Source organism: Crinia signifera, chromosome 4 (assembly GCF_055691185.1).
Source record: "Crinia signifera chromosome 4, ASM5569118v1, whole genome shotgun sequence".
Lineage (NCBI taxonomy): Eukaryota > Metazoa > Chordata > Amphibia > Anura > Myobatrachidae > Crinia > Crinia signifera.
The window spans coordinates 227774818-227918996 of NC_139220.1; the positions used below are offsets into that span (position 1 = coordinate 227774818).

The window sequence follows — 144179 nt, forward strand, 5'->3', positions numbered from 1 at the left end:
ATGAAAATGAGATGATTCACAGTTGGGAGTAAATCAAAAATAAAACTTTGCACCTGTTGCCATGCAAGGAGTCCAAGTACATTATTTTTCTGCATGCCCTGCTATGTTTGCTTGTTAGATCATGCTGTGGCAGACCATTCTGAGAAGTGTAGTCTTACAGTTTTTCTACCTCTAGTGTAAAGTTGCTTCTTTTATTTGCTGTTCTCCCATTGTGAATCCATCTATGAAAGGACTCCATTTACAGTAAGATTATATTAGTCCTATATACAGATGAAAATATTACTTCTCTACAGTACGTTTCATTTACCATTTTGAAACAGAGCTGTAATGGTCAATACTTTAGAAGAGAGTGGTCTTGTTTCTAATGCAATACAAGAAAATGCATTGGGGCAGATGTATTAAGCCTGGTAAAGAGATAAAGTGGAAAGTAGTAACGCAGCAGCCAATCAACTCCTAACTGTCATTTTTGATTGGCTAGTGCTTTATTGCCTTCTACTTTATCTCCACTTTATCTCTTCACCAGGCTCAATACATCTGCCCCATTGATTTAAAATAAGTTATTAAAAGTTGATTCAAAAAAACCCTTCAACATATATTTATCTATAAATGGATTAAAGTGCGCTACTAAGGAAGTTGGATAGTGTTTCATAGAAATATGCCAACACTTGGCAGTGTGCAGTGGGTAAACCTGCAAGTTCTGATTCTTTTTCTCATTTGAACAGAGCTGTTTTCCCAAGCGGAGAATGAGTAATACCAATTTTTTCCTCTTTGTTTTACTGTTGTATTCCTCCTCCAGGTCATTGTCTTTTCCAGTTTACGTTACGTACCACAAACACATTTATTATGCTCTACACCTCAATCAGCTAAAGGTTAATGATGATGCTGATATTTGAGATGATAAGTGAATACTGAATGAACTGGATCTCCTGTAGTAATGAGAGAAAATAATCCAAAAAAAAAACACCCGTTACACCACATTTCGCTATATATATATGGGGAGGTCTTGGACTGCATGCCTCAATTCCAAATAATGGGAAGTGCTGTCATCATGCTAAGACTTGTAATTCTACACAGTACAAATGCACACTGTAGCCTGCGCATCGCCATCGCTGTGCTAGATTCATACTGCATGCAGTATAAATCTAGTTATCGCCAGTCTTCTCTCACCATAGAACACTGGCCGTGCCAGATGGGTGAGCACACATCGCTGGTGCACCACTGTGTGCTGAGCAGTAGGTGCTAAGCAGTACCGCTCAGCACGGAGGCTGTCACCCCGTGTGTATGGGGCATAAGGTTAAAGTCCACGGCATGGGTAATTACAAGTTAGCACAGACCAGCCGCTCCAAGGCACCACACTGGTGAGAGGTTATCGTGTTAGTGAGGGTTAATAAGTAAGTAAGTATAAGCTATGTGTTGAGTGTTACATCAATGACATGATTTTAACTTGCCTGCATATTTTTCTATTCAATTTCAATGCCGTAGAGCCGTGCATTAGGATCGTATCAAATCAATGCATTCAATATCCTTTTGATTTAATTTGAATTTGCTTATATAAGCAAAATTGAATAGAAAAAGAAACCAAATTGAACCATGTGTAAGCCTTATTGGGCTGTTGGGGTGAGGGAGGGTCAGGTTAGGCTGCCGGAGGAGTGACTTAGGAGAAGGGTTAATATATATACCAGGATGTATTGACATTTGGCTGTCGGAATCCTGTTGACTGACTTCTGACTGTCTGGATTGGGATTTGGTACCCGATACATTGTATATCAGGGATTGGGTCCTGAGGTCAACAAGCATTAGGTTGATAAGCACTCGGTGGACACATGAAATAGGGTGACATGAGAAAGGTTGAAATTAGTTTTCATGTTTTATTTTCCTAAAAAAAGGTGGTTTTCATACTTAACTATCCAAGTGGGCATAGCGTGAGTATACAGTAGAGTGCTGTGCACAGCGAGGCAACGTGCCTGAAGCATGGCGAGCAAAGCGGCACACTTATACGGTGCCACGGTACACTTATACAGTGCCACAGTACGGTGCCAAGGTACTCTTACTGTGTTCATGTCGACAGACACCAAAAGAACATGAAAAAATCATGTTGACATTTTTTCATGTCAATCTTTTTTCATGTCAACCTAATGCTTGTGTCAGCCTAAAGCATGTCAACCTATTTCATGTGTATACCTAGTGACTGTCGACCCATAGTGGCCAACCTAATGACTGTAGTGTTGTGTAGTGTGTTACCCTTTTTTATAACACACTACACAATTTTTCCCTGTAATTCACAAATAAAAAAATGCCGTTTTGTAAAGTTTGTCACTTACTATAACAGACAATGTAAGCGCCGGTGGAGGGAACACACCATTCGTATTTCAATACAAACATTCTCATCACGTATAGTAGGACTACACTGTAGAATTGGGAGACCGCAAATTTCCATTTTTGTAACCGGTCACCTCCGATCTCCATACGTCGTCAGTGTTCACTCTCTGGTAAACTTTAACTTGTGGTTTTAATAAACAATGGCCGTCTTACAGTGTTCCATTGACGTATATCTTTGCCTTTTATGTTTCCAATTCCAACTTGTTGCATAATGTGGGAACGATTACATACTGTATGTTACCATGGGGACTAGATCTAAAATGAAGTGCACTGACTCATCGGAGGACAACTTTGTGGTACTGTGCTTGTTCGTGCAATTCTTTCCACATATCCAGTCCATCTGGGACAAACTATGACCTGCATTATGCATGGATGATTGTTACATCTCCTGTTTATGTACTGAACACAATAGTTTCATGATCAAAACTACACTAGATTGTAACAAGCAACATATTTGAATAGTGACTCTTTAGAAAATTGAAAAGTATGTTTAGTTTTAAGCTGTTTCCTCAACACAGTAATGCAGTAGTTAGTCCCTGTTTTCCGTTACCCAGAGTATTACACATACTGCAGGCACTTGTCTCATTAAATGTATTATATTTCATACAACATTACTGTGTGAAAGCCAAATGTAAACAAAAATAATTTTCCTATGTTACAGCTGGTTCAAAGTTGAGCCCCAGAATACCCAAACCCCATGCTGCTACTATGGCAACCATTACTTCCCTCTCCTATCTAGTACCACTGTTAGCTGATAGTACATTTCTCCCATAGTCTCAACTAATGTGTGTGTTCTAAGATGCGTATTCTACTTCACATGTGATGTTGCTATGGGCAACCAATCAGAATCTACTTATTTATTTAGCACCCTCTAGGCATGTCCAACGTTGGCCCTCCAGATGTTGTGAAACTACACATCCCAGCATGCTTTGCCACAGTTTTGCTATTAGATAATGCAAAAACTATTGCAAAGCATGCTGGGATGTGTAGTTTCACAACATCTGGAGGGCCAACGTTGGACATGCCTCCTCTAGAAGATAGTAGACAGGATCTGATTGGTTGCCCTTAGCAACATCACATGTGAAGTAGATTGCACATCTTAGTAAATTTCTCCCTATGGGTTTTAAAAAGTTCTAATTATAAATTGTAGAACGTTTGTATAGGACTGTCTATATAGAGAGGCAGCTTGTAAACCAAGTAATTTATCTTCATTGTAAGAAGTGTACAAGAGAAACCGCAAACACAAATTCCATAATCTATCATCTCAACCATCAATGAAAACTACAGTACATCAATGACAGCTAAACCTAAAAATGCCTTACTAAATAGGTCTTCCTTATTGCCTCATTTCTGATATATTCATTTTTGTTTCTTTAGATCCCATTTATCTTATACCACTTTTACACCAAAACTGCCGGGTCGCACCTAGGTTTTTGGACCCGGATGCGACCCGGCAGTTGTTCCCTTTTACACCGGCGTCCCCCGGTATGCCGGTTAGGGGACGCCGGTGAATTCGGGCCCTGAGCCGGCGCTCGGAGATGACATCTCCAAGCGCCGGGAAAACTGCCGACCATCACCCCCACAACGCCGCCTGACACCCCTGATACACCGACCGACACGCTGGGGGCAAGCCCAGCACCCAGGTAAACTGCTGGGCTGCCCCCAGCCTCCATGCGCCCCCAGTCTCCGTGCATGAGGTGAATGGATGCCGCACATAGGTATCCATTCACCCCTGCCCAACCTCCGGACTGACCTCAGGGCACTGCGGTCCGGAGGTTGGGGCTCCCTGATTGGAGGAAATGGGTTCCTGGGTCGGATGACCCGGGTTACCCATTTACACGGCCCCTGACTCCAGGGAAGCCCTGTGTCCGACCCTGAACATTTGCCGGGTCGGACACCGGGTAACAGGACCCGGGTTATTTATTTTTTTGCCCTTTTACACCAAGCCCCGGCCCAGACTGGAACGGCAATAATCCGGGTCGCGGCTCTGGTGTAAAAGGGGTATTAGAGGGAACGTAACCCCAAACTAGGAGTTCTCACACACATCAAGATTATTAGTTTGTTATACCTTGTTTTTAAAATGTAAATCGTTTTATTTTAATTCTATCAGCCTATGTTACCTACAGCATTAGTAGACTGCATAGTGCTTGTGTCTAGAGAAGAAGCTATTTTTTTTTCTGTTTTTGTATTTACAATGGCTTTCATTAAATAATTTGAGGATTCCGCAAGTTTAAAATACATCAACTCAACCATTTTAAATATTTGTGCTGTTAATTGCATAAGGTGTAATGATGTCACAAGTTAATCAGTTACAATTATCTCCCTGAGAGAATTATACCTGTGCCTTGGAGACTTGTATGAAGAGATTCCTGTACCTGTGTTGTAGGCACTGTTTGAGATGAATAGCTCCTCCTGTACATTAATAAGTTCAAGAATTTCTACTTCTACCATTCACAATATACAGTGCATGACCAGTTTGTTAACTGGGCCTGGTGTCAACCCATAAAGTGTTTGTCATATATGTTGTCAGGAAGCACTGTAAAATATTAACTGCTAACATTATGTGGGCGTTGGATGGCTATATGGGATTTTGTAATTTAGGAAAACGACTCAATAATACCAGATGTAAGTTTAGTCTCCTGTACAGTGGCCTTGGGTTTGCTCGAATGGCTGCATCAGCTAGCAATGTAGATGTCTTTAGTGTAGGAACGCTTACTGTACACTCCCTATTTAAGATACAGGAAGTTTCTTCACCTTAGGGGTGTATGGTTACATACATTGTAGGTGCCAGTAGCTGCAGACCAATATTTGGAGAGCACAATACAGTAACTTAGGGGTAGATTTATTAAGCTCGGTGAAGTGATAAAGTGTCTGTTTTTATCACCGGCCAATCAGCTCCTACCTGTCATTTTTCAAACCAAGCCTGTAACTTCACGAGTATGAGCTGATTGGCCGGTGATAAAAACCAGACACTTTATCACTTCACAAATCTGCCCCTGTATGTCAGTGTTTGTTTGTTTTTTCTCTAACATTTACATCTTAAACGAAATGCCTTTTAATGATCTCTGCCTACATTACTTTTAGTAATGTGGTTGAGATTTTCATTGCGTGCATAAAATGAAGGAAAGTAGAGGTTACATGTTTTGTGTGTTAAACCGTACTAATGAACTCAATAAAGAAACCCCAGAATACTTGCAAGAACAAATGAGGAAGTGCTGATTATGTTTAAGTTGCTGTACACTATAGTGTTCTTTCTAGGAGCTGGGCAGGGCGGTGCTGCACGGGGGCAGCATAAAGGGGGCTGACATCACCGTTGTGGGTGGGCTCGGGCTGCCGATGTCACCAATGGGGGCGGACCTGGCCCTGCAGAAGTCACTGCCGGTGGGAACAGGCAGCAGGCTGTTCTAGAAAGGCGCTGCTAGAGGGGCAGGGTACAATTTACCCTTTAAAAATCAAGCCGGGCGCAGTGCCCTGCTAAAATAGGCTAGCATGAACACTACACTAATTTAATAGATTCTGAAAAACAAATGTTTACAGGATACTATGCCCTACAAACTGTCTTTGCTCTAGGGCAGTGATTTCCAAACTGTGTCTAGGCACCTTGGTGTGCTGCAAGGCTCTGGCAGGGCCAGGACCAAATCAAATTATTTATGGTCAAAGTGATCAGATAAACCAGAGCTGGTGGCTGACCGTCATAAAACATGATGACAATCAGAAGCACAATAGTAAACCACCATGTGTATGCCCCATTAGGATGACCGGTAGAATTTATTTCATTTAGTATTTTTTTTATCCATAAAAAACTATAATAGGGGTGGCAGAAACAAAATGCTGACTCTCTATGGTTTTATATATATATTTATATATATATATATATATATATATATATATATATATATATATATATATATATATATATATATATATATATATATAGTAGACAGGAGATCCGGCACAACCGCTTGTAAATTCAGCTTCGGTGGGTGCCCACACAGCAAGTACGCTATTTATAATCCACAAAGGTGTCGCACTCCAACCCGTTTTCAAAAGCTTTTTTATTGCGAACAACGATGACACAGCAACGTTTCAATACACTTAAGTATTATCGTCAGGCTCATTGAACTTACAAACAGCCACTGTTTAAATAATGAACACCACGCCATTCAGCCAGGGTACACGCCCAGCCAGGCGGCGCTATCAGATGACATCATCAAACGTTACTAAGTTGCAATATCTAAGACAATATATCAAAAAATGCTAAAGTAACCAAAATCACCTATAAAGTAAAAACAAACACCATGTAACATATATATCCATCGTGAATGAGAGATTATCACAATATTAATCAGGACAAAAACGTCCCATATTTAGCATAATAAATAGAGCGTGATATATAAATAGACATAGCAAAAAATCACAAAGTAACCAAAACACCTATAACAAAATTACATATAACATATAGCGGAGAGTCTCAATAATGGGTTAGCACAACATCAGTAAGAATAGAGGGCAAAATGCTGAGAACATCACTCAATAATATCGAAATAATTGAAATAATTTGCAGAATCATTGTAGCAGAACATTAAGACCCATATTTTCGTTAAGCCCCCTAGGAGCAACTGTGTCCAATCTTATGATCCATCTGGATTCACATTGCAACAATCGAAGACCACGATCACCCCCCGTAGAGAGGGTGTCACGTGGTCTATCATACGGTATTTTAAAGAAGCAATGCTATGTCCAGCTGTTAAGAAGTGGCGAGCCACTGGCTGCTCACTCTTACCGGTCTTAAGGGCTTTGGAAATCGAAGACCGATGTCCAGCCATTCGTTCCTTAAAGCTACACTCGGTTTTACCGATGTAGCTTAAGCCACAAGGACACAAAATCTGATAGACTACATATCTGGAGTTACACGAAAGTGTGTGTCTGATGGTAAGTACCTTTCCAGTATGTGGATGATAAAATGTAGGACCGGGAATCATAAATCTGCAAGTTGTGCAAGGACATCGCACACAGCCCAATTTCTTTGATCGATCTATATCGGCTGGTGTGTATGTCCTTACTAGATGTTTTATCATTAGAATTGATACGTTTTACACGAAGCTTCCGTGTAAAACGTATCAATTCTAATGATAAAACATCGATAGTCCAACTTGATGAAATGGTGGACAAATTTGCAGCTAGGGGTTACGACAGAGATGCTTTGGAGACCACTAAACAACAAGTGGTTAATCTAGATAGAAATCTTTTGCTCCACAATGTGCCCACTAGGAATAATAACACCGTAATGTTTCCCTGGGTTAATACATTTAACACTAGTAGCACCAAAATCAATTCTGCAGCCAAAAAATTATGGCCAATAGTACAGAGTGACTCTGAGCTTAAGCTTAACAATGTCCGTCTGATGTCATGTTATAAACGCCCTCCTAATTTGCGTGATCATCTAGTAAGGACATACACACCAGCCGATATAGATCGATCAAAGAAATTGGGCTGTGTGCGATGTCCTTGCACAACTTGCAGCTTTATGATTCCCGGTCCTACATTTTATCATCCACATACTGGAAAGGTACTTACCATCAGACACACACTTTCGTGTAACTCCAGATATGTAGTCTATCAGATTTTGTGTCCTTGTGGCTTAAGCTACATCGGTAAAACCGAGTGTAGCTTTAAGGAACGAATGGCTGGACATCGGTCTTCGATTTCCAAAGCCCTTAAGACCGGTAAGAGTGAGCAGCCAGTGGCTCGCCACTTCTTAACAGCTGGACATAGCATTGCTTCTTTAAAATACCGTATGATAGACCACGTGACACCCTCTCTACGGGGGGTGATCGTGGTCTTCGATTGTTGCAATGTGAATCCAGATGGATCATAAGATTGGACACAGTTGCTCCTAGGGGGCTTAACGAAAATATGGGTCTTAATGTTCTGCTACAATGATTCTGCAAATTATTTCAATTATTTCGATATTATTGAGTGATGTTCTCAGCATTTTGCCCTCTATTCTTACTGATGTTGTGCTAACCCATTATTGAGACTCTCCGCTATATTTATTTATTTATTATTTATTAGCAGTTTCTTATATAGCGCACACAGATTCCGCAGCGCTTTACAGAGAGAATATTTGAACATTCACATCAGTCCCTGCCCCAGTGGAGCTTACAATCTATATTCCCTACCACATGTACACGCATTCATTCTAGGGTTAATTTTGTTTGGATCCAATTAGCCTACCAGTATATTTTTGGATTGTGGGAGGAAACCGGAGTACCCGGAGGAAACCCACGCAAGTACGGGGAGAATATACAAACTCCGCACAGTTAGGGCCATGGTGGGGATAGAACCCGTGACCTCAGCGCTGTGAGGCAGTAATGCTAACCATTACCCCATCCGTACTGCCCTGCTATATGTTGTTTGTAATTTTGTTATAGGTGTTTTGGTTACTTTGTGATTTTTTGCTATGTCTATTTATATATCACGCTCTATTTATTATGCTAAATATGGGACGTTTTTGTCCTGATTAATATTGTGATAATCTCTCATTCACGATGGATATATATGTTACATGGTGTTTGTTTTTACTTTATAGGTGGTTTTGGTTACTTTAGCATTTTTTGATATATTGTCTTAGATATTGCAACTTAGTAACGTTTGATGATGTCATCTGATAGCGCCGCCTGGCTGGGCGTGTACCCTGGCTGAATGGCGTGGTGTTCATTATTTAAACAGTGGCTGTTTGTAAGTTCAATGAGCCTGACGATAATACTTAAGTGTATTGAAACGTTGCTGTGTCATCGTTGTTCGCAATAAAAAAGCTTTTGAAAACGGGTTGGAGTGCGACACCTTTGTGGAATATATATATATATATATATATATATATATATATATATATATATATATATATATATATATATATATATATATATATATATATATATATATATATATATATATAAAACAGTCTTGTTTGAAGCAGGCACTCACCAAAAGGCATCAGAGCAAGTTGAATGAAAGGTTTAATTTATCATCAGGCAAGTCGACGTTTCGATCCACCACAGGGATCTTTGTCAAGACAGAGTATGTCACAAGCAGGACAAACAGCACCAGGCAGCTGTTTGTCCTGCTGTTTGTCCTGCTTGTGACATACTCTGTCTTGACAAAGATCCCTGTGGTAGATCGAAACGTCGACTTGCATGATGATAAATTAAACCTTTCATTCAACTTGCTCTGATGCCTTTTGGTGAGTGCCTGCTTCAAACAAGACTGTTATATTTGGGATACTGATTCCTTTAAAGTGGAGCACCTCCCTGTTGTCCTGTGATCAACTAGTGTGCGGTTCTACATTCCTATATATTTATATATATATATATATATATATATATATATATATATATATATATATATATATATATAATAGTCCAAAGAGCAAAAGCACACGCTGACTGCGTTGATATGAACCGTGCCAGGTCACAATTTTATAGAGGTATAGTCCTGTGACTGGTGCCGGTTGTTCTGTCTCCCATGTGGAGTGCAAGCAGGAATATATATACAGGTTGAGTATCCCGTATCCAAAATGCTCGGGACCAGGAGAATTTTGGATAACGGATTATTCCGTATTTCGGAATATTTTAATATTTCAATGATGTATTTTGAAGTATCTTGCATTTATGCTGTATAAACACATAATATACACACAAATATATTTTATTACCACATAAAATACACACAAACATATTTTAATTGTTCAAAAAACAAGGTTTCAAAACGTGAAACAAAATGTGTGTACTATCTCAGCACTGAATTTGAATGCCAAGCAATCATTGTCTTGCACATATATAGTGCCAGTTACATATCATGTCCCCAGTGATGCTGTTACATATGTCCCCAGTGAGTTTTTAGCAAAAAAAAATATTTTTTTTCACTTTCTGGAATGTCCGTATTTCGGAATAATTCGGATAACGGATATTCGGATACGGGATACTCGACCTGTACTGTATGTGTGTGTGTGTGTGTATATATATAGATATACACATATATATCAGGAACTGCAGCACTCCAGCCTTTAATAATGTGATAAATGTTTTAAGCATTATTAAAGGCTGGAGTGCTGCAGTTCCTGTTACCTATATTGCCGATTGGAGCCATCTGCGGTACCCGCTGGAGCTGTTTAATTAAGTGGCTGTGTTGGACCACCTTGCTGTTATATATATATATATATATATATATATATATATATATATATATATATATATATATATATATATATATATATATATTTATAGACAATTACAGTTGGAAAAACAATAAGTATACACAACTGGAGAGTATGAAGTACATTGGCACATGTACAATGTACCAGTAAATGCTCAGCTGAGTAAACATCGGCATTGTGTACAAATCTAGGTCTTTTGTAGCTAAGCTTAGTACCTGTGTCACATTTAAAGCTGACTGACTGCACACATACAGTGGATGAAAACATTTTGTGCATATCCAAATATTTTTTATCCTCTCAAAGAACATCAAAGGGACTTTTAGAGGGTGTGGACAGGTGGTTGTGCAATGCTCTTCTGGGGATGTTTTGGACATCATTATGGGGACCTGGTGGGCCCAAGGCAGGCATCCAGGTTGGTGGAAAATCCTCCTCTGTTCCATGTACTTCGATTCTAGTTATAATAATCCTGCTTAAGTAAACCATCATATATTACAGTTTTTAAAATAGTTAACTGCTTTGCGACAATAAATTAGCCCTGCGGATAACTATCAGAAGGGAGTAAGAAAAAGGGACACACTGATTATCCTTCCTTTCTGCCTAGTCCAGGACAGATAACAGAGGACCTGCTGCGACTTTCTCAGAATTGTATTTGTGAAATGAGCAGTTTATCACTCAATAATGCATTTTACAGCTGCATCAATATCTGGCAGAAGAGAGTTAGCACATCCGACAGGCCTATGAAGCTCCTCTGCACCATATACTGTAATAGTCTTTTATACAGTGCGTCCAGTATTCACAGCGCTTCACTTTTCCCACATCTTCAGTAGAACTCCCATCTTAGTCAATTTACCCCTTTATCCCTTATTTAGAGATGATCATCTATTTTTTTGCAAACTGCATGCAGTATCAGTATATTTGTGTCTATGCCTAAGATGGCATCCCTGTGAGGATTTATTTTTTAGAGGCAACATCAGTCTTTAACATGTGCTTACCTCAGGAAATGGTTTATTATCAGAATCTATGTTTACCTTAAGAAGTTAGGGGTTGTTATTAATATTACCTCACAACTACTAGCTGAGAAGGATGATGATTATGACGACACAGTGAACGACTGTGTTTGTTTCTTTGAGGTTTTTTTTTTTTTTTCATATTCAAGCCTGCTACAGTTAGGGCAGTATTCAATGACGCTGATTCGCCCTATTCAAGGTGCACTATTCACCGATGGCGAACAGTGAATGACGGACAATTCGCGGTCTGATAGTCGCCGCAATTCGCTGTTTTCCAATAGGTTTTTCACTGTGATTCACCGTGAGTGTATTTAATGCTAGATGGCGAATTGCTTTCAGCGTGATTTTCGCTGAGCTTCACCGTGTAGCAATCCCCATCTTTTTAAGGTGAACTGGAATGTTATCTTTTAAAATATAGTTTTTTTTTTTGTAATTTGGTGTAAAAAAAAAAATCAGCAATTTTTTTGTGAGAAGGGGCATGCTATTTTTATTCATGTGTGTGCTGCACATGAATATATATTTAATTTTTAATTTTTAAAAACATTTTTTTACTCATAACAGCCAGCAGGGAGCAGCTCATTACATATTCATATATTCACTTCACACTGCTCCCGCTCATTACATATGCACGAGCGGGAGCAGTGCAGCGGCTCCCTACCCGCGTCCCCTGCCAGCTCTCCGGGGTGGGGCTGCTGCCCGTGTCCCCGGGAGCCCCCCCCATATTCCGGCACAGGCAGGGAGACTTCCATCTCCCGGTCTGCCGCTGTCCCCTTAAAATTTGCCGTCAGGGGCAGCGAGCCCCTGTGGCGTTGAATAGGGCAACAGGAGGAGCTGGCAGCGAATGCTCCAGCCCTCCGGAACGTGGCGAATGTGCAGCGAATCCTAAACAGGATTCACTGCACATGCCGAAAATCATCATTGAATACTGCCCTTAGAGACTATATATACATTACATTAGGAATTTTCTGCCAGAGAATAATGATAGAAGACACTTAAGCTGGGTACACACCTACAGATGGTGGGACCAAAAATCTGGTAATGAATGAAAGCATATGAAATTAAATCATTTGCTCCCAAACTCTGGAAAATGGACAAAAACTATTATTTGGAAAAATCTGTGATCAAATAGTTTTAACCAACTTGTATGAATGACCATTGTCTGTTTTCCAGTGTTTGGGAGCAAATGATCGATTTTTCATTTTCTCCCATGCATTTCCAGATTTTTATTCTCACCAGACAGATGTAGTTGTGTACCCAGATTTCATGCCCCAGCTGTCCCAGTTACACCCCATCTACCACAGAAGGACTTGATAAATAACACTGAAAAAAAATTGTTGCACCCCTAAATCCGAAAATGACATCCGTTTTTTTTTTTCATCAGGTCATGTTTTTGTGCTAAGTCGGTTTGAAAAAACTGCGATCTTTGAACTAAATTTATTGAATTTTTGTGACATGACCTGTGGATTTTGTTAATATTTCATCTCTAAATTCGGTTTTTCAGAGGAAAATATATTTTTCTAACAAAACTCAATTTATTAATTAAGTTTTAAACAAAATAGTGTACATTGTATAGCAGAGATTGGTAATTAGTTACTAAGTACATGTCAATTGCATGTTAAGCCATCATTGTTCAAAATTCAGGGCTTGATTTTACGTTTCCTGGAACGCTTAGAATGCTCAGCAGCAGGGATGTCTCTCATCAAAGTCCAACAGTAATCTGCCATCATGACTGCGTTCCCGATACCTGGTCTCCATCTTTCATCTCCTGATGGAATCTCTCACCCTGCCCGTCGCTCAGTGATTCCAGATTCTCAGGAAACCAATCTTATATGTGAGAATAAGTAATGCATTTTTATACTCATGTTGCATCCAAGGTTTCTGCAAGCAGTCAGCATAGTGGTAACAAGTTATACGTAGTTTGTCACCTTCTTGTTGCCCTGAAAGTTCTTCACCACCAGAACAAAAGCCTCGCATGCTTCCAGTTCCACTTTTTCCATAGAGTTTTCGAACTGTGGATCTCTGATGAGCTGACTGATTTGAGGACCATCGATGATACCAGCTTTCAACTTTTTAATTGTCAATCCTGGAAAAGTCTGGCACAAGTAAGTGAAGCATCCACCATCCCTGGCCAGAGCTTTGGTGAATTGTTTTCTCAAACCTGTGCACCAGAGGGTTGATGATGACATTCATAGATCTGCCAGGCACCAATTCCTCCTGTACAGGCCAGTCCTTCTTTTTGTAATGTTGAGATCTGTTCCTACTGTCCCAGATGCACAGAAATCATGGGTACTTGGTGATCCCTGACTGTTCCAACAAAAAAATAAATCATCATAATAAATTTGTATTTGCTCAGGTTTCTTCTATACCTGTCATAATACACCAATAATGTGAAAATACACATACACTTGAACGAAAACTCAATAACTCAAAAAATAGGATTTTAATACCTACCGTTAAATCCTTTTCTCGAAGTTCTTATGGGATACAGGGAGTCGTTCTTAACGATGGGGAAAAGAGCTTATCCGAAGGAGACAGGCACATATAAAACTTTATACAGGGTGTACTGGCTCCTCCCCTCTGCTCCCCTCCCTCTAGCTTCAGTTAAGTGAACTGTGCCGAAGGAGAAGAACAATATGAGAGGAATATGTGTATATTTACCGTGGTGAGATTCATCCAGCACACCCAACATACATTCAACATAATAGACCACGTTAGCAACCCCAGAACCTGGGAAGTCTAAGGGCCTAAGAACATGTCAACATGACAACTTTTTTGAACTGTGTTCCCACTGGAACAATGTATAGGAATTATCACCTAAGTGACAATTTGCACTCGTGAACCTTTAAGGTACACTATGTAACAGTAAGTTACCTAGGTAACCTACACCCTTATGTCCGCCAGGAACAAGAAGGGTAGCAGAAGGACCCAGTATTGGTCCACATCTTACAAAGTGAGCAAGGCAAACCTCCGCACAGAGGCGGGCGCCCTGTATCCCATAAGAACTTCGAGAAAAGGATTTACCGGTAGGTATTAAAATCCTATTTTCTCTATCATTCTTATGGGATACAGGGAGTCGTTCTTAACGATGGGGATATACCAAAGATATCAGAACGGGCGGGATTGTGCGGAAGCTATTGCCGCAGCACCGCTTGCCCAAACTGAGTATCTTCAGTGGCCAGAGCGTCAAACTTGTAGAATTTGACAAAAGTGTGTTGGCCAGACCATGTGGCTGCTCTACACAATTGTAAGGCCGAAACTCCTCGGGCAGCCACCCAGGATGTCCCCACAGAACGAGTAGAGTGAGCTTTCACCCCAACAGGCATAGGCAGCTTTGCTACCACATAAGCCTGTTTAATGGTTGCACATATCCATCGTGCAATAGACTGCTTGGAAGCAGGATGCCCAATCTTTTGGGCGTCATAGAGGACAAAAAGTCCATCAGTTTTGCGAATCCTCGCTGTTCTCCTGATGTAGACACGGAGAATCCTTACCACGTCCAAAGACGTTGGCACCTCAGAATGAAGCCCACCAGCAGGAACCACAATTGTCTGGTTCACATGGAACGCAGACACCACTTTGGGTAGAAAGCGCGGGTTAGTGCGTAATTCTGCCCTGTCTTCAAAGAATATCAAATATGGACTCTTGCAAGTCAATGCCCCTAGCTCCGAGACCCTCCTAGCCGAAGCTAGGGCTAGTAAGACCACTGTCTTCCAAGTTAGATATTTCAGGTCAATTTCCTCCAAGGGCTCAAACCAGGAGGATTTAAGGAACTTCAGAATGACATCCAAGTCCCACGGTGGAGTAGGGGCCACAAAAGGAGGCTGTATATGCAACACTCCTTGCAGAAATGTCTGCACTTCAGGTATATTAGCCAGTTTCTTCTGGAAAAAAACAGATAATGCAGATACCTGCACTTTCAAAGAGCCTAGCCGTAGGCCCAGCTCCAGACCTGCTTGTAGAAAGCTAAGAAACCTTTCCAGTTTGAACTCTGAAGGAGTAAACTTTTCCTGTTCACACCAACCCACATATCTTTTCCAGATATGGTGGCAATGTGCAGCCGTTACCGGTTTTCTTGCACTTGTCATAGTTCTGATGACCGAAGTGTGAAACCCCTTCTGAGTCAGGATCTGCCGTTCAACTTCCAGGCCGTCAAACGCAGCTGTTCCAAGGCCTGGAAGACGCACGGTCCTTGCATGAGTAGATCTCTTTGCAGGGGTAGGCGCCACGAGTCCCTTTGTAGACTTAGAAGCTCCGGGTACCACGTTCTTCGTGGCCAGTCTGGAGCCACCAGAATCACCTCGGTTCCGTCTTTTCTTATCTTCCTTAGCACCCGAGCCACTAGGGGAATCGGTGGGAAGACATACACCAGGCTGTTGAACGTCCACGGTATGGAGAGGGCGTCCACTCCTTCTGCCTGAGGGTCTCTTGCCCTCGAGAAGTACCTGGATACTTTCCAGTTGTTCCTTGATGCCATCAAGTCTACCAGTGGGGTCCCCCACCGGGCCACCAGAGAACTGAATACCTGGTGGTGTAGACTCCATTCCCCGGGGTGGAGCTCGTGGCGACTGAGGAAATCTGCTTCCCAGTTGTCCACTCCGGGTATGAATATGGCCGAGAGCGCCTGGCAGTGACTCTCTGCCCAGGACAGGATCTTCGATGCTTCCCTCATACAGGGCCTGCTTTTGGTCCCGCCCTGTCTGTTCAGGAATGCCACAGTAGTGGCATTGTCTGATTGGATGCGGACCGCCTGGCCGCTGAGGAGAGGGGCCGCCTTCAGAAGTGCGTAATACACAGCATGTAACTCCAGGTTGTTGATATGGAGGCGTGTTTCCCATAGGGTCCACTTGCCCTGAAAGGACTGACCCATGGTCACTGCCCCCCATCCCGTGAGGCTTGCATCCGTGGTGACTAAGACCCAATCCTGGATGCCAATCCGACGCCCTGCCAGCAGGTTGGGCGTGTGGAGCCACCACTGTAGTGACAGTCTGGTCCGAGATGACAACACAATTCGCCGGTGCATTTGGCGGTGTGAACCGGACCACTTTCCCAGGAGGTCGAGCTGGAAAATCCTGCTGTGAAACCTCCCGAATTGGAGAGCCTCGAAAGAGGCGACCATCTTTCCCAATAAGACCCGACACCTGGGGGGTTCTCAGCAAGTCTGTGGCAGGGACACTCTCATGAGAGCCGTGTCCATCACCATCCCCAGGAACTGGAGTCTCTGTGAAGGGATCAGAGAGGACTTTGCCAGGTTCAGGAGCCAACCATGACCCGACAGGGTCTGTATGGTAACTTGTAAGGCTGTCTGTAATTCCTGTGGCGACCGCGCCTTTACCAGCAGGTCGTCCAAGTATGGTATCACACAGATACCCTTTTTCCTTAAAACCACCATCATCTCCGCCATCACCTTGGTGAATATGCGCAGGGCTGAGGACAAGCCGCAAGGCAGTGCGCGAAACTGATAGTGCTCGTTTAGCAGCGCAAACCTCAGGTATTTCTGATGAGGGGGCCATATGGGGATGTGAAGGTAGGCGTCCTTCACATCTAAGGACGCCAAGAACTCCCCCTCCTCAAGTGCCGCTATCACAGCCCGCAAGAACTCCATCTTGAATTTGGTTACTTTCAAGAAGGGATTTAGGGATTTTAAGTTCAGAATCGGGCGTACTGACCCGTCCGGTTTTGGAACTACAAATAGGTTCGAGTAATAACCCTGCCCCCTCTCTAGGGGAGGGACCCGGGTTATCACCTTGGCCTGTACCAGCTTTTGGATTGCTTGCTGCAACACCACTTGGTCCTCTGGGGACGCTGGGAGGCCTGATTTGAAGAACCTCTGAGGTGGCTGTGCTGCAAACTCCAGCTTGTAGCCGTGCGTAATAAGAGCCTGCACCCAAGAATTGAGGCACGAGGCTTCCCAAACCTGGCCGAAGAACGCCAGTCTGGCTCCCACCTCTGCCGGAGCTAATGGTGGAGCCCCACCGTCATGCTGCGGGTTTACCTGCAGCTGCCCCGGATGGCCGCTCTGCGGTGGCCGAAGCAGAAGGCTTCCTGAATTTACCACGGGAGCCTCTTGCAGCATTTGATCCACCCCTGGCTTTAGGGCGGAATTTACTTGCCCGAAAGGACTGCTGGGAGTGAGCTTGAAAGGGACGCTTCGGCGCCTGTGGAGTTGATGGTAGGAAAGTGGACTTTCCCGCCGTGGCTTTAGAGATTAACTCGTCCAAATCACTCCCAAATAACCTGCCACCTGTGAAGGGGAGGTTTTCTACACTCCGTTTGGAGTCAGCGTCAGCTACCCACTGCCGGAGCCAGAGGGATCTGCGCCCTGACACCGCCATGGCTGAGTTACGGCCGTTAATGGCTCCTAACTCTTTCTGCGCTTCACACAGAACTTTAGCAGTGTCCTAAATATGGTGTAATTTCTCAGACACCTGTGCTACTGTCATATCGCCCAGAAGACCTTCCTGGATCTGGGAGGCCCACGTGTATATAGACTTGGCCATATAGCAACTTGCTAATACGGGACGCTGACACGCGCCACTAGCAGTAAAAATGGACTTCAAGGTGTTTTCAACCTTTCTGTCCGTGGTATCTTTTAGTGAAGACAACCCTGGTACTGGGAGTACCATCTTTTTGGCTAAGCGAGACACAGAAGAGTCAACCTCTGGTGGCTCCTCCCACACCTTACGTCCCTCAGGATCAAAGGGGAACGTGGATTTAAACTTTTTAGCCACTTTAAACCTCAGTTCTGGGTTATTCTACGCTGACTTGAATGTACTTTCCAGGTCAGACTGCTCAGGGAAAACTACCTGTTGCTTTTTCTGAGTAGCAAAAAAGGCATCCCCTGCTGTGGATTCAGCTAAGGGAAGGTCCAACACCTCCCTGATTGCCATAATTAATGGCTCTGTGCCCCACAACAGTGACTGTGAAGCATCAGGCTCCTCATCACCTGCGTCTGCATCATCCACATCATCATCGTCATCCCCATCATCAGCCCCAGAATCAGGGGTTTGAGAGGGGGCCCTTCTCTTGCGAGTATCCCCAGGGGTGGGAGGGATTACATCCACTCTGGCAGAGAGGATAGCCAGCTCCCTTTGTACTCTCTGGGTCTGTGCTGCCGTAGCAGTTAACTGTGTAGTCACAGTTTCAAGCATGGCTTTCATTCCTGTAGCCCAGGCAGGCTCTTGTGAGCTGTCCTGCGTGCTACTCTGCTGCCCAGTAAGCTGTGGGGGAACCCCAGTACTTTGTGGGGACATGCATGGCTCACAAGTAACCTGTGATGAAGATGCTGGCACAAACTTATCACTGCACACCATACATGTAAGTTTCCTCACCATTGTGACAAACAAACAGTCTCCCCTCACACACCGCGCACACACAGTGGATATGCAGTGTGATATAATCCAGATAAATACTATGTGTAGCTTTATCTGATCTTGTACAGCTTAACAAGCCAGTGGGGTGGTGTACAGAGGCTAATGGAGGAGACCAATACACCTGATAACCTTAGCTCTCTGATTAGAAGGGCTGGTAATACAGTACAGTAATCAATAACAGTACTTTTACAGTGTAAGCAGGCAAGTGTACAAGTACACAAGCGCTGAAAACCTGAAGCTATCTCTGCAAGCAGATTCCCTCTGATCCACACCGCTGAGGAGTGTCTGGAGCAGTATAATGGCGTGTCCAGCAGCCAGGGAAGAAGCAGGAAGCAGGTTTTGGCGCCCTCACAGAGCTGGTCTCACTCTGGGTAAGCTCCGCCCAGCGTAATGGCGCCGGAGTTTACCTGCGTTTTATACTGAGACTGACATTGGGGAATGTCCAAACCTCTTTGGTAACTGCCCTGGACAAAACAGGAACTGTACCCTGTCCCAGTGTAGGCAGGGGGTTACGCGGTCCCTGTGCAGGGCACCGCCATACCGCCGCCATCTTGCCGCACAATAACCCGGGGACCCCACGGCGGGGGACCCCGGGGTAATACTCACCACTGACGTCTTCAGACTGGACTAGGGGTGTGCGGCGTGCCAGGGGTGTGCGCGCTGCAGCGCAATGCCCGCGGTAACATCACCCACTCAGGACGGTGGTCCTGTGGCAGGGACAGCTCGGTACCTTGAAGTGGCCAGCAGCTGAACCCTTCCCCTAGTCTCCCACGACGCAGGACTGCTGTTAAGTCCAAACAGCAGCCCCAAAATAATAAAGAAATAAAACAGAAGATAAAACTCTCTGGAGCTCTTCCTGATCTGTGCTTCTCCTGAGGCACAGTTCTCAAACTGAAGCTAGAGGGAGGGGAGCAGAGGGGAGGAGCCAGTACACCCTGTATAAAGTTTTATATGTGCCTGTCTCCTTCGGATAAGCTCTTTTCCCCATCGTTAAGAACGACTCCCTGTATCCCATAAGAATGATAGAGAAAAATGACCTGACTGACCAAAACCAGTCATTTTTGAATTGAGTACATCTTAATGATACAAAATCAATAAAAAATACTTGGACAATGTTTTCATTGTTTCCCAGTGTAATCAATAGATGAATTACCAGCAATGATTTGTCACGAGAATACCCTTTAATCCTATTTTGATTTTGGATTTCCATTTGATACCAGCTCTGGGCAGAGGTACATAGACAGCAATACTTTTCTGTCAGCTCTGGACTGGATAAGTTTGCTTGCTACAGGAAGTTTCAGGGAGTAATACAATAGATTTGCCTAGACAGGCATTCCTCTAAGAAATCCATATAATTTTTATTTATTTAGTTATATTTGATAGTAATTTACCATAATATGGAGAGAAAAAAACGAAATCATTAACGCACATTTTGCCTCCGTATATGAAGTAAATTGATAATCTGGTATTATAGCTGAAGCTCCCTTTGATATATACCTTTTCTCAGATGAGGTGGTAGTGGGCACTGATGTAGCCTTTACCAATAACGTTAAGTCCATTTTTTTTATTTTTTATTATGCTTTCACCTTACAATACATTTGTCAAAAGCAGCATTATATGTACAATGTAAATGTGACATATCAATGAACACAGAGTTGCTGATAATATTAGCTTGAATTTTATGTCCATTTTTTTTTAACAGTGTAAGAGTGTGTCAGTCAAAGATACTGAGACTGCATCCTCCTTTGCTGAATAGAAAGCTGATTCAGTGGGGGGTATTCAATGTCAGAGGCACGGCTGTCGAGCTAGCGCGACAGCCGTGCCCCTGTCCCGTTCTCGGTGAGCTCGTCAGTCGGGATTCAATGAAGGGGGCGTGGCCGCGAGTTGTGGCCGGGAAGTGACGAGCTGCAGCCGGCAGCGAGCTGCAGCCGGCAGCTCGTCACTTCCCGGCTGTTCTCGGCAGAACGAGCCCGACAGCTAGAGATGTCGGGCTCGTTCTGACAGGAAACCCTGTTCAATGCTGTCGGGGAAGACAGCATTGAATAGGGCCCGTCTAGCATCTCCCCCACGGGAGATGCTCGACGGCGATTGAATCTCCCCCAGTGAGTCAGCTGCTACTGTAGTTTGCGTGTGACCCATGCAGGTGCAGCCTCACTGCTATGGTGCACATACATGGTGCAATATGAATTACTGACAAGGTGAATATAGTCCATATCGGTAGCCATAGCAATACTGCACCCTGTGTATTCATTTTGTGCCAGATGCACTAAGCTTTAAAAGTGATAAAATGGAGTGTGATAAACAGCCAGCCAATCAGCTCCTACCTGCCATGTCACAGACTGTGTTTGAAAAATGAGAGGTAGGAGCTGATTGTTTGGTTGTTTATCACTCTCCACCTTTTGATGCTTAGTGCATCTGGCCCAAAAGTGTTGTCAGGTTACCTACAGTATGTAAAAATGTCACTTCCCTGCCTTCAGCTCGCATATCTGATGTGTGGATTGGTTAGTGCTAAATTGAGACCATAACTTGACATTTAGGAGGTTATTGAATACTAGTAAAATGAGAAAAAACACAGACAACACAAGGACAGTTTTATGGCAAAGTTTGACAAACAATGCAATATATATTTATATATACGCAATAGAAACACATTGCACCAAATTCTCACAAATCATACAAAAATAATGTAAATTGCGGATAAAGGACAACTTATTTTTGTTCTCTGCAAAATGTTAAAATGAAATAGTTTTATTACCACTGCACATACATACATACATACATACTTGTATAAATATATATATATATTCTTTTTATTGGTTTGCTGTTCCTCAGTAGGCTTTTTAAAACATTTGGCAAAGACTCTTTAGCTAAAATCAAGCCTTCCTTAAATCAGCAGCTGTTAAACTGACAGAAGGGAAAGCACACACACTGATTGGTAATAAACACGACAAGATCATATTCCTGTCTAAGGCTGGGTCCACACTTATATCACACAATATATTGTTTGTAAAGATGACCAACTATATATCACTAGTGTATCAGCGGTGTCTATAGCAGATATGTCTATAAACTATGTAGCTTACCAATATGTCTGGATGTCTATGCCGATATATCATGAAGGTATACTGGCACATCTGCATGGGTGTATGGGCAACCTGCTGTCCAACTTGTAATGTGGCCACACAAACCGCCGACAATAACATCATAACTGGATGGGCAAATTTAAATATTAGTCCAGTTTTGATGTCTAGCCAGACATGTTGAGCGGCCGATTAGTAAGTGTATAGAGCTTGCCAAATCGGGTGGTCACTCAATAGATCTGCCAGCCTGCTTGTGAGTCGCGAACATGTGTGCTCAGCATTGATCTAGGTCTGGGGTAGCCAACTCCAGTCCTCGAGAGCTACCAACAGTTAATGTTTTCCAAATCTCTTTACAGAATCACACGTGGAGTAATTAGCTCCACCTGTAGATCTTTTAAAATGTGTTAGTGAGTAATGCATGCACCTGTGCAGCAGCTAGGTTGTCTGGAAATTTTGAACTGTTGGTAGCTCTCGGGGACTGGAGTTGGCTACCACTGGTCTAGGTTGTATTTTGCAACATTGATAAATATTTCAAATTTGTCTAGAAGTCTGTCTATCATTCACTCAATTCAATACACTGACAACGCTTAAGGTATACCATACAGAAATGGTAATGCTGGTAAATAAGTCACTTGCATGAAACATCAACAACTATTAAAGTATTAATAATACATTATTAAGTTTCTTGTGGCTAGAATTACCAGATCAGACACTTGGTTTGTACAGTTCAAGTTTTGTTATATCCTCGTATGTGTTAAGACTATGGGTTAGGAACACTGGCCATACATATGGTCCTGCTGATAATGATCCATTTAGTTTTGTTCTGGTTGGTATTGGGCATGGGGATGTTTTGACATCAATATACAGTTGGTGTTTGGGAACGTCTGCCCATCAGAAGACTACTAGAAGTGTTTTCGTCAGACACAATAATACATTTAAATTAAAGTTGAACAAGCATTTATTGGATAAAACCATCCAGGGGTACAACTGATGAAATTTAGGCCAAAGTGGAATTGAAGTGAAAAATTCAAACTGATATATTTAATATCTAGTCAACCCCCTCTAAGGGATCCTGTAAAAGGTTGAACTACTATCTAGCTTAAAAACATGTGAAAAAACTTGTAATTTATATTAGCTTTTCCTTTCGCTCCGTGTAGGACCTTGCACTTCTGCGTTTTGTCCTCGGCGTTACAGGGCTGAAGTCATGTAATAGTTAAAGCCCTGGAAAAACTACATCTTAAAAATAGTTTGCAGGAAAATGTTCTGAACGGTTACTGCTTTCAGTAGATTTACAGCATAATGCCCCAAACTTTTCAAATACATTTTTTGAGAATTGTGCGGTCATGGCTGTATTTACCAGCTGTTTTAATTTTGATGCCATAAAAGGATATAGTAACAATATAGAATGAAGTTACATATAAGATATAGAGTATGTATTTAATCTTCGTTCTGTAGTATTATATGCTTATCACATTTGTTCTGTGTAGAGAGTCAGATTGTAGTCTTCTTATTAGCATTATGTGTTGTATCCGCTGTTTAATGGATTTAGGTTCTATTAATGACATGGATTTGTCATCTTATAAGCAATGCATCAATTTCCTACTGGTGTGTTATTCATTTAATGAGCAGGACAAAGCTTAACTCTTTTCAAATTAAGGCCTTATATAATTTAATAATCTTCAAATCAAGTAAACTATTTTTGCCGGTCTGCTCAGAACAGCATATTGCATTGCCTTCATACTTTCATCACAATAGTACTTAACAAAAAGTTTACAGTATATAAGCTTATGGTGTGGCATGGATTAAGAAGACCACTGAGAAAAAAGCCACGTTACAAGAACTGATTAAAAAAAATAAAAATGATGAAGAATAAGGTCCAGTTCTCACAGTAGTTCTGGGTTGTTGACAGGACAACGGATTCATTGCAACTGGCCAATGAGTTCATGATATGATTTGTCTTCTAACTCGGTAAGGAAACCATTGCGGATTGTGATTGAAGGCCTCATTCTGTGTGAGCATAACACAAAAAAAATGTTCCAAGACCAAAATAAAATTGACACCTGATACAGACATCTGCTGTGCTTTATTCTGACTCCTGCAATCAAAATGTCCATAGAAAGCCTTTTATCTGAACACATTATGAAAAACACTTATAGAATAGACATTGTTTTAAAGAACTCTTTCATCGAGCAATTTATTCACTCCCTCACAAATCCGTTTGAGGTATGGTCTGCAACTCCCATCAAGGCTATAAAGGGCGGTAAGAAATTCCACGTCGGCAAAATGATTGAAGACTCTGTTAATGCGACTATGGGATTTTGCGGTCAGGTGACGCTGTACTAATTCGTGGAGTAAAGTTTTGCAGTCATGTAGGAGTCCAGAAAGAACATTTTTATCAAAAGTGTATTCTACTTCGTAGAAACTGACCGCCGTCATAGCCGTCTGGTTGAGCTTTTTCCTGAATTTCTCCACAATCTCCATTTCTTCTGGACTGAACTGATTATTCCTGTGCAGAATGCCAACTTTTACAGCAACCTTGATGAGGTCCTTTAGGATTTTGTGAGCCTCTTTCTTATTCCTCACATGTTCCTTAGTGGCTTTGAAAAGCTCATCAAAGATTTCACTGCTCGTGTCGTCTATAAGCATATTTGCCATTGTCTTTGTAGCCATTTTGCTCAGAACCTTCTTCTGTGCTTGTACAGCAAAGCTTTTTGAGCTGAAAAGTTCTGGTCCTGTGTATGACAAAAGAAACAATGTTTAATACTGAATATGTCTAGGACTAATATCAGAGTTCCTGTGTTCTATAAAATTTTATCTAAATTAAAATCTAAAAAATCTGTGTTGAAGGAGCCAATGACAATATTAAAATAATTGATGTCAATAAAAATGATGGTACTGCTTTCCTAGCACGGCGCCCACGATCTAGATTGTATGTGTGGGGCTGATATCTCAAGCATCTCATGCATCTTATGTGTTTGTGCGGCATAAGATGCATGAGATGATGCAATCGATGCGATCAACGAGATTTTTACATTGGAATCAATGTAAAAAGCCCCCAAAACCCCAATTTTAATTGCTAACCCCCCCTCATCGGTGAAATGGCCCCCCCATTGTTAACGCCACCCCACTATTGACGCCAACCCGAAGCGTGGCGAGCGGCGGCGGTACGCGTCCTCCAACCTTTTCATACTCCCACTATCCACGTCGGCGTGCAGTTGAATTTATATAGTGTGGCGAGTAAAGTAGTCCGCGTCCCCTTGCGGGGCTCGCTGCGCTTGCCACACTATATAAAATCAACTCCACGCCGACGTGGATAGTGGGGGTATGAAAAGGTCGGAGGACGCGTACCACCGCCCCTCGCGGGCTCACTGCGCTAGCCACACTTCGGGTTGGCGTTGATAGTGCTGGTGGCGTTAACAATGGTTATTGGGGGCTCACAATTTTTTATCTCATGCATCTTATGGATACATAAGATGCATGAGATTAAAAAATCGGGTCCATCGCATTGATGGTATGCCTTAAGTACCTTAAACTTAAGGCATACAAGCAATGAGACGGGCGCCGTGCTAGGAAAGCAGTACCAAAATGATTCCCAACAGACAGACAAATATAGCAATATAATCTACGTCTTCCCATGTATAATCGGGTATTATGTACAGCCCACACCGGCGGGGCAGAGAGCAGAAGAATTGCAGGTGTGGCCAGCAGTGATTGTTTCTCCCATATTTTATCCCTTATTTATTACTATTATTACATTTTATTTATAAGGCGCCACAAGTGGTACACAGCACCGTACTTATAGCACATATAACAATACAGGGCACACAGAACTAAACATAACAGTAACTGAAGAACAAAAACAGAGCACAGGTAACAATTAGCAGCAAAATTCTCAGTACACAATACAGCTGAGACGTAGGGAAGCAAAGGATCAGTCTGCATGTTACCAGGGGCAAGTTGTCAGAGGTAGAAATTAATAAATACAATTGAGAAGAGATGGGGGTATAGATGGTAGGTGAGTAAGAGAGCTGTAATTAAAGTGCGAGAGAAGAGGGGCTTGAAGAGCTTACAGTCTAGAGCAGGGGTGGCCAATATAACGGCCCTCCAGCTGTTGAACTACACATCTCAGCATGCCTTGCATCAGTTTCAGTATGGCCAAATAGCATAACAAAGCAAAGGCATGCTGAAATGTGTAGTTCATCAACAGCTGGAGGGCTGCTTATTGCCCACCCCTGGTCAACAGCATGCATGTCCATCCTGCAGCCCTGGTCTAGCTGTTGATGAACTACACATCTCAGCATGCCTTGCATCAGTTTCAGCATGGCCAAATAGCATAACAAAGGCAAGGCATGCTGAGATGTGTAGTTCATCAACAGCTAGACCAGGGCTGCAGGTTGGACATGCATGCTCTAGACCAGGGTTGGGCAATAAGCAGCCCTCCAGCTGTTGATTAACCACACATCTCAGCATGCCTTTGCTTTGTTATGCTATTTGGCCATACTGAAACTGATGCAAGGCATGCTGAGATGTGTAGTTCATCAACAGCTGGAGGACTGCTTATTGCCCACCCCTGGTCTACAGCATGCATGTCCAACCTGCAGCCCTGGTCTAGAGGGACAGAGGATATATATCCTACCAACATAAAAATAATAATTATTGTTAATTACTGGTACAATATATATTTTTTATTTCTAAATAGGTGCATAGGTCCAAGTTAATGTCAATGCTGAACATAGTTTCTTTTTTGGATGTCCACTAATACAAATGGAGAATCTCCTAAGTAGGGATGCCAATCCCGGGGCATTTTTTCAATCCCGGGAATCGGGATTGAAAAATGCTCAATCCCGGGATTCCCGGGATCCCGGGATTGGCATCTCTAATCAGTTCAGGCAAAACAAATGCTCCAAAGAAGCCCAGTCCCCCCCACTACAGCCGCCGCGCACATTCATTTACTCACAACGGCGGCCGGGAGCAGGGCAGACAGGGCAGGAGGCGTCAGCGGCGGTAGGTGGCCGGGTGCAGGGCAGACAGGGCAGGAGGCGTCAGCGGCGGTAGGCGGCCGGGAGCAGGGCAGACAGGGCAGGAGGCGTCAGCGGCGGTAGGTGGCCGGGTGCAGGGCAGACAGGAGGCGTCAGCGGCGGTAGGCGGCCGGGAGCAGGGCAGACAGGGCAGGAGGCGTCAGCGGCGGTAGGCGGCCGGGAGCAGGGCAGACAGGGCAGGAGGCGTCAGCGGCGGTAGGCGGCCGGGAGCAGGAGGCATCAGCGGCGGTAGCAGCAGCAGCAGAGCCGCCGGAGGGCGGGCGGCCGACGCTGCCAGGTCCGGTCCAGGTCAAAGATGATTCTGGAGCGGGTATGGGCAGTCCGACCTACGCAGCGTGATGGTCAGAGGTCACGCTGCGCAGGTCGGACTGCCCATACCCGCTCCAGACTGCAGTCTGGGGATCAGGACCTCCTGGGTAGCGTCTGAGCACTCGCTCAGACGCTGCCCGGCATTAGATATGCGCATGCGCATATAATCCCGAAATCCCGGGATTGGAAGATCCAATCCCGGGATTCAAATCCCGGCGTTTTTTAGGCCAAATCCCGGGATCCCGCCGATTAGGGTTACCACCTTTGTGTTGAGCGATTCCCGGACAGTGACCCGCCCCTTGACACACCCACAGCCCACCTATTGACCCGCCCCCAGCACCGCCCCTTGACTCCCCTTATGGTTGTTGTTTATTTACATTTGCTTCAAATCTATTCTTGATTTTGCACATGGTAATGCCACATACACGTTACGTCACGTCATGTCACACACTGTAATGCCCATTATACGCTATGCCACACACTGATGCCCATTATACATTATGGCACACACCGTGATGCCCATTACACGTTATGCCATGAGTGGACAATTTAAAAAAAGAAAAATAGGGGCAAAATGGACAGCGCGCGCCGGAGGCGCGCCCAAAAATTTACACCATAATGCCTATTACACGTCAAACATCCATATTATACCACATGCCATAGTGCCTATTACACGTTTTGCCAGGGCTCAACAATTTTCTTAAAAGAAGGATGAAAGTGACAGTGCGCACCAGAGGCCATAATGCTCATTACGAGTTATGCCAGGGCTCAACAATTTTTTTTAAACTAAGGACAACAGGGACAGTGCTCAAGCCAAAAACACACCAGAATACCTATCATACGTCCCACACAACCATTACATAAGTATACTACATGCCCATTACACATTATGCCACACACTCTAATGCCCATTACACGTTATCCCAAACACAACCTAATGCCCTTTACATACAGGTATACCATACACTGTAATGGCTATTACATATTATGCCATATAAATACCGCCTACCTCCATGTTAATTGCTTGGGGTTTCTTGCTCGATGCCAGAGCCTTCATGCTCGATGCCAGGACCTTCATGCTTGATGCCACGGGGGAGTGCAAATGCCTGTTGCCAAGGTGGAGGGCAAATGCTCGTTGACAAGGGTGAGGGCAAATGCCTGTTGCCACAGTGGAGGGCAAATGCTCGTTGCCAAGGGGGACGGCAAATGCCAAATGCCAGTGGTCACAGTAGTACATTTAGAGTAGCTGCTGTGCTGGGGCTGGCTGGGCCTGGGAGGTTGGCTGGGGGCCTGGGGCCATAGTGATGATCAACATAATATTGTATTGGGCCAGCGTGGCCAGTGGCCACAGTAGTAAATTTAGAGTAGCTGCTGCTGTGCTGGCTGGGCCTGGGAGGTTGGCTGGGGGCCTGAGGCCAGCGGGCACATCGCCCAGCAGGTGGTGACTGGCATAGTGCGCAGAAGAGGACTGCCCGTCTGGGGACAGTGTGACAGTCTGTGCAGGAGGGGACACACACAGCAGGCAGGCAGCCACGGTGCAACTGCTGAAGTTGAACTTTGACAGGGACATGACAGACATGACAGTCTGCGCCACACAACTCACTGCGTCATTTGATCCCCACAGACCCACCGTGGAGGAGGGGTAGACCAGCGGCAATGTGGGGGACATGACAGTATGCACCACAAAACTCACCGCGCCATCCGTGACCCGACACAGGCACGCCGCACTCAAGTGTCAGGTCAGGTGTGTCAGTCACGTCACGTAGCGGCGTAGCGCCGCGCAGCCCGCAGGAGGAGCTGGAGGACATACGAGGAGGAGGACATGACACTCAGACTGTGTCCCGCCTCCCTCCTCCTCCCAGCAAGTGCCGCGGCGACTTACATCACAGACACTGTCTGAAGGAGGAGTAATAGGATGGTCCGACGTGTGTCACCACCCCGCGGCCCTCCCACCCCCCCCCAGCGCCGGCTTCCAGGGTATGTGCAGTGTCTGTCATCCTGTTGTGTGGGGATCAGATGGCCGCCCGCATCAGTAATATCGGCGGTGCCGGCCGGCCGTGGATCAATTCCCGGACAATATATAGTCCGGGGCAGCCACCCTTCCGGACTCCGGACGCCGGTTTCAATTACCGGACTGTCCGGAGTAATCCCGGACGGGTGGTAACCCTACCGCCGATCCCGATCCCGGGATTGGCCACCCTACTCCTAAGTATTTTGTCACTATCCAGTAACTTCAACCTGCCAAAAAAAAAAAAACAGAATTGACTAATTTGCCAGATTTTCCCCACATTAGTAGTGATCTGAAGGTTTTTCATTAATCTCTATTGGTGCGTGATCAAAACAGGGGGACTCCCTGGGATTCACTGCTAGTCAATCAAAAATGACCAGAGTAGCAAACACTTGTGCTGGGCTGGCATCAAAGAAAAATCCTAGGGACTCGCTGCTTTCAGCATTTTGTTTTGGCTGCTTTCTCATTTTGTATCTCATTTTGTTTTTCTCTTTAATGCATATTAAACCATGGGAAGAATGTAATCAACTCTGAAAAATAATCTTGCGTGTTTAAATTGTTAAATTAATATTCTACATCTACAAAATATCACCAAAGGCTACAACTTTCCAAACACAATTCACTGGATATAATAACCGCTGAGTTCACTAGTCACCAGCAACACACTGGGGAAAATACAGTATGTATAATTAACATGAAAATAGTGAATCAAAAAGTCTCTCTCTCTCTCTCTCTCTCTATATATATATGTTTGTGTGGTGCACAAAAAGCGCTAACCCTCACTTAGGCCCTTATTCTAATTCGGTCAATCTGCGCATGTGCAGCCCCCTTCGCCGCAGACGTATTTCGTCCGCCGCAAAGGGGGCGTATAGGGGCGTGAGAGGCTTCATGCCCTCATTTCCCTATGTGTACGCCCCGCGTTTCATGGGCGTTCCCATGCAAACGCGGGGCGTATGCATGGTAATGAGGGCATGACGCAACTCATGGGGGCGGAAAGCTGACGTCGCCGGATGTCAGCTTTCAGCCCCCATACAAGCTACCACACGGACGATTGTCCGTGTGGTCTCAGCTTGCGGGAGCTGCCGGGGCGTGCGGACCTGCCTTCGATGGTCGACGACCATCGAATGCAGGGGGCAGCTCCCACCATGGTGGAGGCGTACGCCTCCACCATTTTTATGCGGATCGCCAGCCGTCCGTGTACGGACGGCCGTGGCGATCCGTAGGGTGGGCGGGGATTGGTTTGTGCGGCCGGAGCCCCGTGTGCGGCTCTGGCCGCACCAACCAGAATAAGGGCCTTAGTGAGTACTAGTATTAATGACAATGTTAAATAAAAAGTTATATATATATATATATATATATAAATAAATACGTGATATAAAAACAACACTCCAGATATAAACTGTGTCTGCAAAAGTTTTCTAGTTGGCCTAATTCCCGTAGGACCGTGAAAATGTCTTTTTGTGGTAAAACTTCTGCGCCTTCAGTGTTGAAATGAACAATCAAAGTAGTGTTACGGCAATCCATAAAGTGCTTTCTATGTGCGTACCAGAATGTTTCAGGCAATATCACACGTAGAGGTGTCTTTCACTCCAAGGTACTCCTTCTTCCTTCTATTTTCAGACTCCGCCGATTGCGTAGGGCATTCGATTGCGTGTGAAATTTCCAGAAGGAGATTATTAGGAGTTTACAAAATATTCGTGCAATAAAGGTGATTCCTTATAATAAAGTGCTTGTGCATGTGCAAGAAAATATTAAGGGTGAACAAACGCCACCTTGTGGCTATCCTTATTTAATTTGCACTCGTGTGGTCACCCTGTGATAAAATACTTTTTGTAAAAACAGGTACTGAACTCACACTAAAAATCACTTTGTCCAGATGTATTTCCCATCCAGAGTAGTACAGGACCCTTAGAACCAAAAAAAGCTCCCACCAAGGGAAAGGCTCATAGCGTAATATTGTTTCATAAAATACATTTATTTAAAACAAACACGTATATAAGGGAAAAAAACTGTAAAAACTGGACCCGTACATTTGACTTAAAAAGACATGCTTATCTGATATGTCAGCGGGAATGCAGAGGTGTACAGCCAGACCGGTTTCATCCCTTCCTTGTATACTGGGACTTCCTCAGGGGTTTAGAGATGAGGTGACATACAGCCAGGATGTATATATACCCTGTGCTAACTCTGTTAATTGCTTGGCGTCTGAGCTGGTGCATTGCGCATGCGCCAAGCAGCCGTGTTGTCATAGCAACTTAGCTTATACTTCTAACTATAGGCGCTGTTATCGCGCATGTGCGGGGCTTCCAAAGACTCGCGGGAGTACGCTCGTCTGCAGTAACTGCTCTGATGTCAGAGCTCTATTGCATACCTCCCAACTGTCACGATTTTAGAGGGACAGTCCCGATTTTCGGGTCCTGTCCCGCTGTCCCACCCGCTGCAGGCATTGTCCCGCTGCGGGGGGTGGCAGTTGGGAGACCCCCCAATCTAGTAGAATAGACGCTGTGCGCATGCGCACAGCGTCTATTCTCGTATGAAAATGAGGTTGCGGCTAATTAGCATAAGCTGCGCCCTCATTTGCATACGCCCCGCCCCCTTTTAGTGTCCCTATTTCTTCAAGTCAAAAGTTGGGAGGTATGCTATTGTACGCTTTGATGGGCGCTGCTATAGCGCATGTGCGGGGCTCCCGGAAACTCGCGAGAATTCCCGCTGACATATATCAGATAAGCATGTCTTTGTGTGAGTTCAGTACCTGTTTTTACAAAAAGTATTTTATCACAGGGTGACCACACGAGTGCAAATTAAATAAGGATAGCCACAAGGTGGCGTTTGTTCACCCTTAATATTTTCTTGCACATGCACAAGCACTTTATTATAAGGAATCACCTTTATTGCACAAATATTTTGTAAACTCCTAATAATCTCCTTCTGGAAATTTCACACGCAATCGAATGCCCTACGCAATCGGCGGAGTCTGAAAATAGAAGGAATACCTTGGAGTGAAAGACACCTCTACGTGTGATATTGCCTGAAACATTCTGGTACGCACATAGAAAGCACTTTAAGGATTGCCGTAACACTACTTTGATTGTTCATTTCAACACTGAAGGCGCAGAAGTTTTACCACAAAAAGATATATATATATATATATATATATATATATATATATACACATACACACTGTAAATACTAGTAAGCCCACTCGAACCAAAAGCTTAAAAACTTCAAAAGCTAGTCTGCTACCTTCTGTGTTTGTGCATGTGGGAAAATGAGATGTAGTTTCACTCTCTGCCAGCAGATGGCAGTGTTTCGGAGAATCACGGACACGTGACAATACAGTACATTTGGTGCGACAATAGATAAAAGGCTGGACCACATCTAGCTCTCTACCCACCCTTCAGTTATTTTTTTGACCATAATTAATACATTTATCCTTGACATTGTTTTGATCTGATATACTATAATCCTATGGGAACTTGTTTGCAAGAAAACATTAGGCTGCCCGGCTAGTTTTTAGCCAGACTGCAAATCAGGATCTTTGTCTGCCAAACTGGACCTCACAAGCTCTTTTTTTTTATTTTGTATTTTTTTATTATTTATCCTAGAGGAGCAATATTGTTTCATCTACATGTATTTTCAGGAAAGGAATACGTGGCTCGCTGCAATTATTTTTGTGGTGGCAAAGATGCTACTCTAGAGAGCCTGATCCTGCCCCCAGCATTTTAAACTCCGCACAAAAAATCAATCATTACAACAATTTAGCAATAGCTGAACATTTTGGTGTGTCTGATTTTTGTTTTATCAGTTTCTGAAAATCAATAGTAAGAATCCCCTCCTTTACTCAAAGCCTGATTTTCCACTTGCATTCAGCCTGTCTTTGCTACATGACTAGCAAGAATATTGTAATTTGTGTTTTCATTCCTGCCAGCAGTGCAGATTGCATGGTGGTAACAGCAACCCTCCAGTCAGCTGCTCAATACACTACACAAGCTTTATCCGCTGAGAACCCCACAATGGAATAATGCTCCATTACAGAGAAGCCAGGGGGTGAGGATCTCCTGAAGAACAGTATTCCTGGACATTGATCTCCAGCTGTTCTGCTAGATGGAAGAAGCAGGTACTACTATATACTGTGTTTAGTATGTGTAGACATTTTTATAAGTTTGCATATATCATCATTTTGTCATTTTCTAAATATGCAATAACTATCCATTATGGGGAGCCTGATCCCAGGGTCTGGGTCTTCAAATGTGTGCACATTACTTTAAATGGTATTAATTTAAGTTAAAACACCTTTTTTAAAAGGCCTATAAAACAAGCACCACAAGCTATGACCATTTCGACAACAAAGCAGGAAAGAGCTTGGAGGACAGCCCAGGGGTTAGTTTAGAGAGGGGGCCCACATATCATCTCAGTGATGGCCCTGTAATATATATGAAAGACCGGCAGCCAGAATGCCAGTGGTCAGAATACCGTCACTGGCATCCTGACTGAGGGAATAAATGGATCCCGACAGGAGTTAGGTAAGTATACTTACCTTCCTCCTGCCACCATCAACTTCTCTCTAACCCTATATCTCACTGCTAATGCCTAACCCCTATACCCTCCCCCTCCCCCTCCCCCACCACTGCACAGCATAACCCTAAGTTCCACACTAGTGCTTAAACATAACCCTACATTTTTACGTTCGGGACATCGGCAGTTGGAAATTCCCGCGTTGGCACCCTGATCAATGTAACGCTGGCATCTGTATTCTAACTACCAGCATCCCATCCGCTGCGCCCCTCTCTCTATTGCCAATGCATGATACTGTGCCAGAGTAAACTGTGCATGGGGAGATCTTTGGGGGAAAGGGTAGTCTGTGCCATTTTCATGGAGATTTCTCTGCTGCGCATGCACAGAGCTCTGTGAAAATAATGCCAGTACCAATTTTGCTGTGATTTCTGTGACCTTGGCAGAGAGTTAAGTTTAGAGTAGTGGCCTATGGGCACTTCTCAAAATGCACCCATTATACTGTAGATACACACATAAACCAGTCCCCGCAGAACCCGTCTCCTGTTCCAGTAGCGCAGAAGTTCGTATATTCTCCTCTGACACTACAGTAACAGTTAATGCCCCCATACACTATTGTGACATCTCCGAGGGAAGAAGTCGCATGCGATCTTCCTTGAACTCCCCTGCAGCTTCCCAGGCGGCAGGATTGCATAAGATACACCATATGCATACCATGTATTGTATGCGATCCCAGTCAAGGCTGCCAGATTCGGCAAACTTTAGTGCAGCACTTGTGAGCACATGGGACCACACATCGGAGCAGAAACACAAACGATTTGCAACTTTTTACCTGACTTCTTGGCCCGATCCATCAAAATTGTGTAAAAAGGTCTCAAATTGTATGGGGTGTATTCAGCCTAAAACCAGCGATCATCACCATGTAGCCCTCTCACCGGCGGCTCACCCTATTCAAAGTTCTGGGGGAATCCTCACTGTCAGAGGCTCGTGGCAAATGCAGGGAGCCCGCTGCATTTAGCTGCGAGACTCACAGTTTAAGCACACGCCGTTTCCCCCTCGCCCCAAAAACGAGCTGTGAGGGAGCAGGCAGCCCTGTTTGCTGTCACAGCTTGCCCGCAGCATTGAATACTGCCCTATGTGTATGACCGGATTCAGTATTGAATCCCGGCGGTCGGGATCCCGGCGTTCAGAATCCCGACGCCGGAATCCCGACAGCCGAAATGCCGACAAGGGGGGGACGTGGATCGCCCCCCCTTGCGGGCTCGCTGCGCTCGCCACGCAGCGGGCCCGGTGCCTCGCTACGCTCGGCACACTAATTTATTCTCCCTCCAGGGGTGTCGTGGACACCCCAGGAGGGAGAAAGTGTCGGCATTTCGGCGGTCAGGATTCCGGCGTCGGGATTCTGAACGCCGGGATCCCGACCGCCGGGATCTTAACTGCATCCCGTATGACCACCGTAAAGCGGAGCTCTTTAATCCAGACTGCAGCAGAAACTAACTGGTCAGATTAGATGACCCTGTAAATAGGCTTTCTGGTCGGAGAGGAGTTTAGGAAAACCCATGATTACATTGCGCAAAGCACTAAAATGTGTTCAACATTACTGTGTATTACAGTATGCTCAGACTAGTCATATCCTATAAAGTAAATACTTAATCTGACCAAACTTTTCATCTATGTCCTGTTATCTCTGTAATTACACCCAATGTTAGAGGGCTACGTCTCTCACTGCAGTGTGCTATCCATCACCGTACAACATGTGTTTCTAGAAAAGGGTTTCACTGGTAAACGTATAATTATTTCTATTTTGAAAACAGACATTGAAATATATTACATTCATTCCCAGGAAGTTGTCATCCTTGTGCAGCTGTCTCTTTGAGCAGAAGCTATTATCTGTGAAACAACAGGAAACTTGCCTGCGATTTGCAGCAACCACTTCTGCTCATAGATTAGGAGAAAGCGACGCTGGAGAACCGACACTTAACTATGGAGTACACTGTCATATTAAAGGGACACTGATCAACTTTATATAGTGTGTAAAATAGAAATAAATTAAGACGATCAAAAATTGTTGGTTTAGTTTTTTTTTGTTCTAGGCACCCAATAGCCCTCCTCAGACCCGTCACACCAGAATGCTGTTGCCTCAGGCACTGCTGTCCATCTCCCACCTTCTGCTGCTTCTTGTGTTAAGGCAAGTGAATAGGGGATACGGTCATTGGGTCACCACCAAGTAGGTTGACAAGCATTAGGTTGACACCACTAGGTTGACATGCAGATAGGTCGACATGAGTTTAGCTGGACATGCAGTAAAATCGACATGGGTTAGGTAGACAAGGTAGACAGGGTCATTAGGTTGACATGGGGCTTTTTACTGTTTTTTTTTTTTTTTTAGCCAACATGTGCCGACAGGCGGTATTTCATGCCCTACCATCCACTAAGGCGTGGTGGGAGAATAAAATAGTGTGATGAGCATAGCAAGGCACCGTGCTCAAAGCATGGCGAGCGGACGCGGTGGTACGTTTCGGTGTCCATGTCGACACGACATGTGCCGACAGGCGGTATTTCATGCTCTACCATCCACTAAGACATAAAGGTAAAAAAAAAAAATCAACTTTTTCACTGTTGACCTTTCCCATGTTGACCTAATGACCCTGTCAACCTTACCTCTGTCTACCTAATGACCCTGTCGACCTTATGACCCTGTGGACCTAACCCATGTCGACCTTCATGCATGTCGACTTAGACACATGTCGACCTAAATGCATGTTGACCTAACGGTGTCGACCTAATGACTGTCTAACAACTTGCTGGTGACCAACTGATCCACACCCTAGGGTAGGTGCGGTAGCAGGTGGGTGATCATTTCACAGTTATTGTTATTGGTTATTATGTTTCCTGTGATATGTGACCCCTTATTTATTACTGACACGGAGGAGCAGTAGGCGGCAGCATTGCAACCAAACACAGGAAGAAAGGGTGGAAGTCCAAATTTATTTTCAACATTTAAAAAGATGCCACCTCTTCCCAATTATCAACTAATGAGTGGAAGTGTCCATTGGTGGAGCTGCAGGACTGGGGGTGCGGGGACCCTGGGTGGTAGTGGTGGTCCTAGACGGTGGAGACCTGGCAGCATGTCGGGGACAGCAGCAGCTCAGGTAGGAGCCGCCTCTGGAAGTCTCTGTTTAATTTAAAACCCCAAATCTGCCGGAAATTAGTGTTGGGACCAGGGTGCTCTACAAAAATATAAAAATACTAAAGGAATGACATGGTGTCATGTATTGACAACCCCTAGGATGTTAAGACCCAGTCCACTCACTGTTAATTCTAAGTCACATGTATAGAAGATGAGTGTCAGGAAAAACACAGGCGTGTCTATGCATAAGCAGGGAGGGTTTGTAACGCCAGCCACGGAAACAAACAGACTGAAGTAATAGCAGTGGGCAAGTATAAGTCCTGAGCTGTGCAGAAGCTGCAAAAAATCTCCTTGAATAAGAGAAGTCATACAGGCACACATGTATTTGTACAGCAACACATGCCAAAAACCCTCCACCTGTGAGTGGCGACTATGCCTTTTGCAGCAGTACAAAATTCGTCTGCTAGAGATCATGTCTGAATGGCCCCTATAGTGCATATATAAATGAAGGCTAGTTAAGAAAACCTACCGAGATGTAGGTTTGAACAAAGCAAATGTGTCAAAACGCTGTGCAATAATGAAAGAAAATAGGCAGAGTGGTGGGGATAGGCTAAAGATAGGCAAGGCGGTGTGCAGTGACGTGGATAGGCCTGGCTGTTGCAATGATCAGGTGTGATTTTGGGCCTCACTGGTAATGACAGCAAATGGTGTCAAATGTGATGCGGAGGGTGTCCACTGGTGCTGCGGATGTGAGAGTGTCAGGGGGAAGGGGACTGCGGATGGGGCAGGGAGTCGAGAAGTGCTGTAGATCTGTGAGGGCCAGGTGCACGTCGGAGGGGGGGGAGGGGGCGCAGTCGTGGGAGGGGGTATGCAGCATAGCAATATACAGTTAATAGCATAATGGCTATGGGCTGCAGGACTGCATCCCCCTAGGTAAAATCTGCCACCCAGCTCAGTGTCCATAAAGCCAGGTAAAGTCTATGAGACTGCATTGGCTTCACTGTGACTGGAAGTGACTTCCTATTGGAAGTCCTACCTGTCATTCACAGACACAAAAGGCAGTCCCATTTGAAGGTGTTCTCTCCCTTTGGGACCGCCAGTCTTGGATAAGTAGAGAGCTGGCTTGCTGTAGGAAGCCACCCCTTGCATTATTGCGCAGTAAATCCAGCTTCTATGGGCTGCAACCATTGCAGTCCATAGAAGGTGGGGGGTTTGCGCAGTGGCCAGGACCAGTGGCTGCCAGCTGTCCCCTCTTTTGGCAGGGCTGTAGTGGCAGCCCCTTTGCTATATTTAAGTAGAAACCACTGCTTGTAATCAGTGTAATTAAAATCCAGAATGTTAAATAAAAGGAAACAACCATTTGCCACCTCCTTACTTAGTAAAATAATGGAGAAGTACAAGTTAGATAAAGACAGACACGAACATGTGAAGGGCACCACAATTTATAATGTACGGCACTTTTACTTCTTATGTGGAAGGCAGCAGCATCTGTAAATTTACGTTACGTGCTGTCTGGTTAATGTGATCAGGCTAGCAGGGTTGGCAGATAGGATCCTGAGCTTATCACTTTCTTCTATCAAACATCTGCCAGTCTGCATCTTCTCTGCTACATGACACGGGTATTAAATGAAAGAATGGAAGAATAGAAAAATAACTGTCACTTTCACACTGAATTTCATTCATGTCACAGTATGCTGCTTCCCAGTAGAAGTCACCATCTAAGTAAGCATAATGTACAGTTGTTTTTCTCATTATAAAGGCTCTAGTACAAAGGTTCTCAAACTCCATCATCAAGTCACCTTAACAGTGCAGGTTTTAAGGATGTTCAGGATTGAGCAATTTGATTTAACCATTTGTGCTCAACAATGGCTATTCCTAAAACCTGGACAGCATGGGTGCCTTGAGGGCAGGATTTGGAAACCACTACTCTTTTCTTTTGTTAAAAATTATTTGCAATACATGTTGAGATATAAAATAAACAACAAAATATGCACTGAAAGCTTTACTTATTAGTGTCAGCTCATATATTTTATTTAACATGAACAATGCTTTAAAAAGAGACAATAAAAACATCATTAATAAGTACCACATTAATAAGTACCACTTTCAAAAACCGTTGTTTCAAGAACACTTTGCTAGACATGGAATTCCCCCTCCCCTCGTGTTGCCTGCACCTGCCACCCAGAGTCACCATAGAAATGTATGACCGAACCCATACCTCCCAAGTCCCAGTTTCAATGGGACAGACAAGACTGGTGGGCTTAGGGCTACTGTCATGATTCAAAACTACATTTTCATGATTGCTTTGCAGTTTAGGGTGTATGTCTGTTTACTGCTGACCTTCATTACATACTGAAGGCAATAGAAGGATACCTAGCCCCCAAGGATTTGGTCACGCTTTCTCCATGTCAAGGACATGCCCCATCTGGGAAGTGGCTAGAGGTGGAAAGTCCTGCAGTACTATGCTGTGCGGTAGCCGGTTCTGCTCCCAGGAGCAGCCACCAGCTGCTGTCTAAATAAAGTCCTTGTAAGATGTATATACAGTACATGCATTAATCCCTTTCTTTCATGATCAACAGCTCTTACCTCATTATTTGTAGCTATTTAAATAGGAGGCAAACACAAATTAGGTTGTAGAACTAAGCTTGAAATATTTGTGAAAAGATAGATAACATAATTTACAAAAAACTTAGTAGGGTAGATTTCTATTATTGTTTTACTGGATATACAACTCAAAGGTTTGTATATCCAGGGAAACAAGCCTACAGCATGCCCCTGGACCCCCCTCAGCCGCCACCTGTTAAATACCAGCATATGGAGCTAAAATGATGCAAATCGCAGCATTTACTGTAGGGTGTGGTACAGGGGTCCGACAGTCATTAGCCCGACGTCGGGATCCTGACTGGCCGGACCCAGACAGCATGGTGAGCGCAACTAAGCCCCTTGAGGGCTCGCTGCGCTTGCTACGCCTTGGGCACGGTGGCTCGATACACTCGGCACCTATTCTATTCTCCCTCTATGGGGGTCGTGGACCCCCACGAGGGAAAATAGCCGACGGCCGTCGGGAACCCGGCTGTCAGTGTTTTGACAGTTGGGATCCCGACTGTCGGGACCCCATCCGGCACCCTTTACTGTAATGGCGACAGGGCTTAATGATCTCAAGCTCCGTCCCCGGAAGTGCAGCTTCTCCTTGACAAGAGAAAAAAATAAGTAGGCAAGTATGACTGTTTGCAGTGGTGCCGAGGCCAAGGTCTGTGCCTTCTGGTATCAATTACTTGGCACTGGCAGAGCAGTTCCGGCTGTCATTCTGAGGAAGTTTAGGCTGCAACCATGGCAACACAGCACTCAGATCTGCAAGGCTGGCAGGAGGTGTCTCTTCTTCAGATGCCTCCTGCAGCATTATTATTTTATTACATTGCTATTGTGTGCTCTCTGAAGCACCCCTGAAGTTTGTATCAGAAGCTGGCTCCTTTTTCTTTTTTGCTTTCACTGTGGTTTTATTTTGAGCTTTTAAGATTGTGGCTTGACTTGCATTACAGAAGCCCAAAATGTATAAGAATAATATTCAACAGCACATAATATCAAGGGCGGATTTAGGGGTGAGGGTGCCCGTAGGCACAACAATAATGGCCGCCCCCCTGCCAAATTGTATTATTTTTATTGATTAGTAATAAGCCCTCATTTAATGATTGCCCATTTAATATAATAATAAAAAGCCAACAACTGTAAACAAATTTTTTATCATGTATACATATTTACGAAGTAGGACAACCTACAGGGGCAGTATCTGCATGTCCTATTCATTTACACTCTATCCTGGATGGAATATGGTACCGTACAGTGGATATTTTGCAGTTACTAGTACATTTCAGGCTGACAGTACTATCACATGTATCCAGGTGCCGCCCCCAAACATGTGCCGCCCCTAGGCACGTGCCTCACGTGCCTAATGGGAAATTCGGCACTGCATAATATACAAGTTACTGTAAGAAACATATGTGCAGATCAATTTGTATGCAACCTATCTCGTGCTTCTGACTTTCATTTCATTGGAAGCAGATTATAGTTGTAGTTATAGGTAAAATAAGCATTTTCTAAGAGTCCCACAATAAAGGCAGCAGTGCTGCCAGAATCGCGGGAAGAATGGCCGCTGCAAAAAAAAATTCAGAGGGGGTCTGTGCATGCGCTAGAGTCTGGGCGCTCTAATGCTCAGACTCTATTATGCTGGGCGGCCGGGCGCTGCGGCCTCGAGAGGGGAGGAGGAGGACGAACAGAGGAGGCTGCACACAGGCCTTCTCTACTCTTAAAGCACCTCTGATGTTATCATGTATGTAATATATGTGCTAAGCAAACCCCCCTTGCACTACATGGTCGAAGCTGCGGCTTCCACTGATTGACATCTTAAGTATGTAATTTCACGTGTCATATAGATTAAGGGCCTATGCATCAACGATTGGAGAGAGAAAGTACCAGCCATTAAGCTCCTAACTGTTATGTTACAGGCTTGGTTTAAAAAATGACAGGAGCTGATTTGTTGGTACTTTCTCTAGAAGCGTTAATGCCTATGCCTCAAAAACATCTAACCATTTCCTGAATCTATCATATGATGGTGGGTCTGATTCAAAGATGGATGCAATGCCTTCACAGCTGTCATCCAGTACATGTTTTCTTTGGTGCGAGCATACAGTATGCAAACATTACAGGTGCCAGGATTTGTACAAGAATACTCGCTGCTGGCATCTCAGATCCATCACTTGTGTATGAAGACGCAACCATTGGATAAATATGGGATAACAGATAAGCTGTTACACACCCTTAAAACACACACACCTGCACTTGAGTTGCCACCCTTGGTTAATGCCAGCAAATGCTCCCTGACTGTGAATTACTTTGCGGAATAGCCAAACTGTGACCGCTGTTGCAAGATCATCACGGAATATTCTCCATGGCACTGCGTCCATCTCTGTATCAGATCTGTAGTTTATGTGCCTGCTACACAAGAAATTTTTTTAACAAATTTGGGTACTTGTGTATTATCACGGCACCCACGATGTAGATCTTATTACATCGCATGCATCGCATTGCATGCGATATAGCGGCATGCAATGCGATTTTTTATTGTACAAGCACCCTGATGGGTGCTTACAATGTTAAATGCACCCCCATTGTCAACTCCACCCCCAATATTAACGCCAACCCAAAGCGTGGCGAGCGGCGGTGGCGGCGACCTTTTCATACCCCCACTATCAACGTCAGCATGGAGTTGATTTTAGATAGTGTGACGAGCGCAGTGAGCCACCAAGCCCGAAGCGTGCCGAGTGGACGCGGATGACTTTACATGTATTCCGCGTTCCTCGCGGGGCTTGGTGCGCTCGCCACGCTTCGGGCTCGGTGGCTCGCTGCGCTCGCCACACTATCTAAAATCAGCTCCACGCTGACGTGGTTAGTGGAGGTATGAAAAGGTCGGAGGACAGGTTGTCGTTGATAGTGGGGGTCGCGTTGACAATGGGGGGGCATTTAACATTCTGGGGACATTTAACATTGTATGCACCCATCAGGGTGCTTGTACAATTAAAAATCGCATGCGATCGCATCGTATGCCATTTGCTGGCATGCGATGCAATGCGATATTTAATTGTACATTTTGGCTTTTTCACGCATCGCATACCCTATTTAGTGGTATGCGATGCGATGGGTGCCGTGATAATACACAAGTACCCAAATTTGCAGATAACAACGTTACAACAAACTAAAAAAATCATCCATCATCCAGATACATCGTTAGCGAGTCACCTGGCTTCATCAGGCCATCGGCCTAGGAGAACTCTCATGCAAGTGAAAATGCTGTGCTGCCCCGCAGCAAGTGCCACCCCTACACCCCTAGACATACCTTCCAACTGTCCTGATTTCACGGGACAGTCCCTTTTTCTGGGACTCTCCTGCATGCCCCCGGTACAGGGGGGGGGGGGGGGGGGGATTTGGAGTCCCCCTTGTGAGCGCTGTGCATGTGCATGGTGCCTATGAATAAAGGCGGGGGGCATGGCCAGCAGCTCACAAAGTGCTGTCCATGCCCCTAATAGTGATGAAAACAGGGCAATTTTTGGAAGGCCACACCCCTTTCCATGAGCATGCGAGGGTCCCGCCACGTGATTTCCATATGTTGGGCGGTATCAACTGTAAATTTGCTGTGCTGCAGAGAGAGATGAAAGTGATGCAGTGATAGCATCCTGTAACCTTATCTCGGGAGTGTCCACCTATAATGCTGTGATTGCTGTCCATTACTTTGCTGCTTGCAGGCTGCATACAGAGCAGCCGAGAGGGGGGGTAGTGGGTACTAATTACCTGGGCCTGCTGGAGGGGCCCAACGGGGGCTCTGGTCCAACCCTCCCATACCTTCCCCCTCGGTCCCTCCCATGCAGCAGCATCACACACCTACAGCATGTGCTATGCTGAATGCAGGCTCAGCACGAGCTTCTCACTGACAGTGTGTCAGCACAGCACATGCTGTAGGTGTGTGCTGCTGCTGAGGTGGGTGGATGGGGGGTGGGGTGGGCAATAACACTCCCCCCTGGACTTTAGAGTGTTTCTTCACCCACCTTAAACACTTTGGAGGCGTGTCCTAATTGCGGGATGTGGCCACGCCTCCCGCGATTTGGCCACACACCCAAAATTTTACCGGGGGATGGCATACCTTTCGGCAGCCCTGGCTGCATATGAGGTACAGTAAATCTGGCCTTGATACTTTTAGTCAGTGTCTCACCAGCCATAAATAGACCTCACCACACGTCACATCCTGGAAATGACCAAATTACTAAATGTTTTGCACTGTAGTTCAAGTTTCATGATGAAAACCACTTAGTAGTACTGATATCTAAAATATATAAAAAAATTGTATTGAAAGGATTACACGTGATTCATTTTTGCAGCCCCGGCATCATTAAGCTGTTTTGGAGTTCTTTTTCATTTTGCACCTTACAATTCCAACATAGAAAATTGATATGAAAATATTTGTCATAGCAATTTGCTGCTCTACACAACTGTTGCCACCATGCAGCAGAGAAGCTGATCTATGACAGGCGAAGTCACACATTTTTTACCTTTTTTGGAAAATGTCAACACTGAGAACATAGATCCCCAAATTAGGGTACCCCATCCATCTACTTTAGGCCAGGTGCACAGCTCTGCTACTGCTGAACTGGACACACTTTACCATTTACATTCGGAGTCCACGTGGATGATAAAATATGAAATAGTCCAAAAAATTTATAGAATTGTCAAAATCTTGTGCCGGCTATTGCTCGGTTGACATATTGCTTTTATCAACATTTTAACCATGTCTAGCATATGTATGTTGACCTAGACATTGTTTGTCAGCCATCCGGATACCACTGTCTGCCCCATATATTGGGTTCTGGTGGATGCACAGATAGTTCTTTAAGTTTTCAAACAGCTCTACAGTATATATTATGATATACTGTAATAGATATAGCTGCTGTCCCCAGAGCCACCTGGATTTAGTCTCAATCGATTTCCTCCTCCCTATCTTTAGTGTCCCCCATATTTCTCCTCGTTGTATGCTATATCATTCTGATGTGAATTGGAATGATATATCGTCCATATTGCACAGACAGACACAAGACTGGAAGGGGTAATGGGGATTCAGGTGTGTAGGGCCTGACTTTTCTTCCACCTTCTGAGTGTGTGTGTGTGTGTGGTTGGGGGGGGGGGGGGGCAGGGGGGCAGCCTGGTCATTGTATAGGGGGTGTAGCCGGCAGGGAGATAGGCCAATCGTAAGTTTGGCCGCACGATCACGTCTTGCTGTAAAGACAGACATTGAGTAGAGGAGACAAGGCTACCTCTCGACCCGCCCATTTAAGAAACTCTATATTTAGGAGCCTCCCAACGCTCCGGTGGTGGAGGCTTAACCTTTGCAGAGTTTGAGATTTTCCCTTACCACATGGGCCCTCAACATTGGAAATCTTTTTGTTCTCTTTTGAGGTAGAGAGCTTATCGTACAGTTGTATGTTTTACATGAATTACTTTTTTAGTTTTGGTTTGCTCATTTCTCAGACATTTATGGTAATACTGAAGCATATAGGAATACAGTGATTGCATTACTATTCATATTTCCATATATTCTCAAATTTTTTTTATGATGGAATAAACTGTGCAGTTTTCTCCTGATTGGTACTTCTCAATGGCCTTGTCCCAGATCTGTTTTGTACAGAATGTATTTTAGTCATCATTTGTATCTTTTCTGGGAAATGCACTAACTGCCTAGGGAGCGCGCAGAGACGGGGGCATTATACTGCACTCATATTATACATGCCTAACCTGTATTAGATTAGTACTAACTAGTAAGCTCCCAACTGGCATTTTTCAAAGACCGCAGCAAGACAGCCTGTAAAATGAAAGGTAGTAGCTGATTGATTGGTACTTTATCTCTCCCCACAAGGGTGGCTGCAGATAGACAGAAAGGGGCTTCCTGGATTCTATTACCTTCTTTTCCCCTTGTGTACGCATGAGGGACCGATGGTAAAGTACTGCGCATTCGCATATACTTATATGCACCTGTGCAGGTTTTTTTGGGGGGTGCATTTGCTGACCTGCACAGTTGGTGTAGTGCTCTAGGAGGAGATGCAGGTCCTGATATGCCACATTAAGCATTATGGGGTTGTTCAAAGGTAGGTAGCTCTTTGCTGGTTAATCGTAAACCCAGATTAGGGTAACGAAGGTGTGGGGTGCGGTGCCCCTGGATTGGTTGGGCGGGATGGCTCTAGTGTGGCACACCATAACATTCCATTAACACTTAGCACTTTCTATCTATAAAGTTTCTTCACTAACAATATTTCTCTAATATTTTAATTACATTTAATTATCTTTGTTTCATTTTCTATATACATAGCTTCGGCTTCCTAACCCTAATTTATTAACAATATAGTTTTTTCACTGGTGTGCTGCCCTGGGCTTTCTGGCTTATGCTGATTCTTTTGGGGTGCCGCACCCTACACCTAGATATAGTGATAGGGACCCCCAATACACAGAGAAGCCTTGACGAGGGCTTGGGAGTGTATTCATAAAGATGGAGCCGGCCCAGTCTTAGCAGGGGCTGGCCCCCGCCAGGGAGGCCCGCGCACAAGACGCTCGCACGCCCCGTGGCAATGGAGCTTGCCCTGGATCCCCGCTGCCTCCCCCGCCATGGTATCATTCAGGGTGCTGGGGAAAACAGTGTGCTTTTCTTATACATTCTCATGTCAACATTATGAATGTCGATAAAATATACTGAGTCCAGTTGACATAATACACCTATGATAACCAAAAGACAGGTTGATTGCCTAAGCTCTACAGTCTTTAATAATTTACAATATATCATACTATATAAATAACACTATATGACTGCTGACTAATTATATTTGTAATATAAATATTGCATTAACACATTATTCAGTTATTTCCAGAGGTGATGAATATGGAGGTATGAAGAGGGTGTTTCTGGACTCCTCTAATTATAACCTGATCACTGCTGGGACATGTAAAGCTGCTTTTACTCGTCACTAATACCACACAAAGCTTTAGGTTAAAACTCACATCAGACGAATGCAGACAACTACACTATGGAGTCATCAAAGATCTTACAGCTGGGGTAATAATTAGTGCACCTGGGAAGCTTAGACCATATGTTGGAGAAATGTCAGATATACAGTACAGAACGCTGTTCCTGGTATTTGCAGAAGGAATGTATATATGTATGTGACTATAAGGGAGCTGAGCGTACTCCATCACTTTAGTAAATCCTCTATAATCACACATGAAGAAATCCTTCAAGGCTAAGCTGTAATCTCTGATTCTTTATTCATGTCTTTCCCAGGATGATTGCACAAGTTATATTCTCCTTCCTCTGGTTAAGAGCATATCTTTACTACCAGGAGCTAGGGCAGCACTGGAAAGATTTCTGACTGGGCCTGAAAAAGTTTAAGAAGAAGCTTTTCTAAAGTAGCAATATATTGCTAGTCTGAAATATGCATGGCAAGAGATAGGCAAATTTGCTCTAATAGAACGCCTCAACGTACAGTATTTCCCCTGCATACAAATGTGTATCTGATACAATAAGTTCTAGCGTACGCCACACCGAGCAGAAGTAACCATTTCATAGCCAAACCAATATACCGTGAATGCACCCTATCCTTTAACTAGCAAGCATGGATCTCGTAAGCATAATACACAGACCTAGGCAGCATCCTATTCTGAATATAGACAATGACTGGAATTAGATTTCAATACCCTACTGCAGGGTTGCCGACTTTAACATTCTCCTCTCCGGGAGAAGCCCGGAGAGGAGAGTTTCAGCAGCCGCTCAGGGGGCGGGGCTTACGAGTGACATCACTAAGCCCTGCCCCCATATTGGTAAAAGCAGCAAATTCAGGGATCTCCATGGAGGGGGCGGGGCTAAAATGACGCGATTGTGCCGTTTTAGCTCCGCCCCCTCCTCTGAGACCCGAGGATTGCGGCATTTTAATGCCGCGATCCGGGGGTCAGCGGGGGTCCCCCCTGAATCCGGGAGGGTTGCCCACCCTTCCGGGGGCCGGGAGGGGGTACCCGATTTTCGGGAGACTCCCAGAAATTCCGGGAGGGTCGGCAACCCTGCCCTACTGATTCCTTTGACTACACTGAATAGGTGGACATCACTTACAGCACAGCGATTTAGATCCCATGAGTCTCCAAGCATAAAACATAAGTTAAAACAAGTGAAAGAATATACACACAAACACACACATATATATATATATATATATATATATATATATTGTGACAAGGATGACAAACTCAGATGAAGACTTTGTTGTTAACTTTGAACAGCAGGTTACAGCATAGCAGGTTAGATCCATATGCAGTCGGTATTACAGGCAGTAGCATACAGGAACTCTCAGCATAACAGACTCTTGAAAGGCTCCAATGGTCCCTACAATAACCCACACACCCCCAGTCTTTCGCTTGGGCATCTAGTCCACCATCAAGAGCAAGGTGACTCTGCCCTGGTAATCCTTATTTCAGGAAACCCCAGGTGCTGCTGATTACACACCAGGGTATCTGCTACTGTTTCCAAAACCTGGTTTGGATCCTCCCCATTACTTTCATGTGGGGAGATGCTGTCTCTGCCACTATATGTGTAGCAGAGACAGCATCTTGAAAGTGATTGCCCCTTTAAAGAAAATATCGACGTTCGGCCAGCATCTTGCTTGACTGCACATGGAGTCAAATAGGTATATTATACTGTGTATTCATGATCAAATCGGTATATCTATTAAAATAGAAGTGCATTCTGTACAGTGTGGACGTGATTCTGAGTAAGGAGTAAAGAATACTTGCTTACCCTCCCAGAATGGCCAAGAGGCTCACAAAGGTGGAAGGTGGGCATGTCTTCTGCATCGCCCCTGCAGCCCTCTTCCCCAATGAACCAAATACCAGATTTCGAGGGTCTGCAGTAAGGAAACGGGGCTAAAATGATGCAATTTGCATCATTTTAGCCTCGCCCCCTTGCTGCAGACCCTCGAAATCTGGTATTTCCCCAATACGCAAACTTGCAAATTGCCAAGTTTGACTTGCATGAGGGAGGGGATTAGTGACGTCAACCTCGTCCCGCCCCCCCCTGACATGTAAGATCTGGTACCGTCTCCAGGATCCTCCCGGAGAGAAAAAAAAGAAAGCAGGCAAGTATGGAGTAAAGCAAAAAAAGAACAAGAAATTAAGGGGGAAATTTACTAAAATGGATTCGTAGAAAAAAGGTGTATTCGTAGGGAGAAATACACCTTTTTTTTACGAATTTGTATTTTCGGGATTTACAATCCCAAAAATACAACAATTCGTAGTCCTAAAGATGGAACATTCGTATTTGTATTTACAAATACGAATGTCTACACCATTGATAGAATACGACAGAAATCACCATTCAAAAGAATGGTGGTTTCTGATTTACTAAGCAGCCGTACTGATAATACGGCTGCTTAGTGGTGTAAAACAGGCATGCAAATACGACAGGAAAATAGAACACCATTTTCATGTCGTATTTGCGTTTTAGCCTGCACGGATCAGTCAGATCCGTGCAGGCTTCGGTGTAAAAAAATAGAAAAATCAATAAATTAAAAAAAAAAACGGCGTGGGGTCCCCCCCACAGCCGAAACCAGCACCAGGCTGACAGAGCCTGGAGCCGGTAATTAAAAATCAGGGAACCCGACAAATAGGGGTTCCCCGATTTTTAACAACCAGCCCCAGGCTCCTGCTCTGGGGCTGGTTCCCAAAATACGGGGGACAAAATGACTAGGGGTCCCCCGTATTTTAAGAACCAGCCCCAGGCAAAACCAGCCAGCAGGGTAATGCCACAGCCGGGGGGAGACTTTTTATACAAGTCCCCCCGGCCAAAGCATTCATCCCTACCGACCAGTCAGCCTGGCCAGGGGCCCTGGGGGAGTGGGGACCCCCCCAATAAAGGGGTCCCCCCCTCCAGGACTTACCTGACCAGGCTGAAGCCTGGTGCTGTCCTCGATGCCCCTGGGCGGTGGGCATCGAGCTGATGGTATGGTGTAAAAAATAGAATAAAAACCATTGTCTTTTACTGGTGAACTATGAGTCCCAGCAAGCCTCCCCCGCAAGCTGGGACTTGGAGAACCACAAGTCCCAGCCTGCGGGGCATTAAAGGGCCCGCTGGGTCTTGTAGTGCCACAGTAAAAGAAAGAGTTAAATAAACACACTGACACACGTGAAAAATAAAAGTTTAATACATACATAACACATACATACTGATACTTACCTTTCTTGATCCCGTAGGTAGCCCTGGTCCTGATGTCCTGTGTCGTCCATGTCGGCTGTCTGCGTCGTCCTCCAGGTCCATGTCGACGGTCCGTGTCGTCCTCCAGGTCCATGGCGGTGTCCGGGTCCGAAGAAATCCATGTTGGAGCTGTGGAAGGAAATCCTACTCACCTGGTCCTGCGCTGAAGAAGTCTTCTCTTGATCCGACGTAGTCCAGGTAATCTTCATGCTGTCGCCGGTCCCCGCTGTCTGCGCTGTCTCTGCATCGCGCTGAGGAGAGATGCTGAAGTTTCATATTCGGCGCCTCTCCTCAGACTGAATTCTATTGGCCGCCTAGCAGGCCAATCAGGAGCCGAGAAAGTCGGCTCCTGATTGGCCTGCTAGGCGGCCAATAGAATTCAGTCTGAGGAGAGGCGCCGAATATGAAACTTCAGCATCTCTCCTCAGCGCGATGCAGAGACAGCGCAGACAGCGGGGACCGGCGACAGCTTCAACATTACCTGGATTACGTCGGATCAAGAGAAGACTTCTTCAGCGCAGGACCAGGTGAGTAGGATTTCCTTCCACAGCTCCAACATGGATTTCTTCGGACCCGGACACCGCCATGGACCTGGAGGACGACACGGACCGTCGACATGGACCTGGAGGACGACGCAGACAGCCGACATGGACGACACAGGACATCAGGACCAGGGCTACCTACGGGATCAAGAAAGGTAAGTATCAGTATGTATGTGTTATGTATGTATTAAACTTTTATTTTTCACGTGTGTCAGTGTGTTTATTTAACTCTTTCTTTTACTGTGGCACTACAAGACCCAGCGGGCCCTTTAATGCCCCGCAGGCTGGGACTTGTGGTTCTCCAAGTCCCAGCTTGCGGGGGAGGCTTGCTGGGACTCATAGTTCACCAGTAAAAGACAATGGTTTTTATTCTATTTTTTACACCATACCATCAGCTCGATGCCCACCGCCCAGGGGCATCGAGGACAGCACCAGGCTTCAGCCTGGTCAGGTAAGTCCTGGAGGGGGGGGACCCCTTTATTGGGGGGGTCCCCACTCCCCCAGGGCCCCTGGCCAGGCTGACTGGTCGGTAGGGATGAATGCTTTGGCCGGGGGGACTTGTATAAAAAGTCTCCCCCCGGCTGTGGCATTACCCTGCTGGCTGGTTTTGCCTGGGGCTGGTTCTTAAAATACGGGGGACCCCTAGTCATTTTGTCCCCCGTATTTTGGGAACCAGCCCCAGAGCAGGAGCCTGGGGCTGGTTGTTAAAAATCGGGGAACCCCTATTTGTCGGGTTCCCTGATTTTTAATTACCGGCTCCAGGCTCTGTCAGCCTGGTGCTGGTTTCGGCTGTGGGGGGGACCCCACGCCGGTTTTTTTTTTTTAATTTATTGATTTTTCTATTTTTTTTTACACATTGCAGCCTGCACGGATCTGACTGATCCGTGCAGACTGCTAGAAATAATTCGTATTAGCGGCCGTATATACGGCCGCTAATACGAATTCCTACGACATCGGAGGGTTACAAAGCAGTCGTATATGACTGCTTTGTAACTGATCCTCCGGAACACGACTTTGCATACGACTTAAACAGTCGTATGCAGTCGTAGGGAAAATACCAATACGAAAAACTAGGTTTTTCATATTGGTAAATTTCCCCCTAAATACCTGGACATACCATGTTACAATGCAAGGGGTGCAATACAATTATTTTGCTGTGTGCAGGGTAAACACTGGCTGTTTTTGCATGAAGCCCACTAATGCTGGACAGCTTTATTTTTACACAGCAATTTAGATTTTATTTTGCACATTTTAAATTTGCTATGTTCTTTCCCTAATTCACACTCAGAATCAGGCTCTCAGTCTCATGTCTATACCTTCCTCCTCAGCCTCATGCTTTGCTTTATGTAGGAGTTGTTTATTTGGATGATATATTATACAGTACTGGCAGCCTAGCTGCTTGGAGTGCTGTGTTTTCCTCTACAAATAAATGATGAGATTTTTTGTGAGCTTGTGTATGCAGACTTACACTGAGTGAGTAATAGCTTTGCAAATTATATATATGACAATATTTTGTGCTTCTTCCTTTATCTAATTATATTGCACATATGCATTTTACACAGAATAATTATCCCTATATATAGATGTGTACATATTGTGCTTCATTGCTGATGTTACAAAAAATATTGCACTTCACACCATACTTACCTGGTCTCTCGGAAATGTCGGCAGCTTCCAAAAAATAAGGTGGCACTCCCTGCCGCTGAAGAGTGACCAGCCACCACGTGCCTGTATTACCCACAGCCGCACACAACTCTCACGTAGCTGGAAAGGGGGGGTGGGGGAAGATGCGATTCCCTGTGAATACCGCCATCATGACCCCGCCCCCCATCGCAATAGGGGAATCTACTTATTTATTTAGAACCTTCTATAAAATATAGTGTCTGATTGGTTGCCCAATGTAGCAGCATTCCATCTGAAATGGAACTCCCATCTTAGTAAATTTACCCCAATGTCTGTAATCTCAACACTGTGTAGCGGTGGCAGGTCTGTGATGATGTGATTTTGCAGAACACCCTGCTCCGCCCCTACCCAGCTTCACCCTATGTCCCCAGTACCCCATTCCATGCCCCTCCACCCTGCTTCCTCCCGAAGGAGTATGGTACACTTCACACTGCCAGTAATATGGGCATTGTCTAGAGGGGGGCCGCAATTATATAAAATCGCCTACTTGGCTGTGCCATGCTCCCTGCACAGTCGACCTGGCTGCCTTCTCCTGGCACATCTAGATAGTTGGCAACTATGATATGTAATGATTATGTAAAAAAAAAAGTATTACTGAAATGGAAAACTATTTGCTACGGCTAGGAAATAAGGATGATGACAGATTTAAAAGGCATTGTAGCATATTACAGAAACAATGGATTATATAAATGTGGTTTTGGGAGAAAGTTTGTGTATGTAAATTGGAGGGAGTACCATAAGATTATAGCGTACTTTAATGCATCAGTTATTGCCAGTATTTCCGGGGTTAACCATTGCGGGGTTAATCATTGTGTCTTTAGGGAAATGTCAAAATGAATTAAAGTGATTCTGCTTCTCCACCAAATTTATAACTAGGAACAGAGCCAAGAGGGCACTTGGGTGTTGTATTAACTTGTACATGACTGTCTGAGGTCTAGTTCCAATCTGCCATAGGAAAGACCAATACTGTCTGTCTACAAATGATTGTATCGGCTGACATCTGATGCAATCTTCCATAGCCTACATGATGTAAAAACAAACAAAATTACTACATGATCATGTCAGATATGGTTTGCAGTCTTTATAAATCTAGTATTACTGACTTGAAATCCTTTCAATTTGCAACAGAAAACAGAGATAAAAAGTTTGAAGCGTAACTTGTCTGTCTCTTTTCTCTTAGCAAACCTAAACTGCACCCATACAGTGTGCCTATGTGTATGTGCATGTAACTGAATGTAGGTCAGCCATAACTGGAGTGCCAGAAACTGCAAATACTATATCCTTAATGAAGCCTGTCCAACTTGTGGCCATCTTCCAGATATTGCCCTTCAAGGCACTTCTGGCGGCACCACTGTCCCTGGGAAAGCCAGTCACAGACATACGTGTTATTCAACCATACCAGGTCTACAAATATACATGCATATATAGAATTGATTATAAGCAGGCACAGATCTGACCTAAATGACTACTGCATCTGAATGTTGCACATCTCAGCTGTATGCAAGTTGCATATGTACGAGGCTGGATTGAAAAGTGATGCCACCATGGCTATACATTTTTTTATTTGTGAACACATTTGAACACTTTTTTTGTACATAACTCAGTTTATCCTCTATGTAATGCATTATTCACTTTTCAACGTAGTCCCCATCCCTTTCCACGCAATTGCGCCAAAGCTTGACGAGTTGGGCAAACCCATCTGAGAAGAAAGCTGGTGGTGGTTGTCGACACCAGGACCGAACATGAAGCATTGGCGCACATGCGTGCAAAGGTCTGGGCTATAAGGCGGATGGGTTGTTTGATTCTTTTATTGTTTAATGTTCTTTCCCATGGCGATAAGACTTATTTATTGGGCCCATTCATACCCTTGTCAGTATGGTGACAGCTAAATATTCTTTCCTGTCCTGGAATGTACGTGGCATGAATAACAAAATAAAAAGGGCGCAAGTAATGCGACAAATAAGACAATATGCTGTCGACATAATTTGCCTACAGGAGACACATCTTGTGGGCAATAAGTTGCTATCTATTAAAAAGCCATGGATAGGATGGGCCTATCACTCCTCTTTTACCTCCTCATCTCGTGGAGTATCTATTTTGATACGTAAGGGCGTACCATTCACTAAAGACACCATACAGATAGACCCAGGTGGAAGGTATGTGTTTATGAAATGCAAATTGGGGTCGTTAGTTTTTTTACTGCTTTCAGTATATATCCCTCCGCCCTTTAGGTATGAGGTATTGAAAAAAGCGGCGGAATTCTTTGCAATTTTCCCCAATATCCCAGTTATAATAATGGGTGATTTCAATAACCTATTAGATCCCATACTCGATAGGAAAAGCCGCACCAATGCTCCCTTGGGCTCTCAGAGTTCATGTTTTTCATCTCTTATAGGGGAAATGGGTCTGAAAGACGCGTGGCGTGAGCGTTATCCAGGGGTGCAAGAGTTTTTTATGTTTTTCTAGCTCACATCATGCCTTCTCTAGAATTGACCTAGCATTGGTATCGGAGGACTGGCTTCCTCGTATTCTAGGAATAAACTATAAAACGCGAGGGATTTCTGACCATTTACCACTGGAGATGACGGTGGATATAGGGGAAACAAAGGGCTTTGTTTTCTGGAAAATGAATGCTTTCTGGACAACGTTATTTGTATCAGGAGACGAACTCGAATCCTCCTGGCAGGAATTTTTTGATAATAATGTTGGGACTGGCTCTTGAAAATATATGGGGGGCATTTAAAGCCTCCCTTAGAGGTACTTTGATTAAAGAAATTTCTGGTCTGAAGGCTTCATATAAGAGGGAGGAACAGACTCTGGAATTAAGCTGCCATGATCTAGAACTTAAGTACCTGAGGGATGCGACAGATGTTAATAAACAGGTGTGGATAGATGCCCAGGAAGCATGGCTCAGATGCCTTTCAGACAAGACAGCATATAAAGAGCTATTCACAAGTCATAATATTTATGCTAAAGGGGATAGGCCAGGTAGTTTCTTGGCTTATCTATCACGCTCAGATCAACCTGGGAACATAGTCTCAGAAATTCGCAACTCGGAGGGAGCAATGGTACATCGGACTCCTGAGATAGTGGAGAACTTCAGGCAGTACTTTCAGGAACTTTATACCTCTCAGCAGAGTCGATCCCCTGAGGAAATTTATATGTTCCTGTCCGGGGTAAAGAAAACAATTAGTTTATCAAATGAATCTAGAGAATTCTTGGATAGCCCATTGACTCTTTTTAAGGTGGAAACGGCTATAGCATCGATCCCCGGCGGTAAGGCACCGGGCCTCGATGGTTTACCACAGGAGCTATATAAAAAATGTAGTACATTTTTCTCACAGAAGCTCTTCGAGCTATATAATACACTCTATTCAAGTACGACACTCCCTGCTAGTATGGCAGAAGCCTTGATTATAGTTATATTAAAAAAAGACAAATACCCTAAAAGCATGGATTCCTATCGTCCCATTTCATTGCTGCCCAACGACATTAAAATCTTAGCCAAGATACTGTCAGCTAGGCTAAATAGGGTCTTGGGCGAAATTATACATAAAGACCAAACAGGATTTATGCCTGGGCGGTCTACCTCAACTAATCTGAGGAGATTATATATTCAACTTCAATCTCTAAATAGCAGTAGGGGCAATTCAGCGGTGGTATCATTGGATGCCGCCAAAGCCTTTGATACAATCGAATGGGAATTTCTATGGGCAGCTCGGAAGTGGGCAGGTATTGGTCCTGCATTCATAAACTGGGTGACGTTGCTTTATGTTTCTCCATCTGTTAGGGTCTCTGTCAACAAATTTATATCCTCCAGCTTTAAAGTGGGACGTGGCACGCGTCAAGGTTGCCCAATGTCACCGGCTCTATTCGCTATAGCGATGGAGCCTTTGGCCTGTATGATCAGAGAAGACTTATTACTTCAGGGCTTAAAAATGGGCCCCAGAGAAGATCGCATCGCCTTGTATGCCGATGACATTTTGTTATTTCTCCACGACTCTGGTGTTGCATTACCTAGGGCCATGGAGTTGATTAATGCCTTCGGCATACACTCTGGCTTAAGGATAAACTGGAGTAAACCCTACTTTATGCCTTTGGGTGATAATAGCCTCCCGGGAGTGGATCCATCTACACCGTTGAAGCAGGTTGTTGAGTTCAGATATCTGGGTATATTGGTATCCAGGGATACATCCAGATTTATTCCACTAAATATAAATCCTGTAATGGAATATATTAAATCCAAAATTAAGCCTTGGGCCAGATTACCTTTGTCTTTGACAGGTAGAGTTAATCTCGTTAAAATGATTATCTTGCCTAAGCTTTTATATATACTACAGCACTCCCCTCTTTATATCCCACAAAGCATATTCAAAAAGATCGAGGGTTTGATCTCATCCATTTTGTGGGGTAGTAAGAGGGTCAGGCTCAGACAAAGTATTCTCTCGAGAGACAGGGACGGCGGGGGCTTGGCCCTGCCTAACTTCTGGCTGTATTACCTCTCCTCCCACATGCCATATATTAAAATGTGGATTAAAAGGGGTGAGGAGAGTGATATGATTGATGCAATGGCAGAAATTGTCTTACCAGGGCATACCCCATTACAAATTTTTTTATCTGGCAATATGGGGAAAAAGTGGCCCCCATTAGTAAAGCAGGTTATTAAAATCTGGAGGTCAGTGGAGACCTTAATGGGTAGTTGTGGCTTAGATCCCGATAATCCCCTGTATAATGCCCTTCATCTCGCTCAGTTAAGAGAACTACAGATACGCGAGGCGTGGGCTTGTAAAGGGATAAAAGCAATCGGCCAGTTGTATGAGGAGGGAAACCTTAGAACATTTCAGTCTCTGAAAAGTGAATATGCTTTACCAAATAATTATTTTTATAGATACTTGCAAATCAGACACGCCTTGGAAACTCAGTTTGGTAGTACAAATCCCGATATAAAAGAGTCCCTCACTAAAAAATTGATTAATAGATCTCCCCAGAGACACGGGGTATCCTTTTTCTACAAAACCCTACTGCAGGTGCAAGATAAGGGCCTGGCTCAGTTGAAGGATAAATGGGAGCGGGATTTGGGGTTAATAGAGTTAGAAGAGTGGGAGGAGGCCATGAGAAACATCAGTAAAGCCACAAACCAAGCCAGATTCCAACAGGTCCAGCTGTTTATATTTCATAGGATATACTTGACACCTAAACGCCTGTGTAAATTTGGGGGAGCAAGTAGCAATCGGTGCCCAAAGTGTTTAGCCAACATGGGTTCATTCTGGCATCTCCTCTGGGAGTGCCCTAAAGTGGCCGCGTTCTGGATGGGAGTAATTGGAGTTCTAGCTGATATGGGGTATCCCAGATCTATCTGCACACCTCGGGTGTGTATCATGGCCATAGTCGGGAATACACCATTGTGCCTTGATGACAAACTATTACTAATACAACTATGCACCTTGGCTAAAATATGCATCGCCAGAAGGTGGTTGGCGAAGGAAAGCCCTAGTCTGGAAGCATGGTTGGCACTGGTGTATGCAACTAAGGACCATGAGAAATATATATTTATGGCTAGAGGTACAACCCAGAAATTTTATAATATATGGGATAGATGGTTGTCATATGAGGAGAAGAATAAACGCCAAAGGTAATCCTTTAGGACAGGGTAAGGGATTGCACAGAGAGTAAGGTCAGGGTGTGTAGTCATCTGCATAGTTTTGTTAACAAGGATAACCGGGAGAATATTGCAACCCAACGCCTGAGTGGGGGGATGGGGGGTAAGGGGGTAGGGGGGGTGGGTGCAGTTGGTAAGCTAATTTTATATAGATTCCCTGTTCGTTTTAAATGATTTATGTATATATGTACATGTCTGTGGCTCGGTGACCTGGCCCAAGCGCTCGCCTAGCGACGGCGGTGGGGAGGTGAGGGGGAGTAAAGTGATCGCGCCTCTCTTTGTTTTTTCATTTTCTATATGCACTAGTAGTAACTTATAAGATATAGGTAAACTTCATAAACATAGTACCACAGTATTAGTCACGAATAATGCTTGCGTATCTGTATTGCACATATAAAGGGCAGAATAAGAAAAAATAACAATAATAATAACATATATAGATTTAAGCACTGTACCCCCCTTTTTTTTTTTTTTTTCTCTTTCCTCACTTTTTTCTCCACCTATTAACACTAGAAATAATAATAATAATAGGCAAAATATATACGTTTTTCAATAATATCACGTTATAAGGCACGAATATCGATTAACACTCGAACACCATATATTAAGGTCATAGTCTTAAATTTAAACTATATACACGCACTTAGGACTCATTTATCCTCCCCCTCTCCTCTATCTTTTTTCTTTTTCTCTCTCTCCCCCCCCCCCCCCTTCCTCCGCCTTTGGTCCCTCTTTATTTCTTTCCCTGCTAGGTTAAGGTATATATATAACATCTACTTTCTCTTTGGCTAGTGCTTGGACGGGCTGACCGAGAGGTTAATCCGCGATATTGTTTATGTAGCAGATATCTAAAGGGGAGCGTAGGGGCCTAGGCCACTGACCCATAGACGTATGAAGAGTTACTGGCAGTGAAGTTTATATGAATATACAGCCTGTCTGCGAACAGGAATTGTACGGTTTTACATTAAGGGGCTCACATCTTCAATGTGGAACCCAATGCAAATTCTCTTACCAACCTTGTATTAAAGAAATCAAAGTATAAATAAAGATTGAATTAAAAAAAAAAATGTGTTCACAAATAAAAACTTATAGCCATAGAGGCAACATATTTCAATCCAGCCTTGTATCTCTAAATACATATATTTAATATAAAAGTCTTCACACCCTTATCGAAAATGCAGGTTTGCTATATAAAGACTGTAATTAAAGCGAATCATATCAGATCTTCTTCTTGTTTATCGTGGCCTTTAAACCAACAAAATTCAAATGAAAAATAATGTTTAGGAAAAAGAACTCAAAATTAAACATTCTGGTTACAGAAGTGACCACATCCCAACATAGGGAGTTAGTCAGAACTGACTGCTGCTGTGTGATTTTGCAGAGCCCTGCCGCCCCGGCAGAGTGAAAACTCACCCTGTATAAGTCTGCAAATGGCTTGCGAAAATATCGGCGATCATTGGGCAGTTGCAAATCCATTTGCAACTCACTTACCATCAAATGATTTTTCCAGTCTGTGCAAGTGTGCAGAATCTTGAGCCTTTCACGTGCACCTGCATTTTTCCTGCCACTGCCCAAAAATGGCGGATACTATCCACAAATGGCAACTTCCTGTCGGTCAAACTGCTCCCACGCATCACTAACAACTAGTGGCACAGATTAGGGTTCATTTTGTCAGGATTCAGTTAGGCTACCAGCATATTTTGGAAGTGTTCCGATGAGTACCCATAGGAAATCCAGGAAGCATGAGAAATAAATATATATATATATATAAAATCCAGTTTTGTGCGAGTTTGGACTTCCTTAAAGTGCAGCTGTTGCCGCACTGACTCTGACATTTTTTATCTTAGAATTGTATTGATCCCTAAGTGTAAATTTAGTTTACTGATGTTCTGAAGCAGTTTATTATGCTAACCCAGGAGGACCCATGTTCTGAATTCAAACCCAGGCTACATATACTGTAAAAAAGTTTTTTTATTGAAAATCTCCTAATCTCAGTGATTTCCATTGCAGTCATAAAATGTTCATGAGTGTAAAATAGAAGCTATGGGGGACATTTACCAAAATGGATTCGTAGAAAAAAGGTGTATTCGTAGGCAGAAATACACCTTTTTTTTACGAATTTGTATTTTCGGGATTTACAATCCCAAAAATACAACAATTCGTAGTCCTAAAGATGGAATATTCGTATTTGTATTTACAAATATGAATGTCTACACCATCGATAGAATACGACAGAAATCACCATTCAAAAGAATGGTGGTTTCTGATTTACTAAGCAGCCGTACTGATAATACGGCTGCTTAGTGGTGTAAAACAGGCATGCAAATACGACAGGAAAATAGAACACCATTTTCATGTCGTATTTGCGTTTTAGCCTGCACGGATCAGTCAGATCCGTGCAGGCTTCGGTGTAAAAAAATAGAAAAATAAATAAATTAAAAAAAAAACCGCCGTGGGGTCCCCCCCACAGCCGAAACCAGCACCAGGCTGACAGAGCCTGGAGCCGGTAATTAAAAATCAGGGAACCCGACAAATAGGGGTTCCCCGATTTTTAACAACCAGCCCCAGGCTCCTGCTCTGGGGCTGGTTCCCAAAATACGGGGGACAAAATGACTAGGGGTCCCCCGTATTTTAAGAACCAGCCCCAGGCAAAACCAGCCAGCAGGGTAATGCCACAGCCGGGGGGAGACTTTTTATACAAGTCCCCCCGGCCAAAGCATTCATCCCTACCGACCAGTCAGCCTGGCCAGGGGCCCTGGGGGAGTGGAGACCCCCCCAATAAAGGGGTCCCCCCCCTCCAGGACTTACCTGACCAGGCTGAAGCCTGGTGCTGTCCTCGATGCCCCTGGGCGGTGGGCATCGAGCTGATGGTATGGTGTAAAAAATAGAATAAAAACCATTGTCTTTTACTGGTGAACTATGAGTCCCAGCAAGCCTCCCCCGCAAGCTGGGACTTGGAGAACCACAAGTCCCAGCCTGCGGGGCATTAAAGGGCCCGCTGGGTCTTGTAGTGCCACAGTAAAAGAAAGAGTTAAATAAACACACTGACACACGTGAAAAATAAAAGTTTAATACATACATAACACATACATACTGATACTTACCTTTCTTGATCCCGTAGGTAGCCCTGGTCCTGATGTCCTGTGTCGTCCATGTCGGCTGTCTGCGTCGTCCTCCAGGTCCATGTCGACGGTCCGTGTCGTCCTCCAGGTCCATGGCGGTGTCCGGGTCCGAAGAAATCCATGTTGGAGCTGTGGAAGGAAATCCTACTCACCTGGTCCTGCGCTGAAGAAGTCTTCTCTTGATCCGACGTAGTCCAGGTAATCTTCATGCTGTCGCCGGTCCCCGCTGTCTGCGCTGTCTCTGCATCGCGCTGAGGAGAGATGCTGAAGTTTCATATTCGGCGCCTCTCCTCAGACTGAATTCTATTGGCCGCCTAGCAGGCCAATCAGGAGCCGAGAAAGTCCTTCCACAGCTCCAACATGGATTTCTTCGGACCCGGACACCGCCATGGACCTGGAGGACGACACGGACCGTCGACATGGACCTGGAGGACGACGCAGACAGCCGACATGGACGACACAGGACATCAGGACCAGGGCTACCTACGGGATCAAGAAAGGTAAGTATCAGTATGTATGTGTTATGTATGTATTAAACTTTTATTTTTCACGTGTGTCAGTGTGTTTATTTAACTCTTTCTTTTACTGTGGCACTACAAGACCCAGCGGGCCCTTTAATGCCCCGCAGGCTGGGACTTGTGGTTCTCCAAGTCCCAGCTTGCGGGGGAGGCTTGCTGGGACTCATAGTTCACCAGTAAAAGACAATGGTTTTTATTCTATTTTTTACACCATACCATCAGCTCGATGCCCACCGCCCAGGGGCATCGAGGACAGCACCAGGCTTCAGCCTGGTCAGGTAAGTCCTGGAGGGGGGGGACCCCTTTATTGGGGGGGTCTCCACTCCCCCAGGGCCCCTGGCCAGGCTGACTGGTCGGTAGGGATGAATGCTTTGGCCGGGGGGACTTGTATAAAAAGTCTCCCCCCGGCTGTGGCATTACCCTGCTGGCTGGTTTTGCCTGGGGCTGGTTCTTAAAATACGGGGGACCCCTAGTCATTTTGTCCCCCGTATTTTGGGAACCAGCCCCAGAGCAGGAGCCTGGGGCTGGTTGTTAAAAATCGGGGAACCCCTATTTGTCGGGTTCCCTGATTTTTAATTACCGGCTCCAGGCTCTGTCAGCCTGGTGCTGGTTTCGGCTGTGGGGGGGACCCCACGCCGTTTTTTTTTTAAATTTATTTATTTTTCTATTTTTTTTTACACATTGCAGCCTGCACGGATCTGACTGATCCGTGCAGACTGCTAGAAATAATTCGTATTAGCGGCCGTATATACGGCCGCTAATACGAATTCCTACGACATCGGTGGGTTACAAAGCAGTCGTATATGACTGCTTTGTAAATCCCCCTCCGGAACACGACTTTGCATACGACTTAAACAGTCGTATGCAGTCGTAGGGAAAATACCAATACGAAAAACTAGGTTTTTCATATTGGTAAATTTCCCCCTCTAACTCCATTACGTTTCTATTTGCACATACAGCATCTTGGTAAAGTGTTTGACACAAAATTGTTATTTGTCAAAAATCTTATAATTAACAATTGACACCCGTACATGTGTAAGATAAAGAGCTAAAAAAAAGTAACATACTAATTTCAGTATTTATTTTACAGCCTAACAGCAGCAGTTAAAGTGTACCAGGATATTCACATATCCTCTGCATTACTTACAGAATAATAAAGCAGTAACAAATCATACACTACAGTACTGAACCATCTGTAATATTCTGTGGTTCTCTGGTAACCCAGACTTTGTACTGCAAAGTGTAGCTAATTGCTCTGAATTGCTCCCATTTCCACATTTCCGCAACAGCAGAGGTTTTACAACCAAATCTATTCCAGAATCATTTTATAGGGTAACAGGGAATTAAAAGTTGGTGTAGAAATGTTGTTCAATGCATAGCCACGTTTGACAGCGCAATCTTTCTGTACTAGTCTGAGAGAAGCATTAACTCTTCTCCATTGATGGTGCGTGATTAGAAACCAGGGGGGTTTCTGGTTGCCCAGAAATCCCCTCCTCTTGGCAAGTGCCTTAAATTGTGACAACAATAGCACAGGATATAATATGATCAATAGAGCTGCCACTACATCATGCAGGTAAGGGACAGAGCAGAGCTGCTGCACATGCCTAGTGTACCAGCTTATTCTACCACATTTACTGTATGTGTGGATCCGAGCCCTCAAATATAGCAATGGACCAGAGAATAGCTGCCAAGAGGAAGAGACCATGAAGTGGGAGATTGTGAGTTTAGAAAGTATAGTACTGGTTCTATTATGTTTGTGTATTTATTTATTATGGCATGTTTAACCTTTTCCTGACCACTTATTTAAATGTTTGAAACAGCCTATACTATAGACCATCTGTACTGTTAAATATTCATACTGTATTCCATACAGTATCCAGTGTATAAAAAGACCAATTTTCGGGGCTGTTACCGCTCCCACAGACTAGTGGACTTACTCCAATGCGCTGCAGAGTGGGAGATTTTGGATTACATTTGGAAAGCCCCCCTCTAAAAATCCTGTGTTTGCCACTGATTTCAGGGTGAGGTCCCAATGGTTGTCTTCTGGGTCATCTTTTATTTGCATATGCAAAGACACAAACCATCAGTTGGTTTCCACCACTGGTAACAAGCTATTGATGATGAGAGTCACAGATTGGATTTGCTTTGGGTCTGGCGGAGCTATTAAGGTTTGAGCAGACTTCATATGTGCTGCTTGTAAATAAGCTAATCTGCAACATGAACAGCAGGAACTAGCAATAAAGGGTAACATGGGATGAGTCCACTAGGACTAAATATTGAATTCAATACAGAGGAGATCCACAAGCGACTTTGCATAATAAAAACAAATTAATCACCAGGCCTAGATGGAATTCACCCTAGGGTTCTGATGGAACTAAGGGAGGAGTTAGCAACACCTCTGCAATACATGTTTGAAAAATCATTTTCATCTGGTATAGTTCCAAAGGACTGCAGATTAGTGGAAATAGTACCGATATTTAATAAACGACCCGGCATATTTTAGACCTGTGAGGTTAACATCGATCATGGGGAAATTATGAGGGAATTTTAAGAGATGGTATCCAGGAATATCTGGAGTTGAATAAGATAATCAGTGGTAACCAGCAAGAACCATTCATGCCAAAGTAACCTAATCAGTTTTTATGAGGAAATTAGCAAGAACTTTGACATTGGCAATGCTGTAGATGCTTCTGAGGAAACGACAGATAATGTGGATGGAGAAACATGTCAAGCTAGTGGAATCTGCTATCCAGCAACACCAGTTAACCCCAAAGCTGCTCGTTTACAACTGGACCCCTTTATCTCCCTACAGATACCTGCTGTTCTTCAGCCACACCAAGGAGTGACCTGTGGCAATCTCGTCGGTGCTGACACCTGGTCAGGTGAGTGTGACGCCTCTCTTTGTCATCAGAGAAGGAAGCGAGAGATGGGGGTGTGTGGATCTGCTCCCAGCGCAGGCTCATATTTCAACAGAGCCACGCCGGTTGGAGCAGACCACCAACATCAAATCACTCCCACTATACAGCCTTAACCTCGCTCACGTCACTACACCCATTATACAGCGGACACCGTATATATAAAGGAGACTTTTTCTTTCCAAATTGGGATGCCCAAACATTTAAAGGAACACTCCTATATAACAAACATTAAGGAGCTTGTCCCCTGGTGACTATCTTGGGCTCCGTTTGAAAACTTTGGAGATTAGGACACTAGAGGCTCCCCACCTAAAGGAGACTGTGGCGCTATATAAAGTGGGTAAGAGCCAACCTAAAGTGGATACATTTATAGGTTAACTGTGGATATTGCTGGACATATGTTATGCTTTTATATATAACTTGAATATTGAGTTTTACTATTATTATTTTTTATTTTTATAATAAATTGTTATCTACATGTGAAATGTTAATAAATTTTCTTATATGCATTAAATAATTCTTTAATCAACTCAGTGCGCTCTCTTAAATTATAAATTGTTGAATTTGATAATTCGTGTGGGAGCAGCCCGACATTAAATTTAGAACTGTGGCTAATCCATAGTTATATTAATTATTTTATACTTTAAATTATACATATATTCTTATATATTTATCTGCGCCCGATATACTTTGTGTATATATTTTATTGCTGTAGATGTGGTCTACCTGGATTTTGCAAAAGCATTTGACACTGTACCACATAAGAGGCTGATTAATAAAAAGGAGGATTTGGGAATAGGGGTAAAAATTTGTAGCTGGGTAAGAAACTGTCTGCAAAATAAAGAACAGAGAGTGGTTGTAAACATTTTCAAATTGGATACCAGTATTAAGTGGCAAACCACAGGGTTCAGTATGGTTCAGTGCTAGGGCCTCTTCTATTTAACTAATTAACGATATAGAGGAAGGAATACTAATCAAAGTATCCATTTTTGCGGATGACACAAAACTGTGTAGTGTGATTAGAATGGATGAGGATGTTTCCATGCTACAGAAGGACTTAAGTAAACTAAATGAGTGGGCAGATAAATGGAAAATTAGGTTTAAGGTTGATAAATGTTGTGATTCATAACCAGGGTGCTACTAAATGGGATAGAATTAGCAAACTCAGAGTTAGAGATGGACCTAGGAGTCCAAATTGATAACAAACTTTGGTGCAGTGCTCAGTGTCATGGAGCAGCCACTAAGGCAAACAGGACATTAGCCTTTATAAACATGGGCATGGAACCTAGGAATATATTAAATTATCAAGCATCCTCTTTACGTTGGTGGAGGTTGGTGACTAGGACACGTGGGCATGTGCTCAGACAAGAGGAGTGAAGTACCCTTAGAAGGAAAGGGTTTTTTCACAGTCAGGGCAGTAAAGGTATGAAACTCTCTGCCCGAAGATTTGGTGTTGGCAGACACAATGAATACATATAAAATAAGGTTGGACAAGTATATATTGGGGGGAAAAATCAGGTATATAACTCATAATCATCATTTAACCCAAAGCAGAAACAAAGTAAATAATTCAGATGGGGTTAACACAAAAAGACCATACCCTCTAATGAATCATTGTAAAAAGTGTTGAATTTTATGGACCCATGTATTTTTGCAATCTTAACTACTATGTTACTATGACCCAGAACAGGGAGTCTAACACACCGGGGGTAGTCACCAGTAACCCATGACATGCAGGTCATGGCCCCCTACCTGCATCCTTTTTGCTAGCCCTGATTCTAGGAGACTTAATATGGAACACTGGACCAGAATCCAGAGTAGGAGGTAGACAGGTGTGATACAGGGGTCATTAGCCCGATGTCGGATCCCGACAGTCATTAGCCCGATGTCGGGATCCCAACTGTCTGGACTCAGACAGCATGGTGGGCACAAATAAGCCCCTTGCGAGCTTGCTGCACTCGCCACGCTGCGTGCACGGTGGCTCGCTATACTCGCCACCTATTCTATTCTCCCTCTATGGGGGTCGTGAACCCCCACAAGGGAAATAGCAGGTGGCTGTCAGGAACCCGGCTGTCGGTGTTTTGACAGTCGGGATCCCGTCCGGCACCAGAGGTAGACAGGAGACCAATCAGAAACAGAGAGTTGCCAGACAAAGTGGATTGTATATTAATAGAACTGAGAAATTAACGGATTAAAGAATATTTCAACTGGAGAATTACTATATGGACTGGATCGGATGGCTGAAAAAATGAAGAATGTTTGGAACTGGAAAATTATCAGATGAGCTGGACCGAAAGAATGGAGAACTGTATAATATTCTGAACGGGAGATTTACCAGACGGCCTGGACTGGATGAATGGAGAACTGAAGAATATTCTGAGCTGGAGATTTTCCAGACAGCAGTGGCGTAACTATCAAGGGTGCCGGGGGTGCAGCTGCTATGGGGACAGAGCTGCCGCTAGGGCCCGCTGCTCCCCCTGCACCCTGTCACGCTGCAGCGGCTTCACTTAGAACACAGAGACAGCAGCTGATTACATGCTGCTTGATCTGCATGTTTGCGGCTCCTCCTACTATGAGGGTGCAGGCCGGATTGGGATACCTGGACTGATCACTCTTTGCCGGTCCCGTGGTACCCTCCTGCCCACCCCTCACTCCTCTGACTGGTCGGGTGCCGCCTGCCATGGCCCGCGATTGGGCAGAATTTGAAAACCTCTATTGCGTCTGAAGGCTCTGCCTCCTTCACATGAAGTAGCCACAGGATTTTACTGTCCCCCGTGTCCAGGCTCTTGCCTCTTTTACCTGTCCCTCCTGGATTGTCCCATCAAAGAACAGAAGTCGGCATATATATATATAGTGCTCGAAGTGGAAATTTTAAAGTGGGGGTATGGAAAAACAAAGGATCTAGTTATGCGCGTGCGCTCCGGGAAAGGGTGGTGTGGCCACTGAAAAAGGGGGCGTGTCTTTAAGTGTAGCGTACCACACCACATACCCTTTATACACACTAGTAGGGCCCCTTATACTATCTAATATAGTGTTCCCGCTAGGCTGTTTTAGCAGGGCGCTGCACCCTGCCCGATTTTTAAAGGGCAAAATGCGCCCTGCCCCTTTAGCAGTGCCCCGCTAAAACAGCCTGCTGCCTGTCCTGCCGGAGTGCACTGGTGAAGCCCAGAGCCGGCATAGATTGCGGTGCACGGCGCTTTCCCGGCAGCTCAGGGACGTAGTCACGGCCGGGCAAGCCCCCTTCGGTGATGTGGCGGCCCGGGCACGCCCCCTTTGGTGACGCGGCGGCCCGGGCACGCCCCCTTCGGTGACGCGGAGGCCCGGGCACGTCTCCTTCGGTGACGCGGCGGTCCGGGCACGCCCCCATTTGTGACGCGCCGGCCCAGGCACGCCCCAATTCATGGCGCGCCGGCCCGGGCACGCCCCATTTGTGACGCGGCGGCCCGGGCACGCCCCATATGTGCCCTGCCCCGTTTGGTTCCTAGAAGGAACACTATAATACTAATGCCCCGAACACATTGTGACCCACGGTATGAGCCAAAATTCAAGGACAAAGGGTCAGGGAGAGTGACAGCAGAGCGAGAGTGACAGCGGAAACACAGAGAGAGTGACAGCTGGGACACAGAGAGAGCCAAATATGTATATTTGGCATCAGGGTGTGGGGCATAGGTATATTGAACATCACGATGTGTGGCAAATGTATAATGGGCATCACGGTGTGTGACATATGTATAATGAGCCTATTATACATATGCCACACACCGTGATGCCCAATATACATATGCCACACACCGTGGTGCCCATTATACATATGCCATACACCAGAAGTGCAGCTTTAAACCCCTCCAGGGCTGTGATTGGCCCGATGGAATATGCTGTACCTGGTTGGCTGAGCCAGATCACCTGAACAGCTCAGCAATGGTGGTGCTCATTACTTGTATTAGGCGGGAGCCCACCCTGCCAAGTACTGGAGAGGAGACCCCCTCCCACCACACGCTACATGCCGAACAGAGAGAGAGGAAAGCGGCACTCACAGATCGCTAACCAGCAGGTGCGTGCACGTGGTGGCTCTGCGACAATGAGCTTATGGTGGATAACCGCACTGAGTGTGTTCTTAAGGCCCCCATAAACTTATGTGACTTCCCTTAAGAGGAAGTCGCATGAGTCAACTGCCCGGCAGCTTCCCGGGTGACAGGAATGCCTACGATACCCTTTTGCATACCATGTCTCTTATGCGATCCCAGCCAAGGCTTACCTATCCATATCATAACACTGCACCTGTTACATGGAGGCTAAGGCTAATTAACCACAACTAGCTCTTATAAAACCAGCACACTCCTTCAAAATGATCTGAGAATACTGATGATTTAACTGGCTAATATACTTGCATTAAAATGGAGGGTATCCAGGATGAAAATGAGAGAGAATGAGAACAAAACAGAACTAGGTAATGCCATCAATAGATGGTGTTACCTAGAGAAGGCCGGGCTTCTTTACACCAAAATCCATTCCTTACAGAATGTGCACTTGGACCTCAAGGTCGTAAGTGTGGAAACTATACATCACCGAGACCACACAACATAGGAAGAGCTGAATCGGCAGTTAAGTAAACTCAGTGGTGTCACAAGAAGAGCGTGCAAGGGGGTGCTTTATTTCCTGGAATATTGCAGGGCTGCCTGTGACCATCCCTGAGTATGATGGTAGCCCAACATCACACATTTACTGGTGCATCACTACAGGATGCAAGGTAGAACATGTAATGTGCTGGCCATCATGTATCGGAACTCACATCCGTTTCTCTTGCACCTCATCGCCATCAATTTGGATTGAGTGGCTCCCAATACCTCTTACTTTCCAAGGAGAATAATGCTGTATAAGTTGTTATCATTAGTCTAATACACTGGGGCAAATCTACCAGGTGGCACAAAATAATGAAACATTTATAAATCTTTACCAACAGAACTCCAATGCGCAAAAGTCCACTCGTATATAATATGGTCTAGTCAGCGTATGTAGCCTCCTGACGAAGTCCCACATGACGAAATGCATTGACGGCGTCAGTGATGGAGTGATCACCAGTGATGCCTGAGAACCGGCTGGTCTTGTCACAAGCCGCGGTGAAGTTTTGCTGCTGCGCTGCCGCTGGCTTGATATTGCCTGTATACCGCCACACAGACATTGGTGACACAATTGTCTTCTTTTAAAACTTAAGTGTATGTGAGCTTTTTATATTAGTAAAGTATTTTTAATCACATGCTTATGCTTTGCGCCTCCTTCATTTCTTTCCACATTTTTAAATCTTTCCCTGTTTTGTAGAAACCACTGTGCTGCTTTTATAGATGGTAACATAATGCCTCCTTCAGTCTTCTTGCATGACAATGGTTTTATTAATTGTTTTGGGGTTTGGAAAACTGTTATTAAATGGAGAATCTGCCAAAGAAATAATTTCCTGGGAATGTGTCCTCCTACTGCCGGTATCCATCTGTTACCATTATGACTGAGAATCATTAATGATCTATTATTGTGTGCATGTACAATGGATATATATGTATTACATACCTTATGCCAAAGACACTGTGTACGCCTATGATTAAACTTACTGAACACTGTGTACCTCTACTATTAAACTTAATAAACACTGTAGTTAGTATATACAAGACTTACTTCATCACACAGAAATGTCACTTGAGGGGATTTAGGAATGCAGCCCAGGATATAGGGAACATGGGGGTAAAAGGATCTCTGGAAAATATTGGGGTCTGTGTACTAAGCCTTGAAGAGAGGTAAAGAGGGTGGAGATACAGCACCATTCAATCTGCTCCTAACTGCCATGTTACAAACTGTGTTTGAAAATGACAGCTAGGAGCTCCTTGGTTGGTAGGCTATCCCCCATCCACTTTATCTTTCCCCAATGTTTGCCCACATATTTCAGCTTTATGTTGCTCACCCCAAGACTCAGTACACAGACTCCATTTTTACATAAGTTAGATAAAAAAAATAATGGGGCAGATTTAACAGCGAGTGATATTCTTGTTATCACTTGTTATGAATGATAAATGTTGCTCCAACCATACAGTAGGAGCAAGTTTCATCTTTGCTCCTTTGGGCGGGGCTAGCCATGGCTAGCCATGGCTAATCTATTGTTCTCAACTGCAATACAATACGTATTGCAGCTGAGAACAATAGAATAGCCATGGCTAGCCATGGCTAGCCATGGCCAAAGAAGCAAAGATGAAACTTGCTCCTACTGTACATGTCATTTTTTTGGCTGGAGCACCATTTACCAATTATAATACGTAGTAACAAGAATATCACTCGTTGTTAAATCTGCCTCAATGTATTGATTGATACAGAGCAGGTTTTCGTAATTCAAGTCCTCAAGTACCACCAACAGGCCATGTTTCTGGATGTTAATCACAAACAGTTGAGTTAGAGTCTGAGCCAGGAGGTGGATACAGAAACTGCTGGAGCTGATTCTATTGGTGGTCCACAACTACAAAGTCCTTCCTTGTCCATCCAAATGTATGAGAACACTTGCAGTGTCTATGGATGCTGCATTTATGTATGATGCTTCTTTAGATGCACCATAGGTCGCACCATTGATACTAGTCCTATAGCAGGTGCCAGGGCCGGACTGGCCATCTGGCACTTCTGGCAAATGCCAGAAGGGCCGATGGCCTTGTGGGCCGATTTTGTCAGAAAGTTCTTAGAAGTTTCTGCAGTAATATTAGCGATGAGCCCGCTGCCTTTTGGGCTTCACTGTGCGCCGCACGTCATTTGCATATGACGCTGCAGCATTATGATGTCATGACGTGGGCGCACCTGATCCGCCGCCACCGCCATCCTCTGTTAGTCTCCCCCACCTCCCATGTTGTAACCAGCGGCAGCACTGCATGAACCAGCAGGCCTGCCTCTCCGCAATCTCCTCTCCCCCGGCTTTCACCCGTGAAACTCTCCCGGGCTCCAGCCTTCACTGCCCCACTGTGGCCCCTCATGCCTGCACTGACTGCCTCTCCCATACTCCGCCGTGGCTTGATAGAGCAAATGCCAGTAGGAGTATGCAGGGGTGAGTGAAAGACTTTCACTGAAAGTCACGGAGTTACTCAGCTGCACTAATGAAGACTGCTGCTGCCTGCATTAAGATATCACATCCCAGAACAGCCACGAGCCACAGAATATCAGGACAGGCATATAAGGGGTGTTGAGGGGAGGTGATTGGTATATGTAATATATGGGGTTTGGGGTGGTTATAGGTATAGAGTATATAAAGCACTATGGTGTGTTCCATAATGTGTAATGGGTAACACCTCCTTTTTCTGATGCCACGCCTCCTTTCCATGAGGTCATGCCCCCTTTACGCCATGCAACGGTCCCGCCTCCTTCAGGTGGGCCTGTGGGCTCAAAATGCCAGGGCCGATTTCTGGTCCCAGTCCGGCCCAGGCAGGTGCAGTTTCTCCATCCAAGTTTTCTATGTGAGCAGCTGAACACCAGTGCATGGACACTCGCATATTACCATCTCCCAGGACCGCCCAAGACATTTTCAATACAATTCTCCGTCCAATTGTGTCTGAAATCGCAACTGTGACTCAGAATGGAAACGGGGTTATTCAGACCTGATCATTGCTGTGCGTTCATATAGCTGCCGTTGGATGTTTTTGCAGAATGACCTCGCGCATACACGCTATGATCTGTATGCATGCACAGTTGAACAAAAATCGTCCACCTTGTGAAATCGCAGGGCTGCGATCAGGTCTGAATATCCCCCACAATTGGGTCGCTGTACAACTTAGATGCATTCACAGTAAAACAATTATACACTCATTCAACATCAGCTCTCTGAATCACTTGGAATCTATTTTAATGGGTAAGTACTTATCCCACATTCACTTCAGGGTTGATACAGGATTGGAATAATTGTATTTAATACATCTATTACACTATGACTTGTCCTAAGGACAAGGTGGACCCGATTTCCCTTGATCTCGCCCGGCAGCTCCCCGGGAAGGCTCACATATGAATGGGCGGCTGCTGATTGGCTGAGAGAGCTCTCTCAGCCAATTAGTGGCCGCCAATTCATTTGAATGGGAGTTATGAAATCTCCTGGCCACATGCTGCTACTGTAGCGCAGCATGTTTTCCGGAGGATGCAGAGTAGGAAGAGTGCCTTTCCTGTCCGGCGTTTCCCCGCTCTGCTATAGGTAAGTGCCAGTTGTGCAGCACTGCTGGCACACACCTATGGACCTGATTGGATGTGATGCATTGCGGGTGTTAAAAAGCACCCACAATGTACCACTGATACGTCCAATTCTGATCCATCTTTTGCCCAACCTCCAACTCCAACATACATCGGATCGGATGTCAAGTTTATGGGGGCTTAAAAACTGTGGATATATCAGCGACCTTAAAACAGTTGCGCACATACAGTTAAAAAAGTAAAAAGGTCACGTGCGCAGTGGAACAAGGGATGTCGGACAGGAAGATAAGAACATCACTGATACCATGATTCCAGTTTTGATCGAATCATCTTTTCACTTGGCTCAAGGCATGACAAGTTTTCTCTTAATGTTTTTTTTTTTTTTGTAATGAATTATGGGAGTATAGAAATATATATAATTTAGCCCTTGGCGGAAGATATAGATATATGCATAGATGTAGCTTATTCGATTTATATAGAACTTGTTCAACTGAGTTATTTCCAATGATTATGTAAGTAGTTTATAAGTAATGGAGCACATGGGAATAACTGTAGTACTATACGTACATCTTATATTTGAACCACAGAATAGTGTCATAGACATAAAGGTTGGGTAATGACTTTGAGATATTTAACCTTCCATTATTTTCATCCATATCCTGTAAATAAATTGGCTAGCCAGGGCAGCACAGTGAGTGAAGGGAGATTATTTTCGTGTGACTGTCTTCTGGTTATGCCTCATCATGCTATAATGACATTGCTGGAGGTTCGTGCTTCACAAACCCACACAAATATAATTATGGTTTGCAGTGACATTAAAGGACAGTCTGATCGTGAGTACAGTTTTTTCAGTGATTTAAAGTATTTTTGTTCCAGTTTTTTTAGAAAAATAATCTTTTCAATAATGTGTCTATCTGCGAACAGAAAAGAGTAAAAAAAATAAATAAAAAAAAAGTAAAAATAAAAATGAAACTTTAAGACTAAAAAAAGCCCATATACAATGTTGAGAACGTTTCAGAGATTAATATACAGTATGGCACATAAAGCATTCTGGATACAAACAATGCAGATACATTTTACACCTGCCCCATCATCCCCTGTCCACATAATGCCATTCACCTGTCCCTGTCCACATAATGCCATTCACCTGTCCCTGTTAACATAATGCCATTCACCTGTCCCTGTCCACATAATGCCATTCACCTGTCCCTGTTAACATAATGCCATTCACCTGTCCCTGTCCACATAATGCCATTCACCTGTCCCTGTCCACATAATGCTGTGCACCTGCTCCACCCGGACCACTAATAGCTGTACACCGGCTCCATCCTGTCCATATAATGCTGTACACCGGCTCCATCCTGTCCACATAATGCTGTACACCAGCTCCATCCTGTCCACATAATGCTGTACACCAGCTCCATCCTGTCCACATAATGCTGTACACCGGCTCCATCCTGTCCACATAATGCTGTACACCGGCTCCATCCTGTCCACATAATGCTGTACACCAGCTCCATCCTGTCCACATAATGCTGTACACCTTCCCCATACCCTGTACATATAAAATTGTCCCAATATGCCAAAACGGAATGACATATCAGGCATACTGCTCGTTGTGTATGTCTAATATGCGCGCTCTTGCGATTGTTAGCAACATAGTGAAGCTTGATTTGCTGCCCATCAAACTTGACAATATTATGCTAATGAGGGATCGAACAAGATGGTTCCAGTTTGTACCCATCTTAACAATACCAGCCACCTCCAGGATTCTCCTCTATGTGGGCCAAGCTACAGCACAAACGTCCCAGGGTGTGTCAGAGAAGCTGCTACCCAGAAAAGAAGATAGACATTCACCAGATGCCATCACAAACTCATTCACAACTGTGTACACATATGAAATAATGAGGAACATTGATAGCCCAAAGACTAAACAGACAAGACACAGCAGTAGTGACTTAGGAGCCATGTTTTTTTTTTACATACATGACCGCATCTCATGGCAGATACATGCCCCGAAAATGGCCAAGATATGCCCCGAGACCATTCCCAAATGGGCACTTCCTGTAAATCACTTTGCACAAGCCATTAGGCCAGTGGGTAACTTGAAAGTTCCAATAGGAAGTCACTGCCAGTCACAGTGAACCCAGTGCATCTGTCTTCAATAAGCACAGTGGTAGATTTTACCTGGAGGGGGGTGGGGGCTGCTGCCCAAAGATGAAAACTGCTACTGACTATGACCATGAGTTTTCTATTACTTTAATAAATTGCAACAGAAAAATACCATTGCCACTTATTAGTATACAGACCCTATGGGTGACATTCTATGGGTTCCGATTTTTTGGCATGTCTAAAATTCGCACCAAATCGCATTTTTTGGCCGTTTTTCGCATATTTAATGAGATGCGAATTTCAGAGAAAAAAGTGCGATTAGGTGCGATAATGTGCGAATTTTAGGCATGAAAATGTGCGAATTTTAGGCATGAAAATGTGCGAATTTAAGGAAATGTGCGATTTTTTGTTCTTAAATAAAAAAAAAATAGCGTGGGGTCCCCCCTCCTGAGCATAATCAGCCCCGGGCTCATTGAGCCGGGGCTGGTTCCAAAAATACGGGGGACAAAAAGCATAGGGGTCCCCCGTATTTCTGAAACCAGCCCCGGACTCTTGGACCGGTCCTGGTTCCAAAAATACGGGGGACAAAAAATCTGGGGGTCCCCCGTATTTTGAAACCAGCACCGGGCTCCAACAGCCCTCGGTGTTATGCCACAGCCGGGGGACACTTTTTATATAAGGTCCCCCAGCCGAAACATGAGCACCGTGGCTGGTTAGTCTTGGACAGGGTACCTGGAGGAGTGGGGACCCCCCCATAAAGGGGTCCCCCCCCAGGCTTCACCCGTCCAGGGCTGAAGCACGGGGCAGTCACCAGCGTCCGTGGCCAGTGGACGCCGGCCTCATATGGTTAAATCTTACATACATAACATCGCTTGATACAGGAGAACTACAAGTGCCAGCAGACCTCCCCCGCATGCTGGGACTTGGAGAACCACAAGTCCCAGCATGCGGGGCATTAATGGGCCCGCTGGGACTTGTAGTCCACCTGTAAAAAGAATGTTAAAAAACACACACACACAGAGAAGTAAAACTTTATTACACACACATCCACACACCTCACTTTTACACAAATATACTCACCAATCCAGGTCCAGCGCTGTCCTCTTCACAGCCGGCTCTCCCCGCACTGACAGCGGGGAGAACCGGCTCTCTCCGATGCCGCTAACAGCCTCTGTAGCGCTGTCCCAGCGCTACAGAGGCTGAGAGCGTGACTGGCCGATGCGTCTCCATGGAGACGCATAGCTCAGCCCTGATTGGCTGAGCTATGCGTCTCCATGGAGACGCATAAGCCAAAGACGCTCTCAGCCTCTGTAGCGCTGGGACAGCGCTATTCTTTTTACAGGTGGACTACAAGTCCCAGCGGGCCCATTATTGCCCCGCATGCTGGGACTTGTGGTTCTCCAAGTCCCAGCATGCGGGGGAGGTCTGCTGGCACTTGTAGTTCTCCTGTATCAAGCGATGTTATGTATGTAAGATTTAACCATATCAGGCCGGCGTCCACTGGCCACGGACGCCGGTGGCAGCCCCGGGCTTCAGCCTGGGGGGGGGGGGACCCCTTTATGGGGGGGTCCCCACTCCTCCAGGTACCCCGTCCAAGGCTGACCAGCCACGGTGCTCATGTTTCGGCCGGGGGACCTTATATAAAAAGTGTTCCCCGGCTGTGGCATGACACCGAGGGCTGTTGGAGCCCGGTGCTGGTTTCAAAATACGGGGGACCCCCAGATTTTTTGTCCCCCGTATTTTTGGAACCAGGACCGGTCCAAGAGTCCGGGGCTGGTTTCAGAAATACGGGGAACCCCTATGCTTTTTGTCCCCCGTATTTTTGGAACCAGCCCCGGCTCAATGAGCCCGGGGCTGGTTATGCTCAGGAGGGGGGACCCCACGCTATTTTTTTGTCAAAAAACACTTTTCCACATTTTTTAACACAGGGCCATGCACAGATCTCTATGATCTGTGCAGGGTTCTGGCCAAATCGCATATCAGAACCTGGTCTGATTTTTTTGAGATTTTTAGACACATTTTTCAAATTCGCATCTCATTAAATATGCGAATTGTATACTTTTCAACGTGAAAACATCTGGATGCGAGTTCTGGCGAAAACTAAAAATCGCACTTTTAAAAAGTGCAATTTCGCAGCAAAACCGCACTTTTTGCTGATTTTCACATCTCATTAAATATGCGAATTAGGGAAAAAGTGCGAAAACGGCAGTTTTTGCGATAAAATTCGCCAAAGTCAGATTATCTCATCCCATAGAATGTCACCCCATGTTTCTTTTCAGGTTAGCCTATGTATTTGATACATACAAACATGTACTTACACCTTAATGACAAAAAGCTAACCTACAGTAATGCACATGGAGGTGGACTGGTTAATAGACTCAAAGAGGGATTTATGAGACACTTAAATGTTTATGACCACACTTAAAAATGACCAGATTAATCCAATATGCCTATTACAATAAGTACTCGCCCATTGCGCAGTTTAAATCCCAAATGTAATCATTAATGCATGTTTAATAGCTTTAATGTGTGTACACATTTGTTTGAAGACACTAGTTACCCTTTGCCTTTCTTTCTACCACACTCTAATCTCTTGGCTACAGAGCGAGGGGGGGGGGGGGGGCTTGGTGGAGGTGGGTAAAAGAAAACTGTTGCTATTTATTTTACCTTTGTAAATGCAGGTTAATGTTAAGTTCTCAAAAGCTTCAAAGCGTGAAGCTCAGCACTTTTACACAAACACGTTTGATGTTGCAGGAAGATAATGTTCAGTCTATGATCACAGAGTGATATATTGACCATATTTAGTATGCGACATAAAGCCCTTAATTGAGAGCAATATGGTAAAAGAAGAAAAAAAATATCGTAGGAATCACACCGGTGTGATTTTATTTAATGTACACATTTTTTGTTAAACCCTACAGTTAATTAGTTAGATAGGAGATCCCTACATGTGGTAAGAAAAATGGTGACATTTACTGTATACTGTACATACAGTAACTGCTGCCTTCAAAGACTCTGCAGTGGAAGCCTAGGGGCACAATTCAGACCTGGGCTCCCAGGAAACCACTGACTTTACGCTCCCAAACACCCGGCGCCTCAATCAATCGACTTGTGAGCGTACTGTGTGTGCATGTGTTCGATAATCTCTCGGGCTGCGAATTTGCCGCCCAATGATCAGGCCTGAATCAGGCCCTAAGTGTTAAGTTGAGTTGAGGTGACTTGAATGGCATCATGGAATTCCTGACCACTACACATTGGGTAAGTGGAGAGATCCGGTAGGGTTCCCTGTTCTTCGGGAATCAGGATATTCAGGACTCGGAGGCAGGCCGGGCCACATCTGCAATTTTTCACACTGCACATCCATCCATGGACATCAAAGGTAAACATTCGCATCTTCACTGATCCGTGGGGCTATTCATTGGTGCACAGAAGTCAGCTGGATCCCCACTTGTGGCTACAAAAGTGTAACTGGGCAGTAAATGGGCATCTGCAATTAGCATAGGCAGATGTTGGCGCTTTATATGCAGGGCTGAATCAGGCTCTCAGAATTCATCTTCTTTATGCTAAAAAGAGAAGATAACTGCCTTCAAATCAATATGACAATGTCTTCTGGATAAAATCATGATTATGTAGAGGATATACAGTAGGTGGTGCTTTTATTATATACATGATCAGATGTATACAGTTAAAAACCCAAATGAAATATATTTTTTTATTTTAAATTATTTAACAACTAATTCCATAGGTTTCTGATTCATTTACTATTATATACTATAATATTAATCTACTATTAGAGGGGATGTATCAAGTTTTGGTAAATAAAGTGGATGAATCCAAAGCAGTAAATACGCTTCTGTGATACCATAGACTGAGCTAGTAACATGAGTGCTGGAAGCTGATTGGTTGCTTCAGCCAACTTCTTCACAGGCTTCATTCATCTCCTCTCTGGTCCCAAACAACCAACTTCAGATTTTTTATGTATTTTATATTTAGATTCTATCTATTATCTTCTAAAAGGTGCTAAATAAACAAGAAGCAGAATGGGATTGGTTGCTATGGGTAACATCCCATCCTTTCATTAGAACTCCCATGTTAGTATATTTACCCCATAACGCTTATTGGCTTCCAGCAGTAAGGAGGTGGCATGGACAGAGGAGGCTACGTACGGGCCTCCTCCTCTATTAAAACACCCCAGCAATAAGCCCCTTACACATTATTGCGCTATATAGCATCTCTGCCATTTATTAATACTGTGATTATTCTCAGTCAGTCAATAAATATAAGATGTTTCTATGCTTAATCACTTGTGAAAGGTCTGTCCTCAGGAAGCCAGTTACTTCCCTGTCCCAGACCTGTGCCTTCCCTGTAGATGTAGAGAGTGGTAGACCTGAGATGTCCTTGGCAATCCTCCACAGCTTACCATCCTCCTCCACCTTATCCTCCAGTCATTTCACACTGTCTAACCAGCTACTCTTCTATTGCACTACTGCAGCAGCTTGCAGGGATGGACTAACCTACAGGGGAAAATCCTGGAGGCCTCACTGCCCAGGGTTCCACCTCCTCCTCTAAGGGTCAGAACTATGGTGTATTTTCTACCGTGCATTGCTGTTATTAATCTGGTACATTATCATGCATGCACTAGCAGTATTAACTTATGTATATTTCTCAAGAGGCCCAGAACATGACAATGACACGACAGCATGCCACTAAAATGACATTAATGGGGTTTGTTCTGCGGGGCCCCATTCCTTCATGAGGCCAAACCCTTTTGACAGGCCCCACTTTTTAACCCACAAAAGTTCGGAAGTATGCAGACATATTATGCAGTACGGAACAGAATATGTTTATCCATACACATCACTGTGCTATGGGGTCTATTTATCAAAAACAAAATAAAAGCACGGCTGCAATAGTTTGATATCTACCACATGTTATCAAAGAATATTTTGGAACTATTACAAGGGGGAGGAGGGTTAGGGGTTGGCTGCAGAGACCGAAGGGGGGGGGGGGGGGGGTATATGGGTAAAAAGAGGCGGTATGTACATATGGTGCTATCTTTATAGATGATAAGAGAAGTGGAAAATTAATACAAAAATTATAAAAATAAAGATAAAAAATTGAAAAATAAAAAAATAAATAAAAATATAAGTAAACTGAGTAGTACTTCCTTTTAGGAATTGTTGCCTGTTTGGTTTGGTTTAATGGTGTTTCCTCCAGATATTCCAGCGATAGGGGTACATATATTGAAGTGGAGAGAAGAAAAAAAATGTGGAACATGGAATTAAGTATGTATATACAGTAGCAATAGTTTCAAAAAACAATCTGTGGGTGGTGTTGCTCGGTCAAAAGTGATGATGACTGTGTACGATGAGTAGTGCGATGAGTCTTGGAGGAAAGTGGCGAGGTGCCTGAACTGCCCTGATGTCTCATAGGTGAATGCTGGCGATCTGCGCAATCTTACTATAAGGACCAGAGATGGCACACATTACTATCAATAAATATATATAATAAGATACCTTGATAGTAGTCGCCAAATACCTTACATCATGAGTACGGGTACGCCCCATTGAATCTACAAAGCCGTGCAAAAATACCATGATGTATTTATAAATTTTGATCTAGATGTGAGTTGGGTACGCAGCCATCATCACCTTTTGGCCAAGCGATAGCACCCACAGATTGTTTTTCAAGCTATTGCTATATCCATACTTAATTCCTTTTTCTTCTATCCACTTCGATATATGTACCCCTATTGCTGGAGGATAATCTGGATAATCTGGATATATCTGGAGGAAACACCATTAAAATTCACCAAACAGACAATTCCAAAAAGGAATATATATATATATATATATATATATATATATATATCACGCACACGCACACTCACTTTTTCAAGCAAGACACATTTCAGTAGTAGCGGTTTTACTTTAAAAAACATTAAAGATCCATACAGTCAAAATGTAATGTCAGCAACAGCCAATCTATATAAATATAAGCACACACACACACACTAGTAGTTACAGCAACTGCCAAGTCAACCACATAGTTGCCTACCCTCCTGCATTCTACAGGAGACTCCCAGAAATAGCAGCAATCTCCCTCTCTCCCGCATTAGTCTAGCAATCTCCCTCATGTCACCTAGACCACATTACACTGTTACATTTTGGGGAAAAAGGAATGAGAGATAGATACATTTACATTGAATCATCAGCACCATTTCCCAGCACTTTACCAAGTATAGTATCTCTTACTAACTGCTTTGGGGCTCATCTACATTTGGAAGTCATTTGAAAAGATTCCTCTCAGATGTAGCAGTACACACCCCCTGCTCCCCTTTCCTTGATAACTTTGCTGCGTGGCTTCCACACTTTCTTGCCTCTGACCTCCCCTCTATCATCCTCGGTGACTTTAACATTCCTATTGACATCAATAATGCTGCCTCCTCTAACCTTCTTGACCTTACCACCTCCTTTGGACTTTCTCAATGGACCTCCACCCCCACTCATAATCTCGGACACTCCCTTGACCTAGTCTTCACCCACCATTGTAATCTCTCTGATTTCTCTAATTCTTCCTTCCCACTCTCTGACCACAATCTGCTCTCTTTCACCCTCTCATCCTCCCCTCTCCCCTCATTGCCCAGACCCACAGTCACCAGACGTAACCTCGGATCTCTTGACCCCACTGTCCTGTCTTCCCTGGAGACTTTCCTCTCTCCTCTCTCAACCATGACTTGCCCCAACCAGGCTGCCTCTTTCTATTACTCTTCTCTCACCTCTGCTCTCGACTCTGTAGCCCCCCTCCACACTGTTCCCCTTCGACGCTCTAAACCACAACCCTGGCACAACAAAATAACTAGATTCTTGCAAAAATGTGCACGCTCTGCTGAACGCCTCTGGAGGAAATCTCACTCTCTGGAAGACTTCCTCCATTTCAAGTTTATTCTCTCCTCCTACAGCGCTGCTCTCTCCTATACCAAACAATCTTTCTTCAAATCTCTCATCTCTTCCCATTCCTCCAATCCCCGACGTCTCTTTGATACTTTCAACACTCTACTTCGCCCTGCACCACCCCTCCTCCCTTCATCCCTCACTGCCACTGACTTTGCCTCCTTCTTCCTCTCTAAAATTGAGGTAATCCGACATGATATCTCCTTCCATACCCCCTCTGCTGCCCACCCACCCCAATCATCCTCCTTTACCAACTACCCCACTCTGTCATCCTTCTGCCCTACTACAGCTGAGGAAGTCCGCTCCCTCATCTCATCCTCTCCCCCCTCTACCTATCCCTTGGACCCTCTCCCCTCCCGTCTCCTCAGTTCCCTCTCCCCCACTGGCTGCTCCCACCTTGCTCACCTCTTTAACCTATCTCTTTCTACTGGCATCTTTCCCTCACCCTTCAAACACGCTCTGGTCTCGCCTATTCTTAAAAAACCTAACCTGGACCCTTTATCTCCCACAAGCTACCGCCCTATCTCTCTTCTCCCATTTGCCTCTAAAATACTAGAACGGCTGGTTTACAGGCGTTTCACCAGCTACCTGTCTGACCACTCCATCCTAGATCCCCTTCAATCTGGCTTTCGCCCACTTCACTCCACTGAGACTACCCTAGTGAAAGTCACCAATGACCTGCTGTCAGCCAAATCCAAGGGTCACTTCTCCCTGCTTATCCTTTTGGACCTATCTGCTGCCTTTGACACTGTGGATCACCCTCTCCTCCTCCACACACTCCAAAACATTGGCCTCTCTGGCACAGTCTTCAACTGGTTTTCCTCTTACCTCTTCAACCGTTCCTTCTCAGTCTCTGCCTCTGGCTCTACCTCACCACCTTCTATCCTTCCTGTCGGGGTCCCTCAGGGTTCCGTCCTTGGCCCCATTCTGTTCTCTCTGTACACCTCCTCTCTGGGTGCACTCATTAACTCCTTTGGCTTCCAATATCACCTCTATGCAGATGACACCCAAATCTACCTCTCCTCTCCTGATCTGTCCCCCACTGTTTTCTCTCAAGTTTCCAACTGCCTCGCTGCCATCTCTACCTGGATGTCAGAGCGATTTCTGAAGCTGAATATGGACAAAACCGAACTTATTATCTTTCCCCCACCCAGAGCTATGCCCCCTACTAATATCTCTATCACTGTTAACAACACCATCATCTCCCCTGTTCCCCAACTCCGCTGCCTGGGTGTCACTCTTGACTCCTCCCTCTCCTTTGCACCCCACATCCAAGCCCTGGCCCATTCTTGCCGGTTCCAGTTACGCAACATTGCTCGCATCAGGCCCTTTCTCTCACAGAGTGCAACTAAGCTGATCATCCACTCATTAGTCATCTCACGGCTTGACTACTGTAATGCTCTTCTCACTGGCCTCGCTCAATCCCAACTAGCTCCTCTCCAATCTGTCCTCAATGCTGCAGCCAGGCTTATCTTCCTCTCCCGCCGCTCTAACTCTGCTACTCCCCTTCAACAAAATCTGCACTGGCTCCCATTCCCCTACAGAATCCTCTTCAAACACCTCACACTCACATACAGGGCCATCTCTAATTCCATTGCTCCATATATCTCTAACCTCATCTCCATTCATACACCCTCCCGCCCTCTACGGTCAGCTGACGACTGTCGTCTCTCCTCCACCCTGATCACTGCTTCGCATGCTAGAGTACAGGACTTTGCCCGTGCTGCACCCCTTCAGTGGAACGCACTCCCTCGCTCCATTAGACTCTCCCCGACCTTGCAAAGCTTCAAACGGGCACTGAAAACTCACCTATTCATCAAAGCGTACCCTTCCACTGCATAAACCAGCTGGTTCTCTGACCCCTTGCCTGTTTACATCCTGCTATCTAACCACCACCCCCTCGCTTGCACCTCTTGTAATCTGTCTGTCTCCCCTTCCTACTAGATTGTAAGCTCCTCCGAGTAGGGCCCTCTTCCCTCCTGTTGTCAAAGCCCACTTCTCTTCACATTTCACTCACAGCTCTCCTTTACCCAACACTCAGTGACCATCTTCATACTCATCTCCATCATTGGCCTCTAGTTGTATGTTGATTGGGTCCTCACTACTTACATTTAAGCTGTAATGTGTATTGAACTGTGGTGCTCTTTATTTGTACTGTATTTTTGTTATTTATTCAATGTTATGCCAAGCTTTGTCTCCCTGTATTGTTCCTTTGTACGGCGCTGCGAAACACTTGTGGCGCCTTATAAATAAAATTATAATAATAATAATAATGCTTCTAGGTGCCATGTTCACAATCTCTTTTCATAATCTCTCCATATATGTAACTAGACACGCCCTCTGGGTTGAGCATGACATGCCCCCTCAATGGGACACTGAGCAAAATTCTATTACCAACTATAATCTCCCTGAAACTAGATTCTAGATTAGGTTCTTCTGTATGTATCCTGTGAATAAATTGGAGCTTCCATATACTGTAAAGTAATTATTTATCCTTGCATTCTTTTCAGGTTCAGTGTACTGCTATAGGGACATCGGCCTAAGTTTGTCACACACAATATACACAGCTGTGTTTAGGAACATCATTTGTTACTGAAATTCCTACATCTGTGTTTGGTTCACTTTGATAAAAACAATAGCAAACATTTAATTGAGAGCTACATCCTACTACATCAGACCAGGTTAGGTAGATTACGAGATCTATGGAACTGATTCAGACCCATTCGTTTGGGTCCGAATTCGTCCCCGTCCCGATGTTTGGGGTTTGTACAGCCGTGTTTTTGCGCATGTGCAAACCCCGGAAGGGAACGGCTTGGGCGAGTTTCACACTTACTGAGCCGTTCACTCCGGGGAGAGAGGGCCGGGGGCAAGCAGGGGAACGCCCAACATTTTATGGTTGTCCCCATAAAAAATGCTGGGCGTTCCCCTAAGAACGCAGTCGTGGCGATTCCTGCTTGGGGCAGGAGTCTGACATCACATGACGTCAGCGACCGCCCCAAATTGGGCAGATAACGGCCGGAAATAAAAGTCAGTCTCGACTGACTTTTTTTTACCGATGGGGAGAAAAATCATTTGATGGTGTGTGTGACCATCGAATGGTTTCTCTACCGTTTGGCCGCATGGGATGGGATGTGTTAACGAACACATCCCCTGCATTTACCTGTTTGCTAAACCACGACGACAAAAAAAAGCCAGCTCCTAACTGCCATTTCCTCAAACACCACCTGCAGCATGATAGTTAGGAGCTGTTTGGCTGGTATTTCTGTCCACTTCTCCAAGAATGAGTACACAGACCCAGTAGACTGAAAAAGGTAACATGGCATAAGACCCCATATACTGATCAGATACTTTCAGGCACCGGTACTAGACTAAACAAGCTCTGTTTGCCATAAGTCATAACATCCATTCTCTTGATTCATTTTTGTTACTCTTCATTATATAGGTTCTAACTTGGTATACCCATTTTAAGAATGATCGCAAAGAAACCGCTGAACACCAGATTATAAACATAGGTGGAATAATTGTTTATTTACATTTACGGCGAGCTCCAAAGGCAGAACAGTTTCTGCTGTGATACATTTGAATATACTACTAGTATGCTTTGCTTTTACAGCTGTTGCATGGCATCGTGCAATAATTGCTTTGAAAACACAAAGTTGAATGGGTTGATTGTTTCAGTACCATTAACAGAACATTTACTAGCACGGTCCTTAAAAACTCTTATGATTCACTCACCATGTGTAAGTAAGAACATTAACCACTGGGTCATGCACTTCTTAATGGTTACTTCCTACAGTCAAACATTTGCATTGTAACCAGTTTAGAGGCCACATCTGCAATGTGTAATAGGATTCCATCTGCAACCAGCCTGGAATTTAATAAACAGGATGACTGCCATGGAAGTTACAAACGTACAAATAAAATAATACTAGAGCATTGAATAGAAAATAAAACTATGATGCTTCAAATTAACATAAAATATACCAACCATAGCTAACTTTTCTATAGCTGTTTGGTAAAATACTATAGAAGATCTAAAATGCCAAGAGTCACTGGGCGAGATGCAGCAGAGGAAAAAATGCAGGCAATCCTCCGAAAATGGCGTTTTCTGAGGTTCGGCCACAGCCCCCATATGCACCAAGCCCGGAATGCGGTACATTCTGGTGCTTGGATGCAGGTGGCAACACGTTTTTGAAATCAGCATTGCCCATAGAAGCCTTTGGGCTTCTTTTTCAAATTTTTCTGCTGTGAGGGATCCAACCGGATCCATTCTAGCATCCCTGTCGCCGCGCACATCACTTGACGCATGTGTAGAAGATAGGACTCCGGATCCAAAATCTGGAATTTCTATCATCTCAAAAGCCGGCTTTTACCGCAAGAGCCGTCCTTTGCAAAATTCTTCAAGCATACAGCGTTACTTAACACCGGTATGCATGCAGAGGCTGGCAGCAAGCGATGCTTGCTACTTGGGAGGATATATTGTGCACTATTGTCCGGTTTGTATTCTTATTTGTAAAGTGCCACAGCTTTAATAAAGGGCCTACACTATGCTAACCATTATGCAACATTGTTTCCCCAATTGATTCACATACATTTTTTATTTTTTCAAATCAGTTTCACACATATATACACTGCTAAAAAAAAAATAAAGGGAACACTAACATAACACATCCTAGATTTGAATGAATGAAATATTCTTATTAAATATTTTGTTCTTTACATAGTTGAATGTGCTGGCAACAAAATCACACAAAAATGATCAATGGAAATCAAATTTATTAACCAATGGAGGTCTGGATTTGGAGTCACACTAAAAATTAAAATGGAAAAGCACACTACAGGCTGATCCAACTTTGATATAATGTCGTTAAAACAAGTCAAAATGAGGCTCAGTAGTGTGTGTGGCCTCCACGTGCCTGCATGACCTCCCTAAAACACCTGGGTATGCTCCTGATGAGGTGGCGGTCTCCTGAGGGATCTCCTCCCAGACCTGGACTAAAGCATCCGCCAAATCCTGGACAGTCTGTGGTGCAACGTGGCGTTGGTGGATGGAGCGAGACATGATGTCCCAGATGTGCTCAATTGGATTCAGGGCTGGGGAATGGGTGGGCCAGTCTATAGCATCAATGCCTTCATCTTGCAGGAACTGCTGACTTACTCCAGCCCCATGAGGTCTAGCATTGTCTTGCATTAGGAGGAACCCAGGGCCAACCGCACCAGCATATGGTCTCACAAGAGGTCTGAGGATCTCATCTCAGTACCTAATGGCAGTCAGGCTACTTCTGGCGAGCACATGGAGGGTTGTGCGGCCCCCCAAAGAAATGCCACCCCACACCATTACTGACCCACTGCCAAACTGGTCTTGCTGGAAGTTGTTGCAGGCAGCAGAACGTTCTCCTTGGCGTCTACAAACTCTGTCATGTCTGTCACGTGCTCAGTGTGAACCTGCTTTCATCTGTGAAGAGCACAGGGCGCCAGTGGCAAGTTTCCCAATCTTGTAGTTCTATGCCAAATGTCCTGCACGGTGTTGGGCTGTAAGCACAACCCCCACCTGTGGACGTCGGGCCCTCATACCACCCTCATGGAGTCTGTTTCTGACCGTTTGAGTAGACACATGCACATTTGTGGCCTGCTAGAGGTCATTTTGCAGGGCTTCGGCAGTGCTCCTCCTGTTCCTCCTTGCACAAAGGTTAAGGTAGTGGTCCTGCTGCTGGGTTGTTGCCCTCCTACGGCCTCCTCCACGTCTCCTGATGTACTGGCCCGTTGTCAGGACAATAAGGCAATACACACACACATATATATATATATATATATATATATATATACGCATAAAATACCTCTAGACAACTGAAATCATTCTATTGTAATAGAACGTTAACATGTGGTTTACTTTTATCTTTGGAGGTTATTAAACGGGAGAGCAATGTTTTTCTTCTGCGCATTTGCGCATGTGCATACGCTGGGTGCACCGTTTGCACTCACCAGTGTAGACGGAGGTATGGGGGCGGCAGGTGTTGCCCATGGGAACGTCCAGCGTTTCATGGGTGTTCCCATGAAAATGCTGGGTGTTCCCAGGCAGTGACTCGCTGCCGGAGACGGGCAGCTGACATCACCAGATGTCAGCTGCCCGCCCTCTTTCTGTACAGGTAGCACGCAAAGCTAAGGCACCAGAGAATGTCAGTTTTGAGTGCACCTTCCAAATCATTTGATGGTCTGCAAATATCGAATGATATGGCCCCCACACCGAAGGCTGCGTATGGATGTTTACGCAAAACATCCATTTGCAGCAATGCGGGGAACTCGGTGAGCGAGGGGGGGTGGAGAGGGCGGCTGTGCGAGTGGCAGACAGCCTTTAATATGTATTTCAAATACAACTACAATGATTCATTTGAATGTCATTTGCTGTAAGTGTGAATCCAAATATCTAATAATAGTAACAAGCATAGAACTCAGAGAGAACAGTGACCGTAATGGTATTATCACACGAACATAAAAATCTGCATAGTAAAAGCACACTTGCCTACTTTTGAAAACTAGTTTCAGGGAGATTATAGTTGCGCATCATTGAGGGGGCATGTCATGCTCCACCCAAAGGGAGTGTCTAGTTCCATATATGGAGAGATTGTGAAAAGAGATTGTGAACATGGCACCTAGAAGCGTGGGTGGGTAATTTAAAATTACTTATATCCAAATGTAGATGAGCCTCAAAGCAGTTAGTAAGAGCTACTATACTTTCCAAAGTGCTGGGAAATGGTGCTGATGATTCAATGTAAATGTATCTATCTTTCATTCCTTTTTCCCAAAAAATCTAATTGTGGGCTAGGTGAAATGAGGGAGATTTCTAGACTAATGAGGGAGAGAGGGAGATTGCTGCTATTTTATATATTTATTTTATTTATTTATTAACAGTTTCTTATATAGCGCAGCATATTGCGTTGCACTTTAAAAAGGAGACAGTGATACAACAGGGTATTTACAGACAGTCAAAATGTAGGAGGGCCCTGCTCGCAAGCTTACAATCTATAGGGAAATAGGCATTGATACATAAGGATAGATACTGTATTCTTTATTGCATTGATTCCAACAGAATGCAAGGTTCTATGACTGGGAGTCTCCTGCAGAATGCAGGAGGGTAGGCAACTATGTGTAAAAGACATGTAGATAACTGGTAAACATTCCCAGTTTATAAATAATGAACATGCAGCTACTGTATACTGTACATTGCAAGCAAGTAGTATGGTTGTCAACATGAAGCTCTGTAAATGTAGGATTTATACACTTGCATTAGCCCTATCACATTCCATGCACATATTAATTATGGTGAGAGCACGGTGTCAGGCGGATTGAGAGTCATACTGTACAAACCTTTCAACTGTTAAGCCACATACACACTAAATAACAGGGGCCGTGAGCAACATCATTCAGCCACTTAACAGGCAGGTCGGTTGGCTATATAGCCAAACTAACCTACATGTTTAGAAGACATCAATCATCGGTAACGACTTGCGGGAGTGTACATCGTTAATGATATTAAGTATAAACGATAGATGATATTGTGAAGGATATCACTCAGAAGCCCTTTACTTAGCGATATTTTTCATCATATCCTTGTCTAGTGTGTATGGAGTTTTAGCATCCAGACCTCAAAATGAGCAGCAATACAACCAAAGGTATTTGATACTGGGTACGTGGTTTATGTGATGGGGCAGAGGCATCAATTGGTGTGGTTACATTCCGTAAGCACTCTGCATTAACTCCTCCACTGCCTGCTGTGGCCAAAAAAGGGGGCCAACCTGACTATAAAGGGGCGTGGCCTCATGGGAAACCTGTTTCCGTCACTCCAGGGGCATGTCCAGCATTGCTCTTTATCTGTGACAGCCTGTCACTGACAGGAGCTGAGTACTACAGGAGAGTATCACACCGCAGCACCCGGCTCTAGTCACTGACAGGAGCTGAGTACTACAGGAGAGTATCACACTGCAGCACCCGGCTCTAGTCACTGACAGGAGCTGAGTACTACAGGAGAGTATCACACTGCAGCACCTGGCTCTAGTCACTGAACAAGAGCCGGCACTTTTACTGGATGTAGACAGTAGATGCAAAAAACAGGATTTTTTTTTTTTTTTTACATGAAAGCATGTACAAATGTTGATTTCTATTTTTATAGCTGGAAATTCAAGTCCCATAGTACAGTGCAGTGCTAAATAAAATCAAAACACAAAGATGGGATCACTTATGCACAGGACATGGTTTGGACAGCAAAGCAGGAAGAGTCCTCCCAGTGCTATATAACTCCCAAATGTCCCGATATTCACATTACAGTCACACAATGTGTCTGCCCCTCATCCCACCTGCGTGCTGTAGTGTCTCACAGTGGGGGGGGGGGGGGGATCCACTGTCACTCACTGCTCTGCTTAGAAGAGAAGCATGGAATAGAAGCTGTGCACACGACATCTATTCAATGAGAGAGAGGCATAGAGGGCATGGCCAGCAGCTCACAGTGCTGACCATGACCCCAATAGTGACAGGAAATGGGGAAATGGGTCGCAGCTAGCTATATCATCCCCCATGAGACCATGTCAGTTTTCATAGAGGCCATGCCCCTTTCTGGAGTGCACTGCTCTGCTGCACGCTGGGGCCCGATTCCTGTCATTGAAAAGTTGGAAGGTATGGTGCTGCCGCTACTGTATCATCAGGTTGCCAAGTGTCACTCAACTGCCCCAGATATATTAAATAGATTGGGGGAAAAAGCAACTTCTGTCGCTGCAACAACAGGCAAAGGGAAATCTTTCCACCTGTTTAGTCTTAGGGTGCCCACACATGGTAAGATTTTTGGTACTTGTTTCCTAGCACGGCCACAACGATCATGATCGTGGGCATCGTGAGTAAAAATCGGGGGCATCGCGGCCATCGCATGCACTAAAAAATCGGGTGCGATGGTACCGACGCGATGCCCGCGATTTCCCATAGGGAACAATGTTAAATGCCTCAATTTACCCTCGATGCCCCCGATTTCCCATAGGAAACAATGTTAAATGGCTCAATTTACCCAAATCATCATAGGGAACAATGGTAAATGGGCCAGAAACCCCCCAAAACACCCCTGAACAGTGAAATGTCCCCCCTAAAGTAGTTTACAACACCCCACGATCAACGCGAACCCGAAGCGTGGCGAGCTTAGCGAGGCCGCGAGGGGCGGCGGTACGCGTCCTGCGACCTTTTCATACCCCCACTATCCACGTCGGCGTGGAGTTGAGAAAGAATAGTGTGGCGAGCGCAGCGAGCCACCGACTCGCCACACTATTCTATTCTCAAATCCACGCCGACGTGGATAGTGGGGGTATGAAAAGGTCGGGGGACGCGTACCGTGTTGATCGTGGGGTGGCGTAAACTACTTTTGTGGGGACATTTCACTGTTCAGGGGTGTTTTGGGGGGTTTCTGGCCCATTTACCATTGTTCCCTATGATGATTTGGTGAAATTGAGGCATTTAACATTGTTTCCTATGGGAAATCGGGGGCATCGCGGGTAAATTGAGGCATTTAACATTGTTTCCTATGGGAAATCGGGGGCATCGCGTCTGGACCATTTAAGCCTTTTTTAGCCGCATACGACGCAACCGACGCGATTTTGACTTTTTTCAATGCATTTCAATGGGAAAATCGGGGGCATCGCGTCGGTCGCGTCGCAGCCCGCGATTGTGGCCGTGCTAGGAAACAAGTACCAGATTTTTTAAACAATATGGCTGTTTTTCGGCTGACTGGAACGACCAAACTTTCTATATGTGTAAGTCACATAGAAAGAAAAGAAGCTAGCACTTTCCTAACCTAACTCTTGACCTAATAAGTATTATTAGTTTATGTATACGATAGACTCAGGGGCTTTATCCTCACGGTTCACATGCAGAATGCCAAGTATGCAGTCATTACACAAACTTAGCTTTAGTTTACATTTGGCAGGCTGTGAGCGTACATATTCATTTTCTTCAGAGTTCTAGCTGTACTGAAAACTTGCCATTTGTATGACTGCAACCCACCATCAAGTCTGCATGTGTGTAATGAAACCCCACATTATCCTTGTAAGTACTGAATCCTATATAATCCCTATGGAATGTAACTTCCAAACTGATCTTATAGGCAACACACTCACAAACATCAATTGACTTTACCAGCTGGAGGAGAATCCACCTACTAATGTCGAGGAGTGATACCACTTGGTATACCAAGACTCGATTTATTGGAAATAGTCGGACCGTCTTTCTTGCTGTAAATGTAATATCAATGGCCACCAAAGAGAAAAAAATCGTCCCAGGGCGAACAGACCAGAATAAGGTCCTATGTCTATTGGTACAAGGCAACAACAACAACAACAATTTGAGCAATAGGAGTGATTCAAATTTATTCTACTACTTTGTGTCCTCTGTCATTCATATACATTAACTCTATGGATTGTTGATGATTGAACTGAAAAGCATACTACTGTATATCTAGCAGGAGGCAGATTTGGGTCTGTGAGGGATTGTGGATCTGAACTATATAGGGGCTGATAATCTAAGCAACCAGAAACTTCAATGGCAATATGTGGAACACACTAGTTACTGCTAAAACAATCCACATGTTCTCATACTGCATTTTCCTGGACAATTGTACATTGAAGATGCCTCTCCATAAGGCTAAATCTACTTCCACATCTCCTCACTTAAAGGATTTCAAATTCAAAGCTATAGTTCTATGGTGCAATGAGGGAATCTCTGGAGTACTACTTGTAAAGCCCCATACCCATAAAGCCCAGTACCCATGGGGCAACAGGGGAGACTGTGCTGAGCGAGGGGCTTAAGCATGATCGCTCAGCATACCCACGATGCACACCGCAATGTGTGCTGAGTGATCTGTGCAGAGCGGGGCTTTGTCTACATCTTTCTGTGGGTGATGGCAATGTCCAGGAATGTGCATCGTTGTCACCCAGGGCTAGGGATGCCAATCTCAGGGCATTTTTTCAATGCCGGAACTCGGGATTGAAAAATGCCCAATCCCGGGATTCCTGGGATCCCGGTATTGGCTTCCCTAATACAAAAACCTGCCCCGGCCACCCGCATATTTACTTACAGGTGCCAGGTGGGTGGGCAATGGAGCTGGGAGGATGTAGCCTGGGTGGGTGTCGGGCGATGGTATGCAGGCACTGGCAGCCTGGGTGGGTGGGCGGTCTCATGGAGGCGACGGGAGGTCTGCGCGGTGCACACAGGATGATGAGGCGGCAGTTGTGTGGCCTGCGCAGCGTGATCTCTGGCGTTGTCACGCTGCGCAGAGCCGCACTGCCCGGGATGGGAGAAGCCGGGCAGCGTCTGAGCACTAGCTCAGACGCTGCCCGGCATTAGACTGCACATGCGCAGTCTAATCCTAGGATTGGAAACTCCAATCCCGGGATTGAAATCCCGGCGTTTTTGGGACCAAATCCCGGGATCCCGCCGATCCCGGGATTGGCCACCCTACCCAGGGCTATACACATGGAGCAATCAGTGCTCAATTTCTAAGAGATCTAGTCAGATCACTTAGAAATGGGGTGAAAATTGTCCTGTTTATATGCCCCTTTAGACTCTAATAAGGGAGACTAGAGAGTTAAGGCCCATACACACTAGTGATTTTGAGCTTAAAGCAGCTCAAAACACCAAAAGTGAGCTGCTTTCAGCTCAAAACCTCCCAATGTAATGAGCAGTGAGCACTGATGGTGGCTCCTGCATCATCGCTGGCCATTGACTGGTTTTTAACAGTCGATGGCCAGTGATTTTGATCTGCTATGGAAAGCCATCCACATGGTTTTTTCCTGCTATGGAAAGCCATCCACCATCGCTGGGCTGCCAATTTTCATTACAACGCTGGCAATACTAGCTGGGCAAAAAAGCCCAGTGTGTATGGACCTTAAGAGGATCACTCCTATATCAGGAAGTCTCTGCTGAAATGCAACAACCTTCATACAACTAAACAAAATATGATGTCAGCACTCTGACTAATTGACTCTAGCAGGTTTCTTCCACAAGCCATCTGAACACATGAAATATTATCTGGCAGGATCCATAATGTATCGCTGATTGATAAGAGCCAGCCTGCATAAAATTGTTTACTGCAGAAAATGATGGAATATACTTGGCAATATGTAATTGAACATAGATGCAATTTATTTCGCTATTCCATTTCACAATGTTGGCTGGAGGTGATCAGAAGAGTTTGTTTTTGGACCCTACTCTGCACAAAATGAGTAAAACGATTGGGAGAACCATAAAGCCTCCATTGAATATTAACCTGACATCATCTGCTGATTCATCTCACACACACAAAAAAATAAGCTCGCACATTGCCAAATGTTAGAGTTGGTCCTATTACCAACTGCAAATGAACCGAATTTTCCTTACTCTGAGCCAGGCAGGCAGTGACTGAAATAAACTAAACAATTTAGTATTATAAACCAGTAAATGTAATATATTAACGGAGTACTTTTGTTTAACAAGGTCATCTACCATACAACTTTCCTGAGGTGAAAGAGTCTTTCGCCACATAAAGGCATAAAATGAATCTTTGTGAGACGCACTGTCAGATTCAGTCTCTGTATGAAAAACATTTTAATAACTTGTTAACATAACGGTGATGCTACAGTCAGGCTGTCATGTCAGCATCTTATTTGCTTTCTGGATGATGACAATTAAATAATATCAAATGGTATTCCAGGAAAATCCTTCAACTGACCCGTGACCAATATTAAAAACAAATAAAACCAGACAGTTCATGTAAACAGCACCAATATATCCCACAGAACCAGGGACGTTTTAAAGGCCTCATACACTAATCTGAGGTTTTACCTGTAGCCTTGCATGCGTTACCTCGGCAACGGCCCAGCGGCTGGACCACATCATACCCTCCAACATGACCCATTCCATTAGGTACAAAAAGGTCTGTTCCTGGACTTTCCTGCTAGTGGCAGTTACAGAGGTTGGACTCTGTAACAGCACAGTCCAAAGTTGAAAGAGGGGGGTCACATCAACTGCCAGTGGGCCCAGGTCAGTGATGTTTGAAGTGGCATTAGGTGTGGGTCCCCTATTTGAATATTGGACTGTGCTGCAGCCCCACCTCTGCAACTGCCACTGGCAGGGAAGTCCAGAAACAGAGCTTGTTGTACCTAATGGAATGGGCCATGTTGGAGGGTATGCCACATACAATATATCGTATACAGTCCTTTAACAAACAAAGGGGCAGAGGTATTAAGCCTGGTGAAGTGATAAAGTGGAGATAAAGTAGAAGGTGATAACGCACCAGCCAATCAGCTATGTCTGAAAAATTACAGTTACGAGTTGATTGGCTGCTGGATCCGACAAATCTTATGTGCAGCATTTGTGATCTTCGGATCGAATGTGCACGTGACTGGGCATCGGATCGGAATCAGAGGTTATTCATATACGATTTGGGCACTTTTCACTCGATTTCTCACTGCTTTATTTATAGAGGCTATCTCACCAGTATCATGTGCGCTCCTGGAAATCACTGGCTATTATATTTGGCCCAATATCCGCTATCTTTTATTTAAACATGTAGTTAAAATTAGGAGTCTAAGGAAAGAACTCTTGGTTCTCTGGAGATTTATATATACATGGGCCCAGTGGCGGCAGGGAACCTCTTAGCACATATGACATACATCCCAACTGCCCTAATTGTCCCTGGACCGTTCTGATTTTTTAAGACTGTCCCAATGTCCCACCCATGGGCGGCAGTGTCCCACGATGAGGGGGAGTTGAGATTCCCCCCTGTCACTTGATGGTCAGCTCAGCAGAGCAGCGGTGAAAATATGCTGTGAAGCATTCACACAGTGTCTATTCACAGGAGAGAGGGAATCGGGGTATGTCAGCAGCTCACAGTGCCAAAAGGCGAGGTGTGGACCGTGATTGCGGCATTCCCATGAAACCACACGTGCGCAGCTTCGCTTTGTGAGAGTCCCGACTTGTAAATATTTAATGTTGGGAGGTATGCATATAATCAAACATATTATTATGGATGTAATATGTAATATATGTACTGGCTGGTCCCCCTGGGGATGGGTGAATGTATCTGGTATTTTTTGGCACCTGGGACTCAGCATAAGGGAATACTTGTGGTGGCTTCTGTGGGGGTCCGGGCTGGGCATAAATGCCTATGATGGGTTGCAAGATCTCATGCATGCACAATGGAGCTGGCCAGGAGGCAAGAAACAGCACATCAGCACTGGGCTGATACACTGTAGTTCTGTTAGTGACCATAAGGTGGGAAAAGTTTCTCTCCCCCATCCCGGCAGCTTTAATACATCGCAGCATTATTACTTCATGCTTTGTGTCAATAGGAAGTGAAACAGGAAGGGGCTATAGTGGTAAGATAAGTGCTGCCATAGTACATCTCCTTTTTAGGGCAGATGTACCAGCCACTTGCTGTACATCCCGCCACATTTCATGCTGATAGTGATAGCATATTTACTAGCCTATGTAATTGGAAACACAAATGGCAGCTTTCCCGATAAGAGCTGTCCTTTGCGATCAGTGCCAATCACTGGACCTCTGGGTTTACACACTCAGCCACGGTTGCAGGTTCTGGAAAGGATCCAATCGGATCCCTCGGTACTTGTTTCCTAGCAGGGTGCCCACTAAGCAAATAGCTTAGTGGCCTATTCAGCGTAGGAAAATCGCATTGCATCGCATGAGCCATTTTAGTGGTGTACGATTCAGTGCTATTTTTTCCCCCAATTTATTCACTGCTCTTATGGCCCCAGGGGATCGCATAACATCGCATTGCACCTCCCACAAAATCGCATGCGATCGCATGCGATTTTCTAGTGTGCGAGGCCATGCCATTAGCTATTCAGTTGTATGACATGCAATTAGGTTTGAATAACCCCCCCACTATCCACGCCACCCCTTAACGTGGCGAGCGTGGCGACGGAACGCATCCTCCCGACCTTTCTTTACCGCCACTATCCACTTCGGCGTGGAGCTTATTTTATATAGTGTGGCGAGCACAGCAAGCCACCGAGCCCGAAGCATGGTGAGCGAAGCGAGCCCCGTGAGGGGATGCAGAATACATGTAAAGTAATCCGCGTCCGCTCGCCAAGCTTCGGGCTCGGTGGCTCACTGCGCTCGCCACACTATATAAATCAACTCCACACCAACGTGGATAGTGGGGGTATGAAAAGGTCGGGAGGACACATTACGCAGCCCCTCGTGGGGCTTGCTGCACTCGCCATGCTTCGGGGTGGCGTAGATAGTGGTGGGGGTCATTCAAACCTAATTGCATGTCATACTAGTGTATAGCTAATGGCATGACATCCCACCCTATAAAATCGCATGCGATCGCATGTGATTTTGCGGGAGGTGCGATGCAATGCGATCCCCTGGGGCCATAAGAGCATTGAATAAATTATAAAAAAAATCACATCGCATGCCAGTAAAATGGCCCATGCGATGCGATTTCAATACGTTACCGTACGTAGAAAATCTGGTCACCCTGCTAGGAAACAAGTACCGATCCCTCTGGCAACACAATGCGGAAACAAGCCCATAGTCTTCTATAGGGTAACTCCAGCAAAAGCTGCCAATACCCTCCGCCCCAGAAGCCTGGCAGTGCTTGGGCACTTTGGAATGGACACATGCAGGATAGCACAGAATGTAACAGAGAGAGCTTAACACTTACATCATAAGCTAATCTGTAGCACACATTTTATATCTAACTTGTTTGCATGAGTAACAGTTGTAGTGCTGTCACCTATTCTGCCAAGGTACATAAATAACCACAGACCTGTACAGTACCATTATTATGCACACCGCAGCATATATTCTTTTTTGTTTATAATAACAAACTTTATTTTCATGCATAAAAAGTGCACCCTTACGCAAAAAAAAAAATCTAAACACATATTCGCCTAATCCAGCCCATCAGATATATCTTATGGAACAATTTTATACCATAAGATATATCTGATGCGATTTTTCGTGGCTAGATATATGACAGGGTTGCCGACTTTTGAAAGCTCCTCTCCGGGAGAAGCCCGGAGAGGAGACTTGTTTCAGCAGGAGCTCCGGGGGCGGGACTTAAGAGTGACATCGTTAGGACCCGGTTTGCCGATCTCCGTGGAGAGGGCGAGGCTAAATGACCCGATTATGCCACTTAGCCCTGCCCCCTCCTCTGAGATCGGCAGATAAGGTTTTTAAACGCCACGGTCAGGGGCGAGGGGAAGCCACAACCAGGGGGGGAGCGGTCGTCCCCCAGAATCCGGGAGGGTTGCCCACCTTTCCGGGGGGCCGGGAGGGTGACCCGATTTTCGGTGACAGCAAAGTACAAAGTTGGATGGAATCATTCCTGCGAAGGTCCAGGAGGAGTTCAAGGGAAATCACATCCAACGTCATACAATTTTGTATTATTAGACAAACTGATCGAGGCCAGCGCTGGCATCACACACTCTCCCTTTAAACACTTGGGTACGCATGTGTTTATTCGCATACTCCCTGAAAAAGGCAGGTTACCACCCCCAAACACCAACTACCTGTCCATCAAATTACAAGCAGATTGCAATTTAGGTATTTTCACTATTTCTGTCACTATTTGAGCTTGCGCATGCACCCTACGATTCGCACGCATGTGCAGTCATTCAATTGCGACTTTGCACATCAGCGATCAACTACCTGGAAATCGTCAGAGCCAGGTTTTATAGAGAACCATAACTGACAGTTGGAGACTGGAGAGAATGTCCTGTTTCTGGATAGCAGAAACTGGGTGGAGTATGCGCCTCCGACAGTGGGGACAAACGTAAAGAAGTCCCTTTGCTGCACTCGCCACTCTGCGGGCCCGGTGGCTCGCTACGATTGCCACAGGTTCTATTCTACCTCTATGGGGGTCGTGGACCCCCACAAGGGAGAATAGCCCATGTGAGTCGGTAACCCCCTGTCAGAGCACCGGCAGTCGGGATACTGACTGTCGGGATCCCCACTGTGGGAGTGTCATCCGGCACCAGAGAAATCACACTGACCTACTTAGGAATGAATTTAGCAGTATAGATTGATGATAGATTATGACACTGTGGACTTAATGTACAGTAGTTAGCTGTGAATTGAGTGTACTTTGCAAATTCTTTCTAATTCAGCAGAAGAACCTGTCCACCTAGCATACAAGGAAAAGAATGCTCATAAAACCTTAGTATTAGCCAACAGCAAATCACAAGCGGGTGGCTAATGTTGACAATCTTCATCATAATCACCTGATCTCTGCACCTGCAACCAATCGCCAAGCAGCTTCCGCCCATCCTGCTTGTATTTGAAATTGTTTGAAAATCCAATTACTATACTAGGCCTATATTATAAGGCCCCTCCTCTCCACTATATCACTTCTCCAGGTGCAGCCTGATGTAAATACCAGTATTATATATATCTTATGCACTTTCTGGGTGTGTGCAAAGCAATTGTCAGGGTTGTTAGGAGGTGGGCAGCAAGTAAAACATTCCTGCTCCTTCTAGAGGCCCCGCCATGCCAGTACATGTGTGGTCACTCCTCCGTTCACTTTATAAAGGGTTATGCAACACACACACACACACACACACACACAAAGTGGGTTATTCTGGTTCACTCTCACAGGCACAATCACTCTCTAATGGACAAAACCTTGTGCACTGTAGGTGGGGCAGATGTAACATGTGCAGAGAGTTAGATTTGGGTGTGTTATTGTTTCTGTGCAGGGTAAATACTTTTACACTGCAATATAGATATCAGTTTGAAGTACAAACTCCACCCAAATCTAATGCTCTCTGCACATGTTACATCTGCCCCACCCGCAGTGCACATGGTTTTGTCCATTAGAGTGATTTTGCCTTTGCGAGTGAACCAGAATAACCCCCACTGTCTGTAGACACTAGAGTCAATGTAGAAACAAATTCTGAAGTTGACACCTGTCCCTACCCCAGTTGATTGCAATGTAAGTTCTAATTGCAATCATTACTCTTCTGATTAAAAAAATGATTCTATAACAAAAAAAAAGAACAACGAATTGCATATCATGAATAAATACATTTCATTTTGCATAAACAATATGGTGAACATATTGGAAAAGTTTCTCATTTGTGCGACAATCCTATCATAACACAAATATTGAAAACCGTAAACGGTATCATCATCAAAGCTATCCATACTACTGGGAATACATTGTATGGCAACATAAGTGTTAGCGCTCTCTCCACGCTGCAGAAGATCTATAAAAAGCAAAAGGAATCAGAATTCATGAGTTAACACTATACATACTTAAGTGTTAAATTAAGAATCAACACAACAACAACAACAAAAGGGCCGTTGCACTTGTCTTCCCAGTCAGTTGAGAAAAGCCAAAGAATACGTATTTAGGACAATCTCTAGCTGCAAGTGATATCTTTGTGTCAAGGTCCTAATCCACGTAATCTAATTTCGCTATCATATAAAGCTCATTTTATCAGCGCAGAAATTCGGAAGGATGAGCAGGACTCACATGTTAACAGACTAATCAGATCCTGGAATATAAAATGCATATATAAATGAAAAATATATAATCTAATGTATATAATGTAATGTTTATCCTTGAATATGCCATGTGAGATGGCCAGCAACGGAAAGAGTGACAATATAGAGCACAGAGGCACTGTGTAGGTTTGTTGAACATACGCAAAGTGCATGTCCAACCACAATACAGAACAGACTACATACAGAGATGTGTATGTGACAGAGGTGCTGTACAGTCTAGACAGGTAATGAACACATTAATAATATAGTAAGCGGCAAAAGACATGCCACAGGACTCAGCCCTCTTACAATCTCTTCTTAGATAATTGGGATTCTCATTCTACCGTTTTTCCCCCCAGCAAAAATCTGGTGACTAAACTGCTTATTATGTTTGTTGTATAATAATATGTTATGTGTGACACATTGCCATTGTAGTCCGGGCCCATTCGGAATAATATAAACCTCAACAACAAATCAATGTTTATTATGTGTCCACAAATATATCATTAAAGCAAGATGCTCCTTATTCCTGATTAGTGCTAATGACTGTAGTATAAAAGACTGCTCATCAGTGCTACATCCCACTCTGCTGTCCATGTGAGAATGTATAGATTTCCCTGCTCCTGCGGTTACTCAGTAATACAATACCTGTCAGGGGGATACACTGTTTATTTCTCACTCTGGTAAGGAAAACTAGGGGGTAAGATAAAAATAGTCTATTTTTTTAATGTTTAAATGATGGTTGGAAAAATACCGTCATACTATTTAAACCAGTGTTTCCGAACCTCAAGGCCCAGTAACTAATTAAGTTACCTGTGCTCAAGTACAACTATCCTTAAAACCTGAACCGTTAAGCTGGGCACACACAAACACAAACACACACACACACACACACAGCTTTATCTGTCTAATCTGTCTAAGGGGAAAAAAATCTGGAAATGTATGGGAGCAAATGACAATCCACCAATTGCTCCCAAACACTAGAAAATGGATACAAATGATTGTTTGGTTTAATTTGATAAATCAAACGACTTTGACCAATTTATCTGAGGGGCAGATTTATTAAGCTCGGTGAAGTGATAAAGTGTCTGGTTTTTATCACCAGCCAATCAGCTTCTAACTGTGAAATTACATGATTGGTTTGAAAAATGAAAGGTAGGAGCTGATCGGCCGGTGATAAAAAACAGACACTTTATCACTTCACCAAGCTTAATAAATCTACCATAAAGTGTCTGGTTTTTATCACCAGCCAATCAGCTTAAAACTGTGAAGTTACAGGCTTGGTTTGAAAAATGAAAGGTAGGAGCTGATTGGCCGGTGATAAAAACCAGACACAGTGGGCCAGATGTATTAAGCCTGGAGAAGAGATAAACTGGAGATAAAGTGGAGATAACATGGAAGAGATAACGCACCAGCCAATCAGCTGTGCTTGAAATATGACAGTTGGGATCTGATTGGCTGGTGCGTTATCTCCTTCCATTTTATCTCCAGTTTATCTCTTCACCAGGCTTAATACATCTGCCCCTTTATCACTTCACCGAGCTTAATAAAGCTACCATTATTATTGTTTGGTTTCAAGCATTTAGGAGGAAATGGTTAAGTCTTATATGCTCCCATACATTGCCAGATTTTTATTCCCACCTGATAGATTGGACAGATAAATCTGTAAGTGTGTACCCAGCAATAGTGTGCCTTGCGGACCGAGGTTGGGAAACACTGATCTAAACAGTAAAGATATAATACATTACTGTTAGCCCACACCTGGATACTAAAAGGTGTAAGAATGTGACATAACCCCCCAAAATAACAATACACTTTCTTATTCTCCCATAAACCCTGCTCCTTTATTTTGGCAGAGTAACAAAGCAACAGAGAAAGATTTTAAATTAAATTAAGGGTATGAAAAAGCACAGAAACATATGGTGTTATGTTCTTTAAACACAATTTATTTGATTTATTGCGCTCTAGCCTTGCTTCTTTATACTGCTGGTATTTTGTCTAGGTAACATTGCCAACATTGCATTTAATTGGGTTTTGTATGGTGTGTGAGCTACTTTAAGGGATAATACTGCACATTGCTGTAAACCAGCACTGTCAGAACTCGGCTCGTACTGTCAAAAGGTCGATGAGTAAAACATTTTGGTGTGTTTGCCCCATTGAACAACAGAGTTAACATGACAATACAAATAACACTGACAGCAGTCTCCAGTGTTACCATTAGCTAAGAGCCTGACTGCATACAATGGCTTTGCTAATATAGATCTGCTACACCTTACAGTAGATATGCACAAGATCATCAGTTATACCAACTACCAGGTGCAAGTATCATCTCTGCTGCAGCGTCACTTCAGTCATATGCAAATATTTCACCAAGTCAGTCTCATTTACCAATGGAGTGGGTGCTATGCAGCAGCTGGTTCTGCAGGTATTGCATGAGTAGCAGACCACTGCATGGGCACTGGGAAATGATCAGCTTAGGGTGCTCTTACCACTGATGGACACCATGCCAGGGACCATTACCTTAATAAACTTTTAATCATCACTTGTGGATCTCCCCCACTCTGTCTGAGCCAAAGCAGTCTCTGTTCCCTAATTTTACATTTATTTGGAACTCTCTGCAGAATTGCTGCACTGCCTAATTCCCCCCACCGTGATATTAAGAGTAATTCAGGGTCCCACCCATGCCAGTCAGGGGAAGTAAGTGAGGCAGATGCTCTGTATAAGTTACCTGGTGACAGCTCGCCCTCGCTGAGATCCCCGGAGTCCGTATCCATGGCTGGAGGTCCGGCTTGTGCCTGCAGCTCACTCCCAGGTCTGGGACCTCCTCCTCTCGGACAGTGACACTGCTGAGCTTCGCCGTCTCTGGCTCACGGTGAGCTGCTGTGCGGATCAGCATCTCCGAGCTTCCGAACGATGCGGGCAAGGGAGTATAGGACGCCCAATCCAAACGGCGGGATTGTCCCCGCCTATGCGTCTCCGCCAATAGGAGTGTGCCTTTATCCTGGAGGCTGCTGCAGCGCTGCTCTCCTCTCTTCCTACAGAAGGATCAGTGAGCAATAGCTGGTATGTCAGTGCATGCTATGCAGCTGCCTATGTCTAGTGAGAAGTTACATTATTCCATACACACCTTCCCATTTCAGCTTATTTATTGATGATGAAGTTGCAGGTGTCATTTTAAGGCAATTAATACCTGCAATTCGATTGTTTTTTTTTAAGTGTTGATAACATTCTATCTTCAAAACTAAAATACAGATATATATATTTTTTTATTAACAGTTTCTTATATAGCGCAAACATATTCCGCAGCGCTTTACAGAGAATATTTGAACATTCACATCAGTCCCTGCCCCAGTGGAGCTTACCACCACATGTACACGCACACACATTCATTCTAGGGTTAATTTTGTTAGGAGCCAAATAACCTACCAGTATATTTTTGGATTGTGGGAGGAAACCAGAGGATCCGGAGGAAACCCACGCAAGTACGGGGAGAATATACAAACTCTGCACAGTGCAAGCCATGGTGGGAATTAAACTCATGACCTCAGAGCTGTGTGGCAGTAATGCTAACTGTTACCCCATAGCAAAATCTTGGCAGGCCCCTTATTGTCACTACAATGCCCATTTTTTGGAGGGGGGGGGGGGGGGGGGCAGAAGAAAGAGGAGGGAGGGGGCTTCATGGAAAAAGAGAGAGAGGGAAAGGGAAAGAGAGAGAGAAGAGGGGGCGAGAAGGATTGAGATTGTCAGGGAGAGAGAAAAAGGAGAGAGAGGGAGAGAGAGTGTCACCAAGAGATGGGGAGAGAGTGTGAAAGATGGCTATGACAGTGTGCCTCCTACTTTACTCCCGCCTTCCCAATACAGGTGCTGCGGTGTACTTTTTAATTATTCTGTCACTGCCAATAAAAGTGCCACTATGTACCTCCTGCCCACCCCCCCAGATGACACTACCTTTGGCAGCGCTGTATCTCCTCTCCTCCCCTGTCGAGTCTCTGCAGTCTGCACTGCTGGGTCTCCACACCGGACATAAGTGCCGGAAGCTGCACGTGCGCCAGGTCTTCTAACCTCCGCACAGGGACTCCTCACCACTGCACCGGGTCTCCACACAGCACTGTGTAAGCGCCAGCCTAGAACTAAAGCTGCACACTGCACAGGTCATCAGGTGCTTTTGTATTTTGCGCCAGGGCTAGTAACGGTCACTAGAGTGTGATGTTGAGCCCCAGGAGGGAGGGGGAGGACAGAAAGACTGCGCTGTCACTGGTGCTGCCAGTTTTATTGAAAAAATGTAAAGGGTGCAGGGCAAAGGCTTAACTACCATAGGTGCAAGGGGTGCAGTTGCTATGGGGCCCAGAGCTGAAGGGGGGCCATCTTTACTGTCAATTTGATATGTCTTACATACATTTATCACCATCAGTCTCTAAATAGGGGGCCCTACAATCTTTTGCTATGGGGCCTACAAATATCTAGTTACGCCCCTGGTGCAGGGGATTGCTAGCTTGGGCCCCCTGAGCTGCCGGGCCCCATAGCAGCTGCACCCCCTGCACCCTCCATTGTTATGCGACTGATCCAAGATATAAAAGTTTTATTCACGTGAAGGTTTCCACGATATTATAAAAGCAATGGGTCACATACTCTTAATGAAGGTTAACACAACCACAGTGTTTTTCAGTATAAATCTCTGTGAACTTCACAGGTAGACGCTCACACAGCAGGATGACACTAGGCCATACTCCTATGCGTTTCATCATCAACGGACTTCGTCAGAGGAGAAAAGGGAGAATACAGCCTCCTTGCATGGTCCCAGGTCCAGGAATGTACTAAAAACCGGAATGGTTTGGACTATAGAACACGGGGGGAGAAAAAGAAACTCGGGTGGGGTGCACTCTGAGTCCCCTATAAAGTTATTCTGAAAGAATAAAAAAAAATTTGTTTTTATTTTTTTATGTTTTTTTTGTCTGCTTGTGCTTAAATTATATAATTTGTGAGAAAAATATATAAATAAATAGTTTTTTAAAATTAAACACTTAGTTGTGTGCTTTTATTCATATTTCCTGCGAAAATATTTAATGCCAATTGCGTACTGGTATAGTCAGCACTTGTTTGTCTGCCAGATTTTTTGCAAAAAAATGATGACCATCATATTCCCCATCAATCATACACCATTGATGTTATGGGTGTCACTTAGATAAGTGATAGGGGTCTAATCATTGGTCAAAGCAAAAAATGACAAAAATAGACAAAGTATTTACATATATACACACTGTACAATATCTGCCTCAATCTGAGCCTCCTTATGTCCAACATACAAAAATTGTTATACTAGTGCCCTTGATATGTTTTTGGAATTTTAGCGCATGTTAAACATAGATCTTCTATCAATATATGCCCCATTCAGATTCTATTATAGATGTAATTGGGTAATCACTGTTCACTATTTAAAATAGTGATTGGATGGTGTGTATTCACTAATTCAAAAAGGACATAGACTTTCACCCTTAGGTAAATAGTCTGGTACGTACCCAGATACAGAATAGGTGAGGTAATTGTTTAAATATGTATGAGGAAGATGCCAGATAGATAGCTAATAATTATAGTCAACTCACTGCTATCAAACCCTAGCATGCTGCCCCAATAACATTTATAATTTTGCCAAATACATACGTCCATACACAGAAATTTGGACCAATTGTTGTAGGATAGCAAGTAAATATCTGTATGTTGCCAAATCAACAGCTATCTACCAAGGATTAATGAAGACTGATCCCTACAATAAGTAACCAGCCCACAGCTGCAAGTTTAAACAGAATCACATGGAGAAAACTGCACAGAGAAACAAATCAATAATTAGGGCAGCACCTCTCCCACTGCTTCAATGCCGCAATTGGTATTTGGTTAGCATTACATTTAATATATATACATGGAAGAGGGGTTTTGGAACAGATAAGGAGGACCATAGGACAGGGGGGGACCGTTGTCCCACTCAGAGCCAGCGGCAGCCTATGTGGTTGCTAGCCGCGGATTCTGGCGGGGGGTCCGGTTACCAGTAATAGCGCTGAATAGCGCATGTCTCCAGCTGTCTTCAGACGGGAAATCCCAGGAGACGAGACGCCGGTCACGTGAGCGCCCACGTGATTGGCTCTGTGACGTACGTTTCGCGAGGAGGCTTGGTCACACAGCAGCTGCCAGAATCCGCGGCTATCAACCACATAGGCTGCCGCTGGCTCTGAGTGGGACAACGGTCCCCCACTGTCCTATGGTCCTCCTTATCTGTTCCAAAACCCCTCTTCCATGTATAAATATTGAATGTAATGCTAACCAAATACCAATTGCGGCATTGAAGCAGTGGGAGAGGTGCTGCCCTAATTATTGATTTGTTTCTCTGTGCAGTTTTCTCCATGTGATTCTGTTTAAACTTGCAGCCGTGGGCTGGTTACTTATTGTAGGGATCAGTCTTCATTAATCCTTGGTAGATAGCTGTTGATTTGGCAACATACAGATATTTACTTGCTATCCTACAACAATTGGTCCAAATTTCTGTGTATGGACGTATGTATTTGGCAAAATTATAAATGTTATTGGGGCAGCATGCTAGGGTTTGATAGCAGTGAGTTGACTATAATTATTAGCTATCTATCTGGCATCTTTCTCATACATATTTAAACAATTACCTCACCTATTCTGTATCTGGGTACGTACCAGACTATTTACCTAAGGGTGAAAGTCTATGTCCTTTTTGAATTAGTGAATACACACCATCCAATCACTATTTTAAATAGTGAACAGTGATTACCCAATTACATCTATAATAGAATCTGAATGGGGCATATATTGATAGAAGATCTATGTTTAACATGCGCTAATATTCCAAAAACATATCAAGGGCACTAGTATAACAATTTTTGTATATTGGACATAAGGAGGCTCAGATTGAGGCAGATATTGTACAGTGTGTATATATGTAAATACTTTGTTTGTCTATTTTTGTCATTTTTTGCTTTGACCAATGATTAGACCCCTATCACTTATCTAAGTGACACCCATAACATCAATGGTGTATGATAGATGGGGAATATGATGGTCATCATTTTTTTGCAAAAAATCTGGCAAACAAGTGCTGACTATACCAGTACGCAATTGGCATTAAATATTTTCGCAGGAAATATGAATAAAAGCACACAACTAAGTGTTTAATTTTAAATAACTATTTATTTATATATTTTTCTCACAAATTATATAATTTATGCACAAGCAGACAAAAAAACATTAAAAAATAAAAACAATTTTTTTTTTATTCTTTCAGAATAACTTTATAGGGGACTCAGAGTGCACCCCACCCGAGTTTTTTTTTCTCCCCCCGTGTTCCTTAGACAAACTTGTTATAACTCGGGGGTGCACCACTGAGCATCACGTATAGAACATAGAACCCAACAGGGTCAAGGTCACTAGGTGATGTTAATTACAAAAATCAAAGTATAATTATTATCAGATGAGTCCCCTTATCATAAACTAATACCTAAATTGTAGTACCCTTATCAACTAGTGCAGTTCCCCATTCCCATTCGCAAAAAATGGTTTGGACTATACAAGGAAGATGTAATGTGACCCTTTCCTATGTCCCTGGTGAAAGCTACAGTATCATGTCCCTGGACCATGCAAGGAGGCTGTATTCTCCCTCTTCTCTCCCTGGTGACAGGTGTCACAGCAGCCCAACCGGAAGGGACACCCCCGGCAATGCACCCCCTGGACCGGACACTACAAGCTCCAGAATGACAGATATTGATGAGTGGAGACTGTCCGGTCCGGCGTTCTGGGGTGCTGTCTGGTTCCGGTTTTTACCCATAAATATGCTAATGCCACAGGAGGTGTCTTGTGTAAATAGATGTATCCTGGATGTTTTTGTGTTCTGCTGCTTCATGCAAAGATGCAGCATCAGATCACTCAGATTGCATATCAGTCCTGTGAAGGGTGGCATTTGGTAACTCAGGATGGCAGGCGTATCCACACAGTAGGGTCCAGGACCAGGTCCGTCTTAACAGCATTGTGGGAAAGGAGAGTTGTCCCCATAGTACCCTCCTGATAGTGGGACTGGAATCAGATAGTTGATAAATATATCTCACCCTTAGAAAGTCTTTAGTGTGGTGTAAACCTTTGTTGTGCCAGTTTTATGTCCTGGTACATAAAAATAATCTATTTGAAAGATTCACAAATCCATTGCAACATTACGAATGGAAATGAGGGTGATTCTAAATGACTACACATAGAATGCTTATGGGTAGGTTTCAAGCTCCAATTATAAAATGTGCAAAATCAACAACTTTAAACAACTTATATAAACTACACAAATTCAGAATTATATGTCATATACAGTTAACAAGAGTCTATGATGTGTCAAGCAATAGAACAAGAGTAACAAGTAAAAGGTTTTACCACTTTTCCACTGATAGCTTGCCCTTTGGTCTAATTCAGCATAGAATGTTAATTAGAGAAAAAGCAGTTGCCTACGATCAAAAAGTCACCACCCAAAATGAAAGAATAAACGCATATTGCAAAATTGCTATTGCATACCAAATAGCAATGCATAAGCAGATTCATTTGCCTGCATTTTCACAATGTTTCCTCCCCTAAGCGCTGGCTTGCTGTAAGATAAACTGCGACTGCACATGCGCAGGTGCTTGATAATCGGGCAGCACGGATGGTGTAATGGTTAGCATTACTGCCTCACAGCACTGAGGTCATGGGTTTGATTCCCACCATGGCACTAATTCATACTTGCCTACCCTCCCGGAATGGCCAGGAGGGTCCTGCAAATCGGGTACCCCTCCTGGCCTTCCTGGGAAGGTGGGTAAGTCTCCTGCATTATCGGCACAGTCCCTGCTCCCCCCTTCCTCGCGGTATAAAATGCCAAGTTTCGCCCAGGGAGGCGACGGGCTAAAATGATGCGAATTGCATCATTTTAGCCCCTCCCCCATCCACAGACCTGCGAATTAATGCGGCTGCCTGTCCTGAGGCGGGGCTTGGTGATGTCAGCCTCGTCCCGCCCCCAAAACAGCCTCGTCCCAGAGAGGAGTTTTTAAAAGTCGGCATGTATGCGCTAACTGTGTGGAGTTTGTATATTCTCTCTGTGCTTGTGTGGATTTCTTCTGGGTTCTCCGGTTTCCTCCTTCAATCGAAAAATATAGTGGTAGGTTAATTGGCTTCCAAGAAAAAAATAACCCTAGAAAGAATATGTGTGCATGTACATTTGGTAGGGGATTGTAAACTCTACTGGGGCAGGGACTGATGTGAATGTTCAAATATTCTCTGTAAAGCGCTGCAGAATATGTGTGCGCTATATAAATAACTGGTAATAATAATAATAATCGGTCGGACAGCAAATTCTCTAAGTAGCGATCCAAGCTGAATTAGGCCCTATGGTTGGATGCTTATTACTATGCTTATATTCTCAAGGGACACTTACAGGCTGATAATGGGATTACCTGAGGGTTTCCTACAGATTTTGCCTTAGGATAAATTCCACTAGTTAGTGGCTGAAAGGAGTCAGTCTATACTAGAATCCTACCATAATGCATAGCCAGGGATGCCCTGGTTCAGGGCAGGTATAACATTATTATCGTCAGTAAATGTAGCAAGGTCAATTAAGAGAAGTACGGATGGCAAGATCAATTACAAACACGGTTGACTGCAGTCGCACAGAGATACATGTGCTATGCTTTATATAGCTAAGGTTAGTGACATTACTACGGCACCTAAAGGCATGTTTCTACAGTATGACTGAAACAGAGCAGTGTACAGTAGATGGACAGGCATTTCAGAGCCAGAGTGATGACACGTTAAGCAACAGGTATAACACCAGAACAGAAGAAAATACAGCACAATGGAGTAATAGCAATTCCTTTATTTGGCAAAGGAAAATGCAACATTTCAGTCTAATGGGACCTTTATGATAAAATGGAATCCCTGTGTTTAAATTGTATATACCCTTAAAACTAACTGACCTAATTACAATTAGCACAATCTTCCTAATGGCATTTCATGAATTAGTATCTGGCAACAGGATCACCAGGAGACAGATCAGTATATTACCGTGTTCTCACTGCCAGTGAGAAATACAGGGCTTTTACCCGGCATTAAAATGCCGGGGACTGCAGGGATGGACCCCCATTCTCACTGCAAGGCAAATTCCTGGGTGAAGAAGTTCTACCTGGTAATTTGCCTTTTGACACTGGTTTTTATGCAGTGAGAACGGGTCAACCCGTGTCTGCATACCCGGATCTCAAACACGGGTAAAAAGAAGGGTTTTACCCATGTATGAGATCCGGGTATGCGACCCGTTCACACTGCAAAAAAACCCGTGTTAAAAGGCAAGTTTCCGGGTCGACATGCTAGACCCGGAAATTTGCCTGCAGTGAGAACGGGGTATTTAATAATAAGCCATTATAGTACACAATAACAAAATATATATGTATATATATATATATATATATATATATATATATATATATATATATAGAGGGTTCCCCAACCAGCACTCAAAGGTATAGGAGCAGCACCTCTAAAGGATTCTCTGTTAGACAGAATCCGATAATAGGTATGAAAAAGAAAGAGGGCGCTGAGAAATTATTCAATGGTTGTTTTTCAACAGTATTTAATACACTAAAACACTTTCATATGAAATATCAATAAAAATTACATAAAAGTATGTTTGCCCTATTCAGGCAATTAACATAACATAAGCACACTTTCAAATTACTTGATAACAATCATGACCAATTTTTTAGCCGATGTAAGTAGGAAAGTCCTTAGACTACTTGTTAGTAGGAGTTAGTCGGTTAAGGTGTAGATTCCAACGCGTTTCATCAGTGATCTGACTTCCTCAGGGGCAACAGTAAACCGATGAACTTTTCATTGAGTATGGTGTAAATCCAACCAACAAAAATAACCATCCGGGGTCCAATATATGTCAGAGGTATTAAACCATTTATAAGATAATCGGTACTTGTGTCCTAGCACGGCGACACCAATGTAGATTGTATGACATCGGGTGTGTAAAATTGGTCACATCGCATCGCATGCGACCAGATCGCATGCGATGCGGCCGATTAGATTTATACTGCAGGCTGGAATGATCTAGCCTGGCGGTAGCGACACGCGGGACCGCGCATCGCCACAGCTATGGGGCAAACACACTGAGAGATTTGTGCTTAATTTCTAAACGATCTAGCCAGATTGCTTAGAAATCAAGCTCAAAATCTCCCTGTGTGTATGCCCTGTAATATTTATCCAGTGGTGCCTCTGAGAAGTTTTGGAACCATTTGCCGCCGATATCATTGGCAGCGGGGAACAGGTAGTGTGTATGGGGCTTTAGATCATAAGCATAGATAATTATTCCACAGACGCTCTGTAAATTTGAAAAAGTCCAACACAGATGGTGTTAGTGGAAGATAGATCATAAGTAATTATTTAGCTTCATTTTCCAGTAAATGTGTACTGAGTGTAGAACTGTCTCTATCAATACTAATAGCTGAATGCCCTCTTATTTTCTTTGTTCTGTGGATTTTTGCAAGCAATTGAAGACAAAAGATAACAGAAAAGCATGCCGCTCAATACACTCATTTTCAACAACACACTGCAGTTAATACTAGAATAGCATTGACTTTTTATCCTAGTTTCCCAAGATACTAGGCCTAGAAAAAGTTATGGAACAAATACTGCTCTGCAATAAATCACAGTTCAAGCAAAGGTGAAATGTAATACATTTGTCTGTAGTCAAAGGAAATATCACTGGCTGAGAGGCAGGGCATAAAGTCAATATCTATTATTGGAAATAGCTACTGTCTGCTTAGCTTGACCTGCATTTTAGATAAAATTGGTGCAGTTAATTGTCCATTTTAGGTGGTCTTGATGTATAGTGTGACTTACACAGCTATGGTTTAATTCAGAGGTGGGAGCAAAGAAAAACCAGTAACTTTGCATTTGGGCAATCCATGTTGAAATACAAGGGTAGCAAATATATACAGATACAACACTGATTTTCTGGAACCTGATGGTCCTGAGCCTCTTTTAATCCAGAAACATCAGTTACTGTAGGATTCGGGAGGGTTTAGAGGGCAGTGGAATGGAGGGAGTCGCTCTGAGGGTAGGAGAAGCTGTGCTGCTGGTACTGGGACTTGTGCTGTGGTGCGTGTTTGTGTGTGTGGGAGAAGGGGTGCTGCCGACGTACAGAGGGAGCCATGTGCAGTGTAGGGGGGAGAGGGACTGTGGGAGAGAGTCGCAGAGGATGCGGGGGTGTTGGGGGGAGTCGCGATGCGAGGGGGGGACACCAGGTGCATACACGATGCAGGGACACCACTGATAATCCTGCCAAACTGCTGGAATCCAGGGTGCTGACTAAGCACCGGCACACTAAGATTTGAGGAGCTGCTAAACGCAGTTTTTCTCAAGTACATTTTCCTTTGAACTTGAAATTTTATTACCGATGTTACCAAGAAACAGTAATGTTACTATTTAAATCAGGATCAGCAGAGTTAGTATATCCCCAATAATATTTAAATAGGTTAACTTCTCCAGAACCTATTATTAAATACTTGCATTGATCTATGAATGAGAAAAAAAAGGGACCACAAGCATATCAACACCCCTGAGGAAGTCGCTACGGGACGAAATGCGTTTGTTGATTTTGAAACTCGGGGTACCAAGTGGCCTTCAGCAAGGTCCACCCCACACAAATTCACTTGTATTGATTATTAACATATTATTGCGATATTAGTAAAGAAAAATATTGCTGTATAACATCGGTTGTTCGTTCCTTGGGGTATCCATTGTATCAAAACAGTTGAAGTCCGAAATGATCTGAGCACTCCCATTACCTTTAAGTCCATTCTTACATTTGTTCCCCTAGGCAAAGGATTATTTGGGGTTAGAGGCTACCTAAAGTGCACAGTGATATATGTATTTAATCTATCAGTACAGTATTGGTACAATTCAAATATATATACTGTATATACAATGCAGGAAATAATGGCAGCACTCTGAAGACAAGGGCAAACAAATAAATTACGTATCGTGCTGAAAACACGTCTCAATAAACCAATGTTTTGGGGCCCACACAAGGTTGGTGTGTAGCCCTGCTGCATAATGTAGGTGTGAGGTCAGTGTGTAGCTAGTTCTGTGCTTTGAGTGACAATAGATACTGTACACCCTCTTTGTGGAATATAACACACCCACTCAACTGTGTGTGACTCATTAGAGTGCGAGCTATAATATCTCTGAAACTGCTTTTTAAAATAACTGAAGCATGGTGGTAGGTTTGTGCCGATACCAAAACATATAAATATGGAGATAAAAGGAAAGGGGCAATATTTTATTACAGCTTTTCAGTTTCGGAGCTCTATTTGTTCATACAAAGGCTGTAAATTAAGAACATTTTCAGAGAATGCAATTGGTACATGGGGTTGATTTTTCAAAGGCATACTAAAAAGTAACTCAAAATATGTTTTAGCTAGCAATTGTAGTAATAATAGTAATAATAATAATAAGAATAATACATACATACAAATCAGTGACTTTTTCTATAAACATGAAAGTTACCACTTACTAAACCCCTGTAGACTACACCCACATCACTAGTTGCACCGCTGTAGCGATTGTCACACCACACAATGGGCCATCATAAATCTCTGCTCTAGACCCATGTGGACATTAATCTGTCACTATTACAGGAGGCACAAAATATGTGTCCCAATCAAACAGTCTGTTGCCCCTGGCTGAATAGCACTGAGGCACTATCAGACCTTGGTACTGTAATTATGAAGAGAAATCCTGAAAGACGATGCCCCCTGTAGGGTAACTGCATTCAAATAAAGACACATTTCTTTCATGCATTACTAAGGCAATATAAAATGTATTACAGAAATTGCACATGTGCTGGTTATGTAACAAGAAGTTTGAGATGTTTTATATAAGATACAAGCACTTTTCCTATGTAAATATTTTATTTTAGGTTGTTAGTGGTTTGCTCCTCTTTAAACATAGACCAACAGACAGGAAGTCTGGAGTGTAAAGAGCATGTGGTTACACAAATAACAGCCTGTTCAGAAATATCTGCGTTTTTACACTTTCTTAAGCATTTTTGGAAAAGATAAAAAAAAAAAAATCCCAATGAATGTACATATAGGGTGACATTCTATGGGATGAGAGTTTTTCGCACGTCAGTTTTTCGCCCATTATCGCACTTTTTTCAAATCGCATTTTTGCCTTGGATTCGCATATTTAATGAGGAGCGTGTTCCGGCAAGAAAAGTGTGATTGAGTGCGATAATGGGCGAATTTTCGGCATGAAAATGAGCCGGACCTGGTTCATTGAGCCGGACCTGGTTCCAAAAATACGGGGGACAAAAAGCTTAGGGGTCCCCCGTATTTCTGAAACCAGCCCGACTCTTGGACCGGTCCTGGTTCCAAAAATACGGGGGGGAAAAAATCTGGGGGTCCCCCGTATTTTGAAACCAGCACCGGTCTCCAACAGCCCGCAGTGTCATGACACAGCCGGGGGACACTTTTTACATAAGGTCCCCCGGCCGTACCATGAGCACCGTGGCTGGTCAGCCTTGGACGGGGTACCTGGAGGAGTGGGGACCCCCCCCAATAAAGGGGTCCGGCTCAATGATACCGGGGCTGGTTATGCTCAGGAGGGGTGACCCCACGCAATTTTTTACCACAGAACCATGCACAGATCTCAATGATCTGTGCAGGGTTCTGGCCAACTCGCATATCAGAACCTGGTCTGATTTAAATCTCATCTCATTAAATATGCAAAAACGGGATTTCGGCCGTTTTTTGCGCAAATTTCGCCAACAAACACAAATCTCATCCCATAGAATGTCACCCATAGAATGTATAATGACTATAATTATATATTTTTCGATTTTATACCCAGGACCGCGGTCAACGGGCCCGATTAATGTTTGCATTGAATTGCACAGCCACAAGGAAGCTGCTTTGAAATTCTCTCTAATTAGAATTATAATGCAGCAGGAGGTGTGTGTAGGAGATAGAGGCCTCCTGTTCACATAAGCGAGGATCTGAGTTCTGCAGTGGCAGCCGGAGGAGGGCACTGGCATGCGCGGCGAAGGCGCGTTGACAATTTGGGGATGTGGCCTAGCTAAAGGGGGCGTGGTATATACTTGCGATGCTCCCACAAGGCCACGCCCCATTTTCACCACTGTGGGGCATGAATAGATGCTGTGCGTCTATTCACGGGCGACAGGAGGGGACTCCTAACTGCACCCCCCCCCCCACCGCGGGACACTGCCCCGGGTGGGCCGTGGGAACATCCCCAAATACCGGGATGTTCCTGCGGTAACCGGGACAGTTTGGAGGTATTATTCTACATCTGAGGACATTGAAGTCGCCACCTACACAATTCGCAAAGGCTACTGACACTAGCCAATCTTCTTAAGCTTAGTATCTGGACACCATGGTCTGTGACCAATGATGCAGACCCTGGAACAGTTACCACCTTCAAAATGGGTGCCCATTTTGAAGAACACTGCAGAGTGCAGCCCCAGCTTCACACCAAATGCTGCAGAATGCTGTGGCTGACAGGGGGCTGTGAGGCCCATCGCAAGACCTGATGTGCACAGAATAGGTCTGGTCTTGCACCTGAGCAGAGGCACAAACATAGTATTTGTATAGGGTTTGTGTACAAACATGAATGAGGCCTGATATGAATGAAGAGGACATACCACCACAAGTAATGCAAAATACCTCATAATAGCAATATCACCAGAAGGTGGTCTTCAGATACCTTCCAGGCAGCCTGGACTGAGCACATAAATGGTCCAATGGCCACGCATGTGCAGTACAAATACTTAGACAGAACCTAGACGTGTATTCCTTTACCACTGCGATAAGCAAGCAGCAGAGTGACTATCAATGAGGCAAAGCCATTGTATGGACAGATTTCTACCTTATCTTAACTTTATGCTTTAGCAAACATTTGTTTCCTGGATTTCTTTGGGTAAAGGTTGTCTGATTATTAGTTTTATTATTTGTCGTCTTTTCATATTCAAACTGAGAAAGTGTACATTAGCTTTCTGACTATCCATAGACACTGTATAAATAAACCAACAATAAAATTAATTATAGCTTAAAGCGTGCTATCTGTCCAATTTCCTTGTGGAATCTCTTATTTAAAATTGCATTAGGGGATCTACATCAATCTGAAATAAAGAGCGGGTTATAGGCAGTATTTGAAGGGCGTCTCTTTAAGTACTGCTTCTCTATCTACAGTATATGGGAGACCCATAATAAATACAGTTTATTTTTAATTATACTTACCTAATTGAAAATGTTGGTGTTCATGGAGTAATGCACAGTTCTAGGGGCGGATTAGGCAAAGATCCTTGGTAGGTCGACACACCTATGAGGCCACCTGTCATCCAGTCAGTGTTTTTTTTTTATTAAGATGTAGCCCTGCCCAGAGTAGTGCCCGCATCTCCCCTCTCCCACATAAGCAACCTTTATCTTTTCACAGAGCAGAGTTCCTACCACTACTACATTTATACATTATTTATAAGGCACCTCAAGTGGTATGCAGCACCGGACATATAGCACATATAGCACATATAAGAATACAGGGCACACATTCTCCATTCTTAGTACACAATATAGCTGAGACGTAGGGGAGCAGAGGAGCAGTCTGCATGTTACCAGGGGCAAGTTGTTAGTGGTAGAGCTGAATGAACACAAGTGAGAAGATATGTTGATGTAGATGGTAGTAAGGGAGCTTAAATTGAAATGCAAGAAGGGGGCTGTGAGAACAGGAGGGAAGAGGGCCCTGCTCCAAATAGCTTACAGTCTAGAACACGGGTGTCAAACACAAGGCCCGAGGGCCAAATCCGGCCCGCCAGACCTCTTCATGTGGCCCGCGCAATCTAGAGTCTAGATCCACTTTGCATTGGCTGCCTGGGGTGGAATGAGGGACCGGGCTGATGGAAAAGCGCCCGCCGGGTTCTCCCCCTCTCCTGCCCGGCTCGTGTCCCACTCGTCACCGGAGAGACGCCGCGGGTTGCCGCGTCACACTCCCTCCTCCACGTGTCTGCCGCGTCACTCTCCTGCGCCTCGCGCACCCGGGCCACTAGTCTCCGGCTCGCTCCGACTCTCTCCTCTCGGCACAACACAGCAGCCAGCACGGACGGAAGGGAACGCCACAGTCTCCAACATCAGACCTTGCGCCTGGTACACTCAGCAGCAGGTACCTTTATGCAACTATGGAGCTCGAGAGACGGGGGTTTTACCACCTTTCAGCGGCTCAGTGTATAGATCAGGATATTAATCCAGGGAGCTCTCTCCCCACACTCCTTCATTACCGCCTCACCGTGGCCACGCCCCCAGACTTCACAAGTGGTGTTTTAATAGTTCTGCTTTTAATAGAGCTAGCATTCTGACACTGCATGTAAACATTAGTCACATTAATTGGATATCTACATAGTATTTATATACTCTCAAGGTGCTTGATTTCCAGCATGGGGGTGCAGGGAGGTCCCCGGTAAATACCAACCAAAGATGAAGTCTCTGGAATTTTTGGTTTTAGGTGGGAGTATGGGATTGGTTTGTACTATGATGCCAACATACAACCGGCCCTTTGAGGGTGTCCAAACTGCTGATGCGGCCCCCACTGAAGGGGGGTGCGTTCCACTGAAGGGGTGCAGCAAGGGCAAAGTCCTGTACTCTAGCATGGGAAGCAGTGATCAGGGTGGAGGAGAGAAGACAGTCGTCAGCCGACCGTAGAGCGCGGGAGGGTGTATGAATGGAGATGAGGTTAGAGATATATGGAGCAATGGAATTAGAGATGGCCCTGTATGTGAGTGTGAGGTGTTTGAAGAGGATTCTGTAGGGGAATGGAAGCCAGTGCAGATTTTGTTGAAGGGGAGTGGCGAAATTAGAGCGGCGGGAGAGGAAGATAAGCCTGGCTGCAGCATTGAGGACAGATTGGAGAGGAGCCAGTTGGGATTGAGCGAGGCCGGTGAGGAGAACATTGCAGTAGTCGAGCCGTGAGATGACCAATGAGTGGATGATCAGCTTAGTTGCACACTGTGCACTCTGTAAATATTAGTTTGTTCACACTGTGCTGCTGTATACCTATGTGTGGCTCTGTATATGATAGCAAATGCCGTACCACTTACACATGTATATTTCTCTTATGCTTTACATCCATGCTGTGTCCGTTCTGTTTATTATTGTTTGTTGTCATGGTGATGGTCAGTTGATGCACGTCCAGGGCGTCACAGCCTGATGACATCACTGGATAGCGCCGCCGGACAGCGTGCAGTCACTGGGTGGATATTTAAGGTATGTTTGTCATTGTATCTGTGTTCTGTAGCCTGATAAAAATGTCTCTTCTTCTGAAATGTACAGATGAAGCTAGCTTCATCTTTGCAGGGGCTGGCGATACCTTCGTCAACCGCCGGCTCCCGTCAGGGGGCTCGCGAGCACGAGTCGCTCGCGTGCCCTGTGGCAACGGAGCTTGTCACAGATCCCCGCCGCCTCCTCCACCACCGCAGGACCCCCTCGCTGCCCCGACCCCCCCCAACCCTGCCCATCTCCCTGAAGCAGAGACGGGCAGGAGGTCGCTGCCCTGCCAACGGAGGATTGGGACACACGTGCGCGTCTGAAACACATTTTTCAGAGCTCCGTTACAAAAGAGATATTGACGGTTTTCAGTTAACTGATTTCAGCTTGTAGGGGAGGAGAGGTGCCCCCTTGGGAGCAGGAGCCCGGCGGTAAATGACTCCATTGCCTCCCAGAGTTCTGACAATCATGAAAGGTACCAGGTGAGGCAGTGATATTGGGTGCACTATGTATGATTACCCTGGGTAGATTATGTCATTCCTAGAATGGATTACAGAAAATGAGGTGGTTGCAGCATCCTAAAACTTACAGTGGGGTCCTAACACACTCTGCGGCCCATATGCATGGGTAGTGTATAGATAATTGGCTGCTGTTCAAATTCAACAGCATGATGCCTGCTAGCAGTTATCAGGTCTGGCCAAGGACCATAATACATAAGGGATGTATGCAAGCTGCCTGGACCATGGGTCTGTAGACCTAATTACTGTTGTTGCAGGCCAACTTGCTGAGCTGTGTACAGTGTATACACACTGCTTGAATACACACTGCTTGAAATGCACTGCTTGATGCAAGTTTTATAGATCTACAGCTAGATACAGCTAGGTAAGTATAGAAAATAAATGATTGTTATAGTGAAGTCATAGAGAGAATTTAATCAGCAATATAATGTTCCGGGCAAATGTTCCCAAAAATTACCCGTTTTCAGGTAAAACCATGTCAAGTTCACAGACCTATGTGTTACCCTGGCCAGATTCAAATGTGGTTTTCAGAGTCTACTGAGCTCTTGAAAAAAATCCTAGATATGTGCTTCGGCAGGCCACACTTTGGGGCTAATTAGATAGCCCCAGTAGGTCAATTAGCTCATAGTCAATTACTGCTGCAAATTTAATATCAGACTGATCAGTTTGTGCTTAAAGCTTGTTTAAAACTATTGAATTATGCAGTATAAGAGATAGAATTGATGGTGCCCACATCATTTAAATACAGTAGTTTGGTGAAGTAAAACACAGACTAGCTGTGTTACAGGTAGGGATCCTAGTCCCAAAATGATTTTGATTTCCTGGGATTTCAGGATTATCGAGATGTGATTGGTATTAAGAAAAAAATGCCTACACTAGAAATTAAAATTTATTTGGCTAGGACCAGAAGCCCCAAATACAGTTTAAAAGATATCCATGCTGAGCACATGTGATTTAATTAGTACCTCAGTAAACTTGATTTAAAAATTTGGGTTCAGGCATGGTTAGCCTTAAAACCTTGACTGTAATGGTGGCATTGGCAAACGTGGTACAAATTATGATGGCTGCCAATAAGATCAGCCCAATCTGTTACCATAGCAACACCATGATCCAGCACAAGGGTATAAAATACCTCAACACCACCTGATTTATGAGTCTGTTATCCCCTCTGCCTTATCGACACTCAGTATTGCTGGACTATCGCTGCACACTGTGTAAAACCTTCGACCTCCCCCTCGCAACCCACCATCTTGCACCTACCAGTGTTCTGGTATTATACATATCTTCTATTGTATTGGCACTGTGGCCATTAAAATACTTAAGATTGACCAAATCTTTGTTATTCATATCGCTGGGTCTATTTAGATTTAGACACACCTCGCCTGCACTGGTACCCACGCAATATCATATGTTACAGGAGCTACTAGTGCAGGTCTCACCATCAACACTTTCACAAATGATGACAATAGCAATGGTATATAGTACGGTTACTAGAGATGCCCAGAGGCAGAACTCTGGGAGGCAATGGAGTCATCTGCCGCCGGGCTCCTGCTCCCAAGGGGGCACCTCTCCTCCCTGTGAGTTTTAATCAGTTAATTGAATGCCATCAATATCACTTCTGTGGCTGACTCCCCCTCCTAACATCATTTTTGCAAGCGTCACCCTGTATTAGAACCCATTATCTGTCTTACTGGAGACAGACTCCTTACTCATTTAACTATTGGGGGGACAGGGGGGACACACCAATTTTTATCTTGCCTCCGGGCAACTGGGACGAACTTACGCCACTGGAGATGCCGCCACATAATGCAGTGTGAGGAACAGAGCAGAGCTGCTGCACATGCCCAGTAGTAGCAGCTTCTTATAATAACCCCTTCCCGACATTTGACGTATATATACGTCATGGCCGGGATGTACTTCCCGACACATGACGTATATATACGTCATGACTTCAAAGTGCCACTGCGTCTAGAGACGCAGTGACAGAGGGACGATGTCTGCTGTCCCTGACAGCAGACATGTCCCTGCATGCCCAGGGGGGGCGGCGATGCCGCCCCCCCCGTCGGCGATGCCGCCCCCCCGTCGGCGATCGCTGTGATTGGCTGTTCAATGTGAACAGCCATTCGCAGCGTTTTCCTGTGTTACCGGCGAATCAGACGCTCGGTAACACAGGTGTCAATCACCGCCGGGTGTGAGAGGGCATGAGGGGGTCATCGGTGACGACGACACCTCACCCCACCTGCCCCCAAGGCTGTGATTGGTCCGTCGGACCGACGGACCAATCACAGCCAAGGCGCGCCATTTAAACTAACGGTGACTGCGCTGCAGACGCCATTCCGGTCTGGAATTGCGTGCAGAGCGGTCACCGGCCACTCTGTCATGATATACATACCTGAACCTTGCCTGATACTTACCTGATCACCGCTGATCACCGCTGGTAGCGTGCTGCCAGCAGTTGGATGCTTCCTGGATCTTGTGACTTCCTGTGTCCTGCTGCTGCAGTGTCATAGAGTCACAGATCGTGAGAGATAGTGACAGAGAGTGACAGAGAGTGATAGAGAGTGCTATATTTTGTGTCTGCTGCACCCCTTTTGTGCTGATCAGTATATCTGTGCTGATCAGCATTTTTTTTTTTTTTTTTTTTTATATATATACCTGTCAGTTGCACCAAAGGTTGTGCTGCCTGTGCAACTGACTGCTGCCCCCCCTTTTGTGCTGATCAGTTTAAATTAATTAACTGATCAGCAACTTTTTGGGGGTCCAGGGTTTTTTTTTTTATATATACCCTGTCAGGTTGCACCCACAGTTGTCTGCTTGCTGCCCCTCACTGCTAATCAGTGTCGCATCACTGCATCACTGATCTGCAGTTTTTTTTTGGGGGGGGGGGGGGGATTGCAGTGGGGTTTTGTTTTTACACCCACTTTGCTTTTGTGGGTGCTTTTGTGGGTGTCCTGTGGCCGCTGATCAGTGACGTACATCACTGAACAGCATTTTTGGCACAGGGCTGATATCATTTTTTTTCTGCAGTTTTTTTAAATTTTTTTTTTTTTTTGGAGAGTGCTGTGGTTTATTACACCCACGTTGCTTTTGTGGGTGTCCTGTGGCCGCTGATCAGTGACGTACATCACTGAACAGCATTTTTGGCACAGGGCTGATATCATTTTTTTTCTGCAGTTTTTTTAAATTGTTTTTTTTTTTTGAGAGTGCTGTGGTTTATTACACCCACGTTGCTTTTGTGGGTGTCCTGTGGCCGCTGATCAGTGACGTACATCACTGAACAGCATTTTTGGCACAGGGTTGATATCATTTTTTTTCTGCAGTTTTTTTAAATTGTTTTTTTTTGGAGAGTGCTGTTTTATTTTTATTTTTTTTAATTGTTTTTACACCTGTTGCCTTTGAGCGCTGTTCAGTGACGGACGTTACTGACCAACATCTGTGCTCAATTTTTGGCGCAGGACCTTTTTTTTTTTTTAACCCCTTCAATTTTTTTTTTTTTTATTGGGATCAAATTCCTGTATAAAGTATTTTTTTTTCTGCACTACATACACACTACACACTACATACCCCCAGTGTTGAAATAAAGTTTGTACCCCCCCAACACTATACACGTGTTGAAACATTACACTTACAGAAACACAAAAATAAAAATGGCATCCCAAATGTCATCCCAAATGTCATCCCAGTCATCCAGAAGAATGTATTCAGCGGAGGAGGCATATGCCATGCTTGCCTCTGACTCTGACACAGCCAGTGATGCAAGCGGGGAATTTGAAGGATTCGTCTTAAGCTCCTCTTCCTCCTCTAGTGATGAGGGACCCCCTCAAAGACGCCCCCGTAGAGCAGCTGAGACCCCCCCCCAAATGATTGATCCCGTATGGACCCCACCACCAGACAATTTTGAGCCCCAGGTTCCTGAGTTTTTGGCCATCCCAGGAATCCAATTTGATTCAACAGGTCTCAGAGAAATTGACTTTTTCAAATTATTTTTCTCTGATGATTTTATAAATTTAATGGTGGACCAAAGTAATTTATATGCCCAGCAGTTTATTGCTCAAAACCCCACGTCATCATTTGCTAGGTGGACCCCTGTAGATGCAGTAGAGATGATGACGTTTTGGGGTCTGGTGTTACATATGGGCATAGTAAAAAAGCCAGAAATTAGGCAATATTGGAGTACAGATGTTCTGTACAGCACCCCACTTTACCGTATGGCCATGACTCGGACTCGTTTTGAGATAATCCTTAAATTTTTACATTACACCGATAATGCACAGTGCCCACCCAGAGATGATCCCACCTTTGACCGGCTATTCAAAGTCAGGCCGGTCATTGATCATTTCAGTGCCAAATTTGCAGAGATGTACATCCCTGAAAAAATTATTTGTATCGACGAGTCCCTTATATATTTTAAAGGAAGGGTTAAATTCCGCCAGTACCTTCCCAGTAAGAGGGCAAGGTATGGCATAAAAATGTATAAACTGTGTGAAAGCACCTCAGGGAACACCCACAGGTTTAGGGTATATGAAGGGAAGGATTCAAGAATTGAACCGCCAGAATGCCCCCCCTCCCTCGTAGGTGTTAGTGGAAAAATTGTCTGGGATTTAGTGCACCCCTTCCTGGATAAAGGTTATCACCTCTATGTGGATAACTTTTACACTAGCATCCCCCTGTTTAAGGCCCTTGGTTCAAGAGGTACAGCAGCTTGCGGTACTGTGCGCAAGAACCAAGAGGCCTCCCAAAAACGCACATTGCCCAAGTACTGAGAAGGGGTGAAAGCAGGGCACAATCCACCGAAAATATGTTGTTGGTCAAATATAAGGACAAGAGGGATGTCCTTATACTGACAACAATTCATGGAGACAGTACCACCTCCATCCCTGTACGAGGTACCAGTACCCACACCTCAAAACCTAATTGTATCCTAGATTACAATAAGTACATGGGCGGAGTGGATCTTTCAGATCAGGTACTGAAGCCGTACAGTCCCCTGCGGAAAACAAAAATCTGGTACAAGAAGCTGGCCGTGTATATCATCCAGATGGCACTGTATAACGCTTACGTGCTATTCCGTTCTACCAGCCAGAGGGGGACATTTATGCACTTTCAAGAGGAAGTCATAAAGGGCCTAATATTTGGGAACCAGCAGGCAGAGGGCCCCAGTTCTTCTAGTACTGGCCCCCGTATTGTACCAGGGCAGCATTTTCCTAACGAAATCCCCTCCACTGCAAGAAAGGGCAGGACACAAAAAAGGTGCAAAGTTTGCTATAAAAAGGGAATAAGAAAGGATACTATTTTCCACTGTGAAACTTGCCCAGACAAACCCGGCCTATGTATAAAGGAGTGTTTTCAAATATACCACACATCTATGGATTATTAGGTTCATCATTTCACCGTGCTTCGGGGGTCTTGCTAATGCCACATAGCACCCACCATTCATTCCACCAGAATCTGAGCTGCAAAATCCAAAAATCACTCCTTCCCTTCTGAGTCCTGCCATGCACCCAACTGGTATTTTTTGGTCACATATGAGGCATTGCCATACTCGGGAGAAATTGGGGCACAGATTTTGGGGTGCTTTGTCTCCTTCATTCCTTGTGAAAATGAAAAATTTGGAGCCAGAACTGCATTTTTGTGTAAAAAATGTAATTTTTCATTTGCACAGCCCAGTTGTATCAAAATTGGTGAAACCCCTGGGGGTTTGAAATGTACACTATACCCCTAGATGAATTCCCTGAGGGGTGTAGTTTGCAAAATGGGGTCACTTGTGGGGGGGTTCCACTGTATTGGTGCTTCGGGGGTCTTGCTAATGCGACATAGCACCCACCAACATTCCACCAGAATCTGTGCTGCAAAATCCAAATATCACTCCTTCCCTTCTGAGTCCTGCCATTTTTTGGTCACACATGAGGCATTGTCGTACTCGGGAGAAATTGGGGCACAGATTTTGGGGTGCTTTGTCTCCTTCATTCCTTGTGAAAATGAAAAATTTTGAGCCAGAACTGCATTTTTGTGTAAAAAATGTAATTTTTCATTTGCACAGCCCAGTTGTATCAAAATTGGTGAAACCTCTGGGGGTTTGAAATGTACACTATACCCCTAGATAAATTCCCTGAGGGGTGTAGTTTGCAAAATGGGGTCACTTGTGGGGGGGTTCCACTGTATTGGTGCTTCGGGGGTCTTGCTAATGCGACATAGCACCCACCAACATTCCACCAGAATCTGAGCTGCAAAATCCAAAAATCACTCCTTCTCTTCTGAGTCCTGCCATGCACCCAAATGGTATTTTTTGGTCACATGTGAGGCATTTCCGTACTCGGGAGAAATTGGGGCACAGATTTTGGGGTGCTTTGTCTCCTTCATTCCTTGTGAAAATGACAAATTTGGAGCCAGAACTGCATTTTTGTGTAAAAAATTTAATTTTTCATTTGCACAGCCCAGTTGTATCAAAATTGGTGAAACCCCTGGGGGTTTGAAATGTACACTATACCCCTAGATGAATTCCCTGAGGGGTGTAGTTTGCAAAATGGGGTCACTTGTGGGGGGGTTCCACTGTATTGGTGCTTCGGGGGTCTTGCTAATGCGACATAGCACCCACCAACATTCCACCAGAATCTGAGCTGCAAAATCCAAAAATCACTCCTTCCCTTCTGAGTCCTGCCATGCACCCAAATGGTATTTTTTGGTCACATGTGAGGCATTGCCGTACTCGGGAGAAATTGGGGCACAGATTTTGGGGTGCTTTGTCTCCTTCATTCCTTGTGAAAATGACAAATTTGGAGCCAGAACTGCATTTTTGTGTAAAAAATGTAATTTTTCATTTGCACAGCCCAGTTGTATCAAAATTGGTGAAACCCATGGGGGTTTGAAATGTACACTATACCCCTAGATGAATTCCCTGAGGGGTGTAGTTTGCAAAATGGGGTCAATTGTGGGGGGGTTCCACTGTATTGGTGCTTCGGGGGTCTTGCTAATGCGACATAGCACCCACCAACATTCCACCGGAATCTGACCTGCAAAATCCAAAAATCACTCCTTCCCTTCGGAGTCCTGCCATGCACCCAAATGGTATTTTTTGGTCACATGTGAGGCATTGCCGTACTCGGGAGAAATTGGGGCACAGATTTTGGGGTGCTTTGTCTCCTTCATTCCTTGTGAAAATGAAAAATTTGGAGCCAGAACTGCATTTTTTGTGTAAAAAAATTAATTTTTCATTTTCACTGCCCAGTTGTACCACAATTGGTGAAACCCCTGGGGGTTTGAAATGTACACTATACCCCTAGATGAATTCCCTGAGGGGTGTAGTTTGCAAAATGGGGTCACTTGTGGGGGGGTTCCTAACTTTTAGCATCTTATGGTGCCTAGAAACCTACATGGTGCCTAAAAAATAATCTCATAAAAAGGAGGCTCCAAAATCAAGTAGGTGCTCCTTCTATTATGAAGCCTGTGGTTTGGTCAACATGCACACTAGGGCCACATATAGGATATTTATGAAAACAAAATAATTGGGGGAATCAATTTTTAGTCACATTTCTCTAGTAAAATCTACTGTGTTCCTTAGAAAAATGTATTAAAATTGCAAATCTGCAAAAAAAAATGAAATTTTGAAATTTCACCTACACTTTGTTTTAATTCCTGTGAAACACCTAAAGGGTTAACAAACTTCCAAAATGCTGTTTTGAATACTGTGAGGGGTGCAGTTTTTGAAATGGCATCATTTATGGGGGTGTCTCACATACAAGTCCCTCAAAGTCACATCAGAACTGAACTGGTCCCTAAAAAAATCAGTGTTTGAAATTTTCTTGAAAATTTGAGAATTTGCTATTCATATTTTAAGCCTCCTAGTGTCCAAAAAAATTAAAAGGATGTTGAAATAATGATGGAAACATAAAGTAGACATATGGTCTATGTTAGTTATTAACTATTTTGAGTGGTATGATTATTTGTCTCACAAGCAGAAAATTTAACATTTTGAAAATTGCTAAATTTTCAATTTTTTTGCGACATTTTGGTATTTTTCACAAAAAAACACAGACTGTATCGACCCAAATTTACCACTAATTTGAAGTACAATGTGTCACGAGAAAACAATCTCAAAATCACTGGGATAAGTAAAAGCAAAAAAAAGTTATCCCCACTTAAGTGATACCTGTCAGATTTGGAAAAAAAGGGCTGTCAGGAAGGCAAAAACAGGCTGCGGCGGGAAGGGGTTAAATTAGCTTTTTGTGTGGATCTGAGGGGTAGATGTATGACGCAGCTATAAGGAAGGAGAAGTGATAAAGTGCCTGGCACTTTATCACCAGCCAATCAGCTCCTGACTGTCCCCTTTTAAACCCAGCCTGTAACTTAACAGTCAGCAGCTGATTGGCCAGTGATAAAGTACAAGGCACTTTGGGGTAGATGTTTGAAACAGTGATGAGGGAGGAGAAGTGATAAAATGCCTGGTACTTTATCACCGGCCAATCAGCTCCTGACTTTTAAGTTACCGACTGGGTTTTAAAAGGGTCCAGTGCACTGGACCAGAGAGAAGCTCCTGGGAGGAAGAGACAGGAGCCTTACCATGAGGTGGGAGAATGCATGCTTAGACAGTGTAGTACTGTTTTTTTTTATGTGTGTGTATTTTTTTTATCCCACATACTGTACTCTCTCTCTTGCTACATTGTTCCACAGAGTACTAACGTGTGTACTGCATTTGGAAAACATCTCTAGAAATCCTGTATTTGACACTGTGCAGAGTTTGGGACCTCTGGTCTAGTAATTCAAACTGCAATATGGTACAAAAATGTAGTCTTTTTAAATTGCCGAAACTACTATATAAAAAAAAAGTTGGGCGTCTAGTGTGTCATTGCTAATTCATTGTTGGTTTTAATCCCCATATATATCCAGCTTCAGAGAAAGTATGTCCAGGCTCTACACTAAATGCTATTTAGTCCATGTCCACATTTTCACCTGCTAAATGAGCTGTGCCTGTGTCAGACTCATCAGCAGCAGCCATATTGAAGTAATATGATCATCATCGTCATCTTTGGCATGGTCTATACAAGAGGACAGATTGTTGTTATAGATGACGAGGGTATGCTCAACAGTGCCCTGTTTGTAGAGAATAGCACATACTGCAAGATAAAGGTCTCGCACTAGATGATACAACTGATGTTCAGCAGCTAAAATTTTCCAACCTTTACAATCAGACCACTGGTGATGACTGTGACAATATCATTTTAAAGCATCACATTAAATTTAATTAAACCTGTTTTAAATATGTTACAAGTAGTCCTCGATTTGTGAACTCTATCAAACCTATACTTACTTGTTTTTTGGCCATGTGAGATAATTTTCATAAATAAAGTATTTTGATAGCAGTAGAGATCTATTCATAAAATGCAGCAGAAATCCCACATTTTTTAAAATCCTTTTCCTGTATTACTTTGAATTGAGTTTCAGGGAATATTTTACATCTTGATGGGGGTATGCAATCCTCCGCTGCTATTTCCGACTGGGGAAATAGCGGCGGGTGAATATTCAATGTTGTCTTTACCAACAGCATTGAAGAGGCATCACGGCAGAACGAGCTGGACTTAAAAAGCTGTCAGGCCCATTCTGCTGATACCCAGCGGTATCTCGATAATCAACGTCCATTTACGTGGACACGCCCCCTTTTCACGGATCGCCAGGTGGGATATTGAACCCCGCCTGCCGATTTGCTGTCGGGCAAGCCGCAAACATAGCTGTCAGGATGGACCGACAGTCGTGATCCGGGATTGCATACCCCCCTATTTCTTATGGAAGTTGGGGTGGGTGGAAAATCAACATAATGTACCCTTTAGTAATTAATAATTGCCTTAAATCCTATGATGTAGTAAAATTGTTGAAGGCCAGTCGGTCTAAAGCTTTTATTCGCTATAAAGTTGTATCTAATATTTTTTAAAGCCACAAAATAATATAAACCTTTAGTTTCGTGGATGGAGCTTCATTAATATGGTTTTGACTTGAACTTGGTATGACTAAGGCCTCTTTTCATCATACTTTTATTGTGTTGTTTGGCAGTTACATGTGTATGCTTTGCAAACCCTTTGTAGAACCGCCCAAGGTTTTTATAATAACACTGCAAGTTTTACATTTTCACTGTTTGATTATCAAGAGCTGTCAAAAAATGAAAACAAACATATCTTTTTTAAGTAATGTACAAAATTGGTCTTTTTGTTCTGTTGCCATAATATAAATTTTTTAAGTGGCACTTACAGGGCAGATAGTGTTTTATTGTTTATTCTAAAGTTCCTGTGTATATACTGTATACTAATAATGAACAGAGGCGGAACTAGCAGTGGTGCAGCCATTCCATTGCACCAGAGCTCGTTGCTATGATGGGGCAAACGCTGCTGTCAAGGGCGTAACTACCATAGGTGCAAGGGGTGCAGCTGCTATGGGGCCCAGAGCTGAAGGGGGCCCATCTTTACTGTCTAAGTAATATGTATTACATACATTTGTCACCATCAGTAGCTAAATGGGGGGCCCTTACAAAATTTTGCTATGGGGCCTACGAATATCTAGTTACGCCACTGGCTGCTGTGGATTGCGCACAGGCACTGATTTCAATTTGTTTCTAACTACCTCTTTTTCATCTATTGGTGTCGGTGGAAGCGGGGGGGGGGGGGGGGGGTTGGTGGGCGGTTTGTGGGAGCCCAAACCATATATTGGCATCTGGGCGCATTATTGACTAGTTTTGCCACTGATGATGAATGGTATTATGATACCAGAGAGGCAGTATCTGTCTGATAAATTTGCTGTTATTAAGCACTATTCAGTGCACCAATGGCAAAACTGCTAATTTTATTATCAATATGTACAGATCAGTGGATACGATAAAGGTCACAGTGCCCCTAAGCAGCTGCATGATTGACATACTGTTGGGCTTAGAGGGTGGGATGACAGAGTGTGGGCCCCATTTTGTAGGCATGCCGAGACCAGGATCTGCCTCTGTGATGCAATTTTCCTGCCCACTGCTATGTGATTACACTCGACATCCTGAGAAATCTTAGGGTTACTGAAATGTATGATGTTCTCGCTGATGATCTGATGCTGCATCTATGGACAAACAAAGAGGAGGCGTCTATTTATACAACACGTGTTCAGCAGGGATCTCTGGAGTATACCTCCAGTGTGAAGCCTATCTGTGGCCTGCTCGGAGACCTGCCATGCTGTAACCTCTGAATTGCCAAACTGTCCATCCTGTATGCTGTGTGACTGCTATCAATAAAGAAACAGACTGCATTGTTATCCAGTGTATGTGATTCTTTGTTACAAATATCCAGTGTATATACACTACAGTTCAAACATTTGGGGTCATCCAGATAATTTAGTGTTTTACATGAAAATGTACTTTTAGTTATCAAATGAGTTGCAAAATGAATAGAACGTATAGGCAAGACATTGACAATGTTAGAAATAATGATTTTTACTTGAAACTAGTAAGCCCATTTGAAGCTAAAGCTTCGAAAGCTGGTAGATGTAGTTTCTGTTGCTGCCAACAGATGGTAATGTTTCAGAGACATAGGGACACTAGACATATATATTATAGATAATAATTTTGTCCTTCAAACTTTGCTTTCATCAAAGAATGCTTCTTTTGCAGCAATTACAGCATAGCAGACCTTTGGCATTCCAGATGTTAATTTGTTGAGGTAATCTGAAGAAATATCACCCCATGCTTCCCAAAGCACCTCCCACAAGTTGGATTGGCTTGATGGGCGCTTCTTGCTTAACATACGGTCAAGCTGTTCCCACAACAGCTCAATAGCTTTGAGATGTAGTGACTGCGATGGCCACTCCATTACAGAAAGAATAACATCTGCCTGCTTCTTCCCTAAATAGTTCTTGCATATTTTGGAGGTGGGCTTTGGGTCATTGTCCTGTTGGAGGAGGAAATTGGCTCCAATCAAGTGCTATCCACAGAGTATGGCATGGCGTTTTACCTTGTACAAATCTCCCACTTTACCAGCACCAAAGCAGCCCCAGACCATCACATTACCTCCAACATGCTTGACAGGTGGCGTCTTCCAGCATCATTTTACTTGTTTTGCATCTCACAAATGTTCTGTGTGATCCAAACACCTCAAACTTTGATTTGTCTGTCCATAACACTTTTTTTTTTCCAAATCTTTCTCTGTTCAATGTCTGTGTTCTTTTATCCATATTAATCTTTTACTTTTATTGGCCAGTCTCAGATTTGGCTTTTTCATCACCACTCTGCCTAGAAGGCCAGCATCCCGGAGTCATCTCTTCACTATAGATGTTGACACTGGCGTTTTGTAGGTAGCATTTATTGAAACTGCCAGTTGAGTACCTGTGAGGTGTCTATTTCTCAAACTAGAGACTAATGTATTTGTCTTCTTGTTCAGTTGTGCACCAGGGCCTCCCACTTCTCTTTCTGCTCTGGTTAAAGCCTGTTTGTGCTGAAGGGAGTAGTACACACCATTGTAGGAAATGTTCAGTTTCTTGGCACTTTCTCGCATGAAATAGCCTTCATTTCAAAGAACAAGAATAGACTGTTGAGTTTAACATGAAAGTTCTCTTTTTCTGGCCATTTTGAGATTATAATCGAACCCACAAATGTGATGCTCCAGATACTTAACAAGCTAAAAGGAAGGCCAGTTGTATAGCTTCACTAACAAGCACACCCATTTTCAGCTATGCTAACATAATTGTTCAAGGGTTTTCTTATCATCCATTTGACTTCTAACATGAGTAGCAAACACCGGGTCTGATTCAATACCATTCAGAATAAGGTTTTTGTGTTAAAATAAAGTTTATTTCCTAAACCTAATTTTAGCGGTTTACACTTGTAAGCCAATCAAACTGGTTTCAATTTCCCATAGTATTGCATGATAGAGCTATAATGGTTGTCCACTAATTTTAATTCACCCGCTGCATTCATATTGCCAAAAGGGGTCCATTCTCCGGGAGCTTTTCATTACAAGTATCATTATTTAATTATATTTTTTTATGAAGTTAACAAATTCTCCTCCCATAGGACAGGGAGGGAAAGCAGACAGCATTGTTTCTTGAAAAATGACCAACATAAATGTTATTGTTTGTTTAAGAGAATTTAATCCCTATATAAAAATAGAATTTCATTTTGCTGCAAGAACAGTCCTCACCAAATTGCACGAATAACAGAAATGCATTCCATCTGCATATCAGCACAGGCAAAGGCCAAGTCCTGTTTACATGTCATGAACTGCAAATAACATTGGAAATAAATGAGAGCCCTGAAGTGCTTTGCATTACACACACAATACATACAATTATTATATTTCACAAAATGTCTAATACAGTGTTATTGACACAGCAATAAGAACTTATTTACTGGTAAAATTAAACAACAAAAAGGGTGATTAATCAATGAGTTTTATCATATGCAAAGAATGTTAAAACTCATTGCATATGATACAGTAACTGCTTCAGCCAATCAGCTCTCGTCTGTCATTTTTTAACCCCATGATAGTAAGGAGCTAATTGGCTGAAACATTTATCATGCACAACAGTGCAAATGTAATAGGGTCTGAGAATCAGAATGTGAGAGATTTTGGGAGAGATTTTCCAGGTTTTTTTTGTAAAGCGGCAATCAATTACATGTAGGGATGCCAATCCCGGGGGAATTTTTTCAATCCCAGAATTCGGGATTGAAAAATGCCCAATCCCGGGATTCCCGGATTGGCTTCCCTTATACAAAAACCCACCACAGCCTCCCGCATATTTACTTACAATTGCAGTGTGGATGGGCCGGTGGGCGATGGAGTTGGGCGTGTAGGCAGGAGAATGAAGCCTGGGTGGGTGGTTCGTCGGGCGATGCTATGGGAGACCGGGAAGAGGCTAGTGCAGGCAGCCTGTGTGGGTGGGCGTTATCATGGAGGCAGCGGGAGGTCAGCGCTGTGCGCACAGGATGAGGCGGCTGTTTTTCTGGCCTGCGCAGCGTGACCTCTGACGTCGTCACGCTACGCAGAGCCGCACTGGACTGGAGAAGCTGGGCAGCGTCTGAGCACTAGCTCAGACGCTGCCCGGCATTAGATCCAGAGATTGGCCACCCTAATTACATGGCAAAATCAACCTGTTTTTTCACTGAAAATGATTGCCGCTTTAAAAAAAAAAAAAGAGAGAGAGAAAACTCTCCCAAAATCTGTCACTTTCTGATTCTTGTTGCGCATGATAAAACTTGTTGCGTATGATAAAACTTGTTGAATAATCAGCCCCAAAATGTTTGACAGGAGATCCCACTGCTTCCACCATTAGTTAAAATAAATAATGTCATCTTCAGATGGTTTTAGCTAACGGGCCATAATTTTTTAAGTTTTTGAAGCCAGATAAATTGGCCCGGGCTGCAATCCCTATTGAGAATTATGGAAACTAAAGCCTTCGGCATTGACTTGCCTGACACGGAGATTGCTGTGATTACCTCCTCAGTAGTCATTTCTTTAATTGTTTTATCCAAGTGGAAACAGCCAGTTCCGCAAATGTGTTTAGCTGAATACATACTCTCTTTAGGGACTTAAAGTGCTGTACCTTTGGACTGTTGTTGCAAACTTGCAATTTGCAAAGTACCAGTGATATAACTGTGTGCCAGCTGACTAATATGTATGAGGCATTGTATAGTTCCTTGGTCATTTATAGGCTACACTGGGCATTTGCATTTATTTTAGTTCACAAATGGATGCCAAAAACTGCTGCAATATCTACAGTACATGACTATAGGTACCTAAAACAAAGTGTCATTCACTTATAGTGAAGTGTTCCTGGAAATTCCTTGATATAGTAAATCATGTCACCATAGGCGTGTACACATTGAGTGTTAGGGTTGCACAGGCATTCCCTAATGCTGTGCCCACTCTTATGAACACCACCCTGCTGCTAGCAACCAGCAATACCTTTTACCAAAGACTTTTGCTTTTTAGAACTGTGTTTTGCATTGTTACAGTAATTGTACTAGACCATTGTCATATAACAACATACCTGCGTCATTCATATACTGTATTTTTATGACTTTATTTGCACGTACTGTTACACAGAGCAATTACATGAGTAAAACCAGGGTTGCCTACCCTCCCGGAATGGCTGGGAGTCTCCCGAAAATCGGGTCCCCCACTGCACCCCAATTGCGGCATTTAAATGCCGCAATCCGCTTGTCTCAGAGGAGGGGGCGGAGCAAAAATGTCACAATTGCGTCATTTTAGCCCCGTCCCCTACACGGAGATAAGTGAATTAGGCTATTTTACATCCTGGGGGTGGGGCTTAATGACATAACACTCAAGCCCCGCCCCACCGAATGGCTGCTGAAAGTCTCCTCTCCGGGCTTCTCCCGGAGAGGAGAATCTAAAAGTCGGCAACCCTGAGTAAAAATGAAATAGGCAGGAGATTATGGTGTGGCTAAGTGACGTTTTATATTGTATTGAGTGCAAATAAATGAAGGTAGACACCTCTGATTGGCTGTGTTAAACATGCCCAGTAGGTAGTGCTAGGCGCATCCCTTCGATGGTGCATCACCTAATAAAATGTGCTGTGCATGCCTATGCGTGTCACTATGCCCCCTGTATGCCACTTAGACTTCAATGTGCATGAGACAGCATGACAGCTGTATTTTGCTGCAAACCACAACCATGTTGGATTCATAATCAGTTCACTGATTTAATTCCAATATAATATACAGCCTAAACAATACATTACCAGTCCTGCATCACAGTTGTTCAGCATAATATGAATGCTAGCTTGGTGTATGATTTAATAACTCCAGCCACAGCTACATATTTACCTTATTTAATATTTTAGGCTTTGCAACAAAGCATAGTAGTATGGATGGTGTAATGGTTAGCATTACTGCCTCACAGCACTGAGGTCATGGGTTCGATTCCCACCATGGCTCTAACTGCAGGGCCGTAACTAGGGGGGGGGGCCTAGGGGGTCACACGCACCGGGCGCTGGAGGCGGGGGGCGCTAGTGTGGCACCCGCAGCGGGTCCCACTAAACTGTGCCCATGATACTGACCCCACTGCAGTGAGAGGGTTAAATAACCCCCATCACTGCGGGCACCGGAGGAGAAGAGGCGGGGCTCACCTGGGGAGGAGAGAGGAAGCCGGGCTGGGATTGGCTGGGAGGTCTGGCACGAGGAGAGCCAGGAAGTGTTGGAGGAAGGAGCCGGAGGACAGGAGAGAAGCTGCAGCGTGGAGTCCCGGGAGGAGCACGCACCGTGGCACAAGGAGACCTAGAGCAGCGTAGAGAGCTGCGCCGGAAGACAGAGGTGACCGGCAGCAGGGGCAGGGTGGAGCGGTAGCTGAACAGCGCAGGGAGAAGCGTCGACCGCTCCGGTCCCAGCTGAGTGACAGCTCCGGTCCCAGCCTCTAGCAGACTGAACAAGGGTACACATGGCGCCGCACTCCCGGACAGGGTATGCTCCGGCGTCCCACACAACAAGGGCAGATGACTGCGGAGATTCCCAGGATCACCCCCCAGGGGCAGCAGATGGACAGAGAGAGTGGCAGCTCGTGACAGGGGCGCAGAGGGGCCTTAACCCCTTCCTCCCCAGTGATCATCCACAGAACTGTGAGTCAGGCCCTGACTTTACTCTATCTCCCTGCCGGGACTGGCCCTCAGGGTCAGTCCCGGCAGGGAGATAGAGTAAAGTCCTGTAGGGTCAGTGCCGGCGTAAGTGACAAAAGCATAGTCAGGCACCTGGGGTACCGATTCTCCCTTAGTACCTGCCAGTACAGCCTTAACGTAGAGCCACGGGATTTTCCCGGTTACTGAGGATCTTACCCCTCCGTACTACAACGTCAACCCCCAGGCTATTGATCCGTAGGAAGGCCTGATCGGTGTGTGCATTACGGTGTGTGCTGGAATGTCCCTGTTTAATGTCACCCTTCTGCTGTCTGTAAGCACATAAATGGCTTCTGATTAATGTTTTTCTTTCTGTGCAAAACCAAATGCCAAATGTGTGCCTGCTTTTTTTTTTTTTGGGGGGGGGGGGGGGGGGCACTAAATGTATGTCTTGCCCCGGGCACCAGAAACCCTAGTTTCGGCCCTGCTAACTGTGCAGAGTTTGTATGTTCTCCCTGCTTGCGTGGGTTTCCTCCGGGTACTCCAGTTTCCTCCCACGATCCAAAAATATACTATTAGGCTAATTGGCTCCCAACAAAAATTAACCTTAAAATGTCTGTGTGTGCATGTACATGTTGTAGGGAATATAGATTGTAAGCTCCACTGGGGCAGGGACTGATGTGAATGTTCAAATATTCTCTGTAAAGCGCTGCGGAATATGTGTGCGCTATATAAGAAACTGTTACTAAAATAAATAAATAGTAGCAATACTACATTACACTAACATTTGACAATTTATAAACAGACAGTAGCTCTCTCAATATGATAATAGCTGCAGCCGCATTTACAAAGCACTGGGGGCGAGATTCTATATAGCAGAGATGCGGTAAAAACCCCGTTTTCGGGGTTTCTACCGCATCTCTATATGCTATATTGTGCCTCCGCAGTGTCAGCGCTGCGGAGGGAATCGCCAGCAATAGCTGGCGAATCCCTGCAGAAGCCTATGGGCTTCTTACCGCAGCGCTGTTTGAGGGATCCGTCACGGATCCCTCCCAGCGTGCCCTGCGGCCGGCGCCGGGGTCTGCACATGCGCAGATGGACTCCCGGGTCACAGACCCGGAAGTCCAGCACCGGCACCGCATCGCAAGGGACAGCTCTTACCGCAAGAGCTGTCCCTTGCGTTAATTAAGGCATATGTTACAGCATATGCCGTTATTAAAAATGCGATGTCCGGCGAAGGGGGGCCGCGGATGTTATAACATCCCGCCCTGGATGTGTAGAGAAAAAAAAACACATTGGTTTCATCTGGCATGTCTGGACGGACTGCTCAGCACACAAAGCTTTAAACATACACCCTGCTCTCAGTAGAAACCTTCACAATCTAGAAATGCTGGGATGTGTAGTTCAACAACAGCTGATTAGCCATCCCTGTCTTATGTTAACTATTTCCCTAGGTGCTTTGCAACAGGTGCCTCACCTTTAAAATAGTTCATAGTTGCTGTGAGCATTGGACCAGATAGCATGCCTGAAATCAAACACTAATGTGATGGATATGTTTATGGTAATAATTTTGACAATAGTGTATGACCTGCAGAATAGTGGGGTCCCATGGGCGGGTGGGGGGAGGGGGCTGCAGGCTTAAATGCATTGATCAATACATGAATGAATATATATATATATATATATATATATATATATACACATATAGCATGTTTGTCCTGCACTCTGTTGTGCAAACAGAAAAGTGCCACAGATGCCTTCCTAAGAATAATATACTGTAGGGTCCCCCCCCCCCCATCATGAAGTACGTCAGGCGGCACTCAGTGGTCTTAATATGTGAAAGAAATGGTGTTCTTTATTCTGTCATATCAGATGTGACAGAATAAAGAACACCATTTATTTCACATATTAAGACCACTGAGTGCCGCCTGACGTTCTTCCTGACATGGGGAACCTACAGTATATGTGTACATACATACTTTCCTTATGTTGATACTGGTATTATTCTTTAGGTAGATCAGGTAACTTTTAACGTGTGCAATTTTATTTTGTAAGTCTCTATACCTCCATCAGCTCCTGGATATAAAGTGATGAGAACATGTGTGGTGATTTAACTTTTGTCATTACTGTAAACATACTTGTAAGAAATTATATTTTAAGATTCATTTTTGAGATATTTTATATTTTTTTCTTTATTTTAACAGTAGAAATGTTTGCAGAGAAGAATTTGGCAAATATATAATATGTTTCTTTGTTTGTCTGTTCACCATTTGAGCTATTCATTTTTTATATATTCTTCCCAAGTGTAAGTATAACTATATGCGCTCTCGTTACTTTGGCTTTATTTATTGATAAGTAGTCTACAGTCTCCTAGTGACAGCAGCTGTTGTTACCAGCAGAATCTTGTTAATTTCCTTTAATTTTGTCTTTTCTCAGTCGTGCAAGTAAGGGGGTATGGAGTGGTATGACGTACCTTTGAGAAATATATTTGCGGTAGTATGCTGTACCACCCTGCGTCCCTTGTTGCGCTTCTCCCACCCCTACTGAGAGGTGGAGGAGAGCGCAGAGCAGCACCATAGGCTTCCCCCACCCCTCTGTCACCTCCACAGCTGCCACTGAGAGACTATAAGAGTGGAGCGTAGCAGGGTTCCCTCACCCCTCCAGCCATTTTTAATATGGCGCAGAGCTCGCGTACAAGCAGCCACGGTGATTGGCTGGCTGCCCACGAGCTATGATTGGCTCATGAATCAGTGCCATATTTGAAGTGGCCGAGAGCTGCCGGAAGGATGAGGGAAGCCTGGGGTTGAGGCCCCGGAGTCATTGCCAGTGGAACCTGCACATGACAGTGCTGCTGTGTGGGGAAAGGAACATGAGCCGGCATGGTTGGAGGGAGCATGTAATCCCCCCTTTGGGCAACAAGCATGTAAACCCTTCCCATCCCCTGGGCAATGAGTGTGTAATCACCCCATGGCAACAAGCATGGAACCCCCATGGCAACAAGTATGTAATCATCCCATGGCAACAAGCATGAAACCCCTATGCCAAGAAGTTCAAAACTCTGGCACCTTTACCCGTGACAGTAGCAGGCCCTGTGTGTGACAGCAGCACCCTGTGTGCGCCAGCAGCTTAGGAGGCCACCCAGCAACTGTTGACTGTTTCCCCACAGCACTCCCTTTGGCAGCAGCAGCAAAATTACTGGCGATCACGAACTCTGCCTGCTGTCATATGGCTGGCTGCAGGAAGCAATCAGTACAGCAGCTGCTGCTGGCTGCAGCTGCTCCCAGCCGCTCTCACTGTCATAGCCATCAGCTCCACCTCCTTGAGCAGCTGAGGAGCTCAAGGAGGTGGAGCTGCCCAGCTATGACAGTGAGAGCTGCCGGAAGCAGTCGCAGCTGGCAGTAGCTGGTGTACTGACATCCTCCTGCAGCCAGCCACATATATGCAGGGGACTTTTAACAATAGCCACCAGGGCACTCTGCCCCTTTAGCCCAGCCAGCCATTGTAAACGTGGCTCCAGGTTCAATGAGCTTCTGCGTATGTGTAGAATCTCCAAATGTGGCAGCTGTGGTTTTGAAGGCCATTGAGAGGGGAGCGGTACCCAGCTGTCTGGAAACTAGCCCGGCATCCCCCCAATCCCCCCTGCCTAATTTACTAAGATGGGAGTTCTATTTCATGTTGCTGTGGGCAACCAATCAGAGTCTACTTCTTATTTATTTAGCACCTTCTATAACATAATAGATCATATATAATTGGTTGCTCATAGCAACATTCCATCTAAAATAGAACTCCCATCTTAGTAAATGTACCCCTTTGTGTGTGTCAGCAGATGAGCCCACAGTGCAGATGTGCTGTGTGCAAGGCACCACTGGCACACACCTAGTTACGGCCCTACATGCATAATAGAAAGGCAAAGGGACGCATTTCTTATCTCTGTCTTTGGCTGTAGTGTCTGTAGCATCATTTGTTATGGCAGAAATGTATGCAGAAACTTGTTACTGTTACCTTCTGGTTAGTATAATGCCATGTTGTTGTTACATTGTTACATTCTGGCTTCCAGTACAAAAGCACAGTGTTTGCACCAATCTGAGAATGGAAATCTATTTCTCACAGATGTAATACTGGCGATGAGGATTAAATAATGTATGGATGGATGGATTCATGAATGTTAGCATAGGTGGATTTTCCAGAAGGCAACCTACACTAGGTGCCCACCCAGGACCCATCAGGTCCCAAGGGGCCCCACAAAGATTGGCCATCCATGATAGGATACAAATCTATCTATCTATCTATCTATCTATCTATCTATCTATCTATCATATATATATTTCTATATAGATATATATATATATATATATATATCTGGGTACTCTTTACCTAGATGGGCGCCAGCGATTGAAATCGCGGGCGTCGGGGGTAAAAATCGCGGTCATCGCGGTCATCGCGGGCATCGCGGGTAAATCGCGATGCCCGCGATGACCGCGATGACCGCGATTTTCCCATAGGGAACAATGTTAAAAAGGCTGATTGACCGCGATTTTACTGTTAAATGCCTCAATGGACCCGATTTGGCCATAGGAATCAATGTTAAATGGGCCACAGAGCCCAAATAGGCACAATTAACCCTTAAATGTCCCCCCAAATTTTTAACGCCACCCCACCATCCACGCCAACCCGAAGCGTGGCGAGCGCAGCGAGCCCGCGAGGGGCGGCGGTACGCGTCCTCCGACCTTTTCATGCCCTACTATCCACTAGGGCGTGGAGTGAGAATAGAATAGTGTGGCGAGCGCAGCGAGCCACCGTGCCCGAAGCGTGGCGAGCGCAGCGAGCCCCGCGAGGGGACGCGGATACCTTCACAGGTAGACGCGTCCCCTCGCGGGCTTCACAGGTGTCCGCGTCGCCACGGACACCTGTGAAGCCCGCGAGGGGACGTGTATAACTGTGAAGGTATCCGCGTCCCCTCGCGGGGCTCGCTGCGCTCGCCACGCTTCGGGCTCGGTGGCTCGCTGCGCTCGCCACACTATTCTATTCTCACTCCACGCCCTAGTGGATAGTAGGGCATGAAAAGGTCGGAGGACGCGTACCGCCGCCCCTCGCGGGCTCGCTGCGCTCGCCACGCTTCGGGTTGGCGTGGATCGTGGGGTGGCGTTAAAAATTTGGGGGGACATTTAAGGGTTAATTGTGCCTATTTGGCCTCTGTGGCCCATTTAACATTGATTCCTATGGCCAAATCGGGTCCATTGAGGCATTTAGCAGTAAAATCGTGTCCATCGGGCCTTTTAACATTGATTCCTATGGCAAATCGGGAGCATCGCGTCGCGGGCATCGCGGGTACATTTATGGCCGGCCGCGACGCGACCGACACGATTTCCATGTTTAACATGGGTTTCAATGGGAAATCGCGGGCATCGCGTCGGTCGCGTCGCGGCCAGACATAAATGTACCCGCGATCACCACGACGGGCGCCCATCTAAGTAAAGAGTACCTATATCTGTATATATATCTATATATATATATAGATAGATAGATGTAGATATTAGCCTGGGAAGAATTACATTGAGAGCCACCTGAAAAACGCAATTTACAAGAGTATCAGTTAAAATCAAGACATGGCTGTCTTTATTGAATCTAAGGATCCTTCTTAGATGGACAAAACCATGTGCACTGCAGGGGGGGCAAATGTAAATTGTGCAGAGAGAATTAGATTTGGGTGCGTTATTTTGTTTCTGTGCAGGGTAAATACTGACTGCTTTATTTTTACACTGCAATATATATCTCACTTTGAAGTAAAACCCCACCCAAATCTAATTCTCTCTGCACAATTAACATCTGCCCCACCTGCAGTGCACACGGTTTTGTCCATCTTAGAACGAATTTGTCAGAAAGAGTGAACCAAAATAACCCCCTAAATCACATACTGCACAGATGGAGTTGCGGCTATTGGTAGTGCCGGAGCACCGACCACCTGGACAGAGACGCTTGAGTGTCTAACATGCATGCGATTGGGAGATGCTCCACTAAGTGCAGCTCCATCTGTGTATAGAAATAGTGAAATTATACTGATAGGCAAATATTATTTAGGAAGATAAAATATTGCAGTTTTACTGAGCAATATGGACCCTAAAACTTTAATCAGTCCATTAGATAATATGGCCCAAATGTTCCCCACAGATACATTTATAAGCAGTTTATAAGGGCTCATTGCACATTTTCTATTTATTTATGGAACCATAAGAAATTTGGATAGTACAAATTGACAGAAAAACAGTCAATCTGTTCTTCCTATGTTGCTTTGGCCAAAATGCCACTTTTTGTCATTTTTCAGCATGCAACAAATCAATAATTATCTGTTTAGAGATAATGACCTTTAGAATTTATGTATCAAAATCTAAAATAGACCAAGACAGATTGGTCACTTCTATCAGTTATGTACTCGGTTAATATTGAGTATGATTGTGGTGGAGTCCAGTTGGTTTAGGAAATTGTACTGACTCTGGACATTATTCAAATGTCATTAACAGCTAGAGCTCTTGGCGCTATCCCTAGACAGGAGCAACAGCTGTCAAAATAAAGGAGGAAAGGACAGGGCTTGGGGCCCATAGTGCAATTGCCCTGCATGTCCTCCATGAATACCGCCTTAACGCTAGTTATTTCAAAGTTTACTTTCTGTAATGTTTTTTTTCATTAGCTATTCTGACACAGACACTAATTACATTAATTGCTTCTTTGTTGATTGGGTAGTTATACTGAGAGTATATATAAAGTCTGACAAGTGTAATCATTTAAATTATCTACAAAATAGTCTGTTACCTTCTAAACTGAAAACAGTATTTTACTAATGGCTGTAATGAGGCTTATAGAGCTTGAGGGCATATTTTCCCTTTAATAGGATGCATTGATTACAATATCTTAGTTTATAAATATATAACTGCCACTTTGTAAATATAGACAGATGCTACATAGCAACTTAAAATGTAATTCCTTTGTATTGTATATTTACTATTATTATTATTATTATTATTATTATTATTATTTTGAGTTTTCTCAAAAGACAGTATTATAAAATTCACTAGCTGAGGTCCCCAGCGTTGCTCGGGTTTGGTTGTGCAATTAGCATTGCTTGAACCTTATCCTTCTTTTGTTTAAGCTTAACCGCTCGCCACGCCCATGGTGTGCCCAGCATACAACTCTCTGTGGTTGACTCACAGATCTGACCATAGTTTTTTTCTTAAACCCCATGTCCTCTACCCCCTTTATGTTAGTCCACTCTGCCATATCGTGCATCCATGACCCACTTTGTGTAGTGGCCGGACCCCTTTTTGAGCCCCTGGGACACCGATGAGGGAGCTAGGGGTGTCTTACCCCCACAGTATCTATTTTCCAGATTGTAAGGCATATGTGTACCTAGTTTGGTGTAAATTGTTCCAGGCATTCCAAAGTTATGCTGGAACATACATAAACTCATACATACATCCACTTTGTGTAGTGATCGGACCGCTTTGTGGGCCCCCAAGACCCCCATGTAGGTGCTAGGGTTGTCTTACACCCACAGTATTTTTTCCATAATGTAAGTAATATGTGTACTAAATGTAATGTAAATTACTCAATGCAATCCAGAGTTACTCTTGCTTACCTGACCCACTTTGGGAACCCACAGGGGTGCTAGGGGTGTCTTACCCCCACAGTATTTTGTCCAAGACTGTAAGTCATATGTGTACATAACTTGGTTTAAGTTGCTCCAGGCATTTTCAGAGTTATGCTGAAACATACATATACAGATGGAGCGCAGGTCATTGAGCCGGGGGCTGACGATTCCATCCAGCCTTCGCCATGTGGCTTGCGCACCCAGATGCGATGGAGCTCCCCGACACCATCTGCCACCTCCATCGCCGGTCCCCACTGCTGCCCCCAAACCCGCCCTAACCCAGCCCATCTCCCTGAAGCGGAGAAAGGCAGGGTCCCGCCGTCCAGACGCGTGTGCGCATGAGCCGCAAGCGCATCCTAGTCTAAAGGAGTCCCTCTCCGCCAGCACTTGCCAGCAGGGACGTTCTGGCGAGTGCCGGCAAGCATGAGAGAGGTTCCATCTGTACACATACATACATTCAATTTGTGTAGTGGCCGGACCACTTTTTGGGCCCCCAGGACCCCTTTGTGGGTGCTAGGGGTGTCCCCACAGGTTTTTTCCATAATGTAAGTAATATGTGTACCTAGTTTAATGTAAATTGCTCCATGCATTCCAGAGTAAAGATGCCCATATACTGTACCAAGCCGATTAGGGCCGATTTGGGCTGATTGCAATGAATCGGGCTGTATCGGCTCGGTTTGATGTCCCCTCAGGTCCGATGCGTGGTCCCATGCGCATTGGACCCGAGCAGGTGGTTGGACCTGCTGGCCGTCCGACCACCCATTCTGGCACCTCCTTCCCGTGCAGCGGGAGGTGGGCTGCGGGGTCCGGGTAGCTGGTGGTGGGGGCAGGGGGCGGGCAGCGTGGTCTACAGCAACCATGTTATCATTTTGCATTAACAAAATAAAAGAACCGAAGGGATATTCTCCAAACTTTTATGATGAACAAACCAAAACAAACAACAATTACAATCATTTTGAGCAGTTGTTTTACATAGATATTTACTGTGTTGCACAGTTTGGGCAAT

At 44.4% G+C, this 144179-nt stretch overlaps 1 protein-coding gene across 1 annotated transcript; it reads right to left on the minus strand.

Moving 5' to 3' along the window:
* Nucleotides 1–23695: 23695 nt before the first annotated feature.
* On the minus strand, nucleotides 23696–103096 carry TNFAIP8L3 (TNF alpha induced protein 8 like 3). Its single transcript, XM_083183910.1, has 2 exons — nucleotides 102820–103096; nucleotides 23696–24783 (listed from the first exon to the last, which is right to left on the minus strand). The coding sequence occupies exons 1-2, from the start codon at nucleotides 102863–102865 to the stop codon at nucleotides 24221–24223; spliced, it is 609 nt and encodes a 202-aa protein (XP_083040036.1). The 5' UTR covers nucleotides 102866–103096; the 3' UTR covers nucleotides 23696–24220.
* Nucleotides 103097–144179: the final 41083 nt, after the last annotated feature.

Coding starts and splice junctions, on each gene's coding strand:
- TNFAIP8L3 (XM_083183910.1), bottom strand. CDS start 102,865: ATGGATACGGACTCCGGGGATCTCAGCGAGGGCGAGCTGTCACCAG. Junction 24,784..102,819: donor CGAGGGCGAGCTGTCACCAG/GTAACTTATACA, acceptor TGTCATACACAG/GACCAGAACTTTTCAGCTCA.